This window comes from Salvelinus fontinalis, chromosome 6, assembly GCF_029448725.1.
Source record: "Salvelinus fontinalis isolate EN_2023a chromosome 6, ASM2944872v1, whole genome shotgun sequence".
In the NCBI taxonomy this organism is placed as follows: domain Eukaryota; kingdom Metazoa; phylum Chordata; class Actinopteri; order Salmoniformes; family Salmonidae; genus Salvelinus; species Salvelinus fontinalis.
The window spans coordinates 18,660,863-18,805,041 of NC_074670.1; the positions used below are offsets into that span (position 1 = coordinate 18,660,863).

The 144,179-nt window shown below is 42.5% G+C and overlaps 6 protein-coding genes, 1 long non-coding RNA gene and 1 pseudogene across 15 annotated transcripts in view; 2 read left to right on the forward strand and 6 right to left on the reverse strand.

Annotated features, from left to right (window-relative positions):
• Positions 1 to 3,575: 3,575 nt before the first annotated feature.
• On the reverse strand, positions 3,576 to 9,577 carry LOC129857264 (zinc finger protein 226-like). Of its 3 annotated transcripts, none has more exons than XM_055925328.1 (4): positions 9,425 to 9,577; positions 8,875 to 9,049; positions 8,599 to 8,731; positions 3,576 to 8,366 (listed from the first exon to the last, which is right to left on the reverse strand). In XM_055925328.1, the coding sequence occupies exon 4, from the start codon at positions 8,153 to 8,155 to the stop codon at positions 4,421 to 4,423; it is 3,735 nt and encodes a 1,244-aa protein (XP_055781303.1). In that variant the 5' UTR covers positions 8,156 to 8,366; positions 8,599 to 8,731; positions 8,875 to 9,049; positions 9,425 to 9,577; the 3' UTR covers positions 3,576 to 4,420. The 3 variants fall into 3 exon arrangements, with proteins under 3 accessions (XP_055781303.1, XP_055781300.1, XP_055781302.1); XM_055925325.1 differs by having other exon boundaries at positions 8,583 to 8,731; XM_055925327.1 differs by lacking the exon at positions 8,599 to 8,731.
• A 6,110-nt stretch (positions 9,578 to 15,687) lies between these two features.
• LOC129857278 (zinc finger and SCAN domain-containing protein 20-like) lies at positions 15,688 to 18,232 on the reverse strand. Of its 2 annotated transcripts, none has more exons than XM_055925353.1 (2): positions 18,143 to 18,232; positions 15,688 to 17,484 (listed from the first exon to the last, which is right to left on the reverse strand). In XM_055925353.1, exon 2 carries the CDS (start codon positions 17,428 to 17,430, stop codon positions 16,276 to 16,278), a length of 1,155 nt encoding a protein of 384 aa, XP_055781328.1. In that variant the 5' UTR covers positions 17,431 to 17,484; positions 18,143 to 18,232; the 3' UTR covers positions 15,688 to 16,275. The 2 variants fall into 2 exon arrangements, with proteins under 2 accessions (XP_055781328.1, XP_055781327.1); XM_055925352.1 differs by lacking the exon at positions 18,143 to 18,232 and adding an exon at positions 17,978 to 18,136.
• Positions 18,233 to 19,644: 1,412 nt separating this feature from the next.
• Positions 19,645 to 74,000, reverse strand: LOC129857257 (uncharacterized). Of its 4 annotated transcripts, XM_055925311.1 has the most exons (3): positions 73,553 to 73,973; positions 50,166 to 50,231; positions 40,693 to 49,945 (listed from the first exon to the last, which is right to left on the reverse strand). In XM_055925311.1, the coding sequence occupies exon 3, from the start codon at positions 49,894 to 49,896 to the stop codon at positions 41,680 to 41,682; it is 8,217 nt and encodes a 2,738-aa protein (XP_055781286.1). In that variant the 5' UTR covers positions 49,897 to 49,945; positions 50,166 to 50,231; positions 73,553 to 73,973; the 3' UTR covers positions 40,693 to 41,679. The 4 variants fall into 4 exon arrangements, with proteins under 4 accessions (XP_055781288.1, XP_055781287.1, XP_055781289.1 ...); XM_055925313.1 differs by lacking the exons at positions 40,693 to 49,945; positions 50,166 to 50,231 and adding an exon at positions 19,645 to 24,662 and having other exon boundaries at positions 73,553 to 74,000; XM_055925312.1 differs by lacking the exons at positions 40,693 to 49,945; positions 50,166 to 50,231; positions 73,553 to 73,973 and adding exons at positions 19,645 to 24,662; positions 34,274 to 34,491.
• Positions 74,001 to 77,521: 3,521 nt separating this feature from the next.
• LOC129857268 (zinc finger protein 836-like) lies at positions 77,522 to 87,993 on the reverse strand. The gene is made up of 2 exons (XM_055925332.1): positions 87,803 to 87,993; positions 77,522 to 80,902 (listed from the first exon to the last, which is right to left on the reverse strand). Exon 2 carries the CDS (start codon positions 80,807 to 80,809, stop codon positions 78,782 to 78,784), a length of 2,028 nt encoding a protein of 675 aa, XP_055781307.1. The 5' UTR covers positions 80,810 to 80,902; positions 87,803 to 87,993; the 3' UTR covers positions 77,522 to 78,781.
• A 3,012-nt stretch (positions 87,994 to 91,005) lies between these two features.
• LOC129857279 (chemerin-like receptor 1) lies at positions 91,006 to 94,467 on the reverse strand. 2 transcript variants are annotated; one of them, XM_055925355.1, is made up of 3 exons: positions 94,259 to 94,467; positions 93,936 to 94,093; positions 91,006 to 92,826 (listed from the first exon to the last, which is right to left on the reverse strand). In XM_055925355.1, the coding sequence occupies exon 3, from the start codon at positions 92,811 to 92,813 to the stop codon at positions 91,668 to 91,670; it is 1,146 nt and encodes a 381-aa protein (XP_055781330.1). In that variant the 5' UTR covers positions 92,814 to 92,826; positions 93,936 to 94,093; positions 94,259 to 94,467; the 3' UTR covers positions 91,006 to 91,667. The 2 variants fall into 2 exon arrangements, with proteins under 2 accessions (XP_055781330.1, XP_055781329.1); XM_055925354.1 differs by having other exon boundaries at positions 94,255 to 94,467.
• Positions 94,468 to 103,564: 9,097 nt separating this feature from the next.
• LOC129856820 (trypsin-3-like) lies at positions 103,565 to 114,208 on the forward strand (annotated as a pseudogene).
• Positions 114,209 to 118,453: 4,245 nt separating this feature from the next.
• LOC129857270 (hyaluronan synthase 1-like) lies at positions 118,454 to 121,518 on the forward strand. Its single transcript, XM_055925335.1, has 4 exons — positions 118,454 to 119,146; positions 119,232 to 119,457; positions 119,645 to 119,777; positions 119,894 to 121,518. The coding sequence occupies exons 1-4, from the start codon at positions 118,454 to 118,456 to the stop codon at positions 120,567 to 120,569; spliced, it is 1,728 nt and encodes a 575-aa protein (XP_055781310.1). The 3' UTR covers positions 120,570 to 121,518.
• A 16,531-nt stretch (positions 121,519 to 138,049) lies between these two features.
• The window catches only part of LOC129857292 (uncharacterized), a 38,454-nt gene continuing 32,324 nt past the window's right edge, over positions 138,050 to 144,179 (reverse strand). For both annotated transcript variants that reach the window (XR_008759893.1, XR_008759894.1), the window contains 2 exons: positions 140,205 to 140,381; positions 138,050 to 139,044 (listed from right to left, as the gene is read on the reverse strand). This is a non-coding gene — a long non-coding RNA (uncharacterized LOC129857292). The remainder of the gene's footprint in view (positions 139,045 to 140,204; positions 140,382 to 144,179) is intronic.

The window sequence follows — 144,179 nt, forward strand, 5'->3', positions numbered from 1 at the left end:
CAGGATAAAACATTTTTTTATGTGAATCTCTAATAAATATGGTCAGGCTTTTATTTTGAAAACTACTCCATTTTGACACGGTGCTTTTCAAGTTGTTAGGGCCGGGACGATACCAGTATCGTGACAAGGAAACAAAACACGAAGTGGATTTAACTTCTTTGGGGAAACAGCCTTGAAGTTGGAAACAAACATCATTATGTTGTCATCCAGAGTCACATGTATTTATTTTCAAAGCTATAGCTTGGAAAATAAAAGGACCAAAGAGTCTGGTCTGCTTCATGTTTTAATTTTTGCCATGGAAAAAATATTGCGATACTGGTATCATCACAGCCCTAGAAGAGATAATAATTCAAAATATATTTTGTGAGGATTCTGTTGTTGTTGGAGAAAAGTGACATAAGGGTTGACACTAAGGCCTACAATGAAATGATATTTGATTTATTCTAAGTGACACGTCATTTCTTCATTAAACAACTTGGTAAATAGTTAGTCAAGGCCCTCCTGGAAAACACTCCTATATATATATATATATCACTCCAACTTGCCTCTTGCCCTCTTCATCTTGGTATCTATGCTCCCAGAACCATCCTCTCTCAGCTGGCGTGTGCCTCGGTGCAGTGTTTGGTCAGGGTGCTTTCCTGTATGAATCTCTCTCCACAGGAGGAACAGCGATAGGGTCGTAGTTGACCCCTGGCAGGTCTAGAAGTCAGGTAGGCATTCCCTGGTGAAGTAGGTGTCGACAGGGATGGGGGGTGCTTGGCCATCATGTGACGTTCCCAGGTTCGAGGGTCATTGAAGATGATATGACAGTGCTCACAGCTCATTGGACCAGCTCTGTTTTTTTCATTGTCCATACCTGAAATACAAAGCCGACACAGTGAAAGATCTGTCGATGTGTCCTTGAGCAAGACAGTTGACCCTTATTTGCTCCAGGGGCGCCGTACTACTATGGCTGACCCTGTAAAATAACTGCACCTATTCGGTGTGTGACAATAGAAACATTGTAACATTTTTTATAAAACACAGAAAATAAAGAATTAGAAAATGTGAAAACTGAAAGAAATAATAAGTACATAGACTGTATTAATAAAATTCTATATACCCTCAGCCTCTCCTCCGTCGGTGCTTTCTTGGACAGAGTCTTCTGGTCCAGTGGGGGGCAGACCCCACTTGGTGAGCTGATAGCAGGCGGGAGGAGGGGAACGTACGGTCGCAGACACAGCAGGCAAACACTGTGCGACCTCAGATATCTCTCATACTCTACTGGGTGCTTGAAGCGTAAATGCCTCTCTTCTGTCTCTGCATCCTGAAAGGTCATGAAACACTGGTGGCACTGAGTAGACTGGGGAGGCTGGGCTACAGGAAGAGAAAGCAATTAGACAGGGTCAGGAGAATCAGTGGATACACAAGTGATGTGGTAATTTGCTGCAAAGAGGAAAGATTGTCAAATACAGGTAAAAACTGATTAATTGAAAAGAGAAAATAACAAGATGCATATCATATCTAGAACAAAATAATCGGATTCAAGACACAAGTTCACAGAATTCCAAGTACCTTGCAAATGAGAGGTGAATCCATAGCCTAAACAAGAGGAAATATTAATAAAGAACCAGCCTTACCTGAAACTCTAGTTGAATCATTAGAGATTACTGCAGTGCTTCCCTCCACTTACTCTCTCACTGCCCTGTCCTCATCTTTCCAATTCCTCTCCTCTCCGTGCTGTCTCTCCCGGTGTTTTCTGAGTGCCGTCAGGTTTCGGAAGCTCTGGCTGCAGTCATGGCACCGCTGTCGTTCAGCCACAGTCCTGCGGCGGCGGGAGTGTGAGCGCTTGTGGGAGGCCAGTTTGCGCAGGCTCTTGAGCGTCCGTCCACAGACCCCACAGACGTACTGGGACTGGCCCATGTGACTGCGCTTGTGCATGATGAAGGCTGTGGGGCGGAGGAAGCGGTCGCCACACACTGGGCACTGGAACGCCAGTTTGACCTTGTGGCCGTGGGCGACCCCGTCCTCCCCCGCGATGCCAGTACAAGTGTCCCGTTAGCTGCCAGGAGGAACTGAAGCAGCGCTGACAGTCTGCAGCACCAACTGGAGTCTGACCCAGAGACATCCTCAGTCTCAACAGCAGACCAGCACCTCTCTTCAGTCTTTCCCTTCCTCCTCCTCCTTCCAGGGTGTCTGTTTCCTCAGGGAGTTGGTCGCCTGGAGCTGGAGTTGAAGCGCGACCGTGATTTAGTGGGATAGCAGGAGCGAAGGAAGAAAATGTGTTGAGAATCAAGGTTGAAAATAAGAGACTAATATATTGTATCGTGTTGTAAAATGATCAATGCTACAATTCTGTTTTTTTGCAAGTGTTGGCTTGCAGGCTCCTAAACACTTATTTGGACCCACCTGTAGTGCCTTGTTCTAGGCCCTCTTCTTGCTCCTGTTTGATGAGCATGTCAGATGACAGTGGACCATTGGACATCTGCTCCATATGGTCTTCTTCCTCTTGTTTAACGATGACCATCAGCATGTCACCACCCAATGTCCCTCCTTTACCACATAATGTCTCCATCCTATTGTATTCTTTGAGATTAGTAGGCACATCAATAGGGTATGATCAAAAAGAAATGGCTTGAACATTTGGTCCTTATTATAAACAGTCTGTCAGCTGTAGAACCATACTCTGGTCACCGATCAGACTACTTTTCCAGCATGGTTAAATAACATGTGTGTAATTTCTTCAGTTTATAGCCTTCGCAGTAAAGATAACATATTTTGGTCAAAACAGAACACCTTCACGCAGGATAACTCGGTGACTAATTGGTGCAAGATTTCATGGATAGAATAGGGCTGTGACCATCAATAACCTCAAATTCTGTCGCCTACCTTGCTTGCTCCTCAATATTCAATGGATCCTCTGTCCCTTGCGGTTTATTGCAAGGGTGTAAAACATTTCAAAGATACCGGTAAACTACATCTCTTGCTTGCAGTAGAATAAACATATTTGCATTATAACAAAATTATATGCATCCTTTTCATGTTTGATGTCAACCGGTGCGCATCCGATGATAGGATTGTGAAGAACATTTTTTTCACCCCAATGTTTTGACCGTGGCGTGACTGATTTACTGCCGCCCATTTGGATCACACCCCATTGTCGTCTGTAACCGTAATAAACTATTAGCGGCGCCTCACCATTATAATAACGCTTTGTTACAATTTTACACTATACATAAGGGCGCAAAAAAAGTGGAATTCCTAAATATTAATTACATTTAGTAACAATTGAAATTAGCCTCACACATGTTCTTAAAATTAAAATGTAGTCCATAACACATCAATCTGAATTCAAAGTTAGTCTTGCAAAATGTTGAACCTTTCATTGACTCCCTAATCATCTGGGGAAAATTAGTTTGTTCTCCACAGTGAGCAAACTACAAAACCATTCAATAGTTCCATGAGAGCAGTGTCTTCAAAAGGGCATTCGACAACAAAATAATTTGAACCAGCAAGTGAATCCCACATGGCGTGTCCTGTATGCCTACATATGTACTTGTGCGAGGCTATATGTCTGCAATTAAATAAGCACAACATTAGAAAGGTGGCTTTTATTTTTGTCTGACACATTAATAACTGAGTGAAACTAGAAAGTAAAATATACAGTATGTAAACAGCTGTCAGTTCATCAGCAACAGAACAGGAACTGCTTTTCTAAACAAAATAACTTTCTGTAAACATGAGGGAATGTAGGCCTATTAGGTAAAACGACTAGAGTACTGGCAGTGAAAATATTATTTTTTGCATAAGTTACAAATTAACACAACCACAGAATAAATGACTAACATGCAAAACATGAGGTTTATAATTTTCTTTTAAATAAATGGACAGAATTAAAATAGATGTTAATCACTTGTATTGGTAGACTAAATTACATAAATCATCAGTTGAGAATCAGAGTCTGACAGGAAGAGGTTAACAATGACATTAGGAGGTATGACAATGTTCCATAATCAAGCATTGCAATTTACACTCAAACTACCATTGAAAAATAGATTGCAGGCCATGATCTGTCCTCGTCTCAAAACCTGCTAAAATTACTGAAGTGTATAAAAGCACTGACCATCTTTTCAGATTAAGGGACACCCACCAATGAAAAATAACATACTGTCAATTTAAAATTGATCATAGTGTAAGTAATTCAAATAACAACCAAAAGTAATCAGCTTCCTTCATGTCCAACAAGCAACCAGAGTAACATCTCCATTCAACAGAATATTCACTCAAACACATCAATACAACAACTTCTTATGTGTTAAAAATGCCACTTTTGTTGGTTGACGTACAAGTCATTTCTAAACTGATAGAGGTAAACCTCTGAGAAAGAGATGGGGGGGATAACGTGCCTTTGTGATAGAAAAAGGTTCCTCATTTTCACTTCTTACACCTCTCCCCTGGCATGCTGCAAATAATGCTCATAGAGTTGTGAGACAGCAGGAAACTGAACACCACACTCCGCACAATCCAAACCCCCCATTGTCGCCTTGTCCTCCTTGGATCTAGCAGCACGTTTAGTCGCATTCCCATAAATTCTACTCCGCTTCCTGTTTACATTCCCATCATTTCTGTCAGGGTATGGAATGGTCTCTACCTGTGAGTACAGTGGTGATAGAGGGCTTGTGAGCGGCTGGGTGGAGTCATATGACCGGAGGCCTGGTTGGAAACCTGGGTGTTGCATTGGGGGAGGCACGGGTAAAAGGGGTGACAATGAATGTAGTAGGTCTGAATGGTTGGAAAAGTAATGAAGGAGATGTGAACCTCGTGAGTGGTTTGCTTGAAGAGGCGGAGAAGGGTAGTAGGTATGGTGGAGTTCCTGGGAGTGTGTTACGCCACTGTTCATGTGAGGGTCAAATCCATTCATGTTGGAAGGTACATCATGTTCATGTGTGGAGGGAGAGTAATCATAGCAGTCGTCCTGTATCCACATACTGTGGTCACCTGGTGAGGAATGGCAAAGCTGATGATTGAAAAGCAAATCTAGTGTCCTGAAGCTGGCGTTACACTCCTCACATTGATAAGGCAGGCACTGCTGCTTGTCAAGTCCTTGGAGGGTTTTGTTTGGTCTCTCATCGATCCACTGGTACTCCGGGTGTTCTCGCAGCATGTGCTGCTTGTAGGGCCCAACGAAGCGGAAACCTTGGCGACACTTTGGACATGAGAACCGTCCTAGTTTCTGTCTGTGGACTCGCTGGTGAAGCCAAAGCTTTTTCCAGCTTTCCAGGGTCTTTCCACAGCAGTCACAGGTGTAGCTCTGACTGTGGGCATGAGTTAGCATGTGGGCTCGGAGTCTCCCTGTGTGTCTGAAAAGTCTTCCACAACGTGGGCATAAGTACTTCCTCGGGTCAGATTTACGATCTAGACTATTCAACTTTGATACAAGGGGGGTGAGATTATTTGTGGGTATAATGCATGTTTGGAAGGGGTGCAGAGTTGTAGCAATAGCTTTATTGGCATGTGTTTGTGAAGACTGATGACCACTTGATTTTTGCTGTGGGGTAGGTTCACAGTTCAGCAACGAGACAGAGGAAGCTGAACTCTGTCCAGGGTTCTGAAATGGTTGACTATCAGCAGCTGCAGGAAATACTAATTGGGTGACTGGTGAATGACTCTTGACTGGTGAATGACTCTTGACACTTGGTTGCTGCGATCTTTGCTGATTAGGGGCTCTAGGTTTCCAAATCCTAAATTCAGATTTGGATGTCATCTTCTCCCCCCTAACTTTGGTGCAATATTGGTGGTGCTCTTCAAATTCTGACATCACACTAAACAGCTGGTCACAGAATAAACAGCGAAAGAGCTTCACACCAGCATGGGTTTTCAGGTGGGTTTTGTACTGACGCCTCTGAACAAATCTCTCTTCGCAGATGTGGCATGTAAAAGATATGAAAGGCTTTTTCCGGCCATCTCTGTCATTACTCTCCCTCAGACCCTTGCAGGGATGTTTTTTTGCAGACGACAACTGAGTGAAACTCTTCCCACACCGTGTGCAGTTGTAAGGCTTAATGGACCAGTGGGTCACCTCATGAATACGAATTGATGAGCGATTACTAAAGGCTTTCCCACATACTTTACAGATATATGGTTTTTCCCCAGTGTGCATACGTATATGAACTTGCAGACCAGACCAAAAGGGAAATACTTTCCCACAAATGTGGCATTTGAGTATCCCCCCCTTACCCCTTTTTCTCCTTTCTTTCAGAGAAACAAGGGGTGTATGAATAGGCTCATTTCTGTTATCCTTCGTTTTACTCCCAGACTCAGAGTCCTGGTTCGGGTTCTGCGAGTGCCACTTGCAATGAGCAAGCAATTCCTTTGAATTACTGAACTTCATTTTGCAATAAGGACACTTCAGAGGCCGACAGCGCTTGTTATGTTTCTTGATATGACTTTTTAAGTTAGATAGCTGGGCAAAGTCTTGGTCACAATCAATGCACTTAAAAGGCCTTTCGCCTGTATGAGTGCGTAGATGGACGGTATATACAGACACAAAATCAAAATGACGACCGCAGTACTCACATGTTTTCCCTGTGCCTTTTGGTCTCCCTTTTGGTCTCCCCCTAGCCTTCAGGCCACAACTGCTTGTTGGGTTATATTCAGTTTCATCACCTACACCATCTTTCTCTTCCTTGATTTTTTCCCTTGTGAATTCTTCACCTTGTACGACATTTGATTTTAAAAAGGACTCATGCGACATAGTTTCTAATATGTTTACATCAGTGATGATAGGATTTTGGTGACTCTCAGGCAAATCTTTAAATCCTTCATCTGTTGACTTACTTCCATTTGAAAAGCTGTCATTTGTGTTACCCTCATACTCCCAAGCTAACTCGCCACAGTCCATCTCCTCTCCAACATCACCATTGCCTTCATCGGCCTGCTTTGACATGGTGTCTGGATCTCCCTGTGAGGTCACACGTTGGAGTCTACCTCTATCATCAATGCACCTTTTCCTCTTTCCTTTTTTGTATTTAGTTTTTCCAAAAACAAACCGGGATCGCTTTCTGGGAGCAGTGCCAGCAGTTTCTCTGCGTTTGTCGACTTTGAGTGGCTTTTTGAACTCAGTGCCATCACAACTAGTATTACAGGGCTCAACCTTCACACTGGTGTCAGTGTGGCATTGAAAAGACATGACACAATTTGACTGTGCCAGGGAATTAAAATCACCCAGCTCTATTTCAATATCCTCACACTTCACATTAGAGATCATGTCAGCAGTCCCACCTCTCTGAGAATCAACGCGACTAAGTGACACAGACACATGCCTTGCAATATAATCTAGTGAACGCTCAGTCTCAATCTTCTGATGTTGTGGTGGAATATCCTGGGAATTCACAGATGCTGTAATAGAACATGATTTTCTCTGTGATTTTCTCTGTGCTAACGCAAACTGCCTCACGAGTGTTGTTTTCTTTGGTGGCCGCCCTACTCTGTGTTTAGGCTCAACAGGAGCTTCCTCAGACTGAGGACCAATGTTTCCTCTCTTTTCCTCTTCAAATAGCATCTCATCAGGTTCCTTTTTAATTGCCATTTTTTCTTCTGTTACATGGGATTGTTGCACTGAAATAGTGTTCATGGTTTTTCCTGGTCGTTTCTTAGTCGACCCCTTTGGTCGTCCCCTTTTCCTTTTTGGTTCCAAGGGTGAGATAGCCACAGGGCTGGATTCAGCTGGTTGATGGTTTTGGGGGGACGAGTCAAGAACAGACACCGCTGTATTGCTTGGTTCACGGTTTAGAGGTATTGCTTTTGTTTCAATAGCTCTGAGAGACGTGTCATCCCTGTTTTCTACACAGTTTGTAGTAAAAGAAATGTCATTCGCTCTGTCAGACATTGTTTCACTCCAATCCTTTGATTCTGCAGTGATCAGATGAGAAGAACTCTCCTCTGTTTGTAGCACAGTATGCCGCATCTTTGCCTTCTTGTGAGGGCGACCACGTTTCCTAACAACGTCTACCGCTGCTGGCCTTGTTACACCCACCAGCTCTTTTGTGATACAGTTCAATGTTTGCTCGCTCCCAGTAAGTGATAAATGCACTTCAGGATTGGCACTTTCACATTGAGTTTTAGCATGACCAGTAGCATGAGAATTAACATGCATTTTCTCCATGTTTGCCTGCATCTTTGTGCTCTTTTTTCTGTGATTAATGCCACCAGAGTTTACCTCTCCGGGATTAGGAAGGACAGCCAAAACAGGGGTACCTGGTAGTGACCGTGTGTCAGAGGGTTCATCTACCACTTTCTCTCTGTAGTTGGGGTCTTTGTAAGGGCTCCTTCATAGGTGGCATGTTATGGCAGTTGACTACCTCCTTGCTGATCTTCTCTTCAGATGGCTGTAAAAAAATGAATATATATATTTAAAAAAAAAAAGGGTATAACACGTTAATGGTTTCCTTTTGCGCCGGTCTTAGTTTTCATAATCAAATATAGAGAAACAGACAAACGCAGCACATATCACACAAATATATGGGTATATTGTATCAGATACACAGTTCAGGACATGAAAATACTCTGAGGGGGACACATTAGAACAGTAGCGTCTCCATTACCAGTATCAGCAGTTACCGGTTTCTCGTTAGTCAGGGCAGACAAAGGTTCAGGAAGGTTGCTATGGGCAGCAGATAAGGCTGACTGTTTCCTCATCATTGACTCCTCTACTGAAGGAAATTGTACTTCCCATGTCAGTCAGTCTCTTGCTCTGTGTTTTCACATAGGGAAGAGGTGAATTCTCATTAAAACTAGATTCAGGGTGGAGTTTTTCTAGCCTCTGTGATACTAGTAACACGATGCTACTATTTCCAACATACATGAGTGACTTTCTTATGCTATTTTAATACTTACTGTCTTTACTTTTAGGCAGGCTCTCTGGCGGGACTGATGAGGAAAATGTAAATGTTCAACGTAGATCCTCCAATAACAGCCCAGGCAAGAACGATCATCCAGCTTTTGTTCAAACCACGCGTCTCCTCTTCCACAACAATCTAGCCAGGGAACCCCCACTACCGTCTCCAGGTAACTTAACAAAAGAAACAGCGCTTTGAGCTACGTGATTCTACATCATAACATTGAAAACTGTCTTGGTTTATCGAAGTCATTTTATATTTTGAGTTAACTTCCCCTTTGCACGCAGAAATGTTAGTCAGTCTTTCTGTGGCCCCTGGCAACAATGGCCAAGAAAACCCCTTCTATAGATTGGACAAGACAGGGATGGGGCTGTGCTACTGACTTGAAATCATAAAATAAACAATGTAACAACCATACCACTGGTATCACTACATTTTGCATCTGTATTTTTCACACCAGATTTAGCAGCCTGTGCAACATTTTATCCCCATGCTGTCATTCAAATTGTCTCACCAAAAAACAGCCCACATGCATCTCACATACTCACACACTGATGTAGTGTTGTTCTGTTGGGTTTGAATGTTCCAACTTGTGTCTTCCATGCCTTGAATCAAATTGATAGGTTGTAGGCACCACCACCCATAGAGGCTGTCTGACATCCAGATGATCTAATCAAAGTGAAAAGAACAAGCTACAGGAATTCCCAAATCAAATCTATTCCTCTTGTCACTGTAGGCAGCTAGCTACAGTGCCTTCAGAAAGTATTTATACCCCTTTAACATTTTGTTCTATTACAGCCGGAATTCAAAATATATATTTTTCTCACCCTTCTACACACAATACCCCATAATGACAAAGTGAAAACATGTTTATTGAAAATGTTTTCACATTTATTAAAAATTAAATACTGAAATATCTAATAATTTACTTAAGTATTCACACACCTGAGTCAATACATATTAGAATCACATTTGGAAGCGATTACAGCTGTGAGTCTTTCTGGGTAAGTCTCTGAGACATGTGACAAACTCATTTTATGGAGGGCCAAGCGTCTGCAGGTTCACACTCTTTCCTTGATTGATGAATTAAGGTCACAGATTTGTAAGGAGCTCCCCTCACCTGGATGTCTAGGTCTTAATTGAAAGTAAAAAACAAAAACCAGCAGGCACTTGGACCGCCATGTGAATGAGCTTGACTCACCTGCTCGAAGAACTTTGCACAGCTGGATTGTACAATATTTACACATTCTTTAAAAAAAATATTCAAGCTCTGACAAGTTGACTGTTGATCATTGTTAGACAGTCATTTTAAAAAGTCTTGCCATAAATGTTGAAGCTGATTTAAGTCAAAACTGTAACTAGGCCACTCAGGAACATTCAATGTCATCTTAGTAAGCAACTCCTGTGTATATTTTGCCTTGTGTTTTAGGTTATTGTCCTGCTGAAAGATTAATTTGTCTCCCAGTGTCTGTTGGAAAGCAGAGTGAACCAGGTTTTCCTCTAGAATTTTGCCTGTGCTTAGCTCTATTCTGTTTATTTTTATTAACAAAAAAAACTATAGTCCTTGCCGGTGACAAGCATACACATAACATGATGCAGTTACCGCCATGTTTGAAAATATGAAGAGCGGTACTCTGTGAAGTGTTGGATTTGCCCCAAACATAACGCATTGTTCAGGACATAAAGTTAATTTCTAATCCAAATTTTTTGCAGTTTTACTTTAGTGTCTTATTACAAACAAGATGCATGTTTGGAATATATTCTGTACAAGCTTCCTTCTTTTCACTGTCATATATGTTAGTATTGTGGAGTAATTTACAATGTTGATTGATCCTCAGATTTCTCCAATCACAGCCATTATACTCTAACCGTTTTAATGTCACCATTGGCCTCGTGTTGAAATCTCTGAGCAGTTTCCTTCCTCTCTGGCAACTGAGTTAAGAAGAACGCCTGTATCTTTGTAGTGACTAGGTGTATTGATACACCATCCAGTGTAATTTGTTCTGAAAGAACTGCAAAATCTGGACCCCTACAAATCAGCTGGGCTACACAATCTGGACCCACTCTTTCAAAAATTATCCGCCGCAATTGTTGCAACCCCTATTACTAGCCAGTACAACCTCTTTCGTATCATCTGAGATCCCTAAAGATTGGAAAGCTGCCACGGTCATCCCCCTCTTCAAAGAGGGAGACACTAGACCCAAACTGTTACCGACCTATATATATCCTGCCCTGCTTTTCTAAAGTCATCGAAAGTCAAGTTAAACAGATCATCGACCATTTCGAATCCCCCCCCCGTACCTTCTCTGCTATGCAATCTGGTTTCCGAGCGGGTCATAGGTGCACCTCAGCCACACTCAAGGTCCTAAACGATATCATAACCGCCATCGATAAAAGACAATACTGTCCAGCAGTCTTCATCGACCTGGCCAAGGCTTTCGACTGTCAATCACCGCATTCTTATCAGCAGACTCAATAGCCTTGGTTTCTCAAATGACTGGCTCGCCTGGTTCACCAACTACTTCTCAGATAGGGTTCAGTGTGTCAAATCAGAGGGCCTGTTGTCCGGACCTCTGGCAGTCTCTATGGAAGTGCCACAGGGTTCAATTCTCGGGCCGACTCTTTTCTCTGTATACATCAATGATGTCGCTCTTGCTGCTGGTGATTCTCTTATCCACCTCTACGCAGACGACACCATTCTGTATACTTCTGGCCTTTCTTTGGACACTGTTAAGAAACCTCCATGCAAGTAAAACTGAAGAGCATGCAAGTAAAACTAAATGCATGCTCTTCAACCAATCGCTGCCCACACCTGCCCGCCCGTCTAGCATCACTACTCTGGACGGTTCTGACTTAGAATATGTGGACAACTACAAATACCTAGGTGTCTGGTTAGACTGCAAACTCTCTTTCCAGACTTACATTCAGCATCTCCAATCCAAAATTAAATCTAGAATCGGCTTCCTATTCCGCAACAAAGCATCCTTCACCTACAGTGGGGCAAAAAAAGTATTTAGTCAGCCACCAATTGTGCAGTTTCTCCCACTTAAAAAGATGAGAGAGGCCTGTAATTTTCATCATAGGTACACTTCAACTATGACAGACAAAATGAGAAAAAAAATCCAGAAAATCACATTGTAGGATTTTTAATGAATTTATTTGCAAATTATGGTGGAAAATAAGTATTTGGTCACCTACAAACAAGCAAGATTTCTGGCTCTCACAGACCAGTAACTTCTTCTTTAAGAGGCTCCTCTGTCCTCCACTCGTTACCTGTATTAATGGCACCTGTTTGAACTTGTTATCAGTATAAAAGACACCTGTCCACAACCTCAAACAGTCACACTCCAAACTCCACTATGGCCAAGACCAAAGAGCTGTCAAAGGACACCAGAAACAAATTTGTAGACCTGCAACAGGCTGGGAAGACTGAATCTGCAATAGGTAAGCAGCTTGGTTTGAAGAAATCAACTGTGGGAGCAATTATTAGGAAATGGAAGACATACAAGACCACTGATATTCTCCCTCGATCTGGGGCTCCACGCAAGATCTCCCCCCGTGGGGTCAAAATGATCACAAGAACGGTGAGCAAAAATCCCAGAACCACACGGGGGGGACCTAGTGAATGATCTGCAGAGAGCTGGGACCAAAGTAACAAAGCCTACCATCAGTAACACACTACGCCGCCAGGGACTCAAATCCTGCAGTGCCAGACGTGTCCCCCTGCTTAAGCCAGTACATGTCCAGGCCCGTCTGAAGTTTGCTAGAGAGCCTTTGGATGATCCAGAAGAAGATTGGGAGAATGTCAGATGAAACCAAAATATAACTTTTTGGTAAAAACTCAACTCGTCGTGTTTGGAGGACAAAGAATGCTGAGTTGCATCCAAAGAACACCATACCTACTGTGAAGCACGGGGGTGGAAACATCATGCTTGGGGGCTGTTTTTCTGCAAAGGGACCAGGACGACTGATCCGTGTAAAGGACAGAATGAATGGGGCCATGTATCGTGAGATTTTGAGTGAAAACCTCCTTCCATCAGCAAGGGCATTGAAGATGAAACGTGGCTGGGTCTTTCAGCATGACAATGATCCCAAACACACCGCCCGGGCAACGAAGGAGTGGCTTCGTAAGAAGCATTTCAAGGTCCTGGAGTGGCCTAGCCAGTCTCCAGATCTCAACCCCATAGAAAATCTTCGGAGGGAGTTGAAAGTCCGTGTTGCCCAGCAACAGCCCCAAAACATCACTGCTCTAGAGGAGATCTGCATGGAGGAATGGGCCAAAATACCAGCAACAGTGTGTCAAAACCTTGTGAAGACTTACAGAAAACGTTTGACCTCTGTCATTGCCAGCAAAGGGTATATAACAAAGTATTGAGAAACTTTTGTTATTGAACAAATACCTATTTTCCACCATAATTTGCAAATAAATTCATTAAAAATCCTACAATGTGATTTTCTGGATTTTTCCCCCTCATTATGTCTGTCATAGTTGAAGTGTGATGATGAAAATTACAGGCCTCTCATCTTTTTAAGTGGGAGAACTTGCACAATTGGTGGCTGACTAAATACTTTTTTGCCCCACTGTATGCTGCCAAACATACCCTCATAAAACTGACTATCCTACCGATCCTTGATGTCATTTACAAAATAGCCTCCAACACTCTACTCAGCAAACTGGATGTAGTCTATCACAGTGCCATCTGTTTTGTCACCAAAGCCCCATATACTAACCACCACTGCGACCTGTATGCTCTCGTTGGCTTGCCCCTCGCTTCATATTCGTCACCAAACCCACTGGCTCCAGGTCATCTATAAAGTCTTTGCTAGGTAACGCCCCGCCTTTTCTCAGCTCACTGGTCACCATAGCAGCATGCGCTCTAGAAGTTATAGATCACTGGTCATCCCCAAAGCCAAGTCCTACTTTGGCCGCCTAACCTTCCAGTTCTCTGCTGCCAATCACTGGAACGAATTGCAAGTCACTGAAGCTGGAGACTTATATTTCCCTCTCTAACTTTAAGCATCAGCTTTCAGAGCAGCTTACCGATCATTGCACCTGTACACAGCCCATCTGTAAATAGCCCACCCAACCACCTCATCCCCATATTGTTATTTATCTTTTTGCTCCTTTGCACCCCAGTATCTCTACTTACATTCTTCTGCACTATCCATCACTCCAGTGTTTAATTGCTAAATTGTAATTATTTTGCCACTATGGCCTGTTTATTGCCTTACCTCCCATATCTTACATTTGCACACACTGTACATAGTTTTCTATTGTGTTATTGACTGTAAGTTAGTTTAACCCATGTTTAACTGTGTTGTTTGTGTTGTACTGCTTTGCTTTATCTTGGCCAGGTCACAGTTGTAAATGAGAACTTGTTCTCAACTGGCCTACCTGGTTAAATAAAGGTGAATTAAAATAAAAGTAATTAATAACTTCACCATGTTCAAAGGGATATTCAATGTCCGCCTTTTTATTTTATACCCATCTACCAATAGCTGCCCTTATTTGCTAAGTATTGGAAAACCTCCCTGGTCTTTGTGGTTGAAACGGTGTTTGTAATTCACAACTCGACTGAGGGACCTTACAGATCATTTTGTGTGTGGGGTACAGATGAGGTAGTCATTCAAAAATTAAGTTAAACATTATTTCACAGATCGAGTCCATGCAACCTATGTGACTTATTCACATTAACTCTTTAACTTATTTAGGCTTTCCATAATGAGGTTGAATACTTGACTCAAGACATTTCAGCTTTTCATTTTTTATTCATTTCTAATAACATAATTCCACTTTGACAGTATGGACTATTGTGCATAGGTCTGTGACAAAATCTCAATTTAATAAATTTTAAATGTAGGCCACAACATAACAAAATGTGGAAAAAGTCAGGGGTGTGAATACTTTCTGAAGGCACTGTATGTAGCTGTGTCAACTAACGTTAGCTATAGCGAAATTCTGCAGGTAGGCCGACATGTTGGAAAACATGCTCTAACTCCAGTTAGCTAGCTAAAGAAACATGCACGCAATAGCAAGATAGGTTAATGTAAGACTCGTAGTTACTCACCCAAAAATGTTAGTGCAAACTTGTCCTCGAACCACCAGTTAGATAGCTGTCGACATGATGAAAGCTACTGGCTAGCTAATGTCAACATACCGTGTAGTCCAAACCCGACAAATATCAATATTTATAAATAATGCATTGCACATTACATTTATGTTTTCGCCAACGTTAAGATACAGTGGTGTGTGCCATAATTTTAAACGTTAGCTTATTGTATTCGTGATTCAATTGTTTTTTTCTCCTCACTCAACATCCGGTAGGCCGGAAATGGCGTCGCGGTGCATGCCTACCTCATCAAAGGTGGACAACCGGTGTAAAAGAATAAAAGTTTTCCAAAAAAACTTAGTGCAGTGCGTATAAAATTCTCAGGAGATAGAAAAATATTCTGAAGACAACTCCTATTTTTGTGTGTTATGTGCATTCACAAGTGACAAACTATGTCTGAGTGCTATCCCAAGCAATCAGTGAATACATGATCTGCATTTCCATCATGCTCTCTTGGCAGAGGCTATAAAACAGACCCTGGCTTGTAATACAACTAACCAAAATCTAAATCTTAACCCTACCTCTAACCGTAACCCAATTTTAAGTATCTCTGGAGAAAAAAATGTTTTGCAGGTCAGGAATGTCCGTACAGCCTTTTCCAGCTATCACTTATGGCTGCAGCTATTGCTTCGGTCCCTGAAATACGAAAAACACACAGATTATTACACCTTAGTTGCTACAAAGGAAAGGGAGAGAGCGGAAACAAAACAATATTTTATTCCAAGACCACAGAAATGGCTAAAAAGAACCAACATGTTCTTGTAATATGGCCAATGCGGCTTATACCAAATTTTCAGTAAAGCTACTGTAAAAAGAAAAACTACTGCATTTTCAAATGACAAACTTTCATACAATGTTTGTGGTTATCTGAACCATACAGACTGATTTGATACTGCATGTAACATTTTCAATATCATTTGACAAACACACAACAACAAAAAAACCTAGGCTACTGACAGATTAGTTGTAAATTGAGTAGTTAGAGTTAAACTGGTACCTTACAAAACGGGCCCATACCCATAACCCATAGAAGATGTTTGTCTGTTGCAAATGCAGAGGGTTCACATTGGGAATGCTTTTTGCACTGTTCATGTCTGTAGTACTGGGAGGGAAGAGGTTAATTGTTGGTATGACAGCTGACATGGTTTGGTGAAGGAACTTTTATGCCGCATTCACGTGCTAGTCAGAACTAGGAAACACGGACATTTCCAATTTACTAACTGGTTGTTATACATGTGCCGTGTTCAACCAGTCAGCAAGTCGGAAATTTCAGAGTTTCCTAGTTCCGACTAGCACGAAAACGCATCCTCAATCACAAAACAGTCATCGTCTGAAACCTCAGTTTTTACAGAAATGGCAGACAACCCGGTGCCCCTATCCGGGCCTACTGCCTTGTGGTCGTATACAGTTACATTCGCTGAAGTTTGAATGTTGAACGCCAGCTCCTTGTCACCATTCCTTCGAGGAAAGGAGTATGGGTTGGCCCCCCCCTCCCCTTTTCTGTGACCATTGAGCTGTTTGCCAGACGTCAGACCCAGTTCCTGCGCAAAAAATGACTCTGCCATTGTGCAACGGTGCCTCTCAAGCAGCTTGACAGTTTGGAAGGGCTCCTGACAAACTCTACACTTCAAGTATTTTGTTCCAGAAGTCCCTGGAACAGGCTGCTGTGAGACCATATGCATCCCTAGCTGCAGCTCCCCATTGAACGGGTCAGGACAGTGCTGACGCTGGACAACCTTCTTAGCCTTCCCCGCAGGCTGTTTCCTGTTACTCAGCACTGTGGCAGTGGTAAATCTGGTTTCAGGAGTTGCCCGATATGAGCCACACTGGTGGTGGCCAGGCTGTGGTGACTTGTTGTTGCTGAGCAGGAGAACCCCGCACCGCAGGCAGCCATGGACTTTATTTCTTGCATGAGTGTTGTGGTGCCATACGAGTAAGTCTTTTGTTGCAAAGCCCAGTTCACAGTAGGCACACCTGTAGGGCTTTGTCCTTCCAAACTTGCGCAGGGTCTCCACCAACACAACTGGCTGGAATTGGTGCCAGAGGTCCGTTGTTGGGGCACTTGGACCAGGTGGAGGCTTTGTAGCTCGTGGAATAGGGGCCGATAGCATCGGAGTCGGTCCAGGCTTAGCCCAGCTTCCCTGCCCCGCCGTCAATACCAGCCTCGAAAGCTGTTCCTTGTACTCTCTCTCCCTCTGATATTGTTCATTCTTTATGGTGCTATAATTAATTACAGTGTGGCCTGGTTCATGTAACCCGCTGTGGTCCATCATATCAACATACATGGAGAACTCTGTTCCACAGGAGCAGATGTAACCAGCCGCAGGACAAAAGTGGTCATGAAATGACGTTTGGTCTGGAAAGATCCTTTCACAACTAAAGCAAAAAGGGGGTCCACCATCACCAAGCTCCCTTTCCCCTTTTACATTGTTCCGCTTATGCATCTTGACCGGTCCTCGATGCGATGATTCATGTAGAATGGGGCCTCTCTGGAGTGTCTGAGGTAACGAAAGGATAATAGTTTAGAAAGCCTGTTCAACTGTACTTATGACAAATTATATATCAACAGGGAAGTATTGCATAAAAAGCGGGGGACATAATTAAGCAACACAACATTAGGTAGCTGTAGGGCGTGCTAGCATTTAGACTTAACTAACTTGTTAAGTAGTGTGATATTGATAATTTCACTATGTAGCTAGCTAACACCTTGGTAGTAAATCACTATGAAACGTCGTCACCCCAAGCCCGACGCTGGCCCACATTTGGGGGTCTTTGTTTCTTGGACCAGCGGGGTGTTCAAAAGCTTACACCCAATTTGCAAACTAAAACTTAATAATACATCGACACAAGTAATTATATTTGACATATATACCTATCTATGTTGCTAGCTAGCTATCCAGCCTAGGAAATGTTTGTTAATATAGCTAGCTAACTAAAGTCAGCTATCCATCCCCAAAACATAGCTAGTCTAGCTAACGTTAGCAGCATTACCTTACACCGGCGTGTCACTGCTGTCCACGTTCATATTACTGCCATTGATATAAAATTCGAATATTTGTAACTTTGCTATAATATTGCTACGTAGCTTTATTCATATTTCATATCCTTATCGGCTGAATTTTGGGACGCGGCAGCGAGGTGGAAAATACAACTTACTTCGTTTCGTTGGCGGGTAAACGTCCAAATGCAATGTAACACTGCCGCCTGTCGGGTTGGAGTATGCAAGTTGATTAGTTGAGTCAAAGATGAAGAGGCGAAGCGAGAGGGATTACTCCGCCCAAAATCTGTCCACAGAACATTAATAATAAAGCAAGGGAGAAGTTTTTGTATGGGGTCAATGAGTGTCGAATTTAGTCAAGATAACATTTATATCTGTTTTGATACGTGAGGTTGACTTGATCTAATAGAAGTTTCGTAATGCTTAGGTTGTAAAAAGTGTAACGACATAAGTGAGACGCACAGGACATCCCGGCAACTGTGGAGTTATCCCTAGTAAAATGTGAGACTATGTATATTTATGAAGCCAGCATAACATCTCAATCTCCATTGAAAGCAGACGGTTGACGTCAACAACCCTAGTTGAATATTCAAAATTATATTAAAATGACGAGTTGTATCCACCAATCCAAAGATAATAGGCGGGAGCTTGACATCCCGCTGTTCCACTCTGTGGACAACGAATCTCATTGTTAGGGTAGAGACAAGTATCGTGTAATTATATCCAGTATCTCTGGTTGAGTCTGGTAATGTGTGAATGAGGGGAGCTAGCCTAGTACAAACCTAGTTTACATTCCGTTTCGCTACCCAGAATGTAAATTCGTGAGATCAGGATGGTTTGTACGCTAGGAAGAAGGCAAATGCTCAAATTATCAACATATTCATTATCAGACATGCATTCCTAAAAACAACTTTTTAAGCCTTAATGGTTAACCAGTCACTCCCCCTGTGACCCATTTACATTTCACCAAATGAAGATTCTGTAAATAGTATATAGCCTTTACCTCTTACATCATTCGTGGCACACAAAAACTGACATTAGCCCCCTAGAGTCGCTTGACGCACCGTTGCATTAATCTAAAAAAACTTTTAATAAAAAATCCCCATCAAAAGTCAGTTTAAACTAGGTGTTTTTTTGTTGTTGCATTGGATGCATCTCAATCCACCGCATCCCCCAGTGTCGCACTTCTGCATCTGCAGTGAAATAGCTTGAGTACCGTGTCAGACCATGAGACAACCCGAAAACAGGTCTACTCACAAAAACTTCTGTAGTCTGAACGGTTTGGCCGAAACAACTATTATGACCACTTTTTGGAAAGGGGATACTCTCACAAACACAAGTGTCGAGACTCGTCTGAAGTCGGTAAGGTCGACGTGTACACTTTGTACGGTAGCATTCGAACCGTTTGGGTGACAAACTAATAGGACCCCACATAACTTAAAGCATTTTTTGCTTTTCATGTACCAAATACATTTAACATTCAATAGGTTTCCATTGCATTCTTAACTTGTGTGGCATGTTTTCTTTTATCGACATTTGAACATTTTACTAAGACATTTGCTGTTTCCATCAGGCCTGTCGTGAGTATATTTCTGCATCAGGTAATTCATACACATAAAATGGTTAGAAACCTGGTTAGTGACAACAATCAACTCAAATCTTTCATCTCGGAATGTGGCTTTATTAAAACAAGGAGCAACACACACTACATGCTATTTCCTATACATTTCTGTTTTGATGGAAGTGTTCAAATATACACACAAAAGTATGTGGACAGCCCTTCAAATTAGTGGATTCGGCTATTTCAGCCACACTCGCTGCTGACAAGCGCATAAAATCAAGCACACAGCCATGCAATCTCCATAGACAAACACTGGCAGTAGAATGGCCTTACTGAACAGCTCAGTGACTTTCAAAGTAGTACCGTCATAAGATGCCACTTTTCCAACAAGTCAGTTTATCAAATGTCTGCCGTTAGAGCCGCCCTGGTCAACTGTAAGTGCTTTTATGTGAAGTGGAAACATCTAGCTCACAGAACGGAACCACCGAGTGCTGAAGCGTGTAAAAATCGTCTGTCCTCGGTTACAAACACTCACTACCAAGCTTCCAGAGACAGTTTGGAACAACATCAGCACAAGAACTGTTAGTCGGGAGCTTCATGAAATGAGGTTTGATGGCCGAGCACACAAGCCTAAGATCACCATGAGCAATGCCAAGAATCGGCTGAAGTGGTGTAAAGCTCGCCGCCATTGAAGCAGTGGAAACGTGCTCTCTGGAGTGTTGAATCACGCTTAACCATCTGACAGTCCGAAAGACGAATCGGGGTTTGGTGGATGCCAGGAGATTGCTACGTGCCCCAATGCATAGTGCCAACTGTAAAGTTTGGTGGAGGAGGAATAATGGTCTGTGGCTGTTTTTCATGGTTGGGGTTAGGCCCCTTAGTTCCAGTGAAGGGAAATCGTAACGTTACAACATACAATGACATTCTTGATGATTCTGTGCTTTAACTTTGTGGCAACAGCTTGGGGAAGGCCCTTTCCTGTTTCAGCAAAACAATTCCCCTGTGCACAAAGTGAGGTCCATACAGAAATGGTTTGTCGAGATTGGTGTAGAAGAACTTGACTGCACAGAGCCCTGACCTCAACCCCATCGACCACCTTTGGGATAAATGGGAACACCGACTGTGAGCCAGGCCTTATCACCCAACATCAGTGCCCGATCTCACTAATGCTCGTGGCTGAACGGAAGCAAGTCCCCTCAGCAACGTTCCAACATCTACATGAAAGCCTTCCCAGAAGAGTGGATTCTGTTATAGCAGCAAAAGGGGCAACTTCATATTAATGCCCATGATTTGGGAATGAGGAGTTCGACGAGCAGGTGTGCACATACTTTGTAGTGTATATTCACTTAAATTGTTTTCTCCCAAATGCACTGATAGCTACCACACTAAGATATAACCATCAATGTTTTTTCACAACCTAAAATAGCACTTGAACAATAAGTGGTACATTTTAATAATGGCTGAAGAGGAGTTAAAGGGATACTTCAGGATTTTGGCAATGAAGCCCTTAAATTTATTTCCCAGAGTCAGATTAACATGTCGATACCATTTTTATGTCTCTCCATGCAGTTTGAAGGAAGTTGCTAACTAGCATTAGCGCAATGATGAAGTCTACAGTAACTACCTCGAAATTCCTTCATAGTGGGGAAGTAGATAAAGGGCTTCATTGCCAAAATCCCAAAGTATCCCTTTAAGAACAAGCTAAGAACATCATTGCATTTTACAGCACAATACAACAGTTTACAACTATGGCCATGAAAATAGGTTCAAGTGAGCAAGAAAAGTCTACTGATAGACAGTGAAAATAGAATCAAATTAGAATAGTACAATAATGATTATATATGGTTACACAAGACAATTAATCCCTCAAATCAATAACAGATCTTGCAAAAACATTTAGCTAAAATCATTGTTCATATATGTTCTGTTGGATTATGATGTTCAGAGTATTCATTCTCATTGTGTAACCTGCGCTGTGTCTCCAGACAAAATGCAATGGACCTTTCTGCGGTGGTCTTTCAGTGACCGTAGGCTGGGATAGAGGCGCTGGCAGATGAGGCAGCGAAACGAGTTGGTCTGGTCATGTGTTTGCAGGTGTTTCTGGAGTCCCTCCACAGTGCCAAACCAGCGCACGCACACAGGGCAACGCATGGGCTTGAAGGCAGACTTGCACATTCCATTTAGTTGGTGAAACTTGAGGCTGAGGCCATTGGGGAAGTCCATGCTGCAGCGGGAACAGTGGTTTGCCTTCGCTGAAACAGCTCCTTTGTCACCTTTACACCGATTCCAGGAGAGGTGCTTTAGCAGCGCGCCACGACTGCAAAAGGTGTTGCTGCATCGTATGCACACACAGCGCGGCTGTGGCTTCCTAGGCTTCCGCAGAGGTTGTTGATTTGGCTGAGGGCGCTGTACTGGCAGAGAGTGTTGCGGAGGCGTATGTCGCTGCTTTGGCAGGGGCTGCCGACGTTGACGCGGCTGCTGTGGAAACCTCAGCAGTAGAGGTGGAGAGCGCTGCTGTTGCATTCCCCCATACATCTGGTGCCGAGGCTGCATGTGCACTTGTAGGTGGACTTCATAGTCTGCCCAGGAACTCAGTGTCTCACCGCATGTGGGGCAGGTATAGGACTCCTGTGCATGCTTTTGCAAATGCTCTAGGAGGAGCCGTGGGGAAGTGAAGCCTGCCCCACACTCACACGTCACTCTCCTGGGGAGAACATTGGGCAATGACATAATACCCCAATTTGCCCCATTATCCTCCAGATTTTTACTACTTTGTGCCACGAGACGTTGCGTTGCCTGGGCTGCTGATATGCCCTGTTGTAGAAGTCCATTATCAGTCTTGGACACGGTTCTACTTAACTGGCACTTCTTCCTATGAATCAGCATGTTATCTTTGCGGTTAAAGCTCCTCCCACAGACATAGCAATCGAATTGGAATTGACCCTTGTTGACTTTCTGTGCTACCGCCCGGAAAGTAGATTGTGGCAGAAATGACCTATTTCCACACAGCCTTTGATGTTTTTTTAATGTGCACCCTCGACTGTACGTTTTCTGACATCTATAGCAGGGAAAACGTCTAGCACCATCTTTTATGAAATAAGGCACGCCATCCTTTGTGGACTTGACATGACCCTGAGAAATAGGTTCTTGTAGCATTAAATCATCGTCGTCTTCGGCATCTACTGCCTCAATCAGAACGTCGATCTCAGAATCATCTAAAGGCATTGTCCATTCTCCATCTCTACCTTCTTGTTTAAAACTACTTGCTGCGTTGTCCCCTTCACCTACTCCATCTCCTTGCTGTAGTGTTGAAGATCCTGAATCAATTTCTCCTGGTGTTACATGCTTGGGAACTTTGGGATAGAAGGATGAGAAGCTTTTAGGTGAACCGGACCAGGGCAAATCAGGAAACTGTGGATATGGCCTTGATTCTGCAGAAATCACCTCCTCCTTTATCTGACGAGTGCTGTCAGTGCCCACACTGATGTTTTTGGAGATTAGAGGCCTCTGGTTGAAGCTTGTGACAGGCTCCCTTGCTTGAATGTTTTCCCCAAATGCAGTATTTTTGTACAGGGCAGAGTTGGAGGCATGCTGAAGAGGATGGGGTGGCCCCTGACACTTGTGCACATTGAGATTATACCTACGGGCATAGTTGTGCTTGCACACTTGACAAAAGTAAGGCGTCCTAGCTTTAACACTTTGGAAGCTTCTTTGCGGTTGTTGCTTCTTTTGTTTCTGGAATGATGCAGTCTTTTTGATAGAGTGGCATTTACTCCCCACTGAGGTAAGGTGGTGTGGAGCCAGGGGACAGATGTGGTTGTCTGAAAGGGGTGGTTTTCCAATCATCAGTTGTTTACAGTGACGACAACACTTCACTATCTCCTTCCTGTGTAAAGCATGATGTACTGTCAAGCTGTCCAAGTCCTGAAAAACACTTCGGCAGCGGCCACATTGATATCTCCCCTGTGTGGCCCTATTTCTAGAATCAATAAGCTTTTGGCGGGTCTCAAGAACTACTACAGGGCAGAAGGTCTGAGTCAAAGATATGATACCACTACTGCCAGATGGACGGGCTATTGTCTTTGCACCAGACTTTGTAAGCAGGTGTCTTAACTGGCCAATAGAGGGCCCTGGTGTGGATGCTGCTGTTTGTTTGGATTGTGACATCACCTCCACTGGTATAAGCTCTCTTTTGGGGACCACAAGTCTCTTGTGTCTTAATGGGTAGTGTTGAGCAGGTTGATAACGTTTCATGTAGGCATTTGCTATCATCTTCATTATTGTCTCATTCTTAGGTGCGTCGGCATCTTCTGAAGATGCACCGCTTGTAACGGGACAGTCTGCATCCTCAGGAGTCTCATCCTGGACGGATTGTGGCGAGGGTTCCTGTGCAGTAGAGATGTTCTCAGGTTGGTCAAGCCCATCAGGCTGTAATTCTTGCTCACTTGCGCCTGGAGGGAGGTTGTTCAGCTCTGGAGGTCTGGTTAGGGCAATAAACCCATTATTTGTATAGACTTCAGGAACAGTGGATGTGCTATTAAGCTGTGGGATAATTGAACTAGGAATGACAGGAGATAGGGGTGAGGGATGGGAGGGGGGACTGAGGCCCAAAATGGTTTGGCTAAGGGTTGGCTGAGGAGAGATTGGTTGAACCTGCCCAACCAGACTGCATTCTTCTTGGCTCGAATATCTGGCATCAGTCGTCTGGGTCTGCTGCTGGGGGGTTGAGACATGAGATCTTTTATGCTCCAGCATTTCATTAAAGTTCTGAAACTCATCCCCACAATCACAGATAAAAAGAGAGGGAGCTGGGGTCTCAGGTAGTGCTTTGCAGCAGTGCTGGTCTTGGAGCTCCTTGTTTGAAAACACTTCACCACAGTGAGTGCAGAGAGGCTGCTTCTCAGATTGTGGTGGTTGCTTGTCATATTGAACTGCATGAGAAGCTTGGTGCACCAACAAGGATGCCAATCCAGTAAAGGTGGCTGAACAAGCCACACAGCGATACATTTTAGGGGATGAGGTACTTCCCTGAAGGCCAAGCATTGTGGTACAAGACAGTCACAGTGCAAAGGGGGGCTCAGGTGTCCTCAACTGGCTGATCTTGGGTTGTCAGTTTCCTGAAAAATAAAGAAAACACATTTGTCAGGAATATATGATATAAGTATCTCCTCAAACAATGTGTGTGTGTGTATATATATACACACACAGTGTGTGTATATCTGAAACTGTATTTTGCTTGGATTGAGTTGAGATTCATATTTATATATATTTATATACACACACACTGCTCAAAAAAATAAAGGGAACACTAAAATAACACATCCTAGATCTGAATGAATGAAATATTCGTATTAATTACTTTTTTCTTTACATAATTGAATGTGCTGACAACAAAATCACACAAAAATTATCAATGGAAATCAAATTTATCAACCCATGGAGGTCTGGATTTGGAGTCACACTCAAAATTAAAGTGGAAAACCACACTACAGGCTGATCCAACTTTGATGTAATGTCCTTAAAACAAGTCAAAATGAGGCTCAGTAGTGTGTGTGGCCTCCACGTGCCTGTATGACCTCCCTACAACACCTGGGCATGCTCCTGATGAGGTGGCGGATGGTCTCCTGAGGGATCTCCTCCCAGACCTGGACTAAAGCATCTGCCAACTCCTGGACAGTCTGTGGTGCAACGTGGCGTTGGTGGATGGAGCGAGACATGATGTCCCAGATGTGCTCAATTGGATTCAGGTCTGGGGAACGGGCAGGGCCAGTCCATAGCATCAATGCCTTCCTCTTGCAGGAACTGCTGACACACTCCAGCCACATGAGGTCTAGCATTGTCTTGCATTAGGAGGAACCCAGGGCACACCGCACCAGCATATGATCTCACAAGGAGTCTGAGGATCTCATCTCGGTACCTAATGGCAGTCAGGCTACCTCTGGCGAGCACATGGAGGGCTGTGCGGCCCCCCAAAAATGCCACCCCACACCATGACTGACCCACCGCCAAACCGGTCATGCTGGAGGATGTTGCAGGCAGCAGAACGTTCTCCACGGCGTCTCCAGACTCTGTCACGTCTGTCACATGTGCTCAGTGTGAACCTGCTTTCATCTGTGAAGAGCACAGGGCACCAGTGGTGAATTTGCCAATCTTGGTGTTCTCTGGCAAATGCCAAACGCCCTGCACGGTGTTGGGCTGTAAGCACAACCCCCACCTGTGGACGTCGGGCCCTCATACCACCCTCATGGAGTCTGTTTCTGACCGTTTGAGCAGACACATGCACATGTGGCCTGCTGGAGGTAATTTTGCAGGGCTCTGGCAGTGCTCCTCCTTGCACAAAGGCGGAGGTAGCGGTCCTGCTGCTGGGTTGTTGCCCTCCTCCACGTCTCCTGATGTACTGGCCTGTCTCCTGGTAGCGCCTCCATGCTCTGCACACTACGCTGACAGACACAGCAAACCTTCTTGCCACAGCCCGCATTGATGTGCCATCCTGGATGAGCTGCACTACCTGAGCCACTTGTGTGGGTTGTAGACGCCATCTCATGCTACCACTAGAGTGAAAGCACTGCCATCATTCAAAAGTGACCAAAACATCAGCCAGGAAGCATAGGAACTGAGAAGTGGTCTGTGATCACCACCTGCAGAATCACTCCTTTTTTGGGGGTGTCTTGCTAATTGCCTATAATTTCCACCTGTTGTCTATTCCATTTGCACAACAGCATGTGAAATTGATTGTCAATCAGTGTTGCTTCCTAAGGGGACAGTTTGATTTCACAGAAGTGTGATTGACTTGGAGTTACATTGTGTTGTTTAAGTGTTCCCTTTATTTTTTTGAGCGGTATATATTACTTCGTTTCTGAAACTATTTACCAAATGACCTAACCTACATTTTTATTTGTAATTCAATATGCTCAGGTTCCTTCACAATCTCAGCAATGATTATATAATATACACCATAACACTTCAGCTACACTGATGTCATAAGGATACCAGGGCCACCTATTGAGATGAGCCTTTTGTTCAGTAAATCAGGTAATGAGGTGAAAAGGAGACTGGAGTGCAACTTTAAGTTAATAGATTTGATTCATGTATAAAGACTGGATTAGTGGCATATGACGCACCCATGCGAGGCTTGCCCGCAAAAAGGTTTAAAATTACAGGAAAATATCTATAAAACTTACTAAATTCTCTAGCATGAGAAGCTATAAAACAAATTCTATGCCCCATGGAAAAAGTGTAGAATTGTGCTCTTCATGGATGAAACCCGGTATTAACTGTACCGGGCAGACGGCAGTGGGCCGGTGTAGTGTGGGCGAGCGGTTTGCTGATGTCAATGTTGTGAACAGAGTGTCTCATGGTAGCGGTGGGGTGATGATATGGGTAGGATTAGGCTATGGACAACGAACACAATTGCATTTTATCGATGGTAATTTGAATGCAGAGATACCGTTACAAGCAGTGGTGTAAAGTACTTAAGTAAAAACATTTTAAAGTCCTCCATTAGTCTTTTTTTGGGTACCTGTACTTTTTATAACCTTTACGTCACTATATTCCTAAAGAGAATAATGTACTTTTTACTCCACATATTTCCCGTGACACCCAAAAGTACACGTTACATTTTTAATGCTGAGCAAGACGGAAAATGGTCCAATTGACACATTATCAAGATAACATCTACAAATGCTTTGTTTATAAATTATGTCTGAGTGTTGGTGTGCCCCTGGCTATCCGAAAAAAAGAAAAGACAACTTTGCTTCTGGTTTACGCAATACCTGTACAAAAGGAATACTTGTGAGAATGCTATTCATTGACTACAGCTCAGCGTTCAACACCATAGTACCCTCAAAGCTCATCACTAAGCTAAGGATCCTGGGTCTAAACACCTCCCGCTGCAACTGGATCCTGGACTTACTGACGGGCTGCCCCCAGGTGGTGAGGGTAGCAACACATCTGCCACGCTGATCCTCAACACTGGAGCTCCCCAGGGGTGCGTGCTCAGTCCCCTCCTGTACTCCCTGTTCACCCACGACTGAATGGCCAGGCATGACTCCAACACCATCATTAAGTTTGCAGACGACGACAACAGTGGTAGGCCTGATCACCGACAACGACGAGACAGCCTATAGGGAGGAAGTCAGAGACCTGTCTGGGTGATGCCAGAATAACAACCTATCCCTCAACGTAGCCAAGACTAAAAAGATTATTGTGGACTACAGGAAAAGGAGGACCGAGCACTCCCCCATTCTCATTGACGGGGCTGTAGTGGAGCAGGTTGAGAGCCTCAAGTTCCTTGGTGTCCACATCAACAACAAACTAGAATGGTCCAAACACACCAAGACAGTCGTGACGAGGGAACGACAAAGCCTATTCCCCCCTCAGGAAACTAAAAAGATTTGACATGGGTCCTGGGATTCTCAAAAGGTTTTACAGCTGCAACACTGAGAGCATCCTGACTGGTTGCATCACTGACGGGTACAGCAATTGCTCGGCCTCTAACCGCAAGGCACTACAGAGGGTAGTGCGTACGGCCCAGTACATCACTGGGGCTAAGCTGCCTGCCATCCAGGACCTCTACACCAGGCGGTGTCAGAGGAAGGTCCTAAAAATTGTCAAAGACCACAGCCACCCCAGTCATAGACTGTTCTCTCTACTACCGCATGGCAAGTGGTACCAGAGTGCCAAGTTTAGGACAAAAAGGCTTCTCAACAGTTTTTACCCCCAAGCCATAAGACTCCTGAACAGGTAATCAAATGGCTACCCGGACTATTTGCATTGTGTGCATAGTCACTTCATATATGCATAGTCACTTTACCTATACACTCATGTACATATTACCTCAATTGGGCCGAACAACCAGTGCTCCCGCACATTAGCTAACCGGGCGATCTGCATTGTGTCCCACCCACCAACCCCTCTTTTACGCTACTGCTACTCTCTGTTCGTCATATATGCATGGTCACTTTAACCATATGTACATACTACTGCAATCAGCCTGACTAACCGGTGTCTGTATGTAGCCTCGCTACTTTTATAGCCTGTCTTTTTACTGTTGTTTTATTTCTTTACCTACCTATTGTTCACCTAATACCTTTTTTGCATTATTGGTTAGAGCCTGTACGTAAGCATATCACTGTAAAGGTCTACACCTGTTGTATTCGGCGCACGTGACAAATAAACTTTGATATGAGGAATTTCTAAAATATTTACACCTTTACTTTGATACTTAAGTCAATTTTAGCAATTACATTTACTTTTGATACTTACGTATATTTAAAACCAAATACTTTCAAACTTTTACTCAAGTAGGATTTTATTGGGTGACTTACTTGAGTCCTTTTCTATTACAGTATCTTTACTTTTACACAAGTATGACAACTGGAAACTTTTTCCACCACTGGTTACGAGATCCTGAGGCCCATTGTTGTGCCATTAATCCGCCGCTTTCGCCTCAGGTTTCTGCATGATAAAGCACGGCCCCATGGCGCAGGGGATCTGTACACAATTCTTGGAAGCTGAAAATGTTGCAGTTCTTCCATGGCTTACATAATGATAGGGTAGCAAAGGGTTGTAAACTTTCCACAATTTTTAAATGGCAAGTTAAGCCCGGGAATTTTGCTTAAATGCATAAAAAAAAGTTAGCTTATAACAGTGAACCTTTTTTGTGGGATACACAGGCAATTCTAGGTCATGTGGCATATTTGCAAACACTGTGCCAAATCATATGTGAGGAATGCAACAAAGATGCAGAATCATCTGGCCAAGTGCATAAAGTTCCCTCAACGCTCACAACAAGCAACCTCTGACAAAAGTCCCTCTACTTCTATTCGATGTGAAAATGACGAATCAGACACCTTACCGATAGCAACAGCTCATGGTCCACCTGGAATCAGAAGTTTCTTTGACTCAATGGAGGAACGTAGTCAGAGAAATGCTGATGAATGTCTTGCTCGAGCTGTGTATGCAACTGATTCACCTCTGATGCTCACAGGCAATGTGTATTGGAAGAGACTTCTGAATGTTATTTGTTCAGTATACACCCCTCCAACCATACATGCTTTAGCTACTCATTTGCTGGATGCAGAGTTCAACAGAGTTCAAGCAAATCATAGAGAATGCAGACTAATGCAATCATCTCTGATGGGTGGTCGAATGTTCGTGGGCAAGGAATAATTAATTACATCATCTCAACCCCTGAACCAGTATTCTACAAGAACACAGGCACAAACACACTGGTCTCTATGATGCAGATGAGCTGAAGGCAGTCATCACTCACCTTGGACGACAGAAGGTATTTGCACTGGTAACAGACAATGCTGCAAACATGGAGGCCGCTTTGTCTAAAGTTGAGGAGTCCTACCCTCACATCACACCAATTGGCTGATGCTCATGGATTGAATCTGCCCCTCAAGGAAATCATGACACTGAAAACAATGGATACACTGTACAAGAGAGCCAAGGAAATGGTTAGGAATGTGAAGGGTCATCAAGTTATAGCAGCAATAAACCGCACCAAGCAAAGTGAGAAGAATAAGAGCACCACATTGAAGCTGCCCAGCAATACCCGTTGGGGTGGTGTTGTCATCATGTTTGACAGTGTCCTGGAGGGGAAGGTGTCTCTCCAAGAAATGGCCACCCCACAGTCTGCCGATATGGATAGCCCGATCAAGAGGATCCTCCTGGAGGATGTATTTTGGGAGAGAGTGGTAAGCAGCCTCAAATCTATAGCAGTAGCCATTGCACGGATTGAGGGAGACAACGCCATTCTGTCTGATGTTCAGAGTCTGCTAGCAGATGTAAGAGAAGAAATCTGTACTGCCTACCCTTTTCACTGTTGCTCCAAGCAGAGGAAACTGCAGTTCTGAAATGCATCAAAAAGCGTGAAGACTTCTGCCTGAAACCCCAAGTATGCTGGACCCCAAGTATGCTGGCAAGAGCATCCTGTCTGGTGCAGAGAACAACAAAACCTATGGTGTCATCACTACCGTGTCTCGCCACCTTGGCCTGGAAGAGGGCAAGGTTCTTGGCAGTCTGGCAAAGTACACTTCCAAGCAAGGGCTTTGGGATGGAGATGCAATATGGCAGTCGTGCCAACATATCTCATCAGCCACCTGGTGGAAGGGACTCTGTGGATCTGAGGCTCTTTCCCCTGTTGCCTCCATCTCCCCCCCAAATCCCACCAACATCAGCCGCCTCAGAGCGCAACTGGTCTTGTTGTTCGGGAACAGACAAAAGCCGGCAACCGGCTGACCAATACAAGGGCTGAAAACATTGGTGGCCATCCGGGCAAATTTTAGGCTTTTTGAGCCTGACAACGAGCCATCCTCAACAAGGTTGGAAAGTGACCGTGTGGATGAGGCCTCAGATTCTGATGTTCAAGAGGTGGACATTGAGGAGGTCCAGGGAGAAGACATGGAAGCCTGAGAGGAAGACAACTAAAGCTTTAGTTTCTAGACTATCATTTTACAGATGTTGAAAACGTTTTTGGAAGATGCGATCATTCAAAATTCCCTTTTGTTGTTCAGTGAAATCATCCCATGTGAAGAGTTAATTAATTTAATTAAAGTTCATTTTGTAACAATTGTTGCTTTTTTTCTATTGGAAGGATTTAATAATTTGCAATTATGTCTACTTATGGTAAAAGGTTTATGTTTCCGTCTCCATATGATATGGTAAATATATCCAATGCAAAAAACATCTACATTTAAACAGTATTAATATTAATTTGCAAACTTCTGTTAATTCCCATATATTCCCACGTTAAGTTTCCACCTCTGAATATTCCCCAAAATGTCCAACCCCACATTCTGACCAGACATGTCACGCATTGAGCAAGTTTGGGATGTCCTGGATCGACGTGCACAACAGCATGTTCCAGTTGCCACCAATATCCAGCATTTCGCACAGCCATTGAAGAGGAAAGGGACAGCATTCCACAATCAACAGCCTGATCAACTCTATGCCAAAGAGATGTGTCTCGCTGCATACGGCAAATGGTGGTCACAACAGACACTGACTGGTTTTCTGATCCATGGCCTACTTTAAAAAATAAAAAATAATTTATCTGTGACTAACCGATGCATATCTATATTCCCAGTCATATGAAATCTGTAGATTAGGGCGGTAGGGTCTAATGAATTTATTTCAATTGACTGATTCTTTTATATACTGCGACCCAGTCAAATCTTTCAAATTGTTGCATGTTGCGCTTATATTTTTGTTCAGTGTACATCTCATTCTTTTTACAGTTCCACTGGATGATGTAAATAAATATTGTTAACTATCAACGGTTCGTGACTTGTGTCATGTGATATAGGTGGCTTATTGTTAACCGTTTCCTATATACTATTGGCTGCCTAGTGATTGCAACATTGTAACTTTCCAATATGAATAGTTGGCAATGATGTTTCGTTTCCAAGTGCTACTGAAAAAGTGGAACAGTTTTAAACATCAAATATGGAAACCGCATGTTTGACTCCGTTTCATTAATTAATTAATTCCAGCCAATACAATGGGCCTGTTCTCCTATAGCTCCTCCCACCAGCCAACACTGGTGGAAACGCATCTAACCCGCTGGCTTCTGAAGCCCCTGTCCCCATGAAGCCAACACTGGTGGAAACGCATCGAACCCGCTGGCTCCTGAAGCCCCTGTCCCCATGAAGCCAACACTGGTCGAAACGCATCTAACCCGCTGGCTCCTGAAGCCCCTGTCCCCATGAAGCCAACACTGGTCGAAACGCATCGAACCCGCTGGCTCCTGAAGCCCCTGTCCCCATGAAGCGAACACTGGTCGAAACGCATCGAACCCGCTGGCTCCTGAAGCCCCTGTCCCCATGAAGCCAACACTGGTCGAAACGCATCGAACCCGCTGGCTCCTGAAGCCCCTGTCCCCATGAAGCCAACACTGGTCGAAACGCATCGAACCCGCTGGCTCCTGAAGCCCCTGTCCCCATGAAGCCAACACTGGTCGAAACGCATCGAACCCGCTGGCTCCTGAAGCCCCTGTCCCCATGAGCTCCCGAGTAGCTAATGTTAGCTAACTGGCGTCGCAAATTAGCACTTCGCTAGCTAACTGAGCTTTTTTAGAAGAAAACAGATGATATGAATCAAACTGTAGCTAGCTAGCATGCCCTCCACGTTATTGGGGTGTGGGAAGGTCAGATTCGTATTTACATTTTATCTTAACATTCAATGAAATTGGTGGTTACTACTGGTTTCTGATCTGCCATGTTTTCTGTTTAGGTAAGAGCTCAGTGTTGTCACGACCTGTCAATACTCATGAATATTCATTAAATTGCCTCGCGCATCTGCAGTAACGCACCCGTGCATCCCATTGGTTACTGCATTTGAGAAAGACGTTCATGCTTGTGTGACACTTTTGAATGTGGCTAAAATAGGGAAATAAAAACTCGGATAATACTTTTCACTCCAGACTGCTATGTACCGGAGTCCTCCTTACTAGCTAACAGTGTCCTTTGCTCCCGCGTGCCAAATACACGCCCTCGTTGTAGTTAACATAACTGAAAAAAATTGTGCCTGACAGGCGGGGTCGAAAGACACGGTCTGCCGTTGGCTAGCTATTGTGCATTATGACCACCTACTGTACAGGAGCGCATCCCTTTCCCGCCCGGCCTAGCTTAAAATGTTGCCAATATTAGTAAAAAGAGGCATTCCTGCAGATACAGAAATGCCCACATGCAGGAACTCCCCGAATTGCGCAGCCCTTCGTGGACATTTCGCTAACGTTCGGGCCACTTTGCTTTCATTTAAAATTAATGGGGCTCTTGTTTTATCGCCCCCAACGTGCTATGTGGATTTTAGGTATTACGGGGTTAGACAGTTTTGGCTACATGGAGCAATGGTGTAGGGCAAAATAATTATTTTAGGATATTTATGCACAATTCAAGAAAAACGCTGGGCCCTGAAATAAATATATGCATCTGATTTACTGCACATCAACACGTGTTCCTTGCATAACAATCTAGTAAAATGCATCGATTTCCCTAAAATTATTTACGTTGCACCTGACAAGAGCGCGCTAAAATAAAAAACATGCATGATTGCAATGACATTTGTTTTCGTAGCAAAACAGCACTTCACGCCATATTGGTGGGGTATCTATAGCTTTATAATAATCCATTACATGTCTAATGAAAGTTGCAAATTAGCTAAGTGTTTGGAAAAGTACATATAGTACCTAACAATCAAACTAAGCAGGTATATCATTAGTAGTTTAGAAATGCCACGAGCTTTTGGTAGCGCAATTCGACGATGGCAGACGTAATGTTAGCCACACAATCAACCATTGCATTAGCTAACTAGTTCCAGAAACGAGTGACCTAACTACTGTTTTTAAAATACAGCTAGCTAACAAAAACATATATATGTACCGTGTGTAGTTTAGAACTAAATTACCTAGCAAAAAAAAAACATGCATTGATGATGTCCAAAAAAGCGTTAGTGTAGTGAACAAAAGCCAGCTAGCTTGCCAACTAGCTAGCCTTGCTAACAACACACCATAATGTGATTAGGTAACGTTAATGTTACCCGACATCTTTCAATACAAATCTTCCAGATGATTGTGAAAGTTTCGCTTATTACGCATAACAGGTCAAATTAACATATTGACAAGTTGTGGGAAAATGCTAACGTTAGAACGCACAATTTAGGTATGTCATTCTGAAATGTCCTCGTCGTTCAATGACAAAGACAATATATTTAATAAACTTACCATCAGTAATTTAATTTATTACAGTATGTTGTGTCGTCCACGGCTACTTTCGTTCAATACCGATTCATTTGCATATTTTAAAAATATTATTTGCAGCCACGCTGCTGTTCAGGTCGTATATTCGGTTGATGTGTGCTGCTGCACAGCTGTAGCAAAAAGAGGTGCGTTCCAGGTGGTCTTCATCACCAGTCGCGCGCACTTGTATCGTCTTTGTGGCTCATGGACTTGTCAAATCTGATCATCTGCGCAGCGTGGCTACGTTATAAACGGACTGGAACGTAACCAGTCGCTCTGGGGGAGTTTTTTTCTAAATCCTCCCAACGAACTGGGCAGCAGACTGCAGAAATCTTAGAACATTCTGCCAACTATAGACTCGGAGTCAGAGGGATAAACCCAAACTCATAATGGCATACTGACGATAACTGTAAATAATTATTCAGGCCAAAAACGTCGTCTAATGTAAGTTTCTATATTATAACTTTGTTCTATAGCCTACTTTTTGTACTTCAATTTGATGACGACTCACTGCACTGACAAATGTAATCCCTGCACATTATACCATTGAAACTGTGGCGCTTTATATTTACTATTGAGATGTGTTTTTACTGCCATTTAAAATAGACAAAGATGTTAATGATATTGTTCTCTGCTCAGTGTAGGCCTGAATGATTATGGCTAAAGATTGCCAACGCAATGGAAGTTGTATCCCACCTGTTAAGCAAATGGGGTCTTCTTTTCTGGTCTTTATTTGATTAGGATTTACTCTCTAGTCAGAATACATGTATACAATACAGGAATACAGTACGAGTCAAAAGTTCGGACACACCTACTCATTCAAGGGTTTTTCTTTCTTTCTTTTCTACATTGTAGAATAATAGTGATGACATCAAAACTATGAAATAACCTATATGGAATCATGTAGTAACCAAAAAAGTGTTTAACAAATCAAAATATATTTTATACGTGAGATTCTTCAAAGTAGCCACCCTTTGCCTTGATGACAGCTTTGCACACTCTTGGCATTCTCTCAAACAGCTTCATGAGGTTGTCTCCTGGAATTCATTTCAATTAACAGGGGTGCCTTGTTAATTTGTGGAATTTCTTTAATTCTTAATGCATTTGAGCCAATCAGTTGTGTTGTGACAAGGTAGGATTGGTATACATAAGATAGCCCTATTTGGTAAAAGACCAAGTCCATATTATGGCAAGAACAGCGCAAATAAGCAAAGAGAAACGACAGTCCATCATTACTTTAACACATCAAGGTCAGTCAATCTGGAAAATGTAAAGTACTTTGAAAGTTTCTTCAAGTGCAGTTGCCAAAACCATCAAGCGCTATGATGAAACTGGCTCTCATGAGGACCGCCACAGGAAAGGAAGATCCAGAGTTACCTCTGCTGCAGAGGATAAGTTCATTAGCGTTAACGGCACCTCAGATTGCAGTCCAAATAAATGCTTCACAGAGTTCAAGTAACAGACACATCTCAACATCAACTGTTCAGAGGAGACTACGTGAATCAGGCCTTCATGGTCAAATTGCTGCAATGAAACCACTACTAAAGGACACCAATAAGAAGAGACTTGCTTGGGCCAAGAAATACAAGCAATGGACATTAGACACGTGTAAATCTGCCCTTTGGTCTGATGAGTACTTTGAGATTTTTGGTTCCAACCACCGTGTCTTTGTGAGACGCAGAGTAGGCGAACGGATGATCTCCTCTTGTGGTTCCCAACGTGAAGCATGGAGGAGGTGTGATGGTGCTTGCTAGTGACACTGTCAGTGATTTATTTAGAATTCAAGGCACACTTAACCAGCTTGGCTACCACAGCATTCTGCAGCGGTACACCATCCCATCTGGTTTGTGCTTAGGAATATCATTTGTTTTTCAACAGGACAATGACTCAAAACACACCTCCAGGCTGTGTAAAGGCTATTTGACCAAGAAGGAGAGTGAAGGATTTGTTGAACACTTTTTGAGTTACTACATGATTCCATATATTATTTCATAGTTTTGATGTCTTCACTATTATTTTACAATGTAGAAAATAGTAAAAATAAAGAAAAAAGCTGGAATGAGTAGGTGTCCAAACTTTTGACTGGTACTGTATATAGATAAATACTGAACAAAAATACAAACATGCAACAGAAGAAACAATTTTACAGAGTTACAGTTCATATAAGGAAATCAGTCAATTGAAATAAATAAATTAGGCCCTAACCTATAGATTTCACATGACTGGGCTGGGGCACAGCCATGGGTGGGCATAGGCTCACTCACTGGGGAGTCAGGCCAAGCCAATCGGAATGAGTTTTTCCCAACTAAAGGGCTTTATTACAGACAGAAATACTGTACTCCTCAGTTTCATCAGTTGTCCGGGTGGCTGGTCTCCGACAATCCCGCAGCTTAAGAAGCCGGATGTGAAGGTCCTGGGTGGATGCGGAGGTCCAAATTTTCTATAATGATGTTGAAGGCAGCTTATGGTAGAGAAATGAACATTCAATTCTCTCTGGTGAACATTCCTGCAGTCAGCAGGCCAATTGCACACTCCCTCTAAACTTGAGACATCTTTGGCATAGTGTTGTGTGACACAACTGCCCATTTTAGAGAATGGCCTTTTATTGTCCCCAGCACAAGGGGCACCTGTGTAATGATTATGCTATTTAATCAGCTTCTTGATATGCCACACCTGTCAGATGGATGGATTATCTTGGCAAAGGAGAAATGGTCACTAACAGGGATTTAAACTAATTTGTACACAAAATGAGAGAAATAACATTTCTGGGATAATTTATTTCAGCTCATGAAACATAGGACCAACATTTCACATGTTCCTTTTATATTTTTTGTTCAGTGTAAGTTGAATGGACTCACTGTGTGTAATAGTGTTTAACATGATTTTTCAATTACTACCTCATCTCTGTACCACACAAAATTATCTTTAAGGTATCTGTCGAAGTGAATTTCAAACATAGATTCAACCACCAAGACTATGGAGACTTTCCATTGTCTCGCAAAAGCCACCTATTGGTAGATAAGGGGGGAAGAAAAAAGAACGCACATTGAATATCCCTTTGAGCATAGTGAAGTTATTACACTTTGAGGTGTATCAATTCACCCAGTCACTACAACGATACAGGCATCCTTCCTAACTCAGTTGCCGGAGAGGAAGAAAACTGCTTAGGGATTTCACCATGAGGCCATTGGTGACGTTAAAACAGAGTTTAATGCCTGTGATAATTTTCTCCGAAGGATGGATCAACAACATTGTAGTTACTCCACTATACTAACCTTAGAGTGAAAAGAAGGAATCCTGTACAGAATAAAAAAATAGTCCAGTACATGCATGCTGGTTGCAACAAGGCACTAAAGTAATACTGCAAAAAATGTGGCAAAGCAAATTCACTTTTTGTTCTGAATACAAAGTGTTGTTTGGGATAAATCCAATGCAACACAAGTACCAATCTCCATATTTTCAAACATTGTGGTGGCTGCATCATGTTATGCGTATGCTTGTAATTGTTAGACTGGGGAGTTTTTCCAGGATAAAAAAAATAATTAAATAGAGCTAAGCACATGCAAAATCCTGGAGAAAAACCTGGTCCAATCTGCTTTCTACCAGACACTGGAAGATGAATTCCCCTTTCAGTAGGACAATATCATAAAACACATGGCCAAATCTACACTGGAGTTGTTTACCAAGAAGACAGTTAATGTCCCTGAGTGGCCTACTTAGTGTTGACTTAAATCTACTTGAAAATCTTTGGCAAGACCTGAAAGTGGTTGTCGGGCAATGATAAACAACCAATTTCACAGAGCTTAAAGAATTTTGAAAAGAATAGTGGGAAAACGTTGCACAATTCCGTTGTGGAAATCTCTTAGACGTACCCAGAAAAACTCAGCAGTAATCGCTGCCAAAAGGTGCTTCTACAAAGTATTGACTCAGGGTTGTGAATACATACAGTTGAAGTCGGAAGTTTACATACATTTAGGTTGGAGTCATTAAAACTAGTTTTCCGACCACTCCACAAATTTCTTGATAACAAACTAGTTTTGTTAAGTCGATTAGGACATCTACTTTGTGCATGACACAAGTATTTTTTCCAACAATTGTTTACAGATTATTTCACTTATTCACTGTATCACAATTCCAGTGGGTCAGAAGTTTACATACACTATGTTGACTGTGCCTTTAAACAACTTGGAAAATTCCAGAAAATGACACGGCTTCAGAAGTTCCCGATAGGCTAATTGACATAATTTGTAGCAGGGTGCGTAATTGGCAGCAGAGAAGTCAGGTGCAGGAGAGCAGAACTGGGTAATAACCTTAGATTTATTAAGCAAAACCAACAGCATCCAGAACAACAAGATATATGGGCACAAGAATAACCCGTCGTGCGCTCACGGGGAATGTGCACAAGCACTACAATAAACAATCCCACACAAAGACATGGGGGGAACAGAGGGTTAAATACACAAGTAAATGAGGGAATTGAAACCAGGTGTGGAAAAACAAGACAAAACAGATGGAAAATGAAAAGTGGACCGACGATGGCTAGAAGACTGGCGCCGCCCGAACAAGGAGAGGACTTGACTTCGGCGGAAGTCGTGACATAATTTGAGTCAATTGGAGGTGTACCTGTGGATGTATTTCAAGGCCAACCTTCAAACTCAGTGTCTCTTTGCTTGACATCATGGGAAAATCAAAATAAATCAGCGAAGACCTCAACATTTTTTTTGTAGACCTCCACAAGTCTGGTTCATCCTTGGGAGAAATTTCCAAACCCCTGAAAGGTACCATGTTAATCTGTACAAACAATAGTACGCAAGTATAAACACCATGGGACCACTCAGCTGTCATACCGCTCAGGAAGGAGACACGTTCTGTCTCCTAGAGATGAACGTACTTTGGGGCGATAGTGCAAATCAATCCCAGAACAGCAAAGGACCTTGTGAAGATGCTGGAGGAAACAGGTACAAAAGTATCTATAGCCACAGTAAAAATAGTCCTATAATGACATAACCAGCAAAGAAGCCACTGCTCCAAAACCGCCATAAAAAAGCCAGACTACGGTTTGCAATTGCACATGGGGACGAAGATCGTACTTTTTGGAGAAATGTCCTCTGGTCTGATGAAACAAAAATAGAATTGTTTGGCCATAATGACCATTGTTAAGTTTGGAAGAAAAAGGGGGAAGATTGCAAGCCGAAGAACACCATCCCAACCGTGAAGCACGGGGTGGCAGCATCATGTTGTGGTGGTGCTTTGCTGTAACAACAAAATGTGGAATAAGTCAAGGAGTATAAATACTTTGAGGGCAATATCATTAATCCAAAAATGGATGTAGCAACTGCCAATTGCCCCATTTAACTGTTTGAATGTTACAAACACAACCTTTGTCACAATCACTGATTAGACATGGAGGGACACAATCTACAGTGTGCAAAACATTAGGAACACCTGCTCTTTCCATAACAGACTGACCAGGTGAAAGCTATGATCCCTTATTGAGGTCACTTGTTAAATACACTTCCAATCAGTGTAGATGAAGGAGAGGAGACAGGTTTAAGGATTTTAAGCCCAGATACAATTGAGACATGGATTGTGCATGTGTGCCATTGAGTGTGAATGGGCAAGATAAAATATTTAAGTGCCATTGAACGGGGTATGGTAGGGTTGAGTGTGTCAAGAACTGCAATGCTGCTGAGTTTTTCCACTCAACAGTTTCCCGTGTGTATCGCTCGGTCTCCAGAGTGGCGCAGCGGTCTAAGGCACTGCATCTCAGTGCAAGAGGCGTCACTATAGTACCTTGTTAGAATCCAGGCTGTATCACATCCAGCTGTTATTGGGATTCCCATAGGGGTGCGCACAATTGGCCAGCGTAGTCCGGGTTTGGCCAGAGTAAGCCGTCATTGTAAATAAGAATTTGTTCTTAACTGACTTGCCTAGTTAAATTAGGTTAAATTAAATAAAAAACATTTGAACGGTCCACCACCCAAAGGACATCCAGCCAACTTGACAACTATGGGAAGCATTGACATAAACATTGGCCAGCATCCCTGTGGAACGCTTTTGACACCTTGTAGTCCATGCCCTGACAAATTGAGGCTGTTCTGGGGGCAAGGGGGTGCAACGTAATATTAGGAAGGTGTTCCTTATGGTTTTGTACACTCAGTGTATGAATGTACATGTTGTGCCATACATGGGCATGGCACAATTGATTTTACCCGTTCAAATTTCCAAAAGATGTAGTGTAAAATCGAATTAAGTCAACATAAAAAAATATATAACCAATGCATGAGCAAACATTACTTTGCTTGTGACAACTAGTTTCAAGATCCTCTTACTTTATAATCAAAAAGACTAATCATACACTCAGTTAAAATAAAGTTATCAATAAGAATCAGGTGACCAGTTGACTGGTTTATTTTGTTTATTAATTTCTTTTGATTGAAATACCATTCATACAAAAGTAACACCCAATACGGAAAAAATGTCAACAAATGTTGCCCTTGAACTACTACATCAAAATACATATTTAAAGGCATTTGAATGAATGATAGAATGTTTAACACAGGGAAAATTAATAGCTTACAACAATGGTCAGTTTCATGTCAAATACTTAAATGGTTTACGATCATGTAATATTTACATAATATACAATGCTGTGGTTTTAGATTTGGAAAGTTTTCAAATGTTTAGAAGGGCTACATGGATTATACATGGCTAAAAGTATCCCACGTTATTAAAGTCTAAGTGATAATATGTTTAGAAGGTTAGGCAGAGTAATGGATTAGCAAGCAGAAAAAAAAGAAGAAAAAAAGGGGTCAATATGGATTCCTAAAACTGTCAATGACAGCCCATTCCACTTCTTCAGAGTCAGGAATTTATTCCATTGTCAAAAGCTTACATTTCACTTTGTGTAACGTGAACTGAAACTTTTGTAATTGCATTCAGGGCACCTAAGACTAAACAACTATATACAATTGAATATGGAGGCTATTACAAATTAGTGCTCTATGGAAAGGAGCTCATCAGTAATAGTATCAATGAACTGCAGTTCTGACCAGATATAAAATGTTAAAATAGGAGGAAATCTGTAACTATAAACCTTTTCACGAACCAGGTTGTAGGCCAAACATTTCTGAGAAGACATGGGGTAAAAACACAGTTAAGCATCTTGTGAGCCAATCAAAAACTTTAAACGATTAAGATGGAAGTGTGAACACAAAATTGCTTGATGACTGCAAACAGCACCAGAAAAAAAAAAATTCTATGACATTACTGAGTTCATTGGATAATTGAACACAATCAGTGAGGCAGGAGGTATTTTCTATGTCCATTGTCAAACTTGTCTTTTTACATTTAGTTAGTTAGTGTGAGGATTTTGAGGGTGGGAAAAATACTTATGGTCCAGCAGCATGAGACTTTTGATGTTCCTCTAGAAGATGTGGGAAAGCAAACGCTTTGTCACACTCTGTGCATTCATATACAACCTGTCCAACATGACTTTCTTGATGCTGCCTGAGAAGAGACAGTCGACTGAATGATTTGTAGCACATGTCACAACGGTGGTCTCCTCCAGATTCCTGTTCGGTGTGCACTTTCATATGCAATGACAGGTCGTGTGCCGAGGTTAATGTTTTGGGGCAAACTGAGCACTTGTACTGGCTCTCACTGTCCGTGGCTTTGTATGTCGGGTGGGCTCGTTCAGTGCCAAACTTATGTTGTCTTCGCTCATGGTCTCTGAGATATCTCTTCAGAGCAAAGGTCTTTCCACAAGACTGGCACTTGAATGGCCGTTCATTGGGATGCTCTTTGTTTAGATGCTGCTGGAGACTACCGCGAGAAGAGAATCGCATTAAGCAGACAGTACAATTAAAGAAGTCCTCCTCAACATCCACCTCTTCCTCCATTGACCGTCTATTAGACAGATGTGGGCGTTCATGGTCTATAACAGCATGTTGCTGACGTGCACAGTGATGCTGGGGGAAATCACTGCCCAAGAAGCTCTGACCACACTCCGTGCACTCGTATTGTGTTGCAGCAGTCAGATGGCTCTGCTCATGTTCAACAAGCTTGCTTTTGGTGGGAAATGTCAACTTGCAAACACTGCAAGCAAACGTGTTCTCAGAGTGGATTGAAAGGTGACTTGCCAATTCTATGGCATGAGCAAACCTGTGAGGGCAAATTGGGCATTTGTAAATTGTTCTCTTCTCTGAAACAGTTTCCCAAGCATTTGTCACTGAGCCTCCTTTCAGAGCTTCTGCTGCAGCCTCATCGTCACCGTGTTTATTTAAATGACTGACAAAATTGTGACGGTAGTTGAAACTCATCTGGCATTGATTGCACCGATACACGTATGATTGTGGTATTTGGTAGTGACTGAGCTCGTGCTTATTTAAGTGAGACACTTGCAAGAAATGCTTATTACATTCATGGCATGAAAAAGGTCGCTCTCTGGCAGCCATGCACCCATGCTCAGACAGTTGTTCTGGTTCTTTGAAACGTTCATTACAAACCCCACAACGATATTGAAGGTGCTTCATTGTAGAGGAAGAGGCAATAGGAGAGGGGGATGCAGTCCTCTCTGGTGGAACATCCTCTGTCTCAGTGTGGATTTTCCGGTGCTCTGCCCGACTCATCTTGCAGGAGAATGTGCGATCACATATATCACAAGGGAAATTGTCATCGCGGTGGGTGCCCATGTGCTCTGCCAGCTGCGAGGGCCCTGTGAAGCTGAGTGGGCACTTGGAGCAACGGTGTTGACGGCTCTTTCCATGAGTATGCTTGTGTTTGCGTAAAGCAAAGAGTGAGACAAAACCTCTGCCACATATTTGACACTGATACTCAGACTTGTGGCTCCGAAGGTGCTGTTGCAGTTGTCCTGCCTGGAAAAAACATTTGCCACATTCTGCACACTCATGAGGTTTTTCACCGAGGTGACAGCGTTGGTGATCCTCAAGGCTTTCTGATGTGGTGAACGTTTTCCCACAGACATGGCAGGGGAAGTAGTCTGCAGAGTCAGAGTCATTGTCCTCATTAGCATCATTTTCATCATCATTACTTGCATTACTTCCTCCATCCACATCAACTTCCATGTCAAATTCCTCTTGCACTGCTGTCTCCTTTTCCTTCACGTGGATAACAACATCCATGTTCTTCTGGGTTTGATGCTTCATCCTAATATGTTTAACAAGTGAACTTCTGATTGAATAGTTCTTGTTACAGACATGGCATGTATGAATTAGTTCTTTTGAATGAGCTTGGCTTTGATGGTTTTCTAAAGATTGACTGGTCCAAAACCTTTGTTGACACTCTTTGCAGACAAATGGTCTATTTGAGTCATGACAAGTTCTATGGATGTCAAGGTCAGAAGGACAGGGAAAAGTCTGTGGACATTCTGGGCAAGAAAAGGTCTTCTCATTCCAGTGGCCTCTCATATGCCTTGCTAGGTCTGAAGGATTAGCAAACGTCTTACCACAAGGCTGGCAGAATTTCTTTTTTCTTTCTAGCTCCTCACGCCCATGGTCCTCTAAATGGCTGATGAGCAGAAGCCCATCTGTGAAACTTCTATCACACTCTGAGCACTGGTACTTGTTGCCTGGGACTTGTTGACCACTATGTCTTCTATCATTGGAAGATCTTCCTTTGCCTTGATTTCCAGAGGAATTCTGCAGTGTTAAATCCTTCAAGTCATCTTTGCAGGAGAAATTAGTCTGCAAAACCCCAGTGCCTGTTGTTTTGGAACCTTGGTTGAAGACTAGGACAGTCTCTTTAAGAGTAGGATCCATCTCTGAAGTAATTACAGAGTCAGTGTTAACTTCTTCCTTCGTGACCTTTACAAGTCTACATTTCCTTACATGTGTCCGACATAAGTTTTTGTTCCAAAAGCCTTTATTGCATTTCTTGCAGTTGAATGGGTACTGTCCTAAATGTGAACGCATGTGTCTGGCAAATCCACCCTTATTTCCAAAGTGCAAGTTGCACTGTGGACATTTAATGGGTTTGTTCATTTCATTTGGATCACTGTCTTGATCAAGCATGAGATTGTTATCACTATTCTGCCAAGTGTCACCATATCCTTCATCCATAGGCTCCTCTTTTATGTTCACCATGCTAGACAACTGCTCCTGTAGAGGTGAAGCCTGATTTGTTGGAGTGTCTCTATGCATGTTGAGAAAGTGTTGCTGGAGCTGTGAGAACAGCAAGAAGCGGGCACTGCAATTAGCACAGGAGAACCCTTTTGGGGGACTGCGAGCAGTGGACTCAGTTCGACTACGGGCAGGTGATTTACACTTGACAACACATGTCAGTTGATGGTTCTCGAGTTCGTCTTGCGAAAATACGTCGCCACATCTGTCACAAAGCACTCTGTCAAGAGGTTCCCCTTTGCACCTGTTCAAATGGCGCTGCAGGTAGTCCCTACGGATAAATCTTTCACCACAATTAGAACATCCAAAAGGTTTCTCCCCTGTATGCAGGCGGGTGTGCACCCTCAATTGCTCACCACTTTTGAAAAGGCGAGGGCAAAAAGTACATTTGAATTTGCGTTTGTCTTTATATTGCAGCTGGATCCTCTGTAGAAGTCGGTTTGTCTCTCTAGATGGTGGGCTTGTAACATTTAACTTTTCTGAAAGCTTTGTTTTTGCGTAAAATCTTTGACATGCACTGATGCTTATATGTCTCTTAAGTGATTTTTCATGAGTAAATGAACTGACGGTTCTTATAGCATGTGACATGGCAATATGTCGGGACATAATGCTGTGAGAGGGGAAGATCTTTGAACATATGCTGCAGTCAAACCCTTGTTGCTTTCCTGAATCGGTAATGTTCAGGTTATTTTGCCAGCCCCTTCCAACATCTGCAAGACTAATTTTGGCAATGCGAACCTCTAAACGTTGTCTTTTCCCTTTGCAGCGACTCTGGTGCAGTTTTAGATGATCATGTCTGGAGAAACAGCTGTCACAGGCCTTACAGCGATATGGCTTTACCTCTGTGTGCGTTAGGATGTGCCGCCTTAAGTTTCGGGATTTCATGAAGATTTTTGTGCAGATATTGCACTTATATTCACCAAGGCTGGCGCTTGTTGGCTTTTGTCTATTAACACCATCACAGAAAGCTTCATGCTGTAAGCATCGTGACTGGATTCCATAGCTGTGACCACAGTGCATGCATGGATATTTTTCTCCAGTGTGTGACCCAATATGTCTCAGGAGAAAACTTCTGTACTTGAACTTGCTTGGACAGTGGGGGCATTTGTGCTGCAACTTGTCCCTGCTACTGGTCCTAATTTCTATGGTGTTTTTTTGCAAGGGCTTGGCAGAGTTGCAAGTCTTCTCATGGAAATTCCGATTATCACTCCTTGTAAAGGACTTTCCACAATTCCTGCAAGGATGCATGTTTGAGTTGCCAGAATTGCTGGTGGTTTTTTGCAAGGGCTTTACAGAGTTGCAAATCCTCTCATGGACATCTCGATTATAATCTTTTGAAAACTTCCTCCCACAATTCCTACAAGGATGCCAGACAGTGCTGATTGGCTCTATAGATTTTATGTTTGAGCCATTGCAAAGTCTTTCATGTAACTTGCGCCTTTGTCTGTAACATTTCCCACATTTGGGACAGGGGGTTACTGTATTTTGCATGTGGCCATTGTGGTGCAGTAATAAACGGGGCAATTTTTCAAATTCCCGAGGACAGTATGAACATTTGTATACTTTCCTTATTCTTGTCACCAAAGATTTTGATGAGACAGCTTCACTTTCTTTGATAGTGGGCAGTTCTTGCTTGCTTTGTGGACCTGGACACTTTACTTGGTGCAATTGGAGATATTCTTTTCGACGAAAAGGTGCTCCACAACTCTGACAAGAAAATGGTTTCTCCCCTGTATGAATGCGTATATGACGCACCAAAGATGTGCGGGAAGAGAAGAGGCGTTTACAAAACGGACACTGACTTGAAGAGGACTCCGATACATGGTTTAGGCAGTGACTACTCAGTTCTGTGCCACTGTGAAAGACCTCTGGGCATAGGGGGCACCCCAACTTTTCTTCCTCTTCCTGCTCTTTGACTGGTGGCAAGGACCCAAGCGGCTCAAGTTTTGAGGGGTGCCTCTGTTTTTTCTCTTTGAGTGGCTGCTCTTGCTGAAGTTTGTGATGTGATGCCATATGTCGAAGAAGATACACAGGGTACTGGAACTGCGATGGGCAGTCTGGGCACTGAAGCATGCCCTTTTTGATGTGAGATTGCCTATGTTGAATCAAGTCCCCAATGGTAGGAAGTATCTTCTTGCAAACAGTACACTGTATCCTTCGCTGGTGCACTTTTTTGTGAGCAACAAGATGGATTTCTTTCCCAAAACGTTTTCCACATTCCAGGCAGCGATATGGTTTGTCACCCATGTGCATACTACAGATGTGTTTCTTCAGGGAATATGAAGTGTTAAACCATTTTCCACAGAAGAGACAGGAAAAGGGCTGGCTGCTGGCTTCACTGGAGAGTGGCCCGTCTTTGGGCTCCTCAATACTAGCCTTGGACTGGTTAGAAATGGGAATTATGCTTGAATACCTGAACTTAATCTTTTTCCCAGTGTTTTCAAACAACCTGTGTTTCCTCATGTGTCTGTACTTTCCAGAAGAATGAGCAAAAACGGCCGGACAGTAGTTGCATTTGAGACCTGGCTCATTTTGATTCAGTGCTGTTTTCAGTGGCGGCTTTTGTGTTTCTTTCTGGGCCACGTTTTCCTGGCGTTCAGCTTTGGTCCTTGAAGTCTCATTGTGTATATATTCCTTGAGGCACACCAGTCTTATGTGTCTATGTCGGTTAGAAGCATTAGTAAAGGTGGTGGTGCAGAAGGGGCATCGAAATTTCATGTCAACTTTCCCCGAGCTTCCCTGTGTAAAGTCTTTAATGCACTGCTCGCGCAAATGGCGAGACCGGTTGTAGGAATATTTGAAAAGGCGTGGGCAGAGAGGGCACTTGAATTTCTCATTCGTCTCAGCTCCTTTGCATCTTTTCTTGTGCCTGCTAAAATTGCTTGAATAATTGAATGTCATCAGGCATTTCTGACACTTATATGACCTGTATGTGTTCTGACACTTAGGCCGAACGTTATATGACCTAGTTTTTGTATGGTGTACATTGTATCCGTGCTTGTAGAGTTTTGCACTGCTTGCAAAGCTTTTCCCACAAAGACGACAAACATGCTTCTTGCAAATGTCCACTAGCTTCACAACACAATCTGGAAGATTGGCATAGCGGCTGTTTGGTGGGAGGACATATGGATGTACAGTTCCCTTTTTGTAAATGCTGATACGTGGGGTTGTTTGAATCTGTTTAACAGGAACTTGCGAACTTCGACGCTGGCATTTCTTTTCACGTAAATGTCTGTTCAGACTACGATATTGTGAAAAGTTAAAACCACACCTATGACACTTGTGTTCAGTTCTACCCGAGTGGCTCTGCACATGCTTGTTGTAATCACAGAATCTGTAAAATGTCTGTGTGCAGTATCTACATTTGTGAAAAGCATGCTCGGTTGATTTTCTCTTCTGGGGTTTCACATTAGAAGAGAGTTGTGCATTTTCATCAATAATACCACACTGATGTTTCTTGGCTAGTGAATCACATGTCAAGTAAGTACCACAGGTCTGACAGAAATTGAATTTGTTCTCAGAGTGGTTACAATGGTGGTGCTCAATTAGATGGTCTATACTTTGTGTGGCCTGTTGGCACGCTGCACACTGGTAAGCCCCATCTGTGTCATTTTTTAGTTCAGAGTTCCTGAGCAGTACAATAGGGTGCATGCATTTCCTCATATGCAGTAAGGATTTCAACTGAGCTGCTTGGTCCTCAAAATCCCTCTCGTCTTCAATGTTATCAATAGTTGAATCTCCTCCCTCCTGGTTCAACTCAGTTGAATCAATAGACCCGGTCTCCCCCCTTTCCTGATTATCCTCGGTGTCACTCATACAATCTTCTCTTGACAATGGTTCACCGTAGCATTCACTTAGCACTGGGGGTTCTTGCTCATCATCTGCCGTGAATACTTTATGAAATGTCTCTCTTGTGTTTTCAAGACCAGCTCTCACAAGGTCTGGTGGCTCGATATGGCGCATTAGGTTCTGTTGGGATGCCTGGTCCTCTTCCAGACAAGACAATACATTTGACTCATCGATAGGTCTTAGCCACTCATTTTCAATACAGGACTTTTGTTCAGTTCCGGAGTTGTTCAGACCTAAACAACGCTCCAAAAAATCAAAGCTACTGTGATCCTCTTTCCCTCCACTTGCACGAATGGAATCACTCGCACTTTCCTCATAGGTTGAGTTTGTACTTTGAGTGCCACTACCAACGATCTCCTGAAATCTAGTTTTCAGCGATTGATTTTCAGGGAATTCCAAACAAGACTCAAACGTTTGATTGCTACCCCCTAGGCCTAATCCACAAATGACAGAGGAACTTTTGCCATTTTCTTGACTAGCAACCTTTAAAGAGTCATTAACCTTAACTGAATCCAGATATTCAAAGGCACAGGTATTATCATTCAGCTTGTGAGCAGAATCTTGAGCGTTGGATGCATTGATACCCTGCGAGTCCATAGTTCCTTGGGATAATGAATGCTCTTCTTTCTCTTTAAAGCTCTCGCTTACGATTATTCCTTCATTTTGGCCCTCTAGGCTACTGACATTTGAGTACCGATCCTCTTCCTCCATGCATCCCTCTTCTGAATTCTGTGCTTCATCATTTAGTTCCTTTTTTCTCTCATTCACTGAGGCAGTCAGACTCTCTTCGCCACCTGAGGGAGAGTCTGTGTGTTGACCATCTTGCTCCATGCAAGTCGCATCTTTCTCATGTGCTTCTCCATCCAGATGATCCCTTTCTCCCTCGTCCTCTGAAACAGACAGGCTTTCTGGAGCACCGGAGGTCTTTGAGTATTTATTCTCTTGCATCATGAATGTCTCCTTTTCCTTCTCTGGGGGTTCATCTTGATCCTCCTCTACCGCACTCTCTGAAGTAGACATGCTTTCTGGGGAACCTGTGTTGGTCTTTGGGCTCTTCCATGCACATTCATTTTCCTTCTTGTCATCTGCAACCAGTGGAGAATCATTTGAACCATTTTTTAACATTTCACAAGAAAGCCCTGTCCTGTCAACATTGGACTCTGAGCAGCTACTAACATCTGAGTAGTCCTCTGGAATGGAAGGGTTCAATAAGTCACATTCTTGTTTAAGATCATGGGGGTTTAGGTCTGCACCTGAAGTTGAGAGGCAATTACTTGAACTGGCTGCTCTAGCTGGTGCAAAGAGGCTGTTGCTTGTGTGATTAAACTGACCTTCATGATGTACTGGTTGACCCTCATCTTGCCAAATGACGTCATCATAGTATTTCTGTTGTACAAAATCAGAACTAGTATTGGAATTTGAGAAAGAGTTTGAACTCAAGTTCAAGTCCGAGGAAATGTTTTCCGGTGAAACCACGGTGTTGGAAAGGTCATTATGCTCAATGAGGCTTTCAAGGTGGTGCGCCAAACTATCTTCAGAATCCAAAGGCACATTCAAAGTCCTTGAATCTGACGACAATGGCGGAAGGTTCCGAAAACAAGTGTTAAATCCTTGAGCCATGCTCGACCTCCACAGGTGACCTGGGAACACTTTTTTCCAAAACCCAATCCTGAAAGAGAATACATATACATGACAGATATTGAATATTGCACACACTGATACCACATACAGTTCATTTAAAATACCTTGGTAGAAGTGGGTATTGGTGATCAAATGTTAGCTGTACAAGGAGAGTACACCATATCAAGATTAAGGCAAATGTCTACATTCGTTAGGCATTTCTTGTCACGTTTGTCTCTGCATGCAAAACAATTGGACCAAATACTCACCACCTGCTTTAGCATGTGTGTATGGGGTCCAGGTTGATGTGGGTAAGGCTACATTTACCCATGAAGCTAGAAAATAAAACAGAAAAGGTCATCAAATTTGGTCTTCTATTTTTTTTTTATGTTGATAGAAAGTAACACCAAGTCAGGGCGTCATTACATTTAACCATTTCTGAATGGGCCAATGTCATTGGAACAGAGCTTGCAGAGGTTCATGAGTCGAAATACAAAAGGATTTCAAATTCACAAACTCCTCTGGCTCAGTATAGGCATTGTGGTGGCTGCAAAAGGATTGTCCAGATGTTTATTTTCCCACAGTTTGCAGACATTTTCCTTGGTGGAGGTAGGGTAGTCAATTTAGAAGCATTTGTGGAGCCCTGTACCCAAGCTGTACTTTGCGGGCCTGATTATGCATCCACCATAGTTGTTAGAACTGTGCTGGAAAGGACAATTTGTAAGTCGCTCTGGATAAGAGCGTCTGCTAAATGACTTAAATTTAAATGTAAATGACAATGTGAAAAGAAAATATCTTAGCCAGCACAGTACAGTCTTGGTTGGCATGGTAGAGAAAGGGGTATTAGGCTACACCGTCATAGTCTTTACTAGAGAGATCTACCAGCTAAGAGCAGTAGTAAGATGGCAATGACCAGAAACAACCATAAAGCTACAGTGCATTCGGAAAGTATTCAGACTTCTTCTCCTTATCCACATTTTGTTACGTTACAGCCTTATTCTAAAATGGATTAAATCACCCCCCCCCCCCTTAAATCTACACACAATACCCCATAACGACAAAACAAAAAAAGGTTGCCATTTTTTAAATGTATAAAAAAAAACACAGAAATACCCTATTTACATAAGTATTCAGAACCTTTGCTATGAGACTCAATTGAGCTCAGGTGCATCCTGTTTCCATTTAGATGTTTCTACAACTTGGAGTGCACCTGTGGTAAATTCAATTAAATTGGACATGATTTGGAAAGGCACACACCTGTCTATATAAGGTCCTACAGTTGACAGTGCATGTCAGAGCAAAACCAAGCCATGAGATCGAAGGAATTGGCCATAGGGCTCCAAGTCAGGATTGTATCGAGGCACAGCATTGAAGGTCTCCAAGAAAAGAATTGAGAAGAATGGTGCCGGAAAAGGTGGCTGCTATTTTACGGTCCCCTAACCACTTGTACTACTGTGTTTTTTTTGCATTATTTGTAACTTATTTTGTACAAAATGTTTCTGCTACCGTCTCTTATGAACAAAAATAGTTCCCAGATATCAGGACAGGGATTACTCACCCGTACTGGAAGAAGATTTTTTTATTTAACCTCTGTTAGGTAGGGGGCAGTATTTTTACATCCAGATGAAAAGCGTGCCCAAAGTAAACTGCCTGTTACTCAGGCCCAGAAGCTAGGTTATGCATATAATTGGATAGAAAACACTCTAAAGTATCTAAAACTGTTAAAATTATGTATGTGAGTATAACAGAACTGATATGGCAGGTGAAACCCCGAGGACAAACCACCCCCCCAAAAAATGTTTCAGCCCATCCCTGTTTTTAATGGCAGTCACTTTTATTATAAGGCTAAAACCTCCCAGATTGCAGTTCCTAGGGCTTCCACTAGATGTCAACAGTCCTTAGAAAGAGTTTCATGCTGGTTTTTAGAAAAATGAGCCAGAAATTGTAGTTTTTCTAGGTGGCTCCCATTTGGCTGTAGTGATTCCAAGCGCGTGGAAGAGAGCGCGTTCTTTGGTATTTTCCTCCGGTACAGACAATAACGATTCTCCGTCTAAAATGTTATTGTTTATTTACGTATTAGGGTACCTAAGGTTTGATTATAAACGTGCTTTGACTTGTTTGGGAAAGTTTTAGTAACGTTTGGGATTAATTTTGTATGCATTATGATGGAGGGAAACTGGGTGGATTATTGACTGAAGCGCACCAGCTAAACTGAGTTTTTAATGGGACATTATCGAACAAAAGGACCATTTGCGATGTATCTGTGAACTTTTGGAGTGCCAACAGAAGAAGACGAAAGGTAAGGCATTTATTATATCACTATTTCTGACCTTCGTGGCGCACCCACCTGGTTGAAATATGTTATTCATGCTTTTGTATGCAGCACGCTGTCTTCAGAAAATCGCATGGTTTGATTTTGCCGTAAAGCCTTTTTGAAATCTGACACAGCGGCTGGATTAACAAGAAGTTAACTTCTTATGGCTGGGGGCTGTATTGAGTAGCTTGAATGAATAAGGTGCCCAGAGTAAACTAACTTTTAGTAATCGTAATTATTTATGCAAACTGTTTAAAGAATTTGTATGTTTGAGGAATTTTAATGATGAGATTTCTGTTTGAATTTGGCGCCCTGCACTTTCACTGGCTGTTGTCATATCGATCTCGTTAACGGGATCGCAGCCATAAGAATTAAACTTTATTTTTATGTATTATAATTGTGATTTTATGAAAGTTAAATATTTATAATACTGTAGTTTGAATTTCGCGCTCTGCAATTTCACCGGATGTTGGCAAGGTGGGACGCTACGGTCACCTGCCCATAAGAAGTTAACGAGTTTGACGTGAAGGATTTACTTCAGACGCCCGACAAGGTCCTTATCCCCGTCATTCGCAGGAGAAAGAGATGGAGATATCGGGGAAGTAGGTCTGGGTGCCTTGTAATGATCCGACGGCGACTGGGTAGTCTGCCTTCACCTCCATTCCTATTAGCCAACGTACAATCATTGGATAATAAAATAGACGAACTACGATCACGTATATCCTACCAACTGGACATTAAAAAAAAATGCAGAGTCGTAGCTGAACAACGACATGAATAACATACAGCTCCCGGGTTTTACGCTTTTTCGGCAGGATAGAACAGCTGCCTCTGGAAAGACAAGGGGTGGCGGTCTGTGTAGATTTGTAAACAACAGCTGGTGGACAAATTCTAAGGAAGTCTCAAGGTTTTGCTCGCCCAAGGTAGAGTATCTTATGATGAGCTGTAGACCACACACTATTTACCAAGAGTTTTTAAATCTATATTCTTCGTAGCTGTCTATTTACCACAACAAACCGATGCTGGGACTAGGACCACACTAAATGAGCTGTATACCGCCATAAGCAAACGGGGAAACACTAATCCAGAGGCGTAACTTCTGGTGGCCGGGGACTTTAACTTCTTGTCAATAGGGGGAGCTGTTAGCACTTATCTTGACGTTCCCAAATTAAACTGCCTCGTACTCAATTCTTGCTCGTACAATATGCATATTATTATTACTATTGGATAGAAAACACTCTAGTTTCAAAAACCGTTTGAATTATGTCTGTGCGTGAAACAGAACTGGACTTAGGGAAATTGCTCTATGTGGAGTTGAGAATGCAGAATTTTCCAATCTGTTCTCAGACCTGTGTATAACTCTGCCTGTCTTCTATTGGTTGAGATGCACTGCATACGCCTTCCCCTGGGTGTCAGCGAATAGAGGGCCTTGAAATGGAGTCTCTAGGCAGCTCTGAAAGTCTATAAATTGATTGGAATCGAAGTGTCCCCTCCTTTGATTCTTCGCTCTGACGCAGGGAGGATCTTGGCATGTCGTTTTAGAAGCTCCTGTTTTAGCTCCTAGATATATCCGGCTCTGTTTTTATTCGATATAGGCTTTAAAGACATCATAATCTTGTTATTTTAAACCGAGTTATATCAGTTTGTCAGTATATTGCAATTTTCGGGTATTTCGTTTTTCTGGCGTTGTAGGAAGTTGGGTATCTCTCGCTCGCATGCTATTGTTTACTGCTAATTGCAGCGTGGAAGATGACTTTCTCCAACCCAGCAACGATTCTTTTGGACAAAGGACACCTATCCCAAGATTCTGATGAGAGGTCATCAAAAAGTAAGAACTATTTATGCTGATAATTCATTGTTCTGTTGAAAAAAGTCAAATGCATAAGACGCCATTACTTGCAGTGAAGCCTTGCTTTGCAGTAACGTTAATTTTAAAAATGTAACCCAGCGATTGCATTAAGAACTAATTTGTCTTTCAATTGCTGTCCAACCTGTATTTTTTTTGTCAAGTTTATGAATAGTTTTCGATAAGAATAGGTGCCTTTCCAAGATGGCGCCGGACAGATTGCTTGAGATTTTGGACACTATTCTTATTGTATAAGCACGATGTGCCGCTAAATATGCACATTTTCGAACAAACTCTATATGCATTGTGTAATATGATGTTACAGGACTGTCATCTGAAGAATTCTGAGAAGGTTAGTGAAAAAATTAATATATTTTGGTGGTTTATACGTTATCGCTATTTTTGCCTTGAATCAATGCTGGTGTGATGTTTGCTATTGTGGTAAGCTAATATAACGCTATATTGTGTTTTCGCTGTAAAACACTTAGAAAATCTGAAATATTGGCTGGATTCACACAATCTGTGTCTTTCATCTGCTGTACGCTGTGTATTTTTAAGAAATGTTTTATGATGAGTAATTAGCTAATACACAATGGTCTCTGTAGTTATTCTAGTCGCTTTGGTGAGAGTTGTGATGGTGCCTTCAATGGTAAACTATGATTTATACCTGAAATATGCACATTTTTCTAACAAAACATATGCTATACAATAAATATGTTATCAGACTGTTATCTGATTAAGTTGTTTCTTGGTTAGTGGCTATTTATATCTTTATTTGGTCGAATTTGTGATAGCTACTGATGGAGTAAAAAAATGGTGGAGTAAAGAAGTGGTGTCTTTTGCTAACGTGGTTAGCTAATAGATTTACATATTGTGTCTTCCCTGCAAAACATTTAAAAAATCAGAAATGGCTTGATTCACAAGATGTGTATCTTTCATCTGGTGTCTTGGACTTGTGATTTAATGATATTTAGATGCTACTATTTACTTGTGACGCAATGCTAGCCTATGCTAGTCAGCTTTTTTACTGGTGGGGGTGCTCCCGGACCCGGGTTTCTGAGGAAGTAGAGGTTAATGCAGGCAAATTCAAATCTCTGTTACCTAATTTCTCCCAGCATGTTAAATGTGCAACCAGAGGAAAAATAAACCTTTACTCCACACACAACGACGCATACAAAGCTCTCCCTCACCCTCCATTTGGCAAATCTGACCATAATTCTATCCTCCTGATTCCTGCTTACAAGCAAAAACTAAAAGCAGGAAGCACCGTGACTCAGTCAATAAGAAAGTGGTCAGAAGAAGCAAATTCTAAGCTACAGGACTGTTTTGCTAGCACAGACAAATCTGTTCCGGGATTCTTCCGATGGCATTGAGGAGTACACCACATAAGTCACTGGCTTCATCAATAAGTGCATCGATGACGTCGTCCCTACAGTGACCGTACGTACATACCCCAACAAGAAGCCATGGATTACAGGCAACATCAGCACTGAGCTAAACGGTAGAGCTGCCGCTTTCAATGAGCGGGACTCTAATCTGGGAAGCTTATAAGAAATCCCGCTATGACCTCCTACAAACCATCAAACAGGCAAAGCATCAATACATGACTAAGATAGAATCGTACTACACCGGCTCCGACGCTCGTCGGATGTGGCAGGGCTTGCAAACTATTACAGACTACAAATGGAAACACACCCGCGAGCTGCCCAGTGACACAAGTCTACCAGACGAGCTAAATTACTTATATGCTCGCTTCGAGGCAAGTAACACTGAAACATACATGAGAGCATGAGCTGTTCCAGACGACTGTGTGATCACGCTCTCCGTAGCCAATGTGAGTAAGACCTTTAAAAACAGGTCAACATTCACCAAGCTGCAGGGTCAGATGGATTACCAGGACGTGTACTTGGAGCATTTGCAGACCAACTAGCAAATGTCTTCATTGACATTTTCAACCTGTCTAATACCACCATGTTTGAAGCAGACCCAAATAATCCCTGTGCCCACGAACACGAAGTTAACCTGCTTAAATAACTACCGACCCGTAGCACTCACATCTGTAGCCATGAAATGCCTTGAAAGGCTGGTCATGGCTCATATCTACACCAATTAATCTTGATGGTTGTACAGTCGCCTCAAATAAAACTGTGAAGGACCTCGGCATTACTCTGGACCCTAAACTCTCTTTTGACGAACATATCAAGACTGTTTCAAGGACAGCCTTTTTCCATCTACGTAACATTGCAAAAATCTGAATCTTTCTGTCCCAAAATAAATAAAAATGTATCCATGCTTTCGTCACTTCTAGGTTAGACTACTGCAATGCTCTACTTTCCAACCCGGATAAAGCACAAAATAAACTTCAGTTAGTGCTAAACACGGCTGCTAGAATCTTGACTAGAACCAAAAAATGTGATCATATTATTCCAGTGCTAGCCTCCCTACACTGGCTTCCTGTTAAGGCAAGGGCTGATAAAGGTTTTACTGATAACCTACAAAACATTACATGCACTTGCTCCTACCTATCTTTCCTATTTGGTCCTGCCATACATACCTACACGTTCGCTTCGGTCACATGACGCAGGCCTCCTAACTGTCCCTAGAATTTCTAAGCAAACAGCTGGAGGCAGGGCTTTCTCCTATAGAGCTCCATTTTTATGGAATAGTCTAGCTACCCATGTGAGAGACGCAGACTCGGTCTGAACTTTTAAGTCTTTACTGAAGACTCATCTCTTCAGTGGGTCATATGATTGAGTGTACTCTGGACAAGGAGTGTGAAGGTGAACGGAAAAGCACTGGAGCAACGAACCGCCCTTGCTGTCTCTGCCTGGCCGATTCCCCTCTCTCCACTGGGATTCTCTGCCTCAAACCCTTTTACAGGGGCTGAGTCACTGGCTTACTGGTGCTCTTCCATGCCGTCCCTAAGACGGGTGCGTCACTTGAGTGGGTTGAGTCACTGACGTGATCTTCCTGTCCAGGTTGGCGCCCCCCCTTGGGTTGTGCCGTGGCGGAGATCTTTGTGGGCTATACTCGGCCTTGTCTCAGGATGGTAAGTAGGTGGTTGAAGACATCCCCCTAGTGGTGTGGGGGCTGTGCTTTGGCAAAGTGGGTGGGGTTATATCCTGCTTGTTTGGCCCTGTCTGGGGTTATCGTCGGACGCGGCCAGTGTCTCCCGACCCCTTCTGTCTCAGCCTCCAATATTTATGCTGCAGTAGTTTGTGTCGGGGGGCTAGGGTCAGTCTGTTATATTTGGAGTATTTCTCCTGTATTATCCGGTGTCCTGTGTGAATTTAAGTATGCTCTCTCTAATTCTTTCTTTCTTTCTCTCTCTCGGAGGACCTGAGCCCTAGGACCATGCCTCAGGACTACCTGGCCTGATGACTCCTTGCTGTCCCCAGTCCACCTGGCCGTGCTGCTGCTCCAGTTACAACTGTTCTGCCTGCGGCTATGGAACCCTGACCTGTTCACCGGACATGCTACCTTGTCCCAGACCTGCTGTTTTCAACTCTCTAGAGACAGCAGGAGCGGTAGAGATACTCTTAATGATCGGCTATGAAAAGCCAAATGACATTTACTCTTGAGGTGCTAAACTGTTGCACCCTCGACAACCACTGATTATTATTATTATTATTATTATTATTATTATTTGACCCTGCCGGTCATCTATGAACATCTTGGCCATGTTCTGTTATAGCCTGGTTCCTCTCTAGGTTTCTTCCTAGCCTCTGGTCTATCTAGGGAGTTTTTTCCTAGCCACCATGCTTCTACACCTACATTGCTTGCTGTTTGGGGTTTTAGGCTGGGTTTCTGTACAGCACTTTGAGATATCAGCTGATGTAAGAAGGGATTTATAAATACATTTGAACACCATTATCCCAGAAACCCTAGACCCACTCCAATTTGCATACCGACCCAACAGAAGATGCAATCTCTATTGCACTCCACACTGCCCTTTCCCACCTGAGCTGTAGTCAATGAACAGCAGCGTTCAACACCATAGTGCCCTCAAAGCTCATCACTAAGCTAAGAACACTGGGACTAAACACCTCCCTCTGCAACTGGATCCTGACAGGCCGCCCCCAGGTGGTAAGGGTAGGTAACAACACATCCTCCATGCAGATCCTCAACACGGGGGCCCCTCAGGGGTGTGTGCTCAGTCCCCTCCTCTACTCCCTGTTCACTCATGTCTGCATGGCCATGCACGACTCCAACACCATCATCATGTTTGCCGATGACACAACAGTGGTAGGCCTGATCACCGACAATGATGAGACAGCCTATAGGAAGGTCAGAGACCTGGCCGTGGGATTCCAGGACAACAACCTCTCCCCCAACGTGATCAAGACAAAAGAGATGATTGTGGACTACAGGAAAAGGAAGACCGAGCACGCCCCCATTCTCATTGACGGGGCTGTAGTGGAGCAGGTTGAGAGTTTCAAGTTCCTTGGTGTCCACATCAACAACAAACTATCACGGTCCAATCACACCAAGACAGTCGTGAAGAGGGCATGATAAAGCCTTTTCCCCCTCAGGAGACTAAAAAGACTTGGCATGGGTCCTCAGATCCTCAAAAGTTTAGTTCTACAGCTGCACCATCGAGAGAATCCTGACTGGTTGCATCACTGCCTGGTATGGCAACTGCTTGGCCTCCGACCGCAAGGCACTACAGAGGGTAGTGAGGACAGCCCAGTACATCACTGGGGCCAAGCGTCCTGCCATTCAGGACCTCTATACCAGGCAGTGTGAGAGGAAGGCCCTAAAAATTGTCAAAGACACCAGCCACCCTAGTCATAGACTCTTCTCTCTGCTACCGCACGGCAAGCAGTACCAGAGCGCCAAGTCTAGGTCCAAAAGGCTTCTTAACAGCTTCTACCCCAAGCCATAAGACTCCTGAACAGCTAATCAAATGGCTACCCAGACTATTTGCATTGCCCCCCCCCCCCCCCTTTAAGCTCCTGCTACTCTGTTTATAAAATATGCATAGTCACTTTAACTCAACCTACATGTACATATTACCTCAATTACCTTGACTAACCGGTGCCCCCGCACTGGTACCCCCTGTATATAGCCTCGCCATTGTTATTTTACTGCTGCTCTTTAATTATTTGATACTTTTATTGATCCATTTTTTACTTAACCAACAATGCAGTTTTAATAAAAATAAGTGTTAAGGGCTTGTAAGTAACCATTTCACTGTAAGGTCTTCAACTGTTGTATTCGGCGCATGTGACAAATAACATTTGATTTGAATAATACAGTGGCCTCCATCATTCTTAAAATGGAAGAAGTTTGGAACCACCAAGAGTCTTCCGATAGCTGGTTGCCCGGCCAAACTGAGCAATCGGGGGAGAAGGGCCTTGGTCAGGGAGGTGACCAAGAACCCGATGGTCACTCTGACAGAGCTTTAGAGTTCCTCTGCGGAGATGGGATAACCTTCCTGAAAGACAACCATCTCTGCAGCACTCCACCAATCAGGCCTTTATGGTAGAGTGGCCAGAGGGAAGCCACTCCTCAGTAAAAGGCACATGACAGCCCACTTAGTTTGCCAAAGGCACCTGAATGACTCTCAGACCATGAGAAACAAGATTGAACTCTTTGGCCTGAATGTGATGATGCTTTTCAGTGGCAGGGACTGGGAGACTAGTCAGGATCGAGGCAAAGATGAACGGAGCAAAGTACAGAGAGATCCTTGATGAAAACCTGCTCCATAGCGCTCCGGCCCTCAGACTGGGGTGAAGGTTCACCTTCCAACAGGACAACAACCCTAAGCACACAGCCAAGACAACGCAGGAGTGGCTTCGGGACAAGTCTCTGAATGTCCTTGAGTGGCCCAGCCAGAGCCCGGACTTGAACCTGATCAAACATCTCTGGAAAGACCTGAAAATTGCTGTGCAGCAACGCTCTCCATCCAACCTGACAGAGCTTGAGAGGATCTGCAGAGAAAAATGGGAGAAACTCCACAAATACAGGTGTGCCAAGCCTGTAGCGTCATACCCAAGAAGGCTCGAGGCTGTAATCACTGCCAAAGGTGCTTCCACAAATTACTGAGTAAAGGTTCTGAATACTTATGTAAATGTATCAAGGGGTCTGAATACTTTCTGAATGCACCATTTAGCTCTCCTTTCTCCCAATGTGTGCAGTTGTTCACTTCCCTTCACTGATTTGAAAAGGAAATTACTGGTGTACTAGCCCATGCCTCCACCAATTCAATGGGGGCACAACCCTCTACCCCTTAGAGCTTAGGCACTTCTGAAGGTTACAGATGGGTGTAATTTATGTTTCCCTTTGATAAGCTAGGCTGCTCTCAGACCTAGGGGGTAGGTAGAGGGTTGTTTCTGGACAGGGTCATAGTCTTCTTCTTGGGTAGACCCCGTAATATGACAGAGGTAGTGTTTCCCAAACCTCTCCCAGCTCTTTCCCTTATCTGGTCTATTCCAGTACTAGCTGACCAGATTCAACTAATCAAGGGCTTGATGATTAGTTGACCAGTTGTGCTACTGGATTGATCAAAGTGTTAGGTAAATAAAATAGCCTACGTGAAATGTTTGAAAGTAGGCCTACTCAAAGTTTGGTTTAAGAAACACTGCCCTGACGCACAATGACATTTTACATTTGTAACTAAACTCCCATCAGGTGAGAATTACAAGTAGATAATCTATTTACACAACTCAAAGACAAAACCCACACTAAGGCTATGGTTGATTACCACTGGAGGAGGGTTAAGTAGAGCAGTTAGTTGAATTAGGACAGTTGTTAAACAGAACTACGGTCACTCTCATACAGTAAAGCGTGTTTTACTGCAGATCTTCAGATGTTTTATCACTGAAGAGGTGGATTGTATACACAGCATCTTTTCATATGGCTAATTACACTAACCAATGTCCCTTTAAGCAAAGCCAATCTGAAATTTAGCCATTATCATACACAGTGTGACTTCCTGCTTAGAGTTGAAACCTGCCAATAATTTCTCTTCACAATTTCTATGACTTTATTTAAAATCAGGGAGTCACCATTAAGACCAGTGTCACTTTTACAAGGGAGCCCTGCATATACAATTTCATAAAGTACAAAAAAATGTAATCCAAATAAAATACAGCGTATTGCACAGACAAACATAAACATGCACAAAACAGTCAACTAAAAAACATTCTGTCCGCTGGCAAACATGTGGAGCAAGAAAACCAAAGGCTGACTTACCGAACTCTGTCAACACCAGAGGAGTCTCAAGAGTTTACCTTGTGAACAGGTTTGATAACTTGTCATGTTTTATTTTTTATTGTGAAGTTAGTTGAGTTGAAAGCTTGTGGAGCAAGGCTCTGTAAAGAAAAAGAGCTTAATGATGTGATCTACGTGACTTCAAAAGAAGTCCAGACAACCCTTCGGTAAAGAATACAGTGATGAACAATACAAATGTCTCCTGTGATAAAACAACGGGAGCTGTGAAAGACTGCATCCAGCGGTTTAAGAGTAGAGGCAGCTGCATGAGAAATAGTATCACCATAATCAAGAACAGGTAGAAAGGTTGACTGCAATCTACTTTCGGCTGACCAGAGACAAGATATTTTTCTGTAAAAAAAGCCCACTTTAAATCTTAGTTTATTTTATTTAACTAGGCTGGGCCAACTGTGTGGGACTCCCAATCACGGCCGGTTGTGATACAGCCTGGAATCGAACCAGGGTCTGTAGTGACGCATCTAGCACTGAGATTTTTTATTTTATTTAACCAGGTAGGCTAGTTGAGAACAAGTTCTCATTTGCAACTGCGACCTGGCCAAGATAAAGCATAGCAATTCGACACATACAACAACACAGAGTTACACATGGAATAAACAACAGTCAATAATACAGTAGAACAAAAGAAAACAAAAAGTCTATGTACAGTGAGTGCAAATGAGGTAAGATAAGGGAGTTAGGCAATAAATAGGGCATGGTGGCGAAGTAATTACAATATTGCTATTAAAACACTGGAATGGTAAATGTGCAGAAGATGAATGTGCAAGTAGATATACTGGGGTGCAAAGGAGCAAGATAAATAAATACAGTATGGGGATGAGGTAGGTAGATGGGCTGTTTACAGATGGGCTATGTACAGGTGCAGTGATCTGTGAGCTGCTCTGACAGCTGGTGCTTAAAGCTAGTGAGGGAGATAAGTGTTTCCAGCTTCAAAGATTTTTGCAGTTCGTTCCAGTCATTGGCAGCAGAGAACTGGAAAGAAAAACGACCAAAGGAGGAATTGGCTTTGTGGGTGACAAGTGAGATATACCTGCTGGAACGCGTGCTACGGATGGGTGCAGCTATGGTGACCAACGAGCAGAGATAAGGCGGGACTTTACCTAGCAGGGTCTTGAAGATGACCTGGAGCCAGTGGGTTTGGTGACGAGTATGAAGCGAGGGCCAGCCAACGAGAGCGTACAGGTCGCAGTAGTGGGTAGTATATGGGGCTTTGGTGACAAAACAGATGGCACTGTGATAGACTGCATCCAGTTTGTTGAGTAGAGTGTTGGAGGCTATTTTGTAAATGACATCGCCGAGGTTGAGGATCGGTAGGATGGTCAGTTTTACGAGGGTATGTTTGAAAGCATGAGTGAAGGATGCTTTGTTGCGATATAGGAAGCCAATTCTAGATTTAATTTTGGATTGGAGATGCTTAATGTGAGTCTGGAAGGAGAGTTTACAGTCTAACCAGACACCTAGGTATTTGTAGTTGTCCACGTATTCTAAGTCAGAGCCGTCCAGAGTAGTGATGCTGGACGGGCGAGCAGTAATCGGTTGAATAGCATGCATTTCGTTTTACTTGCGTTTAAGAGCAACTGGAGGCCACGGAAGGAGAGTTGTATGGTAATTGAAGCTTGTCTGGAGGTTAGTTAACACAGTGTCCAAAGAGGGGCCAGAAGTATACAGAATGGTGTCGTCTGCGTAGAGGTGTAAGAACGGTCTTATAAATTAGGGTTATTTTAGATGACACCTAGCTATATAGTTAGCTAGCTAACTATACCAAACAACAATCTGTTTCAGTAGCTATGTTTTTGGGGAAGAACATTGTTTGCATCCATGAGCTAGCTAGCTTTTTAATTTTATGACCAGCACTGTAGGTGCGCGAGACAACTTTACCAGCATCATAGCATGGGTATCGACAAATCGTTGTGCCATATGAAATACGAGTGATAGTGTAATCAATGTGTAATAACTACGTTATAAAATGTATTTGATGGGACCTGAATATGACTTCACGATTGGTCAAACAGTGTTATCTTCTTATGGCTGCAAGGGGCAGCACTGAGTAACCTGAAAATAGGTGGCCATTTCAAACGGCCTCCTACTCAATTCTTGCTCGTACAATATGCATATTATCATTTCTATTGGATAGAAAACACTCTCTAGTTTCTTAAACCGTTTGAATTATTTCTCTAAGTGAACCAGAACTCTTTCTGCAGCCCATTTCCTATCCGGAAGTGAGATTTCCAAATGCGAGGTCTCTTTTCAAGAGCTTGTCTATAAAAGGGCATGTCACTTGGGACCATAGAAACACGTCATACGCCTTCCCCTGGGTGTCATGCGGAAGTGAGAGCAGAAAGGACTTGAATATCTCGTTCAGGGATTGAATACAGCCTCTTGGAGTGAGAGGACCGCCATAATTTTTTTTCTCCAAGGCGCGAAGTTGGACTTTGTATTGCCTCCTGGAAAACTGTCGTTATACGTGAATATAATCTCCGGCTTCGATTTGACTTGATACATGTCACAATATCATCCTAAAGTATGTTTTTTCAATATAGTTTAATTATATTATTGAAATTTATGCGGGACTTTAGACGTGATGCTTTGGAAGAATTTTTTCAAGAAGGAGAGGTTAGCGCCGCACGGCCAGTGTGCTTGCTAATTCAAGAGGGAAATAGTTCGTTCTGGATCCAAACAAAGACGGTACTGGACAATGGACCCCTTTACAACATTCTGATGGAAGATCAACAAAGGACCCAATTTGGGATGCTATTTAATATATCTGTCGAGCTGTGCTATCGCTACCGATTACTTGGAATCAATGTTGTTGTGTGTTAGCCATTGCAGTAAGCTAATATAACGATATTGTGTTTTCGCTGTAAAACACTTTTAAAAAAATCGGAAATATTGTCTGTATTCACAAGATCTTTGTCTTTCATTTTGCTATACACCATATATTTTTCTGAAATGTTTTATGATGAGTAATTAGGTAGTTGACGTTGGTGTCTGTATTTACTCTGGCTACTCCCGTGCGATTTCTGACTGTAGCTATGATGGTAGCAGTAATGTAAAACTGATTTATAGCTAAAATATGCACATTTTTTGAACAAAACATAGATTTATTGTGTAACATGTTATAGGAGTGTCATCTGAGGTAGTTTTTTCTAGGTTATTTAGGTTGGTTCTAGGTTAGTTAGGTTGGCTTGTGCATGCTACTTGCATCCTACTTGTGCTGTGAAAAATGTCTGTCCTCTTTTTAATTTGGTGGTGAGCTAACATAAATATATGTGGTGTTTTCTCTGTAAAACATTTAAAAAAATCGGACATGTTGGCTGGATTGACAAGATGTTTATCTTTCAAATGCTGTATTGGACTTGTTAATGTGTGAAAGTTAAATATAAAAAAAAAAAAATAGATTTTGAATTTCGCGCCCTGCACTTGAGCTGGATGTTGTCATAGGTGTACTGGCGTCGGGCTGCAGCCATAACAGGTTATTTGACCAGTATGTTTTTTTGACACGCAAAGACCCAAACGGTGTTCCATAGAAATCCTGACTGAGAATGAAACGACTGAACAACGAAACAGCACAGCATTTAAGTGAAAGAAATAGGTTTTGATTATGTTTTACTGGTAATGGGGACATACGTAAATGCCAACAAAATAACTTTTTGGTCAGTGTGTGTGTGTGTGTGACCTTTATTTTACTAAGCAGGTCAGTTAAGAACAAATTCTTATTCACTATGACGGCCGGGACGACGCTGGGCCAATTGTGCTCCCCCTATGGGATTCCCAATCACGGCCGGATGTGATACAGCCTGGATTCGAACCAGGGACTGTAGTGACGCCTCTTGCACTGAGATGCAGTGCCTTAGACCGCTGCGTCCATGTGTGTGTGTTAAGTATTTAACTGTCCTAGAATGCTTAAAAGGCTGCAAAAAACACTCTTTCAAAAAAACGGTATTGTTTTCTTTTTTTTGCAAGGAAAATATCGGATATCGGTATCAGCCAAAAATGTCATATATCGGTGCATCACTAGTCACACGCACGCTGATTCTCAAGATCTTGCACACTAATGAGACGCCATTGAGCCCGCACTACTACACTGTCTGATCCAATGACTACATGCTTTCTGGTTTTGATTACAATCCTGGGTGGGGTGAATATATTGTATATGACAAACATAATTTTTTTGTTAACTAGTAAATAGTAGCCTACAGAAAAGTGTGTTTAAATGATTTCTAACTTGTTAACAATTCCTGCTAGTTAGTTTTTGCTACCATGTGGGTTTTAGCTTGCTCGAGCCTGCTAACTGAGGAGTGTTAATTCACCTGTTTCCATAAGTTTCATTTTAAAACATTTATCGTTACAAAGGAGTTGTTTAATCTAACTGCTCAACTATTTATCTGTACAAGGAATTTTATTAGTTTAAATCTTTTTTTCACCCCTAATCTTTACAGGAAAATGCCACGGGCAATATCTGATGTGTAGAGACATTTCACTGCAGCTAATGTAGAAGGAAAAGCTCTGTAAATGTGCAAATACTGTAACAAATCATATGTGAGGAATGCAAAAAAGATGCAGAATCATCTGGCCAAGTGCATAAATTTCCCTCAGCGCTCACAACAAGCAACCTCTGACAAATGTCCCTCTACTTCTATTCGAGGTGAAAATGATGGGACACCTTATCGATAGCAACAGCTCATGGTCCTCCTGGAATCAGAAGTTTCTTTGACTCAATGGAGGAACGTAGTCAGAGAAATGCTGATGAATGTCTTGCTCGAGCTGTGTATGCAACTGGTTCACCTCTGACGCTCACAGACCATGTGTATTGGAAGAGATTTATGAATGTTATTTGTCCAGTATACACCCCTCCAACCAGACATGCTTTAGCTACTCATTTGCTGGATGCAGAGTTCAAGTGAAGGTCAAACAAATCATAGAGAATGCAGACTATTGCAATCATCTCTGATGGGTGGTCGAATGTTCGTGGGCAAGGAATAATTAATTACGTCATCTCCACTCTCAACCAGTATTCTACAAGAGCACAGGCACAACAAACACACTGGTCTCTATGATGCAGATGACCTGAAGGCAGTCATCACTCTTTGACGTCATCACCTTGAACGACAGAAGGTATTTGCAATGGTGACAGACAATGCTGCAAACATGAAGGCTGCCTGGTCGAAAGTGGAGGAGTCCTACCCTCACATCACACCAATTGGCTGATGCTCATGGATTGAATCTGCTCCTCAAGGAAATCATCGCACTGAAAACAATGGATACACTGTACAAGAGAGCCAAGGAAATGGTTAGGTATGTGAAGGGTCATCAAGTTATAGCAGCAATAAACCGCACCAAGCAAAGTGAGAAGAATAAGAGCACCACATTGAAGCTGCCCAGCAACACCTGTTGGGGTGGTGTTGTCATCATGTTTGACAGTCTCCTGGAAGGGAAGGAGTCTCTCCAAGAAATGGCCACCCCACAGTCTGCCGATAAGGATAGCCCGATCAAGAGGATCCTCCTGGAGGATGTATTTTGAGAGAGAGTGGTAAGCAGCCTCAAACCTATAGCTAGCCATTGCACGGATCGAGGGAGACAACGCCATTCTGTCTGATGTTCAGACTCTGCTTGCAGATGTAAGAGAAGAAATCTGTACTGCCCTGCCCTTTTCACTGTTGCTCTAAGCAGAGGAAACTGCAGTTCTGAAATGCATCAAAAAGCGTGAAGACTTCTGCCTGAAGCCCCAAGTATGCTGGACCCCAAGTATGCAGGCAAGAGCATCCTGTCTGGTGCAGAGAACAACAAAACCTATGGTGTCATCACTACCGTGTCTCGCCACCGTGGCCTGGATGAGGGCAAGGTTCTTGGCAGTCTGGCAAAGTACACTTCCAAGCAAGGGCTTTGGGATGGAGATGCAATATGGCAGTCGTGCCAACATATCTCATCAGCCACCTGGTGGAAGGGACTCTGTGGATCTGAGGCTCTTTCCCCTGTTGCCTCCATCTCCCCCCCAAATCCCACCAACATCAGCCGCCTCAGAGCGCAACTGGTCTTGTTGTTCGGGAACAGACAAAAGCCGGCAACCGGCTGACCAATACAAGGGCTGAAAACATTGGTGGCCATCCGGGCAAATTTTAGGCTTTTTGAGCCTGGCAACGAGGTTGGAAAGTGACCGTGTGGATGAGGCCTCAGAGTCTGATGTTCAAGAGGTGGACATTGAGGAGGTCCAGGGAGAAGACACAGAAGCCTGAGAGGAAGACAACTAAAGCTTTAGTTTCTAGACTATCATTTTACAGATGTATGTTGAAAATGATTTTGGGAGATGCAATGGATCATTGGGGATCATTCAATATTCCCTTTTGTTGTTCAGTGAAATCATCCCATGTGAAGAGTCAACTCATTTAATTAATTAATTAACATTGGAAGGATTTTACAATTTGCAATGATGTCTACTTATAAGGTAAACAGTTTGTTTCATATTTACCATAGCATATGGAAACAATCAAACGCAAAAAACATCTACATTTAAATGGTATTAATAAAATATTCCTGTTTATTCCCACGGAAAGTTTCCACCTCTGAATATTCCCCAGAATTTGCAACCCTAACCCCCACCGCTGCCAATTCTGTCCGATCTGTAAACAGTAAAACCAGAAAGACCAGCACAAAATTATTCAACCAAGTTTCAGAAATTACCAGAATGTCCACATTGGATTGAGTAGACAGATTTTTTAAAAATCTATATTTTAAATCAAACTGGTATTTACATAAACTAATTCAAAACCGCAGCTGCAGGATTTAAAGGTCAGATGGAGTCTCTAATACAAGCATGCTATGATCAGTAGGTTACCACTTATTTTAAAATACCATAGGATTCTTTGAATTGGTATAGGCACAAGATTGTCTTGAATTGAAGGATTTTATCTATGCCTCGAGCGAGGACTTGGGTTAAAACAAGAGTCAATGAGGGTTCCTTGTTGAGGTACTGCAGTATGATAAATCGGTATTGTTATGGTAGGGATTACCTGAGTGGGACTTGGAGTGATTAGTCAATGTCTTTGCATATCCTTGAAATGTGAGGACAGGGTCCAGGCACAAAGATCATTTGGATAGACCCCATCCTCTCTGTAGAGCATATTTCGTTTCCGAAAGGCTTTAAAGTTGTGCAGAAAAGTAACTCCAGAGTCGTAAGCCAGTCATGTGGTACCAGCAACCTACTGAATCTTTCCATGCGCCGATTTAGTGATGGCACTGGGCCTGAAATAATTGGACACTTGTACGTGTCTTTCAGAGTTCCTATTAGTTAGGAAAATTATGTTTCAGCCGTTTCGAGCCAGCCATCCTCATGTCATTAAAACCCACAAACTGCGACAGTGACAGACCCCTTGTTCTGGTATAAAACAGTACAAAGCACCCTAGTAAATGTCCTGTACCCGAGCCCCAGGATTTCCCCCCCGGGAACCGAGATGTTTCTCACCATAGAGCTGCCGATTATAAAATCCATTGTGGCTGACCGAGGAGCCGGTGCATCAGACACCATCGAGGTCCGGTGATCTGAGTCCGAGGCAGAATCCCCCTGGGAAGGAATCCAGATAGGGGACGATGGCACTGGAACCTCCGAAGCCAGGAGGGAGAAGATGTTCGACAACTGGATTTGGGTCGGTCTTCCCAACGCCCAAGAAACCCCACAGCCCGCTTCCCTCCAATTGGCCTACGCAGGAGGAATGCTGGCCTACGCAGGAGGAATGCTGACAGTATCATCCGCTAAAGCAACCAAAAGTGACAGTACTGCTGCATTTTCCAATAGAGTGGGAGACTTCTTTGGGGAGGGGTCCCTTGAAGGCATTAGCCATTCAGTCAATGAGTTGATATTCACAACACATCAGAACGACATCCAGCCTGTGGTGTAGAGAAGGAGAAGGCAGGCAGGGGTGCTTTCCACAGTATATTGTGCAAGTTCTTAATCTGTTTGCTAAGAGTACGTACTTCTTCTCCTTAGTCCTCCGCAAGCAAACAATTGGCGCAAACAATTGTTGCATCGGAACTCTGGTTGGTCCACATCGTCCCGTAAAAGACATTAGTAAATACAACTCATGCCGTAAACAAAATGTAAAAATGTTCCTCTAAACGGTGAAGCCTCCATGAGAAAACATAGCAACTCAATCTGTAGCAGAGATAAGGATTTACAGGCAGAGTAAAAAACAAACAAAGAGATGATAACTGATGTATTTCCCCAGACCTATACTCTAGCCTGTTAAAATGTAACTTTCTGCAACAAACTATTTGCTCTCAAATTTGTGCACTCGCTCTCATGCACTCGTAGGGGCGTCTGCCAGACGGAACTGCAACCTGCAACTGTACCCTACCTTTAGGCATGCATAGGCTGCATTTCAAACACGTAAAAGACACACCCTCTCCCCTCAAATTAAGTGAACACTTCTGATGACATATCATGACGTATGATGAGTTGACACTTGCAGGGCAAGGGAAGAATGAATGAATGAATTTTAAATGGACCACCCATGCCCGGAAATGTGTCACTATTCCGTCCCACGGTTGTTTCAGTCATGATGGTACCACCGGTAGCTGTTGTGTGTGCTTTATATGCACAAGAGTCAATTATGACTGCATTTCATATCTTTGCTAGAAGACAACTCATCCGCTGACATCTAATGCTAGCCATCTGACGATATCAGGTAAAAGAAAAATTACAAATGTATTAGTGTGATGTCAGGGTAAGTTGTACGCACTAGTTAACGTTTCCAAAAACTAACCAAACAAAAACATCATTACTTTTACGATGTGTTTGTACCGTCATGTGCATTAGTAGCACAATTTCTAATCTACTTACAAGTGTAAGTAAAAACGAATGCATGTTGGCTTCTTTATATTGATTAAATTTTGGCTGACATTTCTAGTGGATGTACAATCATCGCAAATTGAATTATGGGGCGTTTTAGACCCCAGAGTGAACAGAATTGTACATTGGCAAACTCCATCACAAACGAGGGCTGAGGGGCTTACGTTGCCAACTTCCCTTGCTTGGCTAGTTGTTTGGACCGATGGCAAAGATGGCCGTATCGGTGCTCATCAGGTTTTGGACATAAATCTTACACAAGTTGGAAATCCCTAATTCAACAATGAGTGGTTTGGAAGGAATCAGTGGTTAACTCCAATCATTGCAAAGCAATCACTAGCCTGGTATTCAGGGGAGTGGGTGTGTGGTCCAAGTCCCGTTATAAGGGTCTCTTTTCCAAGCTTAAAGGGATAAACATTCAACATTGGCCATGCTGTCAATCCAGCATGACTTCTGCTGCATTCAAAACAACAGGAAATGCAGAACTGGGAAATCTCAGACTTCAGCGAGTTCAAGACAACTGGGAACTCAAAAAAATAGAATGAGCTACGAACTGGGAAAATACGTTTTGAACGGTCATCCAACTCGAAATGCAAGTCGGGTCTCTTTCTAGAGCTCCAATGTCATGATTCAACCTTGCCCCCCAGTTCCCAGTTGACTTGACGCACCATAAATCCAGAGAACGCCAGACTTTGATGACAAAATTTGCCCGCGAAAGACCACTGTGCCACCTTCCTGTTCAAGTGAGCACAGGACAACAAATTGAGTCCAAAAATGTATTGTATGCTGCTGCATAAATTATAAAATATACCAGGGAGATATGTATACTGTAGCTAAGAAAGTAATACTAAGTGAATGTTGTGTAGTAAGCTGTTAGTACCCCATGTGCCTCCCTAACAATTTGGTATATTCACCACTCTTAATTTCACCTACTGTTCAGACTTGGTAATGCACATGTAGCCTGTTTTAGAGAAAAGTAATCATTGAATATTCTAAGAGCTTTCATTGTCTGCTTATATACCCCCTTTATTTATCCTGCGATTCTGACTTGGTGTACAGGGAGAACACTAAGAACGGCCCATGTTCTGAATTCTCTCGCGGTACATTTCAAAAGTGCTGAACAAATAGTTGACTAGATCTGTCCAAGCTCGCTCATTAATGTCTTAAATCGCAATTACGGATTGCCTCTTATCCGCTCCTTGTCCCCTTATTCCATGGTTTGTACATCTCAGTTGTCAGTAGAAACCACATTTGGTTAAGCAAGTCAGCCATACTACCTGTCTTTTAAAGGCTGAATGAACTGTATCGCTGATAGACAAGGCTCCGCTGATAGCCAGGTGTGTTCCTACCCCTGATAGCCTGGTTCCTCTCTAGGTTTTGGCCTTTCTAGGGAGTTTTTCCTAGCCACCGTGCTTCTACACCTGCATTGCTTGCTGTTTGGGGTTTTAGGCTGGTTTTCTGTACAGCACTTTGATATATCAGCTGATGTAAGAAGGGCTATATAAATACATTTGATTTGTAGCAGTGGTAAGGTGTTGGGACAGCTTTCTGTGCAATTAATGTATTGTTCAGTGTTGTAGTGGCTTTGCTGGCATGCATTGAAGAAAAAAAAATGGTACCCCAACAAGATTCACATGCTAAATTCACCACTGCGTATAAGATGGAAATCCGCAGGTTGAACGGGCAAGACAAAAGATTTAAGTGCCTTTGAACAGGGTATGGTAGTAGGTGCCAGGCGCACCGGCTAGAGTGGGTCAAGAACTGCAACGCAGCTAGGGTTTTCACACTCAACACGCTCCCATGTGTATCAATTATGGTCTACCACCCAAAGGACACCCAGCCAACTTGGGGTCAACATGGGCCTGCATGCCACTGGAAAACTTGACACCTTGTTGAGTCCTTGCCCCGACGAATTGAGGCTGTTCTTAGGGCAAAGGGGCTGCAACTCAATATAAGGAAGGTGTTCCTAATCTTTTGTACACTCTGTGTATATTGTCAGTGTCACCCAAGCACTCATGGTGCATTTCCAATGAGGATTTACCCCAGTGTTTTACCTAAAAGGCTCAGACTTGTTTCCATCTACGCAGGTTGGCACCCGTGCCTCACTAGGCCACGGCTCCGACGGATCTGCTCGGACATGGAGCCAAGGTTAGGCCACTGGTACTTTTCAGCTGTCATTTACATAAATGGCTGTGAACACCTTCGATGGTTAACATCTTACAAAGCATCGGTCTTGATCATGCAGAGGTTGTTAATTCCTCACGGTCAGTCCTAGTTATGGAAACAATTTACCTAGTATAACATCAGGGTGTAGACAACTAGTTTAACACTGGTAACAGCAGAAAAGCAGCCTGAAAGTATCTGCAATAATTATCAAGTGAGTTAAGCTGCATACTCAGAAACACAATTGTATAATGGCAGGGGTGTTTGATTTCCTTACATTAGCATCATTACATCAATAATGCCATACTTATATTAGTAACTAGGCCTATCCTGTGTGGTGACAACAAAACGATGTTTAAGCTTTCCACATGCAGAAATACAATAGAATTTGGCTAGAATCAGTTGAGATTGTTTACTGCCAAAAATAAATGGAATTTACTACAATAATCCACGTGTAGCAGTATTTCCATCACAACTACCTACATGGGTTGCACAGTTCAACATGTACCCATGCCTATCTTTACCTGCCAAACATTGAGGAAACGTGAAACTAGATCTAAGTAAACTGATTTAGCTATTCTCTGGTTAACAATACACAGAATTAGGAATTGAGTGCCGTTAACGTTAACTATGCATGATATCATGCATTTAATTAACTGGCTAGTTACAGATCACGCCAATGTGCCATCCAGGGGTGTATTCATTACGTCTTGCAATTGAAACGGTTTACCGTTTAAAAACTAAACGGAAGGAAACGGCCCAACTGAAGTTGAAAAATGTTGAGTTGGAGTGAACGGTTTCAAACATTTTGCAACAGAATCTTCGTAATTAATATACCCCTGGTAGGTTTGTATTGAATTGCTAATATACTTTTACTAGCAACTACAATAACGTTAGACCGTACCCACTGCCACTGGGCACACACCAGTTAAATCAACGTTTTTTCCACGTAATTTCAATGAAATTACGTTCAGCCAACGTGGAATGTACGCTGAATTGACGTATGGTCTGTGCCCAGTGGGTAGGGGTGAAGCCCCAGCCAGGTCGTCAGAAAGCAGAGAATGTCTGAAGAAGCATGCATTTAACTAACCACTCAATAAACAAAATAACTCGAAATGTTGGCATCCTTTGCAATGCTTAAAATGTGCTTGTGTTCGCTTGGCAATTGTCATCTACTGCCTCCGGGCAGGCTAGCTAACTAGCTACCACCATACAAACTACAATGGTTCTAATTTAGAACTCAATTCAGAACCGCACTCACCAGGCAATGCAGTTTTGCTTGCCGCCGTCCGGACTCCTGTTGTTGTCCACGGTCCCACGATGCTTTAGGTAATTACCTAGCTAGACATTTCCGTGAACACAACAATCATATTGATAATTTTGTCGTTTTTCAGAAATGTATTTTTTTCTTGTTTTTCTCTTTATCGAATCACACAATGTACCCGAACCCCGGGAACATTTATGACTCTATGCTATTAGAACCAATGAAAAGGAAAGAGAACCTTGTAAGTACCCGCCCTACACGTTCTATGGCTGCGCAGTACGGCTTCTGCGCACATCCTGCCGCGTGCATCAAGGCTTCTGTGTGATCGCTATGCGTGCGGGACGACCGCTGCTACTGCGGAGTGCCATGATTCCGTTCCCTCAAAAGCAGGCAGTGCAGGCGACCACTCTGATGTCCTGTGTTGCTCTGCTCACTTGTGTTGTTATGAACCAATGTGGAATGTGGAAACCCACCTCAATTTCAGAGCAGCCCTTTAGGTTGGTCTACATAGCAGAACAACATCAGCAGTCTGCCTGCTTTAGGTCTGCCCTGGATTGTTTCTGCCTAGTGGCCACCATCTTGGTTGCAAGAATCAAGAAGGACTGGAGGACAAAATGGTGGCTATTTTTTCATGGGCTCCAGCAACTGCACCACTTTACATCATACCAGTGAAGTAAAATACCACAATGACGTGCCATGTCCTGGACAGTATTTCAAGCCTATAGTTGAATTTGTACAAAAAATAATGGGAAACCACTCGTGTCTTCTATGAGCAAGTTTTGGCCCCATGTAAGTGCCTTACTATAGACCAGTTACTGCTATTCACTGTCTTTTGGGATATGTTTATTCCAAAACTAACTGCAAAGCCACGATATTTAACCAAGCAATAGGTTGGAATGGTGCTATTGATAAGAAAACGTCTACATTAAAGGTTGAGAACATCATGGGTTGTCAAGGACCTGTACACACCACTCTTTAACCAACAACTAAGCTACCACCTAATGTAAAGCATTCTTCTGTCAAATCAATCCAGTTAAGAAATATGTCTATTGAGTTTGGTAAATAAAACTAGACTCCCTAAGATACAAATTGAGGGCCAATATGGCATAAACAATAGGAATTGTGTAATACTATATGTAACTCCAATGAAACTTGATAGCCAGTGGTATGACCTGAGATAGTTTGGACTGAATGGTTCTGCAAACCAATATGCCATTTACGGGTGATTTAAGAAGAAACAAAGAGTCAATCTATCCTTAGAAGCTGGTTTGACAAGGCCACAAATTGGACATATTCATGAACAAGGCGGGATCTGTAAGAGGTTCAATGACGAATGTGTCTTTTGGACAAATAACACGAGGCAGGTAAGATGGGAGGAGCTGATGTCGTGGTCAGTACAAGTAACAAATGAACTTTTCACAGAATGCACAGTGCATAACGTCACCAGTAGGTGTCCATCGTGCTGCAGAACTGCTATCCACATTTGTTTTTTGCTCTAACCCTGAGGTCAGCGTGTCCCTTGGCTGTGGACATCATGAGGAACAATGACCCAAATAAATGTAACATCAGTAAAAAACAAATTTAAAAAGAGACAGGCCTGCAAGCAAACTGTCACCATCATATGGACGAAACAGCTTGATTGAATTTGGGTACAGTAAGTTAAAGTGGGTGCGTCCATGATGATCAGCATAGCTTCTTGTAATTAAGTGTGCTTTTGACTGATCATGTTGAGAAAACCCAAGGCATTCTTGACTCATTACCGATTGGTTATCGGTGTAAAGACAGGTCTCAAAGTTCGTACAAGCTAACCAATGATTGTAGAAGAAAATAAGGTTACTCAGCCTTGAGATCCGTACCCTTAAAACAAATTTCTCTGTAAGTCTCCCATTGGCGTTAATGAATGATTTACATGAAAGTCTAATTTGTAGATTTAGGGTGTGTGTGAAACTTACTCCTCAGCCTGAACTGTCCCCACTTGCGCCAGCGAATAGCTAGCTTTTTGCATGGCACCAACTGGTAAGACACTTCAGGAGGGCAGTCAAGTGTGCTAGCAAGGAAGATATCCTGGGATTGAAACTCATGTGAGCTAAATCAGGCGAAAGTGGTACTCGCTAAGCGAGCAGCGTGGCATCCTTTACAATGGTTCCGTGACCCAGATCTATAGTTGCACTGGGGTCACTATTGAGTAAGTTTGATGGGTGAGTGTAGCACTTGGGCATGTGTGAAAATTACTCCTCAGCCTGAAGTGTCCCCACTTCTGCCTGCAAATAGCTCGTTTTTTGCATGGCGCCAACTGGTAAGACACTTCAGGAGGGCTAGTACGTGTGCTAGTAAGGCAAAGGTCTGAGTCTCAGTGCAAGCCTAATCAGGAGGAATTGGTACTCACTTAGCAAGCAGAATGACGTCCTTTACATGGACACTTATGTAGCCGATGTGGAATCACTAGCTAGTTGGTGGTGCACTAGTAGTCTTATCATGAAAGTGTTGCGGTTGTTGTTACCCTTGCTTTGCACAGGACATTGCTTTTGTGGAGCAATAGGTAATGCTCCAGGACTGTATTTCATCCGGTATGTCAATGAGTCATGTGCGCAGACCTTCGCGGCTGTGGAAACAATGGCCGTGTTCCTCTGCTCAGAATGAAATGGTTCCAAAAGTGCATACTCAGTCAACAGGGAACACAACCAATAAATTGAGCTTGAATGCACTCACTTAAGCTGAGCACCCCCTGTTGACTGAGTATGCACTTTTGGAACCACTCCATTTGGTGTAAAGTGTTAACTCCACCCATCCAGCGAGCTAAATCATGCGCAAAATTGTCCCAATCCCAAATCTACCCCTAGACCCTACGCACTTGTGGGGATTTGACAAGTGTAAGCAATATGGCAATAGCTCCACTTGCTCACCGATGAGCTAGGTGGAAGTTTCACAATGTTGCCATCATCAGTCAAATCCCCAAAAGTGCATAGGAGGTAGGGTCTGGGGTCGATTTTGAACTGGACCATTGGATACAATCCGATCCTCTACCTTTCTCACCGAAGTGTGCACTTGCTCATGCTCCCTCAAGGCATTGGATTAGTGTTAGCATTAGTTTCCATTGTATAGACGGCAGTGCCCACTTCCGGGAGAAGGGTCAGGAATCGGGAAGCAGCCCTAGGGAGACCGGCCAGGTGAAGGACAGGCACAATCGGAGTGACCAGTGCAAAGGACAGTGACGCTTGTCATAACCTTGTCCACAGGCTAATGCGCACAGTGCATCTAAGCCTGGGATATGAACGATTCAAAGTTGGCCTTAGTGGGAGTGACCATAACATTCTAGAATAGTGACTTGAGTAAAGTATTTGTCATCATTTAATTTGAGCGAATCACACGACTGCGGGGTTATGGGGAAGTGTTTGTGGGAGATGATTGTTTGGTAGATTAAGCAGATTGAACCAATACCAATGCACTGGGAGTTTCTCCTGGTCTTTCTCTATTGGCTAACAAAGGCCAAGTTTGACTTGTCGATCCACCAGACTCTCTGAGCATTTGGGCAGAAGTTTCTGGGAACAAGATCACGTTTGTCATAGAGGCAATTTTCATTTCCCCCCAAAGACACCTCTGACCTGGCTACATGATTCTGAACAAGTCTGATCTACTGAATTTCTTGTGTTCAACACTTGGGACACAGATTCATTTAAAAGTTTGAACCCGCCATGTTTCTTTAGAGTCGAGAAACTACATCCTATCTTACATATAATTGATATAAACCATCATCCTATGGATCCCAGACATGGTGCTTCTATAACTTGTGTAGGAGGAATATTTCAGTGTAGGCAACACAAAGTACTGTCAGAAAAAGATCTAGCCTACCACGAGTTGGAAAGTCACAAAACTGACATTTCCACCTTATCACATTCATCATTAGTTGAAAACCATGACTGGATGGGTCATTTAAAATAGGTCAAGCATTTGATTTTTAGGAAAATATAAATTTCTTTCAACTTTAATGGCACAAAATTAACATAAAAATCAGGGCCAATGCATGTGTACTCTTTTGGTAGGCAATAAAGGAAGCAACAGTACCATTTGAAAAGGCTAATTTACATCACGCTACGTGTGGTTTGCATTGGAATCACTGGACTTTGTCGTGCCTTATGGAAAAACATGCTGATCATGTTAACAGATCAGTGGCCACCCGGAGGACTGGCAGCAGAAATCTAGAGCAGTGGTTCCCAATCTTTTTCGGTTACTGTACCACCAACTGAATTTCTCTGCCCAGACAACCCCTGAAGTACCCCCTCATGTGCATTTTACCAGTAGACCTATGGTCTCATGAGTCTTCTCAAGTTGCCCCTGTGGATAGGCTAAGTACCCCTCGTTGGGAACCACTGATCTAGATAACAGAACCATTAAGTGAATTGAGAGACAAGACCACAATATAGTGAAAAGATGATACATGAGAAAGCCTTTCAAAATTATACAAACATTCCTGGTCTGGTAGTTTGGGAACATCTCACCTTGACAGGTTTTTTTGATCTTGAGAAAGACACCATGGTTGTAAAGAGTTGGCAATTGCAAATAAATAATATCTTAAATTGTTTTAAAGCAAAATCCCAATGGAACTGCACTTGCAAAAAAACTTTTCTAATTACTTTACAAAATGGACAGTCATTGTTACCTCAGACCATCTTAACGCTTTGCATGGGTCCAAATCTATCTGCAAAAACGTTATTGCCACTTGGTCTTTAGCAAATTGTGCTCGACTACTAGCTTCAATAATGCTCTCAGAGGATATTAAAGGCATTATTCCCACACCATGGCCTTTCCAGGGGTAATGTCAAAGGTTTAACTAGAAGTAACCAAAACAATCTAAAACATTGATACAAAACGGACCTCAAATTCACATGATCGTAGAAAATACATTAAAAAATCTCAGTAATTCCCAGTCACCATCTCGATCTATGCAGTGCTACATCAAAGTTATCCTACTCCGGTTAAGAATGAATGACCCACCCACGACAAGAACCATACTGGTTGTAGTTCCTCAATTCATAGTAAAAAAAAAACAACACTTGTTAACTGCTCCATCATCAAAGAAAGAATCCTAACTTGAGACATGTGCACGTAACTCGGACTTCCGTAAATCATGAATTGAGGTCTGCATAACAGTACAACAATTTGTGGTATGTGCATCGATCAAGTTAGGGTTCGAACCTCAGGATATAAATACCATGCATATAGTTTCCATTATCCAAGGTTATCGGACCCATGAGAACTCTGGTGCTTCAGAAACTTCTGCAAGGAGGAAAAAGTTTCTGTACACTCAGTGCATTCATACAGCACCTCTGCTGGACCAATTTTTTCACCATTCCCACCCTTGACATCATCAATGTCCCCATGACCCACTAAATCCTTTGCATTGTCTTGGTCAGAGTCCAGGTCTGGATTGGAGTCAGCAGTGGGAGATGCCCTTCCTTCCATGTCCGTTTCCCCGCTTGACTGACTTGGGTGAATCTCAAGATGGCGCCCTAGAGCAGACAAACTCCGGAAGCGACTTGGGCAGCGAGGGCACTTAACCATTTCACTACCCGGTTCCCTTTTGTGGTACCGCAAATGCCGTTGGTACACACACAGCAGCCCAAACTTTTTCCCACATTGGTCACACTTGTAGTTCCTCCGTGCCTTAGGAGCAGCGGACACTTCTCCAGTAGATGTGGTTTGTTGATCGTCACTGTCCAATTCTGCTACAACACTGTCTAAAGACTTCTTGGGTTTTCCTTCAGATGACGCATTCTGTTCCAACACATCAGAATTCAATTGGGAACCACCATCTGGTTTAGAATGCAATGCCAAGTACTTAAGACTTGGCTTCTTCTCTAATTCAGGTTTGTGATACATGGCTATATGCCTCCGGACATCACAGCGTTGTGGAAAATGTTTTCCACAGAGAACACAAGTGTGAAGAGTCCCCTTGTGGGATCTATTGTGCCGAGAAAGACTACTAGAGTGACTGAATACACGGTGGCAGTGCTTGCATGGATGTAATTTTGTCCCAGAGCCTTTTTTATAAAGTGGGGGCCTTCCTCCCTTCCTTGCAGGTGCTTTTGTTACGATGCACTCAATGCCAGTATACCTTCGCCGCCTTTTTACAACTCTTTGTGACTCTGAATCCTTATTTAACTTGTCAATTTCTTCTTGTGTTTGATGGGTAAGATGATGCTCCTTCAAGTCTGTTAACTGCTGGAAGCGATCTCCACACAAACCACAGCGGTATGGTCTGAAAGAGGATGGTGTTTTGGAATCAGATTTGCCATTGTGGATCTTCACATCAACAGTTGCGTCACTGCTGTACTGTTTGGTCACATCGGTAGTAGGGGTGCTGCTGCTGTACTGTTTAGTAACATCGGTAGGGGTGCTGTCGCTGTACTCTATGGTATGTGATAGCTCATCTTTCTGAGACTGTTGCTCGATTTTGGATGAAGAGTTCACAGATAATGGTTTGTCTTTGGAATGACTGAGTAAGTGGCTCTGCAAGTCAGAGAGCCAGAAAAAACACAGATTACACTTCTTACAGGGATATGTTTTCTGTATTATGTTTTCTTGACCATTGTCAGACTTCCCCATTTGTTTGAGTCCCAGCGACCCATGCTGCTCTTTTTGATGAGCATACAGGGTCTCTTGTTTCAGAAAGCGTTTTCCACACTGACCACAGCAGTAAAATATTTCATGGGCATGTTCTTGGAGATGTTCCCTTAGCCTCTCTTTATCTGTGAAGATCTTGCAACACAAGGTGCACTTATAACCTTGCTCTAAATTACGATACTGTTGATGTTGTTGTAAACTCAGCTGGTTGTTAAACAATTTTCCACATGTTTCGCATCGGTACTGTTTTAGAGGAGAGACACTGCGGCACTCGGAGTGAGACACTGTGTTGACACGTAGATCAGTTTTTACTGGCTTAGTTTTGAGTACAATGGTCTTTGAATTCTGATAAGGTGAAGGAGTTGAAGATGGCTGTTTGACAGAAGGGTTGTTTGATGGTCCAGATCTGTCAACCACGATGAAAGTTCCATTTTCATGGAGAGCATATTCACGGGGAACTTGAAACCCATTGGGTAAACTGTCAAGGGAAAATAAATCTGTTCGTTCATGAGTTCTGAGTCGTTCATGAACAGTAATGTGTTTAACCAAGTCAAGGTAGCGCCTGAAGCCATCCCCACATTCTGTGCAGATGAAGGCATCAACATCTGGTTCAGCGGAGTTTACGTAATCCATTAGGGTGTGTTCAATGATCAAAGTTAAACATGGTTAGTTCCATTCTTCATGAGCACCTTGTTTTGTAGAACTCTTCCTTTCTCTGGTCAACAACTGTGAAAGAGAGAAAAAATAAGTTACTACTTTACCAAACATATGGCGCAGGTGCTGGTCCTGACTAACTATAACAGTTTAATTACAACAGCATGAGTTGGAACAAAAATTATTGGATGCTACAAATTGCCAAGCCTCTCCTGCGCTGCCACGCCTCTCCTACATTAGCTTTCAATTCTGTTAGAAGGCCTGACACTTTTTGAAACAAAGGAATTCAGTCTCATTCAAATTAGATGGAGACAATTGACACACCTGTATTGTCCAGATACTAGCTCCTCCTATTATCAAAATGGCCTAAAAAAAGAGCAGCCAAACAGTTACCTTGATCGAAACCTTAGTTTGCTTCCAATACCCTCAGGTCAACCATTTTGAGAAGGTTTCACCACACCTAGTAAGGATTGATGAGTGATCAAGTTTGATGTGACAGTAACTATCTAACACATTTCAGAGATTGGTAGGAAATGGAAGTGCTAATGATTAAAATGATGCGTCAAACTGGGTTAAAAAGAAGCAAAACATGCAAGTCCACTTTTTGTAGTAAAAAAAGTTGTCGTTCAACGGGTTTCCCCACAGCAAAAGTGAATGGTATGCGCACCCTCAAAATCTTCAAGGCATTTAGACTAGAGGTCGACGGATTAATCGGAATGGCCGATTAATTAGGGCCGATTTCAAGTTTTCATAACAATTAGAAATCTGTATTTCTGGACACCGATTTGGCCCCAAATTTTTTTTTACACCTTTATTTATCCTTTATTTAACTAGGCAAGTCAGTTAAGAACACATTCTTATTTTCAATGACGGCCTAGGAACGGTGGGTTAACTGCCCTGTTCAGGGGCAGAATGACAGATTTTTACATTGAATCCCCGAGCTAACAATCTTGCAACCTTACAGTTAACTAGTCCAACGCTCTAACCACCTGATTACATTGCACTCCACAAGGAGACTGCCTATTAGCGAATGCATTAAGAAGCCAAGTTAAGTTGCTAGCTAGCATTAAACGTATCTTATAAAAAAACTATCAATCATAATCACTAGTTAACTACACATGGTTGATGACATTACTAGTTTATCTAGCGTGTCCTGCCTTGCATATAATCGATGCGGTGCGTATTCGCAAAAAAGGACTGTCTTGCTCCAATGTGTACCTAACCATAAACATCAATGCCTTTCTTAAAATCAATACACATAAGTATATATTTTTAAACCTGCATATTTTGCTAAAAGAAATCCAGGTTAGCAGGCAATATTAACCAGGTGAAATGGCACTTCTCTTGCGTTCATTGCACGCAGAGTCAGTGTATATGCAACAGTTTGGGCCGCCTAATTTGCCAGAATTGTACGTAATTATGACATAACATTGATGGTTGTGCAATGTAACTGGAATATTTAGACTTATGGATGCCACCCGTTAGATAAAATACGTAACGGTTCCGTATTTCACTGAAAGAATAAACATCTTGTTTTCGAGATGATAGTTTCTGGATTTGACCATATTAATGACCTACGGCTCGTATTTCTGTGTGTTATGTTATAATTAAGTCTATGATTTGATAGAGCAGTCTGAGCGATGGTAGGCACCAGCAGGATCATAAGCATTCATTCAAACAGCACTTTGTGCGTTTTGCCAGCAGCTCGTCGCTGTGCTTCAAGCATTAAGCTGTTTATGACTTCAAGCCTATCAACTCCCGAGATTAGGCTGGTGTAACCGATGTGAAATGGCTAGCTAGTTAGCGGGGTGCGCGCTAATAGCGTTTCAAACGTCACTCGCTCTGAGACTTGGAGTGGTTGTTCCCCTTGGCTTTCGTGGAGCGATGGGTAACGCTGCTTCGAGGGTGGCTGTTGTCGTTGTGTTTCTGGTTCGAGCCCAGGTAAGGGCGAGGAGAGGGACAGAAGCTATACTGTTACACTGGCAATACTAAAGTGCCTATAAGAACATCCATTAGTCAAAGGTATATGAAATACAAATCGTAGAGAGAGAAATAGTCCTATAATTCCTATAATAACTACAACCTAAAACTTCTTGCCAGGGAATATTGAAGACTCCTGTTAAAAGGAACCACCAGGTTTTATTTGTTCTCATGTTCTGAGCAAGGAACTTAAACGTTAGCATTTTTACATGGCACATCTTGCACTTTTACTTTCTTCTCCAACACTTTGTTTTTGCATTATTTAAACCAAATTGAACATGTTTCATTTTATTTGAGGCTAAATTGATTGTATTGATGTATTATATTAAGTTAAAATAAGTGTTCATTCAGTATTGTTGTAATTGTCATTATTACGAACACATTTTTTTATTAAATAAAACCGTCCGATTAATCGGTATCGGCTTTTTTGGGTCCTCCAATATTCGCTATCGGCGTTGAAAAATCATAATTGGTCGACCTCTAATTTAGACTTGTGCTTTACAGCGCCTTCAAGGTGGCTTTACACAGTGAGGTAAACGGGACACTTATGGCATACACAGAGTAAAGAAATTCAGCAGGTCCATGACAACATTTGTGTCCCTTGAGTGTGGCAAATGCACGCATCCATGTTGGCTGCATGTCACGTTACTTCTATCGTTCACGTCGGGATATTTCCATAGACTTTCTCTCACACTACATAGCTAGCAACTTGGTGGCTGGCTGTTTTTTACAAAAAAAAATTGTTACATTGTTAAAGTTCCACAAATGACCTAGCTAGACTTTTAGAGTGGAGTGCAGCAACATGCAGTTTCCAGACATTAGGCTACGTTAAAATTGTTGGGCTTCATTGCATATGAGTACAATCATTTAACATCAACCTTAGCTTAGTACCCGCTCTACGAATAATGAAGATCATATTTTTACAGATGGAAGATGTTAGCAATGACAGATTGCCAATGCATATACAGTAGCTACTCTGAGGAAAATGCAGCTTCCCATAGGCCTATGTGCATCTTAGAGACATATCCAAATTAGCTAGCCAACAAAATTTTGTAAAAATCACTTGACAAAAGTGAGGAGAACCATGGAGTACATTTACATGCACACTAATAATTAGGGCTGACACAATAACACTATCGCAATATTTCTCCCAAGGCAAAAATGAAAACACGAAGCAGACCAAAATCTTTGGTCGTTTAAAAACATGATGTAAGTGAAATACAATGCGATATAGCTTGGAAAATAAATACATCTGACTCAACGACAACATAATCATGCTTGTTTGCAACATTAGGGCTGTCTTCCTAAAGAAATTAAATCTGCTTCGTGTTTGTTTCCTTGCCATGATACTAATGAGTATTGCGAAAATGGTATCGTCCCGAACCTATTAATAACAATATTAAACTGATTATGGCAATACTCAGAATTTTGCATTAGTGATGTAAACACTTTACTCTGATTATCTAAATCAGTGTAAGATCCTAAGCAAAGTAAGCAGAAAACGTTAAAACACACAGTTCTTCATAGAATTACTTTTTTGCATTTTATTATTTGTCCTGAAGAGGGAGCTCTTTACATAGGCTTCAAGCGATAACTTGCTTTGGTGAATTACAGCAAGACTAGACAATATCACACAACACAACTAACCCAGTCAGAGAGGACAGTGAACTGTGAACAAACTGTTACTGCGTCTACGGTTGAGTGCTGAATAGATAGAAGCTTGCTAGCTCAGTAAAGTGCCAAAATGCACACCGGCAATATACTGTTACGTGAAGTGCCATGGAATGGTGTTGGGTGTCGTGACAAACAATGGATGTAAAGCAAGTGCCGTTCTGAGAACGTTAAACTCAGTGGTAACCTTACAGCCCTTTAGTTAAGCCCATGAAAATATGTCTGTTACACCTTGCATTCGGAAAGTATTAAGCCCCCTTGACTTTTTCCACATTTTGTTAAGTTACAGCCTTATTCTAAAATGTCTTACATAATTTTCCCCCACTCAATACTGCCTAAATACAAAGCAAAAACAAATTTAGAAATGTTTGCAAATGTATTAAAAAACTGAAATATCACATTTACATAAGTATTCAGACCCCTTACTCAGTATTTTGTTGAATCACCTTTGGCTGCGTTTACAGCCTCAAGTCTTCTTGGGTATGATGCCTCAAGCTTGGCACACCAGTATTTGGGGATTTTTGCTTCAAATCCTGACTAGTCTCCTGCCGCTGAAAAACATCCCCACAGACTGATGCTGTCACCATCATGCTTCACCATAGGGATGGTGCCAGGTTTCCTCCAGACGTGACACTTGGCATTCAGGGCAAAGAGTTCGATTTTGGTGTCATCAGACCAGAGAATCTTGTTTCTCATGGTCAGAGTCCTTTTAGGTGCCTTTTGGCAAACTCCAAGCGGGCTGTCATGTGCCTTTTACTGAGGAGTAGCTCCCGTCTGGCAACTCTACCACAAAGGCCTAATTGATGGAGTGCTGCAGAGATGGTTGTCTTCTGGAAGGTTCTCCCATCTCCACAGAGGAACTCTGGAGCTCAGTCAGAGTGACCATCGGGTTCTTGGTCACCTCCCTGACCAAGGCCCTTCTCCCCCGATTGCTCAGTTTGGCCGGGCGGCCAGCTCTAGGAAGAGTCTTGGTGGTTCCAAAATTCTTCCATTTAAAAATGATGGAGGCCACTGTGTTCTTGGGGACGGTCAATGCTTCTGGGTACCCTTCTCCAGATCTGTGCCTCAACACAATCCTGTCTCGGAGCTCTACATACAATTCCTTCGACCTCATGGCTTTGTTTTTGCTCTGACATGCACTGTCAACTGTGGGACCTTATATAGACATGTGTGCCTTTCTAAATCATGTCCAATCAATTCAATTTACCACAGGTGGACTCCAATCAGGTTGTAGAAACATCAAGGATGATCAATGAAAACAGGATGCACCTGAGCTCAATTTCGAGTCTCATAGCAAAGGGTCTGAATACTTGTGTAAATAAGGCTTTGTATATCTCTTTGTAATTTTTTATCAAATTTGCTAACGTTTCTAAAAACCTGTTTTCACTGTCATTATGGGGTATTGTGTGTAGATTTGATTTGAATCCATTTAAGAACAAGATCGTAACGTAACAAAATATGGAAAAGGGGAAGGGGTCTGAATACTTTCCGAATGCACTGTATTTCATCTTTGCAAAGGGTATTCCTCATGCTCTGTCATCCAAATGTTTTCATAGGCACAAACGATATAGCATGTTACAAAGTAGCGCTTCGTAGCTATGTTTTAATGTATGGGTTGTCACTTGTCAGGGACTGGTCCATATTCATATTTCGCCACCAACATTTCCATGACGAGTGCTAGTCAGCTAACTAGCTGTGTCAGAGTACTTGACACCATTCACTGAGGATTAGTGCTACCTGGTATCCTTGGGACATCCCTAAGCTAAACCCTACCCATAACCCTGATCTAACTCGAAACGTATCTGCTTATCTTAAATTGGCGTATGGTCAAAATCGAAGTAAGCATTCACCAATTAAAACACCTGGTTTTCTGAGCAATCTTTCAATTTATTAGGACATGTAAACAGCTTAAAATCGGCGTTCCAGCTGTGTATTTGATCCGAATCGAATAGGCTTTGCAAAAATATCACTGTCACGGTGTTAGAACGTTTATTTTTATTAGCAATTTTCTGCATTTATTTGAGTCTCATCAGGTAGCCTGATTTCAGTGTCCATGTAAACAGGATGAGAAATGTATTGTTTTAAAACAAACTATTATATTAATCTGACTAGCCACAATAATCATATTGTGTGCATGCAACCGTGCTCATTTAAGTTTTTCCTTTCAAGTGACAACTACCAGAATTCAGTGTCTACAGCCCTACAATCGATGAAAACATAGCTAAACACCAAAACATAGAAAATGTGTCCAGTTGTCTTCCAACTGGCTAGCATGATGCAGCTCAGTCTTAAGAGGCACATTTTTTACCTGTAATCTCTGCAGTTTATCCTCCTTTCCCTAGAATCACAGCCAGCCCCCCCCCCCCCAAAAAAGTGTCTTTCTGGTGCTCCTAAATGTTATGTGGTGCTTACATTAATGTTATTTCCTCACAATTTATGAAATCAGCTTCATGAGTACCTTTGTAGAGCTGTTTTTAACACAATCCCTACATAATTTCATTACATGTTTTATTCCAGCTAACGTTATAATAATAGAAATGTTGGCAGATGTATTGGTTATTGTGAACATTTCCATTCTAAAATCAGATCCAAAAATGCCATATCGGTTGGGTTCTATCAAATAGCTAATTTTACAGTTCATGAGGACTTTTATACAGTTAAGAAAAATAAGTAATTAACATTTGAAACTGCTGCAGATGTTAGATTTTTTAAATATGTAGCTACCTAAATCAGCTAGCTATCCATACACAAAAATACACTAGAAGTGTCCATTTTGAATAAGTTGGCTAGCTAGCTAGCGTAGCTACATTAACTGTATTATTATCTAAACGGGGTTAGCTAGCTAGCTACCTTTCACAACCCTGTATGCCCAACTATATTTTTTGATATATAAAATCATTTCACTAGATTACCATTATGACAGTCTGGCCAATGGCCATACCATTGTCAGTTAGCTATTCTCTGCATGTGTAGAGCCAGAGTTAAAGCATCGTGACAGCTGTCTTGATACCAACAAAATGTCGGGCTGCTGCTAGCCTCCAACTCTGCAAAAGGTATTTAGGTAGCTAGTTAGAGAGCAAAAAAGGTATGTATTTAAACGAAATGCGCACATGTGTGCGTGAAATGCCTTGTAAGGAGACAACCGGCGGACAGCAGCAAGATAGCTAGCTCAATTATTCGCTTTTGTTTGCGCAACAATGATGCCACCGCGACTACTACGTTAGCTAGCGTAGATTGCGCGAGGCCTATCTGACCGTTCATAAAGCTAGCTAGCAAGGTTAGGTACCACTTTTATCGGATCGAACTCTGCAATGTACTTACCACATTTCTAAAGTCTGATTAGTATAGACTTTCTCTGCCCATTCGTTATATCGCTCCACTTATGTTACATTGTGTTGTATCCACCCGGTTCCCCGGTAGTTAGTCCCATTTTTTCTACATAGTAATTACAAGAATCAGGGGAGGACAAAGGGGCGGAGACCATCGGCCATTATTCTTCTTCTTCGGTATTATGGCTGTCCGCATACAAATATTATAGGTGAATGCCGCCACCTACTCTATTGGCTGTGTATCACCCTACTATTCTGTAGTATGAATTTATTACACTTTGGGAAAATTTGCCATACCAACTAACCCTGCACCCATTAAAACCTCACCACTACTCCACTACATTGGCCCTATCTGATCCTACATGGGGCCCAGCAGCCTGGGAGTAGAGGACATGATCGCTCAAAACATCTCTAACTCTTCTGCAGTAAAATCTCGTACATCCAAGTGCTTCTCAGCAGCTGCCACCAGAACATCTATACTCTGTAATTTACATTCCATTCTTGCAAAAATCAACCTTACTGAAGCACATGTTATTCCTATCACTATGTATTTGTCTCGGCCTTCTCACAGTGATCCATCTTCCTCTACTACTCTCTTCGCAGCCTCAGCATACAACACCTTCACTACTCTGATGCTGGCAATCTCAAACTGCCTTTCTCTCACCGGGCACCTCTGATCTCCAGCACTATTGGTACCTCTACAGTTTACACACACAACTTTTTCCACCGATACTACAGATTCCTTTGTCTCATGACCTCCTGCACACTTCGCACATCGAGGAATCTCCCTCCTACACAACGCTACCACATGATCATAAGTTGACACATAAAACACCGTAATGGATTTGGCACAAAAGCTAACATGGGATAACTGACACATCCTAACTCTGCATCAAAACTCAGTAGTACAGACAGTGTCTTCTTTGTTTCACCGTGTTCTCCACCGGTTCTGCGTAGCACCAAACGGATCTTCAACTTCAGTTGATCCACTTAATACTTAACGCCACTCCAGTTATCACTCCTTTTAACGGCGCCCTGTTCCAGAGAGGAAAACAAGTCACAGTTCTTGTCCCCAGTCGTGTGGTGAGGAACGCACGCTCCCTCTGGACAGCAGGAATGCGAAAAATGTGCACGATTCCACTTCGAGTCACTTTAACCAACCGAACATTCCCCAACCTCTTTACCACCCAACCTGACACCACATATGGATCTGACAGAAGGCAAGGATCCATTCTCTCCAAAATCTCACTCCACTGGGCCAGAATCTTCTTTGTCATAATCACGATGAGGATCAAACTCTACGTTCTTCACCGCACCTGCCACCGCGGTTAATTCATCCTCACACTGATCACATTCAATTTCCTTCTGTAGCTCTTCCAAAAGTTCTGTGTGATCCACCTTTCCATGTTCATTCAAAACATGTTCCACTTTTCTCCTTTTTTCCTGTCCGCCATATTCTCCATCGATCTTCCAGATGGCTTGTGCATGCCCCCATTCCATATTTACTTACAATACACTATATATACAAAGGTCTGTGGACACCCCTTGAAATTAGTAGATTCGGCTATTTCAGCCACACCCGTTGCTGAAAGGTGTATTAAATCGAGCACACAGTCATGCAATCTCAATAGACAAACATTGGCAGTAGAATGGCCTTACTGAAGAGCTCAGTGACTTTCAACATGGCACCGTTATAGGATACCTCCTTTCCAACAAGTCAGTTTGTCAAATTTCTGCCCTGCTAGAACTGCCCCGGTCAACTGTAAGTGCTGTTATTGTGAAGTGGAAACGTCTAGGAGCAACAATGGCTTAGTCGCGAAGTAGTAGGCCACACAAGCTCACAGAACGGGGCTGCTGAGTGCTTGGCGGATGCCAGGAGAATGCTACCTGCCCAAATACATAGTGCCAACTTTAAAGTTTGGTGGTGGAGAAATAATGGTCTGGGACGGTTTTTCATGGTTCGGGCTAGGCCCCTTAGTTCCAATGAAGGAAAATCTTAACGCTACAGCATACAAAGACATTTTAGACGATTCTGTGCTTACAACTTTGTGGCAACAGTTTGGGGAAGGCCCTTTTCTGTTTCAGCATAACAATATCCCAGTGCACAAAGCGAGATCCATACAGAAATGGTTTGTCTAGATCGATGTGGAAGAACAAAGACTGGCCTGCATAGAGCCCTGACCTCAGCCCCTTCGAACACTTTTGGGATGATTTGGAACGCAGACTGCAAACCAGGCCTAATCCCCAACATCAGTGCCTGATTTTACTAATGCTCTTGTGGCTGAATGGAAGAAAGTCCCTGAAGCAATGTTTCAACATCTAGTGGAAAGCCTTCCCAGAAGAGTGGAGGCTGCTAAAACAGCAAAGGGGGAACCAACTCCATGATAATGCCCATGATTTTGGAATGAGATGTTTGACGAGCAGGTGTCCACATACACGACAAAAGTATGTTCCACTTTTCTAAATTTTTTCCTGTCCCCATCTTACTCCCACCTCATGACCACTCCATAAGCTATTATTTTACCAGTCTCAGTCTGGTAGACTCGTACACTGTGGCTGCGCTGACCATTATTCTCGTGATACATTGTGGCCAAAATATCAGTTATAGCCTTCACCCTACTGAGGCAGAAATATAGCTAGGTTGACTGAAGTTATAAAAACAGGCTACCTTGAAGGACACCATCATATTTTGCCTGTAGCAAGTTCAACTTCTACAAAATGTGAAAGGATTAAAGTGTTGATAAAGTCAAGTTATATTCAGTTAGATTACGTTGTTGATGATGATGGTGGTGGTGATGATGATCATCATCATCATGAAAACATTTATTGTTCTAAAGCTGCAAATGCATGAAGTTCAATTGGCAGAGAAATGGTTGAAAAACAAAAGTTTAAACCCAGTTGAAATGAGAGGGGGAATCAAATTGTTAATTGCTTCCTCCCTCATTGATCTAATAACATTGGACATGTCAAAGCAATACAGTATGAATTGATATCCAATCTGTAGTTTAAAAAACATGACAGGGATAATCTTAAATAGATAGGGATGTATTTTTGACACGAGCCAAAGATGATTTATTTTCAATATTACATTTCCATTTATTCTGTCTAACTGTGACAGAGCTTTGCTGCCACCATGTGGCAGAGATGGTTATGTATTCTGGAGATTTCTGGAAAAAAGAAATGAATAAGTAGTCATCTATTCAAGCATTTAATAACATCATACAAACATAAAAAAGTTTACAAATACAAACATCAATGTATTAAGGAAAAACAACATTCCTTCAATAAAACAATACACGTTTAAATCACAGATAATAGTCACTTTGTTAAATATTAGCCTCATTTTAACAAAAACAAGTATGTAAAAAAAGTGGCTTTGAATGAAAAGACAGACAATTTATATCTTCAGCTTGAACAATGACATGTGTGTTTCATACAAATTATTCTTATCTTATCCAGTATTCTCTATTAACAGTCTACCCCACGTTCAACATTCTCATTAGTAACTGTATTGCCCATACAAAAACAGTGCTGAAATGTGTTCACAGACCCCATCATTTTCTGAGTCACAAAAGGTTATTGAAATCAAACTTGTTGATTTGAATTCAGTCCTGGAGATGTACCTTGTTAAAACTGAGTACATGCTCAGCGTTCAAATTCTAAAATCCTGCCTTAAACTTTCCCTTAAACTAAGTATCGAGCTGTTTGAAAACATTATTGAATTACCTTGATGATAAGGTGCTTCTAATGTTTGTATTTTCTTTGCTTTGAAGGATGTCATTCATGTTATCGTAAAGCCAAAGTCAAATTTCCACATTGTGTGGTCAATAACGTTTTTCTCATTATAATATAAGACCCTATACCTCAGGATCAGAATAGGACTTCTCCTTGCTACGGCTTGTGAGTCCAGAGTTTGTGTAGGTGTGGTTGGACCTTGACACTTCCTCGGTGAAGGCACTTTCCAGAACCGTCAGAATGGACTTGCGCAGCTTATCCTTGAAGTCCTGGCCCATGAACACGTACAGCAGGGGGTTCAGACAGCTGTTGAGGAAGGCCAGGCTGGTGGCTATGGGGACCCCGATGGTGGTGACGTGGTCTAACGTGTAGCTGAACTCAGCGGCCGCGTTGTTCACCATCTCGATCAGGACCATGATGTGGTAGGGGGCCCAGCACAGGAAGAAAGCTGTGATGACGGCGGCGATGATCTTGAATGGCCGCCCGGAGTGGCTGGCCAGGTTGCGGTTCCTCTTGAGCCGGTGGATGATGACGGCGTAGCAAGTGACGATGATGGCGAAGGGCACCACAAAGCCCAGCAGGAAGCGGGTGACGATCATGGCCTGATGGCGGAACACTCGCAGCTCTGCCACCTCCTTTGTGTCATAGTCATCGGAGAAAGCAAAGTTGTTGAAGCAGTTGATGATTTCTTCGTTCTTGTAGGACCCCCCGATGTCCCGGAAGACAAAGTAGGGGGAGCTGAGGACCAGGGCCCACAGCCAGACACCCAGACTGATACAGGATGCCTTGCGTATGTTCCGATGGTTCTGGGCCCAGACAGGGCGCACCACGGACACACACCTGTCCATGCTGATGACCACCAGGATGTAAACGCTGGCGAACATGTTGAAGAAGCTGATCGTGGAGTTGAGCTTGCACATGAACTTGCCGAAGGGCCAGTGAAAGTCCATGGCTGTGTAGGTTACGCTTAGAGGCAGGAACGCTGTGAAAAGGAAGTCGGCCACAGCCAGGTTGAGGAACCACACCGTGTTGACCGTCTTCTTCATCTTAAATCCCGTCACCCAGATGACAAGTCCATTTCCCAGAACCCCCAGCACAAAGGCCAGGCAGTAAATGATGAGGGACATGATGTTGAGGGACTTCCGGAGCTCTGCGTGCTCGTCAGGGTAGTCCTCATAGTCATCTGTCGAGTTGCCTGGCGATGAGTCGTTGTGAGACAGCTCTGTCCAAATCTCAGGATACAAAGGAGTTGTGGTTAAGGCCATCATTTTGTTTGAGAACCTGAGAGGCTAAAGAAAAAATGAGGTTTGGATAAATGACCTTCACCACTCTTCAGGCATGCTGCCTTACAATTGATTCCCCCCCACTACTTGCTGTTCTTATTTACAACCCCTAGAGTTCACTGACACACTTTAAATGTGCCGAGAATGCATGAATTTAGCAAAAAATGTATTGTGCAATAATGTGAAATTTTACTGTACATTCAAATATTGAGAGAATGTTGGAGGAGTTGATCTGAACAAAAATAGCTATTATGTGCAAAGCTGGTTGCCCAATCACCATATATACCGGTAAGTGAGATATTTATTTCAGTGTAACCTGTCCGCCTTTGTAGTGCAATCCATCACAGAACGAAGTACTTGTAGAATGAATGCAAGTTGTGCAACACTGGGGATTCTGACAAGTAGCCCAATGTGACAAAGCAGACAGACAGTCATAATTAAGGTATTTCTCCTTAACTTACCCTTACATGCCACAAAGGTAGAATTTTTTGGAAACCCCAAGATCATTATAAAAGTCAAGAATGTGCAAGAATGTGCACTGTGGGGAGTAATTAAGGAGAACTATTTGTTCAGAGTTTCACAGTACAGTAGCCTATCTTCTATACTATGGAATAGAACTATGGAATGAGGAAGGAATGTTTTTCATATGGAATGAAAAATTAAATGTAATTCAGTTGATATTTCTCATCTAGTTGGATAATGCGTAATATGCCTATTAAATGCACTGTTTAAGTTACCTATTTATACTGTAAGAGTAATTTATTGATTTAGTATTGTTTATTCAAATTTGTTAGAAGGAATTATGGATTCAGTCAGTATTTTGTTTTATTACAGTTCATACCGTTATTATAGCATTTCTTCCCAATTATTTGTTATTAATAAGTTAATGTTACCCTCAACTGGTATATCATGGTCATAAGACAAGCTACACATACAAATTATATGAATGTAACTTTTGCTCGGGTAGGCTGTTTATTCGCAGTTTTTAAAAGGGATGGTACAGGATTTCTATTGTTCTATTTGTTCATCAACTATTGACGTAGAAGCCTACAAATACCAATGTAATCTGATTACTCCAATGAATGGTGAAAAATATTATAGACATACCTTGAATAACGTGTATATTCCAATCAGAACTGGCGAACGGCTTGAAAGACTTGAAGAACGGTGTCTGGCACGAAACGGCTACGACTACACTGCTGTAGTCAGGAGCGCAGACTGTGTAGTATCTTGAAGTGTGTGACGTCAGTTCTTCATATGTTCAGCTGGAAGACAAAGTTGTAAGATCCACTTCACATTAAATGCTTTTCGAAGGAAAATATCGACATTCTGTGCAAGAAACACATAATTCAACACGTAACAAATATACATTTTTACACAATGTTTGTTGGCTAAGTGTTTGTGTGTAGAGCAACGCATGGCTTACCCACAATGACAAAATTAATTGAAATGTTGACACAGGCATCAAGCTATATAGCCTAACTACACAATTCTCCAAATTAGAATAATTATGAATCAATGGAATTGCAACTGAGCAGCAACAGTGGTGTCCACGCTTAAAAACCGTGGGTACAATGTTCTCATTATGGAGAAGGCTAGTGCTATACGACAGTCATCACCGCCACCACTTATATGACATTCATGATGACTCGTCGACGTTGACATGCGTTCACATGTCAACGAGTTCACATGTCAACGCAATAGCGTTCACATGCTATTCGGAACCAGGAAACTGATTCGTTGAACACTACACGTGTATAACTACAACTATATAGCAAGTCGTACGTTTCAAAGTGTCCTAGTTCCGACTAGCACTTGAACGCAGCACAAAACCAAGGAACGCCTGCTTTTCCCTGCGGTGGAGGAGAAATAGCGAAATGTGGTTTGGAATCTGTAACCAAATAAAATTGTGCCATTTCATTTGAGGGTATTAATGGTCTTTATATAGCTAAGTGACTATGCTGCAATTAACTACAATCTATCTATCCACTTATGGTTGAAAGCCAAATGGATGTTCCTATGGGTACATTCAAAGTTGAATAGCCTATTGGAGTATCTATAGATTTGTTGGTGATTTCCAGCATAGTTTGTTGAGATGTTTTAGGTTGCAATTAGTCCTATCAACAATATACACTGAGTATACCAGGACACCTTCCTAATATGGAGTTGCATCAATTCTTCTGGGATGGACTCTACAAGTTGTTGAAAGCATTCCACAGGGATGCTGGCCCATGTTGACTCCAATGCTTCCCACAGTTGTGTCAAGGTGGCTGGAGGTCCTTTGGGTGGTGAACCATTCTCGATCACACAGGAAACTGTTGAGTGTGAAAACCCCAGTAGCGTTGCAGTTCTTGACACAAACCGGTACGCAAGACACCTACTACCAAACCCCATTCAAAAGCACTTAAATATTTTGTCTTGCCCATTCACCCTCTAAATGGCACGCATACACAATCTGTGTCTCAATTGTTTCAAGGCTTAAAAGTTTTTTTTTTTTTTTTACCTGTCTCCTTACCTTCATCTAAACTGATTGAAGTGGATTTAACAAGTGACATCAATAAAGGATAATAGCTTTTAGGCACAGTTCCTCTGTCCAGTGTCTGTTATTTTGTCAAAGTTAATCTTTTCTTTTTTTGGGCCAGTCTGAGATATGGCTTTTTCTTTGCAACTCTGCCTAGAAGGCCAGTATCCCGGAGTCGCCTCCTCACTGTTAACGTTGAGACTGGTATTTTAGGGGTACTATTTAATGAAGTTGCCAGTTGAGGACTTGTGAGGCGTCTGTTTCTCAAACTATACACTCTAATGTACTTGTCCTCTTGCTCAGTTGGGGGCCGGGGCCTCCCACTCCTCTTTCTACTAAAAATAACCAGGCATCCTCTACTGACGGGATGAGATCAATATCCTTCCAGGATACCCCGGCCAGGTCGATTAGAAAGGCCTGCTCGCTGAAGTGTTTCAGGGAGCATTTGATAGTGATGAGTGGAGGTCGTTTGACAGCTGACCCATTACGGATGCAGGCAATGAGGCAGTGATCGCTGAGATCTTGGTTGAAAACAGCAGAGGTGTATTTAGAAGGCAAGTTGGTTAGGATGATATCTATGAGGGTGCCCGTGTTTACAGCTTTGGGGTTGTACCTGGTAGGTTCATTGATAATTTGTGTGAGATTGAGGGCATCAAGCTTAGATTGTAGGATGGCCGGGGTGTTAAGCATGTCACAGTTTAGGTGTACCAATTTAGGTGTACCAGTTTAGGTGTAGCGTCATACCCAAGAAGAATCGAGGCTGTGATCGCTGCCAAAGGTGCTTCAACAAAGTACTGAGTAAAGGGTCTGAATACTTATGTAAATGTAATATTTCAGTTTTAAATTTGCAAACATTTCTAAAAACCTGTTTTTGCTTTGTCATTATGGGGTATTGTGATGTGGATTGATGAGGGGGAAAAAACGATTTAATCAATTTTAAAATAAGGCTGGAACGTAACAAATGTGGAAAAAGTCAAGGCATCTGAATACTTTCCGAGTGCACTGTACATTTTTACTGACTCTACACACGCACACCCTCTCACATACAAGCTGCTGCTACTCTGTTTATCTTACATCCTGTTGCCTAGTCCCGTTACCCATATACATAGCTCCATCACTCCAGTATCCCTGCACAAACATGGTATTGGAACTGACCCTGTATATAGTATGCTTATTTACTTACTTATTGTGTTCTTCATATTTCATATTATTTCTTGTGTGTTTTTTATAGTATTAAATTGTTATTGATTATTGGATTGTTGGTTTTCGAGTTTGCAAGAAAGGCATTTCACTGTAAAAGAAAACGTGAAACTTGATTCATGTTCATGTTTAAGCCTTTACACCTGACTCGCCATTTTTAGGTTTGAACATTACAGTGTAGAACAGCACCATTTTTAGGTTTGAACATTACAGTGTAGAATAGCACCATTTTTAGGTTTGAACATTACAGTGTAGAACAGCACCATTTTTAGGTTTGAACATTACAGTGCAGAACACCACAACACAAATTCTCATTGAAAATTAAGGCTAACCTTGACATGAACCTTAACTATTTGCATGCACATTATTTCTGAGGAAAGACGCAATTCTTTGACATAAAGTATGCTGACGTACTGTAGATAAAATGAGATAAAATAAGAAATACTTTATTAATCCCAGAGGGGAAACTGAGACATTTCCACTGTGTTCATCCAGTCTGTATGGATAGCTTGTGTAAAAATATATATTTGTGCTGGTCAAGTGAGGGTGAAATTCAGCTGGTGGCTGGTCACTCTCTAAATATTATGATCTCTCTCTTTCACAACCGCTCAGAATGATGAGACAGAAACCACATGTTTTTTCCCTTAAAACAACAGAAATGGGGTGAATCACACTGAAGATTTATCAGTGCACACATCCATAGACCCACCCACACATAGCCTAGACCAGGCCAGGGAGATCAGCCTTGAAGTACTGTGTGTAGCTTACATGTGTTACATCCGCTCAACAAACCACCTGAACTAAACCGTAGGGGAGAGGAACATGGGAATATAATAATCAGTCCAAGCTGTAGACATGGAGGTGGGTGAGTGCTGACTGCTGAGATTACAGATTCCGCCTCCGTCTCTTCTTCCCAAGGAACTGTTAGCCGAGCCCTGCCACAAACACACACAGTCCAAAGGAGAGGAAGTACAGAACTTTGGATCAGCATCCAATTCGGCTCATTTCCTCCCTCTGTCCCCCCTCACCGTTCATTTTACACCCACACCACACAGACAAGCATACATCTGTGGGGGAGGGCGCTTGTGAATTTTGGCCGATGCTTTGTGGACCTTTCTCCACTGAAAGTTGTCCAAAGTGTTTAAACAAGTGCTGACAGACAGTATGATGTTGGACTTGGATCATGGCCTAGAGTTTGTGAACCAGAATGAGTTTATACTGATCCTTTAAGGGGGCTGAAATTGATTTCGGTTTAAATTCTCCTCATTAGTTTCGTCACCAAAGCCCCATATACTACCCACCACTGCGACCTGTACGCTCTCGTTGGCTGGCCCTCGCTTCATACTCGTCACCAAACACACTGGCTCCAGGTCATCCACAAGACCCTGCTAGGTAAAGTCCCGCCTTATCTTTGCTCGTTGGTCACCATAGCTGCACCCATCCGTAGCACGCGTTCCCGCAGGTATATCTCACTTGTCACCCCCAAAGCCAATTCCTCCTTTGGCCGCCCCTCCTTCCAGTTCTCTGCTGCCAATGACTGGAACGAACTACAAAAATCTCTGAAACTGGAAACACTTATCTCCCTCACTAGCTTTAAGCACCAGCTGTCAGAGCAGCTCACAGATCACTGCACCTGAACATAGCCCATATATAAATAGCCCAAACAACTACCTCTTCCCCTACTGTATTTATTTATTTTGCTCCTTTGCACCCCAGTATTTCTACTTTGCACACTCATCTACTGTAAAATCTACAATTTCAGTGTTTTAATTGCTATATTGTATTTACTTCGCCACCATGGCCTATTTATTGCCTTTACCTCCCTTATCTCACTTAATTTGCTCACATTGTATATAGACTTATTTTTCTACTGTATTATTGACTGTATGTTTTGTTTATTCCATGTGTAACTCTGTGTTGTTATATGTGTCGAACTGCTTTGCTTTATCTTGGCCAGGTCGCAGTTGTAAATGAGAACTTGTTCTCAACTTGCCTACCTGGTTAAATAAAGGTAAAATATATATTTTTTTAAATTAGGAAATGCAACTGAGATTGAGACTTGGTCCTTGGAGGTGTGCTTTGATGTGGGTGTCTCTTGTGTGTGTGTTCGAACGTGGGAAGACTTTTGACTTTCACTCTGCCAAAACAGTACACAGTTACATTTACATTACATTTAAGTCATTTAGCAGACGCTCTTATCCAGAGCGACTTACAAATTGGTGCATTCACCTTATGACATCCAGTGGAACAGCCACTTTACAATAGTGCATCTAAATCTTTTAAGGGGGGGGGGGGGGGGGGGGGGGCAGAAGGATTGCTTTATCCTAGGTATTCCTTGAAGAGGTGGGGTTTCAGGTGTCTCCGGAAGGTGGTGATTGACTCCGCTGTCCTGGCGTCGTGAGGGAGTTTGTTCCACCATTGGGGTGCCAGAGCAGCGAACAGTTTTGACTGGGCTGAGCGGGAACTGTACTTCCTCAGTGGTAGGGAGGCGAGCAGGCCAGAGGTGGATGAACGCAGTGCCCTTGTTTGGGTGTAGGGCCTGATCAGAGCCTGAAGGTACTGAGGTGCCGTTCCCCTCACAGCTCCGTAGGCAAGCACCATGGTCTTGTAGCGGATGCGAGCTTCAACTGGAAGCCAGTGGAGAGAGCGGAGGAGCGGGGTGACGTGAGAGAACCTGGGAAGGTTGAACACCAGACGGGCTGCAGCGTTCTGGATGAGTTGTAGGGGTTTGATGGCACAGGCAGGGAGCCCAGCCAACAGCGAGTTGCAGTAATCCAGACGGGAGATGACAAGTGCCTGGATTAGGACCTGCGCCGCTTCCTGTGTGAGGCAAGGTCGTACTCTGCGGATGTTGTAGAGCATGAACCTACAGGAACGGGCCACCGCCTTGATGTTAGTTGAGAACGACAGGGTGTTGTCCAGGATCACGCCAAGGTTCTTAGCGCTCTGGGAGGAGGACACAATGGAGTTGTCAACCGTGATGGCGAGATCATGGAACGGGCAGTCCTTCCCCGGGAGGAAGAGCAGCTCCGTCTTGCCGAGGTTCAGCTTGAGGTGGTGATCCGTCATCCACACTGATATGTCTGCCAGACATGCAGAGATGCGATTCGCCACCTGGTCATCAGAAGGGGGAAAGGAGAAGATTAATTGTGTGTCGTCTGCATAGCAATGATAGGAGAGACCATGTGAGGTTATGACAGAGCCAAGTGACTTGGTGTATAGCGAGAATAGGAGAGGGCCTAGAACAGAGCCCTGGGGGACACCAGTGGTGAGAGCGCGTGGTGAGGAGACAGATTCTCGCCACGCCACCTGGTAGGAGCGACCTGTCAGGTAGGACGCAATCCAAGCGTGGGCCGCGCCGGAGATGCCCAACTCGGAGAGGGTGGAGAGGAGGATCTGATGGTTCACAGTATCGAAGGCAGCCGATAGGTCTAGAAGGATGAGAGCAGAGGAGAGAGAGTTAGCTTTAGCAGTGCGGAGCGCCTCCGTGATACAGAGAAGAGCAGTCTCAGTTGAGTGACTAGTCTTGAAACCTGACTGATTTGGATCAAGAAGGTCAATCTGAGAGAGATAGCAGGAGAGCTGGCCAAGGACGGCACGTTCAAGAGTTTTGGAGAGAAAAGAAAGAAGGGATACTGGTCTGTAGTTGTTGACATCGGAGGGATCGAGTGTAGGTTTTTTCAGAAGGGGTGCAACTCTCGCTCTCTTGAAGACGGAAGGGACGTAGCCAGCGGTCAAGGATGAGTTGATGAGCGAGGTGAGGTAAGGGAGAAGGTCTCCGGAAATGGTCTGGAGAAGAGAGGAGGGGATAGGGTCAAGCGGGCAGGTTGTTGGGCGGCCGGCCGTCACAAGACGCGAGATTTCATCTGGAGAGAGAGGGGAGAAAGAGGTCAAAGCACAGGGTAGGGCAGTGTGAGCAGAACCAGCGGTGTCGTTTGACTTAGCAAACGAGGATCGGATGTCGTCGACCTTCTTTTCAAAATGGTTGACGAAGTCGTCTGCAGAGAGGGAGGAGGGGGGGGGGGGGAGGAGGATTCAGGAGGGAGGAGAAGGTGACAAAGAGCTTCCTAGGGTTAGAGGCAGATGCTTGGAATTTAGAGTGGTAGAAAGTGGCTTTAGCAGCAGAGACAGAAGAGGAAAATATAGAGAGGAGGGAGTGAAAGGATGCCAGGTCCGCAGCGAGGCGAGTTTTCCTCCATTTCCGCTCGGCTGCCCGGAGCCCTGTTCTGTGAGCTCGCAATGAGTCGTCGAGCCACGGAGCGGGAGGGGAGGACCGAGCCGGCCTGGAGGATAGGGGACATAGAGAGTCAAAGGATGCAGAAAGGGAGGAGAGGAGGGTTGAGGAGGCAGAATCAGGAGATAGGTTGGAGAAGGTTTGGGCAGAGGGAAGAGATGATAGGATGGAAGAGGAGAGAGTAGCGGGGGAGAGAGAGCGAAGGTTGGGACGGCGCGATACCATCCGAGTAGGGGCAGTGTGGGAGGTGTTGGATGAGAGCGAGAGGGAAAAGGATACAAGGTAGTGGTCGGAGACTTGGAGGGGAGTTGCAATGAGGTTAGTGGAAGAACAGCATCTAGTAAAGATGAGGTCAAGCGTATTGCCTGCCTTGTGAGTAGGGGGGGAAGGTGAGAGGGTGAGGTCAAAAGAGGAGAGGAGTGGAAAGAAGGAGGCAGAGAGGAATGAGTCAAAGGTAGACATGGGGAGGTTAAAGTCACCCAGAACTGTGAGAGGTGAGCCGTCCTCAGGAAAGGAGCTTACAGTCTAACCAGGTTCTTGGACATTTTTCCATGGCACACATACACACTCTGACTCGGCACAAAACTGCTGGGTGTGTTGGAGATTTTCCAGTTATCTGATGATTCTCAGTACCTACACTGTTCTCTTTGAAGTAGAAAGAATAATCGATATACGTTTAAATATTAGACATGTGTAAGCAGAATGAAGGCTGCAGCCCAGGTGAGTGTACAAAGCTGGACCAACATCGAATTGACCATTGGACATGTTGGACATTGGACATAAAAAACGGGAACGTAAGTAGATGAGGCAAGGTAGACTCACAAGATGTGTCTGGTCTGGGCCATATCTGATCTTGTGAAGGCTACTGGACACGCACATGGGTTACAGTTTTTTCCAATTGCTAACACACTAAAATGACATGCACAGCACAATTATTTAAACTGACACACAGAGAGCAAAACCTCTTCTCAAGTCTCCAAAAGTCTAAACACATTTTCTGCTTTACACACATTTTGCAATTCAAAATTGCACTTTTTAAATGCACTGCACACGGTTCTCTGCATAAGACACAACAATCTGACATAAAGTCACGTTTGCCATTTCAAAACACTGCCATTCAAAATGACACTACATGAGCCAATTGGCCAATACATGTGCCACCTGGCCAAACACCTCAATGGTTAATTGTTACCACTTCAATCAGGAAGTAAGCACTATGAAAAGACCACAGGTGAGCACCTATTGTTTTACAACAACAATGGAAGCCGTTGCAAAGAGAGCAAGAGGAAGAGGGAGGGTGAGAATGAGAGGGGGATGAAGAGTGAGAGGTAGGGGGAGGGTGAGAATGAGAGGGGGAGGAAGAGTGAGGGGGAGGGGGAGAATGAGAGGGGGAGGTAGGGGGAGAATGAGAGGGGGAGGAAGAGTGAGAGGTAGGGGGAGGGTGAGAATGAGAGGGGGAGGAAGAGTGAGAGGTAGGGGGAGGGGGAGAATGAGAGGGGGAGGAAGAGTGAGAGGTAGGGGGAGGGTGAGAATGAGAGGGGGAGGAAGAGTGAGAGGTAGGGGGAGGGTGAGAATGAGAGGGGGAGGAAGAGTGAGAGGTAAGGGGAGGGTGAGAATGAGAAGGGGAGGAAGAGTGAGAGGTAGGGGGAGGGTGAGAATGAGAGGGGGAGGAAGAGTGAGAGGTAAGGGGAGGGTGAGAATGAGAGGGGGAGGAAGAGTGAGAGGTAGGGGTAGAGCTGGTAGAGGAGTTCATGGCCAAAGAAGACAACAACTTTCAAATGAAATCAGAGTAACATTAGTTGATCATGTCATCAACCATGGGCTGACAATGTGAGAGGCTGGACAGAGAGTGCAGCCCAACCTGAGCCGTTTTACTGTCGCCTGTGTCATCCGGACATTTAGACTGGAGTACAGGTATGTAACCAAAATTGATTTCACACTATGTAGTATACCCCATGTCATAGTTTATCAGTTGGGTGATACCTGTTTACTTCATGAATGGCTGATGTCATACACTAACTGCACAAATTTCCTGTAGAATTTACTCTACTGTGGGGGAAATATTTTTAGGCTGCATTGTCCAAGCCCTATATTTTTTTTTGTTTTGTTTTTCTAAAGGACTGAGAGACGCAACCATGGTGGAGGAAGGGGCCAAATGTTCACCGGGGTACAGGAAGCTGCCATTGTAAACTTGGTTTTGGAAAATAATGAAATCAGATTATGAGAAATTCAAAGCCACATCATCCAAGACAACACCATATTCAACAACATTCAACGAGTCAGTCTGTCCACAGTGGCTCGCATTCTCAAGTGAAACCAAATCAGAATGAAACAACTTTATAAGGTGCCGTTTGAGAGAAACTCTCAAGGAAACAAAGAAGTCAGACGAGCATATGTGGATGTAGTACAATATTGACTGCAGTACACTACACACAACATTGTTTCCCAGTGTTCTGGATAACACCATATTGACTGCTTTTGTTCTTTGTTTTCAGGGAGTACTGGAAATGGATGCTCATGCAATCCCACATGAGTTCATCTTTAAAGATGAGGCTGGGTTCAACCTAGCAAAGACCAGAAGAAGGGGGAGAAACGTAATTGGCCACAGAGCCATTATAGATGTTCCTGGCCAACGTGGTGGGAACATCACAATGTGCGCTGCCATCTCCAATACGCATGGTATCCTCCACCGTCATGCCAACCTTGGACCATACAACAAAGCCCATATTCTCACATTTCTGGACAGACTCCACAACATTCTCATACCACCAGAGCGTATGAATGATGCAGACCATCAAAGAACCCGGTACGTTGTAGTATGGGACAACGTGAGCTTTCATCGTGCAGCCCCAGTCCAAAACTGGTTTGCTGACCACCAACCATTTCTCGTGCAATACCTCCCACCATACTCACCATTTCTGAACCCCATAGAAGAGTTATTTTCGGCCTGGAGGTGGAAGGTACACGACCGGCAGCCTTTTGTGCGCATGCCTCTTGTGCAGGCTATGGAAGAGGCATGTGATGAGATTTATGTGAGTGCGATTCAGGGATGGATAAGGCACTCAAGGCGCTTCTTCCCTCGATGTCTGGCAAGGGAAGATATTGCCTGTGATGTGGACGAGGCGTTGTGGCCAGACCCAGCTGTGACGTGGACGAGGCGTGGTGGCCAGACCCAGCTGTGATGTGGACGAGGCGTTGTGGCCAGACCCAGCTGTGATGTGGACGAGGCGTGGTGGCCAGACCCAGCTGTGATGTGGACGAGGCGTGGTGGCCAGACCCAGCTGTGATGTGGACGAGGCGTTGTGGCCAGACCCAGCTGTGATGTGGACGAGGCGTTGTGGCCAGACCCAGCTGTGATGTGGACGAGGCGTTGTGGCCAGACCCAGCTGTGCGGCAAGATGCTGCCTAATTATTTTTCTTGACTCTTTTTTAAATATTTTTTCCCATTTCTGTTTCTTTTTCAGTTTACTGTTTTTTTGTGAGCGTATTTTTGTTCAGTCCAATGTAAATATATCTGCTGTTCATATGTTGCACTGACTTGTTTGGTGAAAAATAAAAAATGTAATGTTTCAACAGCATGTGTGTGTATCTGCAAATATTTCTGTGCATCTGAAGAATTTTCTACAATTTGAACTATTTTAGTATTATGGCAAAGCATAATAAAGATGAGAGTGCTTTTCATTATGCCCAACAGTGTGTAGTTGGTTAGACAACAATCTGGTAATATGAATGAAGTGCGTGCCATTTCGTGCAAACGTTTGATTTTGATAATGCTATATGTAGTTTTGGTTGCATTGCTTCATTTTGCAGGATATATGAGGTATTTTGCAGTTTGGGTGTGTGGTTTTGTGAATTGTGTTAAGTATTTTGATAAAACCAGCCTAGTTTGCAAAATTGTGTTTTAGCAATTGGGAAAAACTGTAATCATACATAAGACAACGTCAGTATGAACTTGTGAAGACCTTTGGACAGGAACATTAGCTAAGGGGTATGCATGTCATGCCACCAATAGAATCTATGCCCCAATGTCTGAGCCAATAAGAGGATGGAAACTAAGTAGGACAACAAGATTCGAAAATGGGGTGATGACGTTATGTAAGGGTAAGACTGTATAAAAACCAAGCACTAAGAATGAAGATTCAGTTGTTTCATGAACTAACTCGGCTTTGTTGCTCTCTGTGATAAAGTCTAATTTAATTCACAAGCTCTGGTATCTGAAAAGTATTTGAGTCAATATTTTTCCACAACAGGTGCTTGTCGTCATTGACTATCCAAATCATTTGCATTCCAGACACTTGTCTGCACATTGCTTGAACGCAATCAAACCCAAAAGCTTGGAGAAATCAGACTTTTTTCACAGGGTGAGCGGCTAGCGGTTACCCAACCCAAAACTGTATGCCCAGCCAGTGAACATACCACGCAGGAACTCTGCACACTACCAAATAGCAGATGTGAGGGGGAAGAGAATGAAGGCCCCTGGTGTGTGTGTGTGTGTGTGTGTGTGTGTGTGTGTGCGCATGTGCACACGCGTGTCAACCTTTGCTTTGAGTCAGAGCAACACCCTCATTTGTGTGTGTGGGAGAACTCATGTCTCTTGTATCACTGGCTTTTTTCACTCATGCATAAGTATTCAGCATCTGCACATTTTGCCACAGAAGGGCTATCTGACACTGGGACATAAGCAATTCTTTCCGCCCTGCGGCGGACAGTTCAAAGCAATGAGGGAAATGATTCTCTGTTGATTTATCCTCAAGGAATGCACTGTTAAATCTGTGCCTATCTAATCTTGAGCTGGTCCAGATGTTACACTTCTGGTGGAGGATTTCTTTGTACTGATGTCCGGACCAGATGAAATACTGTATTTAAGTCATATATTTTGCCTTTAAAATAACAATTTATCTCTCTGGTTATTATTGTTGGAAATATTATTCTAATTGATTGTTCTCTAGTCATTCTGTGCAGCTCTATAGCAAGCGGTTCAAAACGACAGTGTCTGGAGTGGATATTAATAGCTATACCTAAGCTATAATTTGAGGGAAGCTTTTGCAGACCATGTTTCGCCATACTTCTTGATTCACCAACCAAACTTGTAATTAGGCCGGGCTGCACAAATACCAATTTGGGCGTGTAAAACAACCAGTGGGAGTTTGAGGGGAACTCAGATTTTTTGGAGGTTGGGGGAGGGTGTTGAAATGTGGGGGAGGGAGGTGGTACTGGGGTTGGGGTTTTTATTATTCACAACAGCTGTATTGAGAGGGTGTGGCATCAACAAGAGACAGCCGAGCTAAATTCACGGTGTTATTGCCTAGCCCAAGGGTAGTGAAAAACTAATGACATAGCTCACAGCCATGTTGTGATCCACCCTGTGTGTTCGTAGCTGTCGGGGGGGGGGGGGGGGGGGGGGGGGGGATGCTTTTCTACATCTCCCAAATCTGTTTGTTGAGGGAGTGAAAGCCTTACGGTGTCGCAGAGAGCTGCTGGACCTCCCATAACATTCCAGTTGTCTTGTCTTGAAGACAGAGAGCCAACACACAATGGGATTCTTCTGATCCTATAACCGCCAACGTTTGTTGATCTAGTTGCGGTGCTGACTGGAAATCAGGCTGTAGTGTCGTGTGGAGAAGTCAGGAATTTTGTGTTAGAGTCAAAATAACTGCCAAACATCCCCTCACCGCACAAACCCGCTACGTTTTCCCCAAAATTTCATCACACAGATAAAGAAAGAGCTGATCGTCACTACCCCAAACCACTTCCTTATATGCAGTATGTCCCTACTTCCAACCACAATGCCAGGCCCCCTGGGCAGACCTAAGGGACACAGAATGATCAAACATGGCAGAGATTGACATCATCCAAGATGACAGGGATATGTGCCATACAGATATGTGGCAGAGGACCATCTGACAGTCTGTGTACCAGCAAATCTGGGAGAAAGGGGGGAGGGAGGGATGGATGGGTAGGGAGGGTTGGGAGGGTGAAACAGGAGGAGGAGGAGCGAGCCCCAAATGGTGAAGATGAAGAGGAGAATAAGGGTTGTTGTCCCTCGTTGGACTAAAAGTGCTGTGGAAAAAATGTGAGCAGCGGCGCTGGCCCACTCTCAAGGTCAATAGCCTCCTCGGGCAGCATAAGAGAGGACTGTGACATATTTCTCGCTGCTTTTCCCCTGTCTGTTGACCACATCCAGTGAGCTCTGTTTTGCAGAGCCTCAAGAAAGCGGGCATCTGGGTGACACATGGTACAGTGTGTACACCACTGTGTGCACTCCCATGTCGGGTGACTAAATAAGACTTTTTACACAGATTTTCACCTTTGATATCAGAAGAAGAGGAAAGCATTACTTCCTGCTTATTGCAAAATGGTGTAATTCTGCAGGCGCTGCGGATGTTGCTGGTTGATGCTGGTGAAAGGTGATCCAACCAACCCAACTGTTGACAGAAACATGGTGTAATCTAAAGGCTGAGCTATTTGACTGGCCCGAACAATATGCAGCTGTAGTTTTTCAGCTGTAGTTCTATTTTTTTATTTTCTATTCTGTATCGAAAATAATCCAGTTGAGAAACCATCCATCAATGTCAACATAGTCAAGGAGGAGAGGTCACAAAATACATTTCAATATACACAAAGTATGAATGAGGCATTATTCTCTGAGACATAAGATATGCGACAAAGAGCAAATGAAGAGAACAACTTGCCTGTGCTGGATGGGAGTGTGTTATATTTAAACCACAAGTGCATATAATCACAGGGTTTGGCTAAATGCACCCTGTTAAGTGCTGATAAACACCTTGGCACACACTGCAGTATAAGTTTTGTCTACCTCTTACTTTCCTGAAGTAATTGACTCAGGAAAGATATTTTAGATATGTTAATAATACTATTTCAGAGGCATGTAAAGTGAGCTGGACTGTATTCATGCAGGCTATTTTCTGTATCATCTCCAGCAAGCTTTAAAAATGTACATCTAAGGTTAGTTTGTTTGTTGAATTGTCTTCTATAATCTGTGATCATAAACCATCAACAAATAATGTGATTACATGTCAACAACATGTAATTGAATGTTCATTTGTGTTTGATCGATGAAACGTTCAGCAAACCACATTGTGAAATCCCATTGTGTCATGAAACGGACAAACTGTCCATCCAAAAGAAGAACTTGTGTTTGTTTCTGTACGTCAACATGTCACTTATCTAAAATGAATGACGACTGCAGGAAGTCACAATGAAAGATTGCCAATTCACTAATCTCTCCCCTGAGGATTGAGCAACACTGTCCTACACTCAAGGGATGGAAAGGTACAATACAATCACCATCATCAATAACATTATCATTCCACATACTGCAGAGTTAACCCAAATGCTGTTTCATGATGATTGTTTGATTTCATTCTGATTGGCAACACGCTGCAGTTGAACATGATTGTTGTGGTCATGGAAATAGTATTGCAATATTGTTGTTTATTAGTCATCTCCTGCTCCACTCACAAGATAACATCATTTGACTGCTGTACAAAATCAATATATCGCTTGTCATATTCACATTGCAGTTTGTTACTCATTTCCAACTATTTGGTGACACTGAATGATGTACACTACCGTTCAAAAGTTTGGGGTCACTTGGAAATGTCCTTGTTTTTGAAAGAAAAGTACATTTTTTGTCCATTAAAATAACATCAAATTGATCAGAAATACAATGGAGACATTGGTAATGGTGTAAATGACTGTTGTAGCTGGAAACAGATTTTTTTTAATGGAATATCTACATAGGCATACAGAGGCCAATTACCAGCAACCATCACTCCTGTGTTCCAATGGCACGTTGTGTTAGCTAATCCAAGTTTATCATTTTAAAAGGCTAATTGATCATAAGAAAACCCTTTTGCAATTATGTTAGCACAGCTGAGAACTATTGTGCTGATTAAAAAAGCAATACAACTGGCCTTCTTTAGACTCGTTGAGTATCTGGAGCATCAGCATTTGTGGGTTCGATTACAGGCTCAAAATGGCTAGAAACAAAGAACTTTCTTCTGAAACTCATCAGTCTATTCTTGTTCTGAGAAATTAAGGCTATTCCATGTGAGAAATTGCCAAGAAACTGAAGATCTCATACAATGCTGTGTACTACTCCCTTCACAGAACAGCGCAAACGGTCTCTTACCAGAATAGAAAGAGGAGTGGGAGGCCCCGGTGCACAACTGAGCAAGAGGACAATTACATTGAGATAAAGAAAGTCCTTGTAACAGGTGAGATAAGAGGAGTGAAAAAAGAGAGAGGGGAGACAAACTGATCCTGTCAGCAAAATAGACTGAAACAAGAACATGAAACTTCTCATTCTTCTGGTACTATAATACATAACTTAAGAAAGAATACATAACAGAATACGTAGCATAAGAAATTGCTGGTTGATGTTAACACCGGATTCTGATGAAAAACCTAAGACGTCATTTAATCTCAATCAGACTTTTGTTTTATTTTTAATTTCCCTTTGAATTTTAGCTGCTCTTGAGGAGGACGACACGATTGTAGGAGGGTATGAGTGCAGGAAGAACTCTGTTCCTGTCACGATCGTCTATAGAAGAGAGTGAGGACCAAGGCGCAGCGCGTGAAAAGAAGATCTTCTTTTATTAAGAAGAGAACAAACACAAAACCACTTTAACAAAATAACAAACGTGAAGCTAAGAAAGAACTAGTGCATACATGCAACATAGAACATCGACATAGACAATTCCCCACAAACAGCTAAAGCCTATGGTTACCTTAAATATGGCTCCCAATCAGAGACAACAATAACCAGCTGTCTCTAATTGAGACCCAATTCAGGCAACCATAGACTTTCCTAAACACCTACACTCAACCATACACACAGCTAGACAACTATACTAAACATAAACCCAACTACTCTAAATAAACCCCCTAAACCTTACAACCACCCTAGACACTACAAAACCCACATAAATTACCCATGTCACACCCTGACCTAACTAAAATAATAAAGAAAACAAAGAATACTAAGGCCAGGGCGTGACAGTTCCCTACCAGGTGTTTCTGTACACAGGGTACAACTTCTGTGGAGGGATCTTCCTCTCCAGTGAATGGGTGCTCTCTGCTGCCCACTGCTACAAATCGTAAGTGTAGACTTCAGAGTTACTATGTGCTAGAGTATTTAAAAAATAATTAAATGTTTTTTTTACACTTTATTTTATTTTATGAACATTCTGGTGGTGTAGGCCTTAAAATCCACATTTAAACTAGAATGGTATGCTTTGCTCTTTGTAATATCATGTTTAACGGTTGAGTCCATTCGGATTTTAGACCACAACTGTTGTAGAACTGTTTGGATGAAATGGGTAAACTTTAATTAACATACTGTCAATGGTGTATTGGAGGCGAAGTCAGGTGCAGGAGAGCAGAGTATAATGAACAGGCGCACTTTAATTAAAGTTCCAAAAAACGAGAGCACTACATAAATCAAATGCGCTCAAAAAAACGGAACATAAAAGTAAAGCACATAAACTAACACCACATAACATGAAACAATTACACACAAAACATGATGGGAAACAGAGGGTTAAATACAAGTAGATTGATTGGGGAAATGTAAACCAGGTGTGTATGGAAACAAGACAAGACAAATGGATATATGAAAAATGGAGCAGTGATGGCTAGAAAGCCGGTGACGTCGATCGCCGAACGCCGCCCGAACAAGGAGAGGAGCCGACTTCGGTGGAAGTCGTGACACATACAGCAAATCCAACAAATCCAACGGAGCCGCAGAAGCGGCAGAAGGAGCGGCCTCCTGGTCAGGCTCCGTAGACGTGCACATCTTCCACCACTCCCGAGTATACTACTCACCAATGTCCAGTCTCTTGACAACAAGGTAGATGAAATTCGAGCAAGGGTTGCCTTCCAGAAAGACATCAGAGATTGTAACATTATCTGTTTCACAGAAACATGGCTCTCTCGGGATATTCTCCATGCATCGTGCCGACAGAGATAAACACCTCTCTGGGAAGTGGAAGGGCGGGGGTGTATGCTTCATGATTAACGACTCATGGTGTAATCATAAGAACATACAGGAACTCAAGTCCTTCTGCTCACCCGACCTAGAATTCCTTACAACCAAATGCCGGCCATATTACCTCCCAAGAGAATTCTTGTCAGTTATTGTCACAGCTGTGTACATTCCCCCTCAAGCAGACGCCAAGATGGCCCTCAAGGAACTTCACTGGACTCTATGTAAACTGGAAACCATATATCCTGAGGCTACATTTATTGTAGCTGGGGATTTTAAGACAGTAAATTTGAGAACAAGGCTACCTAAATTCCATCAGCATATTGATTGCACTACGTGCGGGGGTAATACACTCGATCACTGCTACTCTATCTTCCGCGATGCATACAAAGCCCTCCCCAGCCCTCCCTTCGGCAAATCTGAGCATGACGCCATCGAGCTCCTTCCGTCTTATAGGTAGAAACTCAAACAGGATGTACCAGTGATGAATTTCCGAATTTATGCTTCAAGATTGTTTTGATCACGTGGACTGGGATATGTTCCGGTCAGCCTCAGATAACAACATTGATTTGTATGCTGACTCGGTGAGTGAGTTTATAAGAAATGCATTGGAGATGTTGTACCCACTGTGACTATTAAAACCTACCCTAACCAAAACCGTGGTTGGATGGCAGCATTTGCGCAAAACTGAAAGCGCGAACCACCGCATTTAACCATGGAAAAAGGTCTGGGAATATGGCTGAATATAAACAGTGTAGTTATTCCCTCCGCAAAGCAATCAAACAAGCAAAATGCCGGTACAGGGACAAAGTGGAGTCGCAATTCAACGGCTCAGACATGAGACGTATGTGGCAAGGTCTACAGGAAATCACGGACTACAAAAAGAAAACCAGCCACGTCACAGAAACCGACATCACATTTCCAGACGAACTAAACACCTTCTTTGCCCGCTTTGAGAAAAATACAGTGTCACCTTCATGGCCCGCTAACAAGGACCTCACTCCCCCTTCTCCGTGGCCGATGTGAATAAAACATTTAAACGTGTTAATCCTCGCAAGGCTGCTGGCCCAGACGGCATCCCTAGCCGCGTCCTCAGAGCATGAGCAGACCAGCTGGCTGGTGTGTTTACGTAAATATTCAATCTCTCCCTATCCCAGTATGCTGTCCCCACATGCTTCAAGATGGCCACCATTTTTCTTGTACCCAAGAAGGCAAAGGTAACTGAACTAAATGACTACCGCCCCGTAGCACTCACTTCTGCCATCATGAAGTGCTTTGAGAGACTAGTCAAGGATCATATCATCTCCACCTTACCGGCCACCCTAGGCCCACTTCAGTTTGCATACCGCCCCAACAGGTCCACAGACTATGCAGTCGCCATCACGTTGCACACTGCCCTATCCCATCTGGACAAGAGGAATACCTATGTAAGAATGCTGTTCATTGACTACAGCTCAGCATTCAACACCATAGTACCCTTCAAGCTCATCATCAAGCTTGAGGCCCTGGAATGCTGGGACCGAGAGACTGAAAAACAGCTATCACTAACTCAGAGAGGCTGCTGCCTACATTGAGACCCAATCACTGGACACTTTAATAAATGGATCACTAGTCACTTTAAACAAAGCCACTTTAATAATGTTTACATATTTTACATTACTCATATCGAATGTATATACTGTATTTTATATCATATATTGCACCTTGCTTATGCCGCTCGGCCATCTCTAATCCATATATTTATATGTACATATTCTGATTCACCCTTTTAGATTTGTGTGTATTAGGTAGTTGTTGGGAAATTGTTAAATTACTTGTTAGATATTACTGCACTGTAGGAAATAGAAGTACAAGCATTTCGCTACACTCGCATTACTATCTGCTAACCATGTGTATGTGACCAATACAATTTTATTTTATTTTTGAATAGATTTTTAGTGCAGGACCCTCCTTCCCCTCCAACAACCACAGTATAATCTCCTTTCTGGCTATAACCCTGCAGGTTGCCATTGGAGGTCTGTCTGGGGGAGCACAACATCAAGGAGCCTGAGAACACTGAGCAGCACATCATGTCTGCCCTGTTCATCCGCCACCCAGACTACAACTCCGGTACCCAGGATAGTGACATCGCGCTGATCAAGCTAAGCCAGCCTGCCACCCTCAACAGCTATGTGAGCCCTGTGGCTCTCCCCACTAAGTGTGGCACTGCCGGAACTATGTGCCAGGTCTCTGGCTGGGGAGCCTTCGTGCCAGCAACGAAGGCTGTGAGTGGAATTTGTGTTTCAAGTTTCAAGTTTTATTAGTCGTATGTATGGGATACACATGTTACACGCCATCCAATGAAATGCTTACTTTCAGGTTCCTTCTCGACAATGCAACAACAATAAGAAATAAGAAAATATAATAATACAAACATTTGTGCGTGTGTGTGCGTGCTTGTGTTTGTGTGTATTTGTGCGTGGGTGTTTGTGTGGGTGTGAAAAACAGCTGCGTCTATTACCCCAGGTGACCTACTTGCCCAGTGTGTACAGTACCTGATTAGATATCATGCTGCCTTGGTTAGAAATGGTTAACAGCTGAGGACAACAGCTATTTTAGAGTGTCTTTTAATTAAGAAATCTCAAGTTTTCCACTTCAGATTTTTTTCAAATGGAAGGTTTTAATGCCCTGTTACATGTCAATCAAATTCAATCAAATGTATTAATAAAGCCCTTTTTACATCAGCCGATGTCACAAAGTGCTATACAGAAACCCAGCCTGAAACCCCAAACAGCAAGCAATAAAGATGTAGAAGCATATGTCTGTGTCTTTTCTTGCTCCCTCTTACTTTCTTTGGTGTTCTGTTCCAGTGAGGTACCCTGACACACTGCAGTATGTGGAGGTCCCCCTTCTGACTGGTAACACCTGCCTGGAAGCCTATTTCTTCCAGATGACTGAGAACATGATCTGTGATCATGGAGGGAGGCAAGGACTCCTGATAGGTAACTGACAGAATAGACCTGTACTGTACTTCTTCATATTTTACTTTCGTGTTTTCACAGTTTTTACCATGATGCAATCACACTGATCTCTGGTTATATATTTTCTTGTCTCTCTTCATCTTGCTCTGTCACTGAATCTCTCTATCTTGTCCTGTCACTCTGGCTTGTTGCGCTCTCTCTTTCTTTATCTCTCCCATCACCTCCCCCATCTTCTCTCTGTCACTTCCTTTCTTTCTCTCTACCCCCCACCTCTCAGGGTGACTCTGGTGCTCCTTTGGTGTGTGATGGGGAGTTGCAGGGTGTTGTGTCCTGGGGTCATGGCTGTGCTCTCAGGAAGAAGCCTGGCGTCTACACCAAAGTCTGCAACTACGTGTCATGGATCCAAAACCCCATGGCATCTGGCTAATTAGCAAAGGCTGGTCCTGATGTCATGGAATTAACAATTTGAACTGACAATATCAAATAAAGTGTGTCTGTTTATTGAATGGTTTATCGTGTGGTCTGTGTTGAGTGACATCATAGGGTTGACTTATGAGAGGATTTGAAAAATTCAGATAAGAATTTGAGCTATCGTGAAGGCGCTAGCTCGAGGGTACAAGAGGTAAAAACTGAACACTTGGTTCCCTCTGCTGGCTATACCCTTTAAGCGATAATCAAAAAACATGACCAAATCATGTCTAGCAAAGAGAAGCAAAGAATATATATTCTATTTAGACTATGGTCTTAGTCAGTCTTCCAGTGTGGGAATATTCTCATAATACGGTAGAATACCCAGATTTGCCAAGTCCGCCCACCATCCAAAATACCACACCCTTCACCATGACGTCATAGTCACCAGGCTCTGTTGGTCCTGTGGCCTGAGGCATCCTATTTGGGTCTGACCTGAGGCGTGTGGATTCGAATCAAATCAAATCAAATCAAAAAACATTTGTCACGTACACATGGTTAGCAGATGTTAATGCGAGTGTAGCGAAATGCTTGTGCTTCTAGTTCCGACAATGCAGTAATAACCAACAAGTAATCCAACCTAACAATTCCACAACTACTACCTTATACACACAAGTGTAAAGGGATAAAGAATATGTACATAAAGATATGTGAATGAGTGATGGTACAGAACGGCATAGGCAAGATGCAGTAGATGGTATAGAGTACAGTATATACATATGAGATGAGTAATGTAGGGTATGTAAACATAAAGTGGCATAGTTTAAAATGGCTAGTGATACATGTATTACATAAAGATGGCAAGATGCAGTAGATGATATAGAGTACAGTATATACATATACATATGAGATGAGTAATATAGGGTATGTAAACATTATATTAAGTGGCATTGTTTAAAGTGGCTAGTGGTACATTTATTACAGCAATTTCCATCAATTTCCATTATTAAAGTGAGCTGGAGTTGAGTCAGTATGTTGGCAGCGGCCACTAAATGTTAGTGGTGGCTGTTTAACAGTCTGATGGCCTTGAAATAGAAGCTGTTTTTCAGTCTCTCGGTCCCTGCTTTGATGCACCTGTACTGACCTCGCCTTCTGGATGATAGCGGGGTGAACAGGCAGTGGCTTGGGTGGTTGTTGTCCTTGATGATCTTTATGGCCTTCCTGTGACATCGGGTGGTGTAGGTGTCCTGGAGGGCGGGTAGTTTTCCCCCGGTGATGCGTTGTGCAGACCTCACTACCCTCTGGGGAGCCTTACGGTTGTGGGCGGAGCAGTTGCCGTACCAGGCGGTGATACAGCCCGACAGGATGCTCTCGATTGTGCATCTGTAGAAGTTTGTGAGTGCTTTTGGTGACAAGCAAAATTTCTCCAGCCTCCTGAGGTTGAAGAGGCGCTGCTGCGCCTTCTTCACAACGCTGTCTGTGTGGGTGGACCAATTCAGTTTGTCCGTGATGTGTACACCGAGGAACTTAAAATGTTCCACCTTCTCCACTACTGTCCCGTCGATGTGGATAGGGGGGTGCTCCCTCTGCTGTTTCCTGAAGTCCACAATCATCTCCTTTGTTTTGTTGACGTTGAGTGTGAGGTTATTTTCCTGACACCACACTCCGAGGGCCCTCACCTCCTCCCTGTAGGCCGTCTCGTCGTTGTTGGTAATCAAGCCTACCACTGTAGTGTCGTCCGCAAACTCGTTCACAACAGTGCCGGTGGCTATGGGTGTGGGCCTTCAACGATCTCGTCATCAGATTTCTATGTCCCTAAAGATGTAGTCAGGATAAATAAAGTAGAATGGACAGCTAGGCAGTGGTGTAAAGTACTTAAGTAATTTTTTGGATATCTGTACTTTACATTACTATTTATATTTTTAAACTATTCAACTTTTACTTTTGTTTCACTACATTCCTAAAGAAAATAAGTTACTTTATCCTCCATACATTTTCCCTGACACCCAAAAGTACTTGTTACATTTTGAATGCTTAGCAGGACAGGAACATAGTCCATTTCAAGCACTTATCAAGAGAACATCCCTGGCCATCCCTTCTGTCTCTGATCTGGCGGACTGACTAAACACAAATGCTTTGTTTGTAAATTATGTCTGAGTGTTGTAGTGTGCCCCTGGCTATCCGTAAATAAATTAAAATCATGCCGGCTTGTTTGCTTAATATGAGGAATTTGAAATTATTTATTCTTTTACTTTTGATACTTAAGTATATTTAAAACCAAATACTTTTAGACTTTAACTCAAGTAGTATTTTACCGGGTGACTTTCACTTTTATTTGAGTCATTATTTTCTATTAAGGTACTATATCTTTACTTTTACTCAAGTATGACAATTAGGTACTTTATACACCACTGCAGCTAGGTCTTTCGAGGTCATCGATATTAAACCTGCCAAAATACATATGGTAGTGGTTCTCAAGTTATTTGCTCTCTGAGGCTGTTGGCGTTTCCTGGTGACCCATGCAAAACCACAAACAAAAGCAATATATTTGGGGTCTGCAACCCAAGCAGAGTTAGCGGTGATTAACCATTGGGTCCTGAGTTCCAAACCACCATTTTGGAAACAAGGCAATGTCATATACTCCCATGGTTTTACTGTAGTATGTTCAGCCTTTTTACCAAGGAATATGCATGACTGAGGCAGTATTATAGTATGTCATGTTTCACTGTCACTGAACCAAAACAAAGACCCTCAGGTTGATCCATGAGATAAGATATGGTCATATGGTCATAAACACTGCTTGATGTGCCCGTTTCTATGCAACATTCATGTGTGGTGGTGGATATACATTTGTTAGCCTTGTGACTGGCATTGCCTGACAATGTTCAGTACCAGAGAAAGGATGCAGGGTTATTATAGTGCCACCAGAGGGCATCCTTCAACTTCTTGACAGATCAGGGCAGTGACTGGTCAGGGACAAGGTAGTTGTGATGCAATATTCCTCAATGGAAATGTATGGTGGAGATGAGAGTAGTGATATTTCCCACACTTTTAGTTGATCTTGTATAAGGGGTTTGTGCCATATGTGAATTGTGCTGTTATGTATTTATTGTCGAATCCAAATGCCACAAGTTCCCTATGGGAAAAATTAAGTAGGATATTCTATTTTATTGTACTCTATTCTATTCAATAGTCAAGTGAATAATATCTAAATGCCTGTATTCAAACAAATTAACTGTAAATAAGTAGCCTACAATTGATCAAGATCAATCTTTTTTTGTCGACAACACTAACAGATAGCGTAAAACAAAATAAGAGTTTAATTTTCAGGATTACTGTGGTCATTATGGAGGTTTACTCTGTATTAGATCCATTTTACAAAAGGTATATATTTGACAGCGCGACATATTTGAGTCAAAATTGTAATGATTAGAAATGTACAAAATGGTGCATTCCTGAATGAAATCCAACATACGTATTTTCCTATAAAATGGACGCACATAACTAATTTTACTGGAGTAAATCTAATCCCCGTTGATTTATATTTGGCGAATTCACTATGGACCTATTTTCTACTTTGACGCAGCACGTGCTGACTCACAAGACCAGTATTAAGGGCGTTATGCCTATGATGGTTTGCTTTGGGCCACTGTATGTGCGCTCACATCTGGCAGCATCTGGAGTAAGCATGTTTCTCAAGTTTATAAAGTAATCCAACTTCACGCAAATTGCCAGAGTAGAGAGAGAGTAGGAGACAGAGAGGAAGGGGAATTTCCAGAGTGGAGTAATTTGGCACCAAAGGCAGGTAAGGCTATACATTTTTAATCGAAATGTTTTATTGTTTTTTTTAACCATTAGTAATACATTTTCGTTTTTAGCGGTACATTGTCTACGTCACAAAGGAACAAGGTAGCTTCTTGATGACATCTTTGGAAGATTGATGGGTCAAATAAAAACAAATATATATATATTTTTTCATGATAACGCTTTTGTGGTAGGATGTCTTTGGTATTTATAGTTATCTGGAACTTACTTGACATAATGATGCCCAACAATTGTTTTGTATCTTATAATAAGCAATCCTATAGGTTAAAATCAAAATCAAATACATTTTGTAGATCCGTATTGTTGACATAATAATACTTGAAATAATGATTAGCCTTTTTCAATCAATTCACTTAATTCAATAAATGAAATCTAATCTTTCATTTAGCCTATTTGTTCATGTTTCAATGTATTTATCTTCAATGTTCATCTTCATTGATTGACAACAGGTATCTAAAGGGGGAAAAAATGGAACTGAAACCGTTACTAAGGCGGGTGGGCTCGATAGTCCGTGCCATCCTGACATTCCTCTTTGCCCTGGTGGTGCTGGGGGTGATGGTGTGGGCCTACGTCCAGGGCTTCCAGCTGGCCACCTCCCCGTACGGCATCATCTCCTTTGGCTTCTATGGCCTCCTGCTGGGGCTCCACGTCCTGGTCCAGAGCTTTTTCGCCTTCGTGGAGCACCGCCGCATGAGTGCCCGAAGCAAGGCCTGCACATTCACCAAGACCATCGGTTTCACTATCTCAGCCTACCAGGAGGACCCAGAATACCTGCGCGAGTGCCTCAACTCCATTCGGGCCCTCAAGTACCCTCCAGAGCTGCTGCGGGTCATCATGGTGGTGGATGGGAACTCAGAGGACGACCTCTACATGCTGGAGATGTTCAGGGAGGTGTTTGCAGACCAGGACCCTGGCTGTTACGTGTGGAGGAATAACTACCACACGTGGGACCCCACCCAGACCCAGGAGGGGGGCATCCTCGAGGTGATAGGCCCCGCCGGGGATGCTAGTTATGGGCTGGGAGAGGACCCCCAGAGGAGGGAGGTGGAGGATCTGATCAACAGCAGGAGGTGTGTGTGCATCATGCAGAAGTGGGGTGGAAAGAGGGAAGTGATGTACACAGCGTTCAAGGCACTGGGACTGTCGGTGGACTACATACAGGTGAGGAGTTTACTTTCATCTCTTTGTTTGGCTCTTGAGATTAGGGAAATACTGTATTTAATCTCGCTCTCTCTCTCTCCTCCAGGTGTGTGACTCTGACACCAAGCTAGACCCCCTGGCTACGGTGGAGCTGTGTAAGGTTCTGGAGAGCAACCAGAAGTACGGGGCGGTGGGAGGAGACGTGATGATCCTCAACCTCAAGGAGTCCTACATCAGCTTCATGAGCAGCCTGCGCTACTGGATGGCGTTCAATATTGAGAGGTCCTGCCAGTCCTTCTTCAACTGTGTCTCCTGCATCAGCGGCCCATTGGGTAAGGAAATTACACTTTCCTGTGACCGCGATAAACATAGTCATAACCTTGCTTTTCTTCTTTATGTTACTGGTAGTCATGTAATATTACTATGTTATTTGTATTCATTAACATAACTAGTGATACAATTTGAATGTACATGCATGTAAACTGCAGTACTATAACATAGATTTGGTTTCATCCTCAGGTCTGTACAGGAATGACCTCCTCCAGCAGTTCTTAGAGTCCTGGTACAACCAGAAGTTCCTGGGGACTCACTGCACATTTGGGGATGACAGACATCTCACCAACCGCATGCTCAGCATGGGCTATGCCACCAAGTGAGTATACATTTCTTCACAAATACTCCTCATACGCAAATAAACTGAAATACAACACTTTACTGGAGATAAGATGATAATAGACTCATTCATCATCATCCATCCTCTGCTCTCAGATACACGGCCCGCTCCAAGTGCTACACGGAGACGCCAGGCCAGTTCCTCCGGTGGCTCAACCAGCAGACACGCTGGACCAAGTCTTACTTTCGCGAGTGGCTCTACAACGCCATGTGGTGGCACAAGCACCACCTGTGGATGACCTACGAGTCCATCGTCTCTGGTGTCTTCCCCTTCTTCGTCACGGCCACCATCATCCAGCTGTTCTGGACAGGCACCCTGTGGGACATCCTCTGGGTCCTCTGCTGCATCCAGCTCATCGGCCTGATCAAGGCGGCCTATGCCTGCATCCTGCGCCGCGACCTGGTCATGGTGTTCATGTCCCTCTACTCTGCCCTCTACATGACCAGCCTCCTTCCTGCCAAGTACTTTGCCATCATCACCATGAACAAGAGCAGCTGGGGCACGTCGGGCCGCCGCAAGATGGTTGGGAACTACATCCCCCTGCTGCCTCTGTCGGTGTGGGCGGCCATCTTGCTGGGCGGGTCCTGCTACACCATTTACAAGGAGAGCCAAAAGGGCTGGTTCATGCCGGCTAAGGTACTAGAGACCAGGTTTCTGATCTATGGCTGTGTGGCGTACGTCTCCTACTGGTTCCTCATGATCTTCCTCTACTGGGTGTGGTTCCGCAGGCTGTGTAGGAAACGCTCCCAAAGTTATGACGTTAGCATATAGGGACAGTTTCTATACAAGAGAAAAAAGACTGGATATTTAGTATTTATTTTGTGTTTTGTACATCAAAGATTTTTCATTTATTTATTTAATCTTGTGCTACAGTAGCTGTTTGTGAACAGATAACCTTTATACAGCTGCTAAATCAACTGAACCATAGAACATGTAAATGTATATAATGTACTGTATATGAGAACAATTACCTAGACTCTGGGAAGCTTCATCTAGAATAGTGTCAAAGATGAGATATATTGTTGATAACTACAGTTTGCCATGCTACTGATGATGCAGAATGGAGTTGTTAGTTGTTAAGTGAGTGAATATTTGACATTCAGTTGTCTTTACACATACTTTATAACTGAAACTGCATATGGAAGCAATATAGTATACCTCTCAGGAGTCCTCTCAGTAGTTGATGATAAGACTAATAATTTATTCTAGATGGCCCTTGATTTGCTGTTGCTTATTTCTACTGACTGCCTAACGAACAAAGTGTTACATTTATTTAATATAAGGATTTGTAATCTCTCTTGAGCACAACATGATTGAACTGTTATTAGATCACGCTGTATGTGACTTGATATGTGCCTTACACAACAAAATACCATATCAGACATAGTAGCTTTTCTTTGTTTTTAAATATACTTCTCTCAATAATGCACTGGAAATTGGACTGGATTTTAATCAGAGTTTTCTTTTAAACATTACCTTGGAAGAAAACTAGCAAAATGTCTTGTGGTTCTAAGTGAAAATATTTATTTCAGTGTAAATAATAGTGACAGACTCCGTAGGAAGACAATTAGACAATCATACATGTGATGTCCACTCCCAGGGATGCGTTGTGAAGCCCTGTGAGATAGACGGACAATGGTTCTGCTGTCATGTTGAGTATAAACATGAGAGATGCACATGGCTCGGTTTGAACTGAACTGACTGAGCACATCGGTATAGATTGTTTATGCACATCTTTCATTGTATGTGATGATTTCCTCTGTCATATTACTTTGCAAATGTGAATGAATGTATGTATGTTTTGGGAATTTGATAAAAATGAGAAAATGAAAAGAATGAAGTACAGTAGACTACTGTTGATTTATTGAGGAGTGATTGTTTTGGCTACCACACCCATCTCTCAATGATCCTATCAATCTAGGATGTTGAAATCGGTGTCTTAATGGTTACTTCATCTGACTCCACTGTCAATGCTAACTATACCCCTGATTTCCCTGACAGTTGATGGGTAAGGTAACTATTGTGGTCAGAAGGGAAGAAAAATAGTAATTCCAATGATTTTTATAACCCATAATCTACCATCCTTTGCTGTAGCCCCTAATACTGGCCCCTAGCTTGCAATGGAAGGTCTGCTTGATGTACTATCCACAAATGGTTCTGTTGACTGTAGGAAAAACGTGACATTTCCGTTGAACAACACATGATAATCTGAAAAATGAGAGGTTCTGTTAGAGACATCTATCATCAGGAGGGTCATCGTTGCTCATCAAGAGGTATAATTACTGATGTAGAGTCAACATTTCTGACCTCTCAGGGCAGTTAGAGGGCCAGTTGCTTTGCATTGGTTTCATTTGACTGGTGGAGGGAGGAGAGACCTTTTTGCTGTTTTTGTACCATACAAACTTTTTATGACAGGTCTGGGTGGATGGAAGTTCTAAAAGAGTCTGAAAACTGCATTATACAGTTAATTATTGTATATATGAACGAAGTGACACCCATTTGTTTTTAACACTTATGTAACACTAACGGAGCGTTAAAGAGTCTGTCTTGCAGAGAAAATATTAGCTGTGTGAATCACCATTCTGGGGGCAGTAGGTAGCCTTAGTAGGTAGTGCTGGGCCAGTAACCGAAAGGTCGCTGGTTTGAGTCCCCGAGCCGGCAAGGTTGAAACATCTGGTGTTCTGCCCTTGAGCAAGGCAGTTAACCCCCAACAGCAACTGGTGACGTGGATGTCAATTAAGGAAGTCCCGCCCACCTCTCTGATTTAGAGGGTTTGGGTTAAATGCGGAAGACAAATTTCGGTTGAATATATTCAGTTGTGCAGCTGACTAGGTATCCCCTTTCCCTATCATGATAAACTGAACAAACTTGTCAGAACTAATTTTAAATATCATAAGCAATTCTATAAGCGAATACCTTGTGACGTTCTCAAAATGTTAATAAAGCAATAACAGATATATTGCTCTGACAATGTTGAATGTTTTTGACTGATTAGAGGTCTTCCATTTATAGATGTGCAACAGACTGAAATGACCACTACAACAGCATTATCAACTGGTTAAATGAACACTACAACAGCATTATCAACTGGTTAAATGAACACTACAACAGCATTATCAAGTGGTTAAATGAACACTACAACAACTTTATCAACTGGTTAAATGAACACTACAACAGCTTTATCAACTGGTTAAATGAACACTACAACAGCTTTATCAACTGGTTAAATGACCACTACAACAGCTTTATCAACTGGTTAAATGAACACTACAACAGCTTTATCAACTAGGTTAAATGAACACTACAACAGCATTATCAACTGGTTAAATGAACACTACAACAGCTTTATCAACTGGTTAAATGAACACTACAACAGCATTATCAACTGGTTAAATGAACACTACAACAGCATTATCAACTGGTTAAATGAACACGACAACAGCTTTATCAACTGGTTAAATGAACACGACAACAGCTTTATCAACTGGTTAAATGAACACTACAACAACTTTATCAACTGGTTAAATGAACACTACAACAACTTTATCAACTGGTTAAATGAACACTACAACAACTTTATCAACTGGTTAAATGAACACTACAACAACTTTATCAACTGGTTAAATGAACACTACAACAGCATTATCAACTGGTTAAATGAACACTACAACAGCATTATCAACTGGTTAAATGAACACTACAACAGCTTTATCAACTGGTTAAATGACCACTACAACAGCATTATTAACTGGTTAAATGAACACTACAACAGCATTATCAACTGGTTAAATGAACACTACAACAACTTTATCAACTGGTTAAATGACCACTACAACAGCTTTATCAACTGGTTAAATGAACACGACAACAGCTTTATCAACTGGTTAAATGAACACTACAACAGCATTATCAAGTGGTTAAATGAACACTACAACAGCATTATCAACTAGTTAAATGACCACTACAACAGCTTTATCAACTGGTTAAATGAACACGACAACAGCTTTATCAACTGGTTAAATGAACACTACAACAGCATTATCAAGTGGTTAAATGAACACGACAACAGCATTATCAACTGGTTAAATGAACACTACAACAGCATTATCAACTGGTTAGATGAACACTACAACAGCATTATCAACTGGTTAAATGAACACGACAGCAGCATTATCAACTGGTTAAATGAACACTACAACAGCATTATCAAGTGGTTAAATGAACACGACAACAGCATTATCAACTGGTTAAATGAACACGACAACAGCATTATCAACTGTTAAATGAACACTACAACAGCATTATCAACTGGTTAAATGAACACTACAACAGCATTATCAACTGGTTAAATGAACACTACAACAGCATTATCAACTGGTTAAATGAACACTACAACAGCATTATCAACTGGTTAAATGAACACGACAACAGCATTATCAACTGGTTAAATGAACACTACAACAGCATTATCAACTGGTTAAATGAACACTACAACAGCTTTATCAACTGGTTAAATGACCACTACAACAGCATTATTAACTGGTTAAATGAACACTACAACAGCATTATCAACTGGTTAAATGAACACTACAACAGCATTATCAACTGGTTAAATGAACACTACAACAACTTTATCAACTGGTTAAATGAACACGACAACAGCATTATCAACTGGTTAAATGAACACTACAACAGCATTATCAACTGGTTAAATGAACACTACAACAGCATTATCGACTGGTTAAATGAACACTACAACAGCATTATCAACTGGTTAAATGAACACTACAACAGCATTATCAACTGCTTAAATGACCGCTACAACAGCATTATCAACTGGTTAAATGAACACTACAACAGCATTATCAACTGGTTAAATGAACATAACAGCATTATCAACTGGTTAAATGAACACGACAACAGCTTTATCAACTGGTTAAATGAACACTACAACAACTTTATCAACTGGTTAAATGAACACTACAACAACTTTATCAACTGGTTAAATGAACACTACAACAACTTTATCAACTGGTTAAATGAACACTACAACAACTTTATCAACTGGTTAAATGAACACTACAACAGCATTATCAACTGGTTAAATGAACACTACAACAGCATTATCAACTGGTTTAATGAACACTACAACAGCATTATCAACTGGTTAAATGAACATAACAGCATTATCAACTGGTTAAATGAACACGACAACAGCTTTATCAACTGGTTAAATGAACACTACAACAACTTTATCAACTGGTTAAATGAACACTACAACAACTTTATCAACTGGTTAAATGAACACTACAACAGCATTATCAACTGGTTAAATGAAAACTACAACAGCATTATCAACTGGTTAAATGAACACTACAACAGCTTTATCAACTGGTTAAATGACCACTACAACAGCATTATTAACTGGTTAAATGAACACTACAACAGCTTTATCAACTGGTTAAATGAACACTACAACAGCATTATCAAATGGTTAAATGAACACTACAACAGCATTATCAACTAGTTAAATGACCACTACAACAGCTTTATCAACTGGTTAAATGAACACGACAACAGCTTTATCAACTGGTTAAATGAACACTACAACAGCATTATCAAGTGGTTAAATGAACACGACAACAGCATTATCAACTGGTTAAATGAACACTACAACAGCATTATCAACTGGTTAGATGAACACTACAACAGCATTATCAACTGGTTAAATGAACACGACAGCAGCATTATCAACTGGTTAAATGAACACTACAACAGCATTATCAAGTGGTTAAATGAACACGACAACAGCATTATCAACTGGTTAAATGAACACGACAACAGCATTATCAACTGTTAAATGAACACTACAACAGCATTATCAACTGGTTAAATGAACACTACAACAGCATTATCAACTGGTTAAATGAACACTACAACAGCATTATCAACTGGTTAAATGAACACTACAACAGCATTATCAACTGGTTAAATGAACACTACAACAGCATTATCAACTGGTTAAATGAACACGACAACAGCCTTATCAACTGGTTAAATGAACACTACAACAGCATTATCAACTGGTTAAATGAACATAACAGCATTATCAACTGGTTAAATGAACACGACAACAGCATTATCAACTGGTTAAATGAACACTACAACAACTTTATCAACTGGTTAAATGAACACTACAACAACTTTATCAACTGGTTAAATGAACACTACAACAACTTTATCAACTGGTTAAATGAACACTACAACAACTTTATCAACTGGTTAAATGAACACTACAACAGCATTATCAACTGGTTAAATGAACACTACAACAGCATTATCAACTGGTTTAATGAACACGACAACAGCTTTATCAACTGGTTAAATGAACACTACAGCAGCTTTATCAACTGGTTAAATGACCACTACAACAGCATTATCAACTGGTTAAATGAACACTACAACAGCATTATCAACTGGTTAAATGACCACTACAACAGCTTTATCAACTGGTTAAATGAACACGACAACAGCTTTATCAACTGGTTAAATGAACACTACAACAGCATTATCAACTGGTTAAATGAACACGACAACAGCATTATCAACTGGTTAAATGAACACTACAACAGCATTATCAACTGGTTAGATGAACACTACAACAGCATTATCAACTGGTTAAATGAACACGACAGCAGCATTATCAACTGGTTAAATGAACACTACAACAGCTTTATCAACTGGTTAAATGAACACGACAACAGCATTATCAACTGGTTAAATGAACACGACAACAGCATTATCAACTGTTAAATGAACACTACAACAGCATTATCAACTGGTTAAATGAACACTACAACAGCATTATCAACTGGTTAAATGAACACTACAACAGCATTATCAACTGGTTAAATGAACACGACAACAGCATTATCAACTGGTTAAATGAACACTACAACAGCATTATCAACTGGTTAAATGAACACTACAACAGCATTATCAACTGGTTAAATGAACACTACAACAGCATTATCAACTGGTTAAATGAACACTACAACAGCATTATCAACTGGTTAAATGAACACGACAACAGCATTATCAACTGGTTAAATGAACACGAAAACAGCATTATCAACTGGTTAAATGAATACGACAACAGCATTATCAACTGGTTAAATGAACACGACAACAGCATTATCAACTGGTTAAATGAACACTACAACAGCATTATCAACTGGTTAAATGAACACTACAACAGCATTATCAACTGGTTAAATGAACACTACAACAGCATTATCAACTGGTTAAATGAACACTACAACAGCATTATCAACTGGTTAAATGAACACGACAACAGCATTATCAACTGGTTAAATGAACACGAAAACAGCATTATCAACTGGTTAAATGAACACTACAACAGCATTTTCAACTGGTTAAATGAACACTACAACAGCTTTATCAACTGGTTAAATGAACACGACAACAGCTTTATCAACTGGTTAAATGAACACTACAACAGCTTTATCAACTGGTTAAATGAACACTACAACAACTTTATCAACTGGTTAAATGAACACTACAACAGCATTATCAAGTGGCTCAACCACTGGTCCAAATCTGTCATATAACATTTGCTGAGATCAAATAAAATCTTATTTGTTACATACACCAATTACAACAGTTGTAGACTGTACAGTGAAATGCTTACTTACAAGCCCCTAACCAACAACGCAGTTTTAGGAAAATACCCCGCAAAACAGGATGAGATAAGAAAAACAAATAATTAAAGAGCAGCAGTAAATAACAATAGCGGGGCTATATACAGGGGGTACCAGTACAGAGTCAATGTGCGGGTGCTTCGGTGTCGAGGTAATATGTACATGTAGGTAGAGTTATTAAAGTGACAGTGCATAGATAGTAACAGAAAGTAGCAGCAGCGTAGAAGGGGGGTGGGGGGGCAATGCAAATAGTCTGGGTAGCCAATTGATTAGCTGTTCAGGAGTCTTATGGCTTGGGGGTAGAAGCTGTTTAAAAGCCTCGTGGACCTAGACTTGGCGATCCAGTAGCGCTTGCCATGCGGTAGCAGAGAGAACAGTCTATGACTAGGATGGCTGGAGTCTTTAGGGTCAATTTTCAATTTTTAGGGTCTTCCTCTGACACCAACTGGTATAGAGGTCCTGGCTTTGCGGTTGGAGGCCGAGCAGTTGCCATACCAGGCAGTGATGCAACCCGTCAGGATGCTCTTGATGGTGCAGCTGTAGAACATTTTGAGGAGCTGAGGACCCATGCCAAATCTTTTCAGCCTTCTGAGGGGGAAGAGGCTTTGTCGTCCCCTCTTCACGACTGTCTTTGTGTTCTTGGAGCCTGTTTGTTTGTTGGTGATGTGAACACCAAGGAATTTGAAGATCTCAACCTGCTACACTACAACCCCGTCGATGAGAATGGGGGCGTGCTCGGTGCTCCTTATCCTGTAGTCCACAATCCTCTCCTTAGTCTTAGTAACGTTGAGGGATAGGTTGTTATTCTGGCATCACCCGGCCAGGTCTCTGACCTCCTCCCTATAAGCTGTCTCGTCGTTGTCGGTGATCAGGACTACCACTGTTGTTGTCATCAGCAAACTTAATGATGGTGTTGGAGTAGTGCCTGGCCGTGCAGTCATGAATGAACAGGGAGTGGAGGAGGGACTGAGCATGCACCCCTGAGGGTCCCCCGTGTTGAGGATCAGCGTGGCGGATGTGTTGTTACCTAACCTTACCACCTGGGGAGGCCTGTCAGGAATCCAGTTGCAGAGGGAGGTGTTTAGTCCCAGGGTCCTTAGCTTAGTGATGAGCTTTGAAGGCACTATGGTGTTCAACGCTGAGCTGTAGTCAATGAATAGCATTCTCACATCGGTGTTCCGTTTGTCCAGGTGTGAAAGGGCAGTGTGGAGTGCAATAGAGATTGCATCATCTGTGGATCTGTTGGTGCGGCATGCAAATTGGAGTGGGTCTAGGGTTTCTGGGATAATGGTGTTGATGTGATTCATGACCAGCCTTCCAGAGCATTTCATGGCTACAGACGTGAGTGCAACTGGTCAGTAGTCATTTAGGCAGATTAACTTTGTGTTATTTGACACAGGGACAATGGTCGTCTGCTTGAAACATGTTGGTATTATAGACTCAGACAGGGAGAGGTTGAAAATGTCAGTGAAGACACTTCTTTTTTTCCACCTTTCTTTGAGAACAAGTTCTCATTTACAACTCCGACCTGGCCAAGATAAAGCAAAGTAGTGCGACAAAAAAACAACAGTTACACATGGGATAAACAAAAGTACAGTCAACAACACAATGGAAAAATCGATTTACAGTGTGTGCAAATGTAGTAAGGAGGTTCGGCAATAAGTAGGCCAAAGAGGCAAAGTAGTTACAATTTATCAAATTAACACTGGAGTGATCGATGTGCAGATGATGATGTGCAAGTGGAAATACTGGTGTGCAAAAGAGCAAAAAAGTAAATAAAAACAATATGGAGATGAGGTAGGTAGTTGGATGGGCAATTTACAGATGGGCAGTGTACAGCTGCAGCGATCGGTAAGCTGCTCAGATAGCTGATGCTTAAAGTTAGTGAGGGAGATGTGTCTCCAATTTCAGAGATTTTTGCAATTCCTTCCTGTCATTGGCAGCAGAGAACTGTAAGGAAAGGTGGCCAAAGCAGGTGTTGGCTTTGGGGATGACCAGTGAGATATACCTGCTGGAGCGCGTGCTACGGATGGGTGTTGCTATGGTGACCAGTGAGCTGAGATAAGGCGGAGCTTCACCGAGCAAAGACTTATAGATGACCTGGAGGCAGTGGGTTTGGCGACGAATATGTAGCGAGGGCCAGCAGACGAGAGCATACAGGTCGCAGTGGTGGGTGGTATATGGGGCTTTGGTGACAAAACAGATGGCACTGTAATAGACTACATCCAGTTTGCTGAGTAGAGTGTTGGAGGCTATCTTGTAAATGACATCGCCAAAGTCGAGGATCGGTAAGATAGTTAGTTTTACGTGGGTATGTTTGGAAGCGTGAGTGAAGGATGCTTTGTTGCGAAATAGGAAGCCGATTCTAGATTTAATTTTGGATTGGAGATGCTTAATACGATATATATATAAGCTTCCGGGTTAGAGTGCCGCTCCTTGAAAGTGGCAGCTCTACCGTTTAGCTCAGTGCGAATGTTGGCTATAATCCATGGCTTCTGGTTGGGGTATGTACGTACAGTGACTGTGGGGACAACGACTTCGATGCACTTATTGATAAAGCCAGTGACTGATGTGGTGTACTCAATGCCATCGGAAGAATCCCGGAACATATTCCAGTCTGTGCTAGCAAAACAGTCCTGTAGTTTAGCATCTCCTTCATCTGACCACTTTTTTTAATAGTACGAGTCAAGGGTGCTTCCTGCTTTCATTTTTGGTTGTAGGCAGGAATCAGGAGGATAGAATTATGGTCAGATTTGCAAAATGGAGGGCAAGCGAAAGCTTTGTACGCATCTCTATGTGTGGAGTAAAGGTGGTCTAGATTTTTTTCTCCCTCTGGTTGTACATTTAACATGCTGATAGAAATGAGGTAAAACTGATTTAAGTTTCCCTGCATTAAAGTCCCCGGCCACTAGGAGCCGCCTCTGGATGAATGTTGCTTATGGCGGTATACAGCTCACTGAGTACGGTTTAAGTGCCAGCATCGGTCTGTGGTGGTATGTAGACAGCTACGAAAAATACAGATGAAAACTCTCTAGGTAGATAGTGTGGTCTACAGCTTATCATGAGATACTCTACCCCAGGCGAGCAAAACCGTGCACCAGCTGTTGTGTACATATATGCTTAGGCCCCGTGTCTTACCAGAGGCTGCTGTTCTATCCTGCCAATAGAGTGTATAACCTGCCAGCTGTATGTTAATAATGTCGTCATTCAGCCACGACTCGGTGAAACATAAAATATTACAGTTTTTAATGTCCCGTTGGTAGGATATACGTGCTTTCAGTTCGTCCCATTTATTTTCCAGCGATTGAACATTAGCCAGCAGTACGGATGGCAAAGGAAGATTAGCCACTCATCACCTGATCCACACAAGGCACCCTGATCTTTTTCCGCGAAATCTCAGTTTCCGTCTCCAGCGAATGACTGGGATATGGGCCTGGTCGGGTGTCTGTAGTATATCCCACCCGTCCTCATTGAAGAAAAATCTGAGGGGAGTAATTGCAGTTCTGATGTCCAGAAGCTCTTTTCGGTCATAAGAGACAGTAGCATCAACATTATGTACAAAACAAATTACAAAACGCGAAAAAACAAAAAAAATAGCATGGTTGGTTAAGAGCCGATAAGACAGCAGCCATCCCCTCCGGCGCCATCTTTAACCAAGATTGCCCTTGATGTAGCAAAAAAGCGTGCAAATGAATAAATGCATTCCTTTAGAGAAAATAACATATATTCTAAGGCAGGGGTACCCAAACATTTTTTCATCGGGGACCCTTTTTTTGATAGCAAATACATCAGAGACCGCCTCATAATATAAGAACACAATTCGTACTAGTCAGTCAGTCAGGCAGCGTTGCATGATACAGGGCTGCACCTGACAGTCTCCGTAACAGCAAGTTCTGACAGATTTATTCTGTTGTAGTTTGAACACTACATGCAGTTGAAGTCAGAAGTTTACATACACCTTAGCCAAATACATTTAAACTCAGTTTTTCACAATTCTTGACATTAAATCCTCGAAAAATTCCCTGTTTTAGTTCAGTTAGGATCACCACTTTATTTTAAGAATGAAATGTCAGAATATCAGTAGAGATAATGATTTATTTCAGCTTTTATTTATTTCATCAAATTCCCAGTGGGTCATAAGTTTACATACACTAAATTAGTATTTGGTAGCATTACCTTTAAATTGTTTAACTTGGGTCAAACGCTTTGGGTAGCCTTCCCACAATAAGTTGGGTCAATTTTGGCCCATTCCTCCTGACAGAGCTGGTGTAACTGGTTTGGTTTGTAGGCCTCCTAGATCGAACACGCTTTTTCAGTTCTGCCCACAAACTTTCTATTGGATTGAGGTCAGGGCTTTGTGATGGCCACTCCAATACCTTGACTTTGTTATCATTAAGACAATTTACCATAACTTTGGAAGTATGCTTGGGGTCATTGTTCTTTTGGAAGACCCATTTGCAACCAAGCTTTAACTTCCTGACTGATGTCTAGTGATGTTGCTTCAATATATGCACATGATTTTCTTTCCTCGTGATGCCATCTATTTTGTGAGTGCACCAGTCCCTCCTGCAGCAAAGCACTCCCACAACATGATGCTGCCACCCCCGTGCTTCACGGTTGGGATGGTGTTCTTCGGCTTGCAACCTCCCTCTTTTAACTCCAAACATTACGATAGTCATTATGGCCGAACAGTTCTATTTTTGTTTCATCAGACCAGAGGACATTTCTCCAAATAGTACGATCCTCGTCCCCATGTGCAGTTGCAAAACGTAGTCTGGCTTTTTTATAGCAGTTTTGGAGCAGTGGCTTCTTCCTTGCTGAGCGACCTTTCAGGTTATGTCAACCTAGGACTCGTTTTACTGTGGATATAGATACCTTTGTACCTGTTTCCTCCAGCATCTTCACAAGGTCCTTTGCTGAGGATTGACTTGCACTTTTCGCATCGAAGTACGTTCATCTCTAGGAGACAGTTTGTGTCTCCTAGAGCGGTATGACAGCTGCCTGGTTCCATGGCGTTTATAATTGCATACTATTGTTTGTACAGATGAACGTGGTACCTACAAGCGTTTGGAAATTGCTCCCAAGGATGAACCAGACTTGTGGAGGTGTACAATTTTTTTTCTGAGGTCTTGGCAGATTTCTAGTGATTTTCCCATGACATCAAGCAAATAGGCACTGAGTTTGAAGGTAGGTCTTGAAATACATCCACAGTTACACCTCCAATTGACTCTAATTATGTAAAAAACTGTCACACCCTGATCTGTTACACCTGTCTTTGTGCTTGTCTCCACCCCCCTCCAGGTGTCGCCCTTCTTCCTCATTACCCTCAGTGTACCTGTGTTCTCTGTTTGTCTGTTGCCAGTTCGTTTTGTTTCGTCAAGCCTACCAGTGTTTTTTCCTGTGCGCCTTTCTGGCTCTAGTTCCTGTTTTCTAGCTTTCCTGGTTTTTGACCATTCTGCCTGCCCTGACCCTGAGCCTGCCTGTCGTTTTGTCCCTTTGTCACATCACCCTGGATTACTGATCTCTGCCTGCCGTTCTGTACCTTTCGGACTCTGCTCTGGATTACTGACCTCTGAGGCCTGTCGTTTGCCTGCCCCCCTGTTTTTGTAATAAACTTTTGTTACTTTGAAACTGTCTGCATCTGGGTCTTCTCCTGAGCCTTGACAAAAACAACATTATGGGGAATTTAGTAGATTTTTTAAAATAATTGATACTGTGGCCTGCAATTTTTTTAACCTTTAAACGGTGAGTCACATTGAGATTAAAAATCTCTTTTACAATAGAGCCCTGTATACAAAAACAGAATAAAACATACACATATGTGTATAGAACAATATAATTCAGCACACAACAAAATAAAAATAATTAATACAAGCAAGAACGTAAATTAAGAACATAAATTGTATAATATTACATTGTACTGTACCCTCCAACAAATCCCCACAGATTCCTTGTCCAAAATGTGCTTAATCTGTCAATTATTTTGTAATTATTTTTTTTTCTTACATTTATTTTGGGAAACCCTGTTCTACGGAACAAACTAGGTACTTTGGTTAAGATATGGCATCTTTTTATTGAATATATGGAAAACTTCCCTGGTGATGGATCATGAACTCCTCCTCACCGCAACACTCAAAACATTCTGGTGCAAGGTGTGGGGGCACTAAAATGACATTAATTATATGCATAAATGATGACTTCGGACAGCTTCCCAGTCTTTAGTATCAGAACCGTATCAATCTAACCATAGAGGGAAGAGTGCTCTTTGGTGATAGCCAGTGCCGGTCAACAATGCCAGTACAACAAGGATGGTGATTAAAGTGAGTCAAAACATTATTGTGGTGAGTATATGAGGGTCTGAATGGTACCAGTCTATGTTGTCACCATTACTCATCACACTCACTAGATTTGGGTTGATATCATGTTATAGACTTCTGACTTCACTAACTTCTCGGTTTAGGAGGGGGACTATGTGATATACAGTCGTGGCCAAAAGTTTTGAGAATGACACAAATATTAATTTCTACAAAGTTTGCTGCTTCAGTGTCTTTAGATATTTTTGTCAGATGTTACTATGGAATACTAAAGTATAATTACAAGCATTTCATAAGTGTCAAAGGCTTTTATTGACAATTACATGCAGTTGATGCAAAGAGTCAATATTTGCAGTGTTGACTCTTCTTTTTCAAGACCTCTGCAATCCGCCCTGGCATGCTGTCAATCAACTTCTAGGCCACATCCTGACTGATGGCAGCCCATTATTGCATAATCAATGCTTGGAGTTTGTCAGAATTTGTGGGTTTTTGTTTGTCCACCCGCCTCTTGAGGATTGACCACAAGTTCTCAATTGGATTAAGGTATGGGGAGTTTCCTGGCCAATGACCCAAAATATCGATGTTTTGTTCCCCAAGCCACTTAGTTATCACTTTTGCCTTATGGCAAGGTGCTCCATTATGCTGGAAAAGGCATTGTTCGTCACCAAACTGTTCCTGGATGGTTGGGAGAAGTTGCTCTCGGAGGATGTGTTGGTACCATTCTTTATTCATGGCTGTGTTCTTAGGCAAAATTGTGAGTGAGCCCACTCTCTTGGCTGAGAAGCAACCCCACACATGAATGGTCTCAGGATGCTTTACTGTTGGCATGACACAGGACTGATGGTAGCGCTCACCTTGTCCTCTCCGGACAAGCTTTTTTCCAGATGCCCCAAACAATCGGAAAGGGGATTCATCAGAGAAAATGACTTTACCCCAGGTCTCAGCAGTCCAATCCCTGTACCTTTTGCAGAATATCAGTCTGTCCCTGATGTTTTTCCTGGAGAGAAGTGGCTTCTTTGCTGCCCTTTTTGACACCAGGCCATCCTCCAAAAGTCTTTGCCTCACTGTGCATGCAGATGCCCTAACACCTGCCTGCTGCCATTCCTGAGCAATCTCTATACTGGTGTTGCCCTGATCCCGCAGCTGAATCAACTTTAGGAGACGGTCCTGGCGCTTGCTGGACTTTCTTGGGCACCCTGAAGCCTTCTTCACAACAATTGAACCGCTCTCCTTGAAGTTCTTGATGATCTGATAAATGGTTGATTTAGGTGCAATCTTACTGGCAGCAATATCCTTGCCTGTGAAGCCCTTTTTGTGCAAAGCAATGATGACGGCACGTGTTTCCTTGCACGTCACCATGGTTGACAGAGGAAGAACAATGATTCCAAGCACCACCCTTCTTTTCAATCTTCCAGTCTGTTATTCAAACTCAATCAGCATGACAGAGTGATCTCCAGCCTTGTCCTCATCAACACACACCTGTGTTAACGAGAGAATCACTGACATGATGTCAGCTGGTCCTTTTGTGGCAGGGCTGAAATGCAGTGGAATTTTTTGGGGTGGATTCAGATCATTTGCATGGCAAAGAGGGACTTTGCAATTAATTGCAATTCATCTCATCACTCTTTATAACTTTCTGGAGTATATGCAAACTTTTGGCCACGACTGTATATACACACACTATCTGATAAGGTGACATATGTGACGTGACTATCCCCAAACACCCTGACCGTCTGTGAAAGCCCAGACGCAGAGATGTGGATGGAGGATGCTGATATGAGGGGCTGGCTTTATGTTGGGACCCAGGCTAGGGTTCCCAGGCTGTTAGTTGGTCAGACAGGGTCTGAGGAGTTCTCTGTGTGACGAAGCAGGAGATCACTTCCCCTGGCAGCTGGTTCAAATTATCCCTTCCTCCCCCACCCTGTCTGGGCCTCCTGCCCTGCGTCAGGGAGGAATGCTCTCAGCTGGCAGCCCAACCAGAGACATGCTGCTCCCATTAAAAGGGGAAGCACAGTAATGTGACTAAACTGAAAGATGTGGTCTGTGTGTGTGTGTTTGTGTGTGTGTATTGCAAGTTTGAGGGTCAGATCTATCTCCTTCCCACCTCCACATCAAGGTTTCAAAGTCATTCCATATCAACAGTCACCCACTTTGATATCAATGGAGCTGATGTTCTCAACTCACTGTGGACGGAATGACAACGCACAGTGAAGTGCTTTGAGGCCTTGTGAGAAGTGCTATATAAATGCAATCCATATGATCGTGATTCTCATTACTGTCATTATCACCACAACGGCGTCATAATCGTACGAGATGCAGAGAAACCAATAGATGAGGTCTGAGATGCATCGTGTTGTGATGCCTGAAAGACGAAGACAGCAAGAAGGACAAAAGTGAAATGAGGACAGAGAACAAGCATTGTAATGCAACTGAAATGGACTTCCACTAGTTCTACTAGTCCTAACTACCCCTAAAACACAACAACTGCTATGGAAACAATGATACTTTCCCCACCCAGTGAGAGTTACGATAAAACCTCCAGGTTTGCCTCTCAGAGTTGAGAAAAGGAGCATAGACAATGGGAGGAGGATGGAATATCCTGTAAGATTACACCATTTCTCAGAGGTTATTTTTGTCATGCTGTATTTCAACGCCTCTAGCGAAGGGAGTTTCCTCAGGCTGGGGAGCCTATGGGCTGTCTGGGAGTTCCTCAGGGTTGATTGGGTAAGCAACAAACTGCACACTTACTTGGTGGGGTCATAATCCCTTACCGGAATCATCGCAAAAACACTTGTCTTGGTTCCAACTACCCTGATTCTTTCTATGGGCTGAGTTGGCATGGGATGTCATAATGATGTAACTTTCCGGTTGTAAATTGTTTTTTCTGGTTGAAAAGACGTCAGACAATATTACACCCAAAATACTGTACATATGTGTTCATGATGGCATCGAGACGTCTGGGAAATATGTCATATTTTGATTGGTATCAGGTCAGAGAACCAGGTAAAGAAGTGTTTTTCTGGTCGATAAAAATACATTTAAAAACCTTATTTTGCAACTACCTGACCACGAGGTCTCAAAAGATATAATTGTATAATTGTATTACGACCATGCTTTGTGCCAGTCAAGTTGAAGGAAAGGCCTTCGTCGTTGAGATAAGAAGGGTCAGGCTCCCAGATAAAGACATAAGTTGGCGTGTAATGCATGTCATTTACAAAGCATAATCCTTTCCAAACGATGACGGACACACAAAGGCAGCCAAATAGTCAATCAAATAAAGAGACCTTGGTTCCTTCATCAGGCTCATCTGTAAAAGAGACCTTGGTTTCAGCTTGACTCCCTTATCAAGGTTAAATAAAATGCGAGGGTCCAGTCCATCATTATCTGTTAGAATAATGCCTACTGTAGAGTACTGGGCACTTCAAACAAAGCTAAGTTCCAGGTTTACCTGATGTTATTACATAATACTACCTTATCTCTGGTAAAATGACAGTAGAAGTCAGTGATGTGACCTCTGTCAGAGTGATATATAGCCCTGTGAGAGGTGTGGTCACAGGTGTGGTCGAGGCTGGGGTCGGCTCTAGCGTGGGGCTGATTTGTGACATATATTCAGCTTTTGCGATATTGATCACTAAGGTTAATGCTCAATGATAAAATGCTGCGATCATATGGTGTACAGGATTGGGGTCAATTTTCAAGTCAATTCATGTCAACTCAATGAATTTATAATTACTTTTTTTCAATTCTTGAATTTAATGCATTTGATTGAATGAATCAACAGTATATGACTGAAGTAGAATGCAATAGAGCCCACCCACGATCATGTATAAATAGTATATAGTGGACTTCACATTTTGACTTTCATCAAATTTGAGATTCTACCTTGGTTATCCATTAACTCCATAAAAAATCAAGTCTGATTACACACTACACTCTAGGGCTCCTGAGTGGCGCAGCGGTCTGACACGGCATCTCAGTGCAAGAGGCGTCACTACAGTACCGGTTTAGAATCCAGGCTGTATCACATCCGGCCATGATTGAGAGTCCCATAGGGTGGCGCACAATTGGCCCAGCGTCGTCCGGGTTTGGCCGGGGTAGGCAGTCATTGTAAGTAAACATTTGTTCTTAAAAATGACTTGCCTAGTTAAATAAAGGTTAAATAAAATAAGTGTGTTTGGTCATGTAGGTGGTCAAAAAGCCACAAACCACAATAGCATATCATGAAGTGGAAACTTTAATTCCAGGTTTGATAAAATCCAGAATACACTTCTAGCTAGGAGGCCCCTTGATGCATCATCCATTGCCCAGACAACTGAACAACCCATTGGAAAAAAATACACCCTCAGCGCCTGTTAAATGGCTGGGTTAAACGATGAGTCATGTCTGTATATATTTAGACACACACTGAGGGTTTATAACGCCAGTAACGCTCCGCCTCTCCTCAGATCATGTTCCCTCCATCATGGTATGGTCAGTGTCACAATAGTCTCACAACCACCTAGCCAGAATACAGTGAACTAATAATACTCATGAGCCACATCAAGTTTAACCAATGAAGGGGTTAATTCATACAATAGTTAACCCATCTGTCTGTCACAGTTAACGATCAGTTAACAATCCGTATATAATCATAGAAAGAAGTCAATTTATATTTTTTGCTTGGGTTAGAGTTGAGGCTAGGGTTGAGCCGAGATGTGGAAATGAAGCTAGGTTTACGGTAAGGGTTAATGCTAGGTTAGGGTTGAGGCTTTCTTAATTACAAACGTCTCATTATGTATCACATCGAATCTGTCATAACAGTAAGGGTCTTTGAACAAATAAAAATGTGTTGAATCTGTCCCATAAAGCATTCACTGGTCTCACCATGCCACAGTATGTGGTGATAATAGTAACCTAATCATTGTCATTATAACAAATAATGTCTTACATCAGGAAAGTAAGGCAACCGATCTTCATGACTCCTGCCTTAAAGCACTGAAGTTATAGATATTAACATGTGCTTATCGCCCTCTAGTGGTGAAACCAGCTAAAGACCGATTGCTCTGACCAAACCCAGATATTCTTCACCGTCACAGACAAGGGAATGGATGAGCGTCATAGGACAGTTTTTATTTCAGTAGATATATCTCCCGCACTGGGCATCTAGAATCTGGATCCTCTTCAGCTTGCTCCACATCACTCTTCTCCTTTATCGACCACCAGTGCAGAATCCTGTAACAACCAGGTACACAGAGCTGAGTTAGTCGAGACGAGAGCTTCTCCATGATATGTAAGCCTATACCAATGTCTGGACTAGGATATCCCCTTGGTAATATCTGTAATAAACACGACATAATGCCTAAATAAAAAAGTTCTGGTATGAGTGCTGAATTGGGTATGATGGCCGTCATATAAGACTGGATGTATGTCCTTTCGGAAGGAGAATCAAATATTTTTTGTCCTATAGGAGCTTTAAGTGGCCATATCTTTTCAGGCTCCAAGAAATTAGATATAGTGTCACAGTTACTGAGCAAACATGAACCTCATTACTGTTCTGGAAACTAGATATGATAGGATTTGAGACTGCCTGGGACAGCCCTTTCTCTGGTTAAGTCACATTCAGATTCAAACAATCTTTATTGGCAGCACGGCAAACAAAAGCAATCCAATGCTGTTAAAGCAACATGGCTTTAATAAAGCAATACGGCCTGAAGAAGCACGGTATCGTGAATATGCCACGGCTAAGGGGTATTAAGGCACTCTCTGCGTTAATAGCTGTCTATACTATAGCCTATAGAATATAAATGATTGTCTCCATCTGTGAGGGAGGAGGGATACTAACACAGTCAAAGGTATATCTACAGCTCTGTGTATGTGAGCTGGGACACTGACACAAAGGTGCTATCTAGAACCTAAAAGGGTTCTGCGGCTGTCCCCATAGGACAAGGGTCATTTTGGGAGTGCACATTTTGGTTTTTGTCCTAGCATTACACAGCTCCTTCAAATAATCAACTAATCATCAATATTTGATCAGAGTCAGCAGTGTAGTGTTAGGGCAAAAACCAACTGTGCAACGCTTGGTGCCCCGAGGTCTGAGTTTGGGAAACGCTGTTTTTGAAAAAACTTTTCTGGTTAGAACTGTTTTGGTTCCAGGTAGAAAGAACCCTTTCCCCAGACGGTTCTACATGGAACCCAAAATAGTTATTTAAAGAAAAGGAGAGCCACACACTCTAGGAGCAACAACGTTTCAACGTTTCAACCGCCAAGATGTCTTCATCAGGATTCTACCTGGAACCAAAAAAGGTTATTTTATGGGAACTGCCAAAGAACTCTTTTGGAACCCTTTTTTCTAAGAGTGTACTTTGTATGTGGTGTACAGCCTGTTCACTTACCCCAGAGAGAGGAAGAGCAGCAGTAGCAGAGAAGTCAGACAGGCCGTGGGGAGAGAGGGAGACGGAGGAGGGCGAGGGACCATCCACTATGCACAGGGACAATTCGGCCCCCTGGAAGCAGTGACAGATCAAATATCTCCTGCAGCTCACTGTGGCCTACCACCACCTGGGGGATGACTGGGTCAGAGAGAGAGGGGGGAAGGAGAGATCGAGAGATGATGAGAGAGAGAGAGAAATGGACAGTGAGAGAGATGGAGGGAGAGAGAGGTCAGAGACTCAGAACACCGAGAGATAGAGATAACAGAGCAAGAGAGGACACATCGACTATAAAGATACATACAAAGATGTGTGGTGAAGCTCTCTGCCACAAAATGGGCACCGTGCTACATATTGATGTTGAATGGGCAGACCCCACCATACAACACACATAAAGGAATATGGGACTTGAATGAACGTCTCTCTACAACACTATCATCACCTATGAGGTGGTAGTAGAGTCTGACTAAGGAGCGCTGGTCAGAGTAGATCTCAAACTGGAATGTACCCTGGTGTTGCAGACCAGCTGAGGGGATAGAGTAGAGCCTGTCTATCCCTACTGTCACCTCCTCAAACTGATCCACCTGCTGGGTCCTGATCTGCAAGTCAGGGGACATGACTGCACAATCCTCTGATCTTTTCTCACTACAAAGGAATCATGTCTAAATGGAAGTTTCAGGAAAAGGGATGGTTTCGTAACATGACTTCAATAATTCACCTCATCTTTTTGGGAGAGATTCTCATCTAAAGACATACCTGGGTCCTGCTTGTGAGGAATTGCAGTGGGTACTGTATAGTGATGGACATGCTAGGGCTAGGCCATTATCACTCACACACTGAAACACCCTAACCTTGAGGTCAAGCTGTTCTCAAGTGTCAGTCAGAGCCCTCCTAATGATAATATTTAAATACAGCCTCTAGGGGGATGCACTGAAAGGGGTGATATGCTGAACAGTAATTGTGTAGCACTGGGTGGATATGAATACCATGGTGTGTGGGAGGGGACTGTCACCTTACACAAAGAAGCCAAGAACTTAAAGGGGGCCTTGGGGAGCCTTTCTGTGCAAAAACATCCTCTGACTTTACTGCTAAGAACATTTCAAGGATGAAAGACACCAAGTGGATGTTTTCACAAGGGGAAAATGCAGTTTTGTAACACATAGCCTACACAAGCAGTACTACATACAGTCCTACACAGGCATACCTACACAAACAGATCTGCACAGACAGTGTTAAGGCGGGTTTAGGATGAAGTCTTTTAACCAGGCATTGGGGAGATGAGGGTATTTGAGTGATGAAACAAATCGGTGTGAATGGTCAATAGATTGGATGTGGTGGTGTTTTGTTACTCACTTGGACAGTCAAGTGGGAACTCACAGGACACTGACAGGTGATACAGTTGTAGACATAACCAGAAGCCTGAGATCCTGAGGAACCCATGGGAGGAAATGCAACACAGCCTATACATTTCTAGAACAAGGTAGAATAGAAAGGAAATACCATAGGAATTCAATAGGAAATTAAATCTATTTAATACTTTGTATATGTCTTAGTATAACTATTTTAATGAACTATTATATTGACAGCAGGTGCACAACTAGCTTGCTATCATAGATTGAGTCATAGAATAGTTGGAATCTTTTTAAAACGTTGAGGCCATAGCTAAGCAGAGCTACTAAGAGTTCATGAGGTTCAACAGGAAGGTCATGCCAGGAGGAACAATGGAGGAGGAAACAGTCACTCACAACATGGAGGGAAACATCCAGAAGCTGGGTAGAGATAATAGGTGGAAAACAAACAAAAAATGACAAGAAAGAAAGAAGCAGACAACAATTTAAGCAACAAAAACATTTTTACTGATTTACATTGACATGACAAGTTGTCTTGATTGACATGGTTCAGTATAGAACCAAGTATATCGTTAGACTGATAAAAGTACTATACAAAGCCCATACTATGCAGAGCCAGTGGTGTGAAGTACTTATGCAAAAATACTTTAAAAGTACTACTTAAGTAGTTTTTGGGTATCTGTACTTTAGTATTTATATTTTTGCCAACTTTTACTTTACTACATTCCTAAAGAAATTCATGTAATTTTTACTCCATACATTTTCCCTGACACCCAAAAGTACTTGTTACATTTGACAGGAAAATGGTCTAATTCACACACTTATCAAGAGAACATACCCGGTCATCCCTACTGAATCTGATCCGGCCGACTCGAACTCAAATGCTTCATTTGTAAATTGGTGTGCCCCTGGAAATACATTTTTTTTTTAAAGAATAATTGTGCCATCTGGTTTGCTTAATAAGGAATTTGAAATGGTTTATACTTGTATTTGTACATTTGATACTTAAGTATATTTAAAACCAAATACTTTTAGACTTTTACTCAAGTAGTATTCTTCTGGGCGCATTCCACTTGAGTCATTTTTCTATTAAAATGTATCTTTACTTTTACTCAAGTATGACAATTGAGTACTTTTTCCACCACTGTACAGAGCCCATACTATACAGAGCCTATCACACAGATGACAGGTTGGGAAAAGGTAAGACGTTACTGATGCTACACACCCCATGGCAAGTAACAGAGGTTTGGATATGAAAGAAATGTTTTGAAATATGGTGTGAGGTAGTAGTGAGGAAAAGGAAATACAAGGGAGAGGGGATCATGTCTCACCTTGAGGCAGGTTGAAGGCAGCCACAATGAAATTGTCTGCTGCTGTCAGTAACCCCTCGTCATACACTGTGTTTGATGGATAGAGGGGAGGAGGAGAGAAAAATATCTACATTTCTCCCATGAAAGTGTGGGTGTGTGCAGATTTCCAACTCTGCTCCATTTTTGTCAATTTTTTTACCAGAGCTGAAATGATCTAATAGTCTGCTGCTACATCCAGTGTAAAACACTGCCCCCAGTGTAACACCAAGGGAATCAAAATGCATAATGATGCACTAGAGGAGCTGCTGGGGGGGAAGTTAGAGTTATAAACAGTACATTTGAGCCGTTTAGCCAAAACTCGTATCCAGAGCGACTTACAGTTACAGATGTAGGATCTTAATTTGATCACCCCGTCCCAGGGGAACTTTCCTGCTAAGCAGGAAATGTAAAACATGTAGTGTTTGAGGTTTTAATAGCTCTGAAGTTTGCAATTTACACTGACATTTCAGACTTGTTTTTACCTTAAGAAAAAAGTATCAACCACTACACAAATGTCCATTAATTATGATCCAAATAATTCTCATTTCCTGTTGATGCAGAATTATTTTCCTGCTGTAGCAAACTGTCTTAAATCCTCTATAGATGTAGATCATCATTTATCTTAAGGTAAGACCATTTCTCAGTCATACCGGTTGTGTGCATCAAATAAAATGTCCATACCATTCTTGAAAGGCAAAGCAAACTTTGAACACCCATGACTGTTACAGTATGCAGAAAACCAAATCCACTGTAATCGAACTCTCCAAAAACAATTGAATGTCGTCTCCCAACACCATTAGCAGTGAGGAAAGCACAGAGTATTCAGCCATTTGAGGGACTATTTTGTTAGGAGTGATGCAGACAGCAGGACTTGTACCATCATTCATCTTCTTGTCAAATTCCGCCGCCATGATCTCAGCATTTAGGATCTCCTTCAGCTTCCATAGCCTTTCCCTGAGAAACAAAGTTCCAAGTTCTTATCTTATAACCCATATTGCTGTGCCTAAATAAAACAGGATCAGTTCTCACCAACTCGCCCTGCCTCAATCATTTTCTGGTTGTTATTGAATATATTCCCTAGTTTTTTTTAAAGCACGAGTTTAAAGAATACACAGGGAGAAAAAGGTGTAGATTCACGCGCAGGGCGCGGCAGGTGTTTATTTTGCCTTTGCAGAAGGCAGGAATCGTGGTCACAGGCAGACATGGTCATAAACAGCTAGGTGAACTAGGACTGAAGACTA

Excerpts from the sequence above, each read along its gene's own strand:
- LOC129857264 (XM_055925327.1), bottom strand. The coding sequence starts at position 8,155 with ATGCAGGCAAACATGGAGAAAATGCATGTTAATTCTCATGCTACTGGT.
- LOC129857278 (XM_055925353.1), bottom strand. The coding sequence starts at position 17,430 with ATGCATAAGCGGAACAATGTAAAAGGGGAAAGGGAGCTTGGTGATGGT.
- LOC129857257 (XM_055925311.1), bottom strand. The coding sequence starts at position 49,896 with ATGGCTCAAGGATTTAACACTTGTTTTCGGAACCTTCCGCCATTGTCG.
- LOC129857268 (XM_055925332.1), bottom strand. The coding sequence starts at position 80,809 with ATGGATTACGTAAACTCCGCTGAACCAGATGTTGATGCCTTCATCTGC.
- LOC129857279 (XM_055925355.1), bottom strand. The coding sequence starts at position 92,813 with ATGATGGCCTTAACCACAACTCCTTTGTATCCTGAGATTTGGACAGAG.
- LOC129857270 (XM_055925335.1), top strand. The coding sequence starts at position 118,454 with ATGGAACTGAAACCGTTACTAAGGCGGGTGGGCTCGATAGTCCGTGCC. Across the intron at positions 119,147-119,231 it reads TGTCGGTGGACTACATACAG|GTGTGTGACTCTGACACCAA; the intron begins GTGAGGAGTTTA and ends TCTCTCCTCCAG. Across the intron at positions 119,778-119,893 it reads AGCATGGGCTATGCCACCAA|ATACACGGCCCGCTCCAAGT; the intron begins GTGAGTATACAT and ends CTCTGCTCTCAG.